This window comes from Zea mays, chromosome 4 (assembly GCF_902167145.1).
Source record: "Zea mays cultivar B73 chromosome 4, Zm-B73-REFERENCE-NAM-5.0, whole genome shotgun sequence".
Lineage (NCBI taxonomy): Eukaryota > Viridiplantae > Streptophyta > Magnoliopsida > Poales > Poaceae > Zea > Zea mays.
In genome coordinates this window covers 143,224,047-143,368,225 of record NC_050099.1, presented here as the reverse complement: position 1 = coordinate 143,368,225, position 144,179 = coordinate 143,224,047, and the positions used below count along the sequence as shown (strand labels likewise).

General features: G+C 44.1%; 4 protein-coding genes across 10 annotated transcripts; 1 reads left to right on the top strand and 3 right to left on the bottom strand.

The window, feature by feature from the left end:
* Positions 1-27,065: 27,065 nt before the first annotated feature.
* On the bottom strand, positions 27,066-30,988 carry LOC103653761 (receptor kinase-like protein Xa21). 3 transcript variants are annotated; one of them, XM_008680573.3, is made up of 4 exons: positions 30,874-30,988; positions 30,720-30,800; positions 27,921-30,543; positions 27,066-27,654 (listed from the first exon to the last, which is right to left on the bottom strand). In XM_008680573.3, the coding sequence occupies exons 3-4, from the start codon at positions 30,523-30,525 to the stop codon at positions 27,287-27,289; spliced, it is 2,973 nt and encodes a 990-aa protein (XP_008678795.1). In that variant the 5' UTR covers positions 30,526-30,543; positions 30,720-30,800; positions 30,874-30,988; the 3' UTR covers positions 27,066-27,286. The 3 variants fall into 3 exon arrangements, with proteins under 3 accessions (XP_008678795.1, XP_035823243.1, XP_020408219.1); XM_035967350.1 differs by having other exon boundaries at positions 27,921-28,574; XM_020552630.2 differs by lacking the exon at positions 30,874-30,988 and having other exon boundaries at positions 27,142-27,654; positions 30,720-30,839.
* Positions 30,989-64,508: 33,520 nt separating this feature from the next.
* LOC103653760 (probable LRR receptor-like serine/threonine-protein kinase At3g47570) lies at positions 64,509-68,104 on the bottom strand. Its single transcript, XM_008680572.2, has 3 exons — positions 67,893-68,104; positions 65,108-65,908; positions 64,509-65,007 (listed from the first exon to the last, which is right to left on the bottom strand). The coding sequence occupies exons 2-3, from the start codon at positions 65,889-65,891 to the stop codon at positions 64,646-64,648; spliced, it is 1,146 nt and encodes a 381-aa protein (XP_008678794.1). The 5' UTR covers positions 65,892-65,908; positions 67,893-68,104; the 3' UTR covers positions 64,509-64,645.
* Positions 68,105-92,103: 23,999 nt separating this feature from the next.
* Positions 92,104-94,201, top strand: LOC103653759 (cell surface glycoprotein 1). Its single transcript, XM_008680571.4, has 2 exons — positions 92,104-92,532; positions 93,658-94,201. Exons 1-2 carry the CDS (start codon positions 92,326-92,328, stop codon positions 93,871-93,873), a joined length of 423 nt encoding a protein of 140 aa, XP_008678793.1. The 5' UTR covers positions 92,104-92,325; the 3' UTR covers positions 93,874-94,201.
* Positions 94,202-94,271: 70 nt separating this feature from the next.
* Positions 94,272-99,712, bottom strand: LOC100272770 (Nucleotide/sugar transporter family protein). Of its 5 annotated transcripts, XM_020551351.3 has the most exons (11): positions 99,198-99,712; positions 97,439-97,515; positions 97,080-97,082; positions 96,924-96,972; positions 96,681-96,810; positions 96,224-96,354; positions 96,097-96,141; positions 95,892-95,989; positions 94,785-94,892; positions 94,656-94,712; positions 94,283-94,573 (listed from the first exon to the last, which is right to left on the bottom strand). In XM_020551351.3, the coding sequence occupies exons 1-11, from the start codon at positions 99,358-99,360 to the stop codon at positions 94,499-94,501; spliced, it is 936 nt and encodes a 311-aa protein (XP_020406940.1). In that variant the 5' UTR covers positions 99,361-99,712; the 3' UTR covers positions 94,283-94,498. The 5 variants fall into 5 exon arrangements, with proteins under 5 accessions (NP_001295199.1, NP_001295201.1, NP_001295200.1 ...); NM_001308270.1 differs by having other exon boundaries at positions 94,272-94,573; positions 96,681-96,814; positions 96,924-97,082; positions 99,198-99,662; NM_001308272.1 differs by having other exon boundaries at positions 94,272-94,573; positions 96,924-97,082; positions 99,198-99,662.
* Positions 99,713-144,179: the final 44,467 nt, after the last annotated feature.

The window sequence follows — 144,179 nt, the reverse complement described above, 5'->3', positions numbered from 1 at the left end:
TTGGGTTGCTACAGCTTCAATTTCGGACGGCTTTGTTTCAGCTTCGGTTTGCATTTTTGAAGCCTCGACAATTTTCCCTGAAGGAGTAGAGCTTAAAGCCTTTACTGTTTCTAACACATCTAGTACATTTGCCATCCTTCTTCTCTTGGGAGTTGCCGCAAAACCTTTTTGTGCCTTCGGCACTGTTACTTCTGCCGAAGGGCTTAAAATTTCTAACGTTTTTGTTCCTTCAATTTTTGGCTCTTCGGCCTTATCTTTATCAGTCTTCGACTCAGCCAGCTCGGCTGAGGGTACCTTCGGCATTATAGCCGGCTCTCTAGCCTTCTATGTAGGAGGAATGGGCTCTTTTGGTTTAGCAGCTGAAGAAGTCTCCCCACCAAATTCAGGCACCACAGCCGGTTCAATATAGCGTGGCCGGTGGGTAAGGACCTTCATCTTTTTGCTTGTAGCCTTCGGCACAAGTTCGGCCGAGGCGGCCACAGCAGAAGCTTTCCTTTTCTTCCCTTGCCCCGCAGCGGGTAACGGTAGTCCGGATAAACGAAGCCAATAGCGTCAAAAACTCTGTTCAATCTCTTTTTTCCTCGACCTCCGAAGGCTGTGGACAATGCATTATCTTCTGCCTTGGAATATGATCCAAGCAGTTCATCACTTGTCACTTCGATGCATTTTAACCAGTCATCATTTGGTTCATCGAACTTATCCCCATATCTGAAGGTGTACTTCAGCCGGACCAGTTCACCTTCGCTAGATTCGGCGACAGTTTCCTTCGGCATGTCCCAGTTCTCTACAAGCGGCCATACTCTGAAGGCTATGTGATCTTGAATTAAATCTCTTGTACCAATGAAAAAGCAGACAGTACCAAATGCCTTCTGGCATGCTTCGGCGGCTTCGTCAATTTCAACCTTCGGCCTTCGGAGGCCGAAGCGGGACCAATGGGGCGCATAATAACTTCCTTAATATCTTCTCTTGCCTTCAAGTCATTCTTCACGTAAAACCATTCCTCCATCCAGGCTCTGGGCCACCTTTTCTAGAATGTTGGCACCGGATAGCTTGCGTTGGGGCGAGTGATAAATCCGTAGCAGCCAAAGTTGTTATGATATTGTTCTTTGCCCATGGCCTTCATCTCATATACAAGTTCATGCATGCTGCAAAAGCATTTCGTGCTTGGCTCCAGCCCCTGGCTCTTCACAGCCCAAACAAAAATCCCCATTCTGATAATAGCTTCGAGGGTTATCTGATGAAGGTAAATCTGACAAATTTTCAACACTTCGACCACAAACCTGCTCAATGGAAACCGAAGCCCAGCTTGGAAGAAACTTCGGTAAATCACAACTTCGTCTTCTTCAGGGGCAGGGACGTTGTTGTCTCCACCAACTCTCACAATAGACATATCTCGAAAGTGCCTTCCTCTCATATTGTCAAGATGACTCTGTTTAATTGTCGATTTCCCAAAAATTGAATGACTTGGCCTCCGCGGCCGATCCTCAGAATCTTCTCCCCCGCTTTCAACATCATAATCATCACTATCACCGGTATCTTCAGACAAGCCTTCTAGGATCTCCTTAGTAATTTTCTCTGTATTTGACTTCGCCATTGACTCGATAAACCCAGCTATGTAAGGATTTGCAGCCTTCTTCTCTTCAAAGAGCTTCTCTTCTTCAGACAGCTTCATCTCAGCAACAACCTTCTTGTCTTGGGACATCTTTTCTTCAGAAATGACAAAAATGTGTCCTTCAAACCAAAGCTTAGAAATCTTGAGAAACTAGCAAGCATTGGTGAGCAAGAGCTATAAAATTGAGAAAACAAAGAAAATGGCACAAGCAGCGTACCAAATGTGGTTGGTGCAAGCTCTTATTTTTACGCTCGGTACGCCCCGAATTGGAGGGTCTCGTCTATCATTGACTGTTGCTATTCTAGCAAAGGGAAGGTGTTTTTTCAGACCTTCGGCTTAAGGCCTTCGTCCATGTCGCAGTCTGAATTTGTTATCTTAAACAAATTAATACTGCGAGGGGCTACTGTTGGCGGCCTTCGTCCTCCGAAGGTCCTAAAAAACATAATTTAACAATGTCTTTCAAGCATGGTTGATAGACAGGTACCTTCGAATTCAGGATTAAAGGCATATACGATGAGAAGGGCAAGATCGTGACGAAGGTTGCCGTTACTTCGAAGCAATGCCCAAAGGAGCTTCGGCTCAATCGTGGGAAAAGGAACCGACTTAAAGGGGAAAAGGCTATTCAGTCCTCATAGATTTTTCTATAAGCCAATAGTAAATGTAAAGGGCATGACTGTAATTTCTCACAGGCTGTGTCCTGTGCCTATAAATAGATGAACAGTACCCCCGTACTGTTCACGCTGACTTGTACTTGCTCGTGCGTCACGCCTGTACTTTTACCTTCTGTCAAGCCGAAGGTACATGTGTAATCCAATATTATTTTTATTTTTCCTTGATAATAAAATGGAAATGAATTGATAACGTCACATGATTGTTTATGTTATCTCTTACATCTCATATGCTTCCCCTTTTATTAACATTCACCTTGATGATGAAGGTATGTCCTTCATGACCTTCGTCTGAAGATCATTATATCCTAAGGGAAATAATGTTTCGAAGGACGAAGGACATTAACATTTAATATTTTTGTGTTGCCTTGTTCTTAACTCATAGCACTTGAGAACAAGTCCCCAACACTGGGAAAAGGTTAACCCTATTTCCCTTTCAATCTCCCCCTTTTTGGTGATTGATGCCAACACAAACCAAAGCAAATATATAAAGTGCAAAAATGAACTAGTTTGCATAAGGTAAGTGCATAGGTTAGTTAGACTTAAACCAATTTATAATTTCATTAGATATGAATGGATTGCTTTCTTCTATTAATATTTTGGACCACATTTGCACCACTTGTTTTGTTTTTGCAAATCTTTTTGGAAAATCTTTTTCAAATTATTTTGCGAATAGTCAAAGGTATATGAATATGATTGTAAGAAGCATTTTCAAGATTTGAAATTTCTCCCCCTGTTTCAAATGCTTTTCCTTTGACTAAACAAAACTCCCCCTGAATGAAATTCTCCTCTTAGTTTTCAAGAGGGTTTTTGAAATAGATACCAATTGGAAGTATATTCGTAATTTAGATGCCAATTTTGAAAATCTATCTTTAAATATACCAATTGAAAATAACCATCCCAATTGAAGTTTAAAACAATATCACTTGGATGCCAATTTGAAATATACCAATTTCGAAACACAATTTTAAAATTAGGTGGTGGTGCGGTCCTTTTGCTTTTGGGCTTAATACTTTCTCCCCCTTTGGCATTAATCGCCAAAAACGGAGACTCTTGAGAGCCCTTTGTACTTTCTCCCCCATTTGTACAAGTAAATATGAATGAAGAGATTATACCAATTTGAGAGTGATGTGAGTAATGACGAAGAATAAATGATACCGGTAGAGTGGAGTGGAAGCCTTGTCTTCGTCGCGTACCCCATTTCCCTTTCAATCTACGACTTAGTATAGAAATATACTTGGAAACACATTAGTCGTAGTCTTGGTACAAGAATAATAAGAAATATGCATTTGTACCAAAGTGAAAGAGATATGATCAAAGGTATATAAATGAGCTATGTGTGCAATGTTTCAATCAAAATTCTGAGAATCAAGAATATTTAGCTCATTCCTAAGTTTGCTAAAGGTTTTCTCATCTAATGGCTTAGTAAAGATATCGGCTAATTGATTCATGATGTTTACATAAGCTATCTCGATATCCCCCCTTTGTTGGTGGTCCCTCAAAAAGTGATACCGAATGTCTATGTGCTTAGTGCGGCTGTGTTCAATGGGATTATCCGCCATGCAGATTGCACTCTCATTATCACATAGGAGAGGGACTTTGCTCAATTTGTAGCCATAGACCCTGAGGGTTTGCCTCATCCAAAGTAATTGCGCACAACAATGGCCTGTGGCAATGTACTCGACTTCGGCGGTAGAAAGAGCTACGGAGTTTTGTTTCTTTGAAGCCCAAGACACCAGGGATCTTCCCAGAAACTGACAATTCCCTGATGTGCTCTTCCTATCAATTTTACACCCTGCCCAATCAGCATTTGAATATCCTATTAAGTCAAAAGTAAATCCCTTGGGGTACCAAAGCCCAAACTTAGAGTATAAACTAAATATCTCATGATTCTTTTCACGGCCCTAAGGTGAACTTCCTTAGGATCGGCTTGGAACCTTGCACACACGCATACGGAAAGCATAATATCTGGTCGAGATGCACATAAATATAGTAAAGATCCTATCATCGACCGGTATACCTTTTGATCTACGGACTTACCTCCCGTGTCGAGGTTGAGATGCCCATTTGTTCCCATGGGTGTCTTGATGGGCTTGGCATCCTTCATTCCAAACTTGTTAAGTATGTCTTGAATGTACTTTGTTTGGCTGATGAAGGTTTCATCCTAGAGTTGCTTGACTTGAAATCCTAGAAAATACTTCAACTCCCCCATCATAGACTTCTCGAATTTTTGTATCATGATCCTACCAAACTCTTCACAAGTAGATTTGTTAGTAGACCCAAATATGATATCATCAACATAAATTTGACATACAAACAAATCTTTTGCAATAGTTTTAGTAAAGAGTGTAGGATCGGCTTTTCCGACTTTGAAACCATTAGTGATAAGGAAATCTCGCAGGCATTCATACCATGCTCTTGGTGCTTGCTTAAGCCCATAGAGCGCCTTTGAGAGTTTATAGACATGGTTAGGGTACTCACTATCTTCAAAGCCAGGAGGTTGCTCAACATAGACCTCTTCCTTGATTGGTCCATTGAGGAAGGCACTTTTCACGTCCATTTGATAAAGCTTAAAGCAATGGTAAGTAGCATAGGCAAGTAATATAAGAATTGACTCAAGCCTAGCTACGGGTGCATAAGTTTCATCAAAGTCCAAACATTCGACTTGTGAATAACCTTTAGCCACAAGTCGGGCTTTGTTCCTTGTCACCACACCATGCTCATCTTGCTTGTTGCGGAATACCCACTTGGTACGTAAAACATTTTGGTTAGGACATGGAACTAAAGGCCATACCTCATTCCTCGAGAAGTTGTTGAGCTCCTCTTGCATTGCCAGCACCCAATCCGGATCTCTTAGTGCATCCTCTATCCTATAAGGCTCAATAGAGGACACAAAAGAGTAATGTTCACATATATGTGCAACTCGAGATCTAGTGATTACCCCCTTATGAATGTCACCAAGGATTGAGTTGTTGGGGTGATCTCTTTGAATTGCTTGGTGGACTCTTGGGTGTGGCGGTCTTTGACCCTGAAGTTCTCGATCATCTTCCTTGTTTTTATCATTATCATCTCCCCCTTGATCATTGTCCTCCTCTTGAGATGGCTCATCCTCTTGATCTTCATCTTCATCATTTTGAGCCTGTTCCTCATCTTGAGTTGGTGAAGATGCTTGCTTGGAAGATGACGGTTGATCTTGTGCTTGTGTGGGCTCTTCGGATTCCTTAGGACACACATCCCCAATGAACATGTTCCTTACTGCGACGCACGGAGCCTCTTCATCATCTAGTTCATCAAGATCAACTTGCTCCACTTGGGAGCCATTAGTCTCATCAAACACAACGTCACAAGAAACCTCAACTAATCTAGTGGATTTGTTGAAGACTCTATATGCCCTTGTGTTTGAGTCATATCCTAGTAAAAAGCCTTCTACAGCCTTGGGAGCAAATTTAGATTTTCTACCTCTTTTAATAAGAATAAAACATTTGCTACCAAAGACTCTAAAATATGAAACATTGGGCTTTTTACCAGTGAGGAGTTCATATGATGTCTTCTTGAGGATTCGGTAAAGGTAGAGCCGGTTGATGGAGTAGCAGGCGGTGTTAATCGCCTTAGCCCAAAACCGGTCCAGAGTCTTGTACTCATCAAGCATGGTCCTTGCCATGTCCAGTAGAGTTCTATTCTTCCTCTCTACTAAACCATTTTGTTGAGGTGTGTAGGGAGAAGAGAACTCATGCTTGATGCCCTCATCCTCAAGAAATCCTTTGATTTGAGAGTTCTAGAACTCCGTCCCATTATCGCTTCTTATCTTTTTTATTCTTAATCCGAACTCATTTTGAGCACGTCTCAAGAATCCCTTTAAGGTCTCTTGAGTTTGAGATTTTTCCTGCAAAAAGAATACCCAAGTGAAGCAAGAATAATCATCCACAATAACTAGACAGTACTTAGTCCTGCCAATGCTTATGTAAGCTATCAGGCCGAATAAATCCATGTGGAGTAGCTCAAGCGGCCTGTCGGTCGTCATGATGTTCTTGTGTGGATAATGAGAGCCAACTTGCTTTCCTGCTTAACATGCGCTATAAACCCTGTCTTTCTCAAAATGAACATTTGTTAGTCTCAAAATGTGTTCTCCCTTTAGAAGTTTGTGAAGATTCTTCATTCCAACATGGGCTTGTCGGCGATGCCAGAGCCAACCCATATTAGTTTTAGCAATTAAACAAGTGTTGAGTTCAGCTGTGTTCTCATTAAAATCAACTAAATATAGCTGACCCTCTAACACTCCCTTAAATGCTATTGAATCGTCACTTCTTCTAAAGACAGTAACATCTACATATGTAAAAAGACAGTTGTGGCCCATTTTGCATAATTGAGAAACAGAAAGCAAATTGTAATCTAAAGAATCTATAATAAAAACATTGGAATAGAATGGTCAGGTGATATAACAATTTTACCAAGTCCTTTGAGCAAACCTTGATTTCCATCCCCAAATATGATAAGTCGTTGGGGATCTTCGTTTTTCTCATAGGAGGAGAACATTCTCTTCTCCCCTGTCATGTGGTTTGTACATCCGCTATCTATTATCCAACTTGAGACCTCGGATGCATAAACCTGCAAAACAATTTAGGCCTTGTTCTTAGGTACCCAAACAGTCTTGGGTCCTTTCACATTAGAAACAAGCACCTTGGGTACCCAAACACAAGTCTTTGACCCCTTGTGTTTGCCCCCAACATATTTTGCAACTATTTTGCCTGATTTGTTAGTGAGCACATAAGAAGCATCAAAAGTTTTGAATGAAATATTATGATCATTTGATGCAGTAGGAGTTTTCTTTTTAGGCAATTTAACATGAGTTGATTGCCTAAAGCTAGAAGCCTCATTCTTATACATAAAAGCATGATGAGAAACAGTATGAGGTTTCCTAGCATGAATTCTCCTAATTTTGTGCTGAGGATAATTAGCAGGATATAAAAATATAGCCCTCATTATCCTGAACCATGGGAGCTTTGCACTTAACAAAGTTAGACAATTTCTTAGGGGCATTAAGTTTGACATTGCTTCCCTGTTGGAAACCAATGCCAGCCTTGATGCCAGGGCGTCTCCCATTATAGAGCATGCTTCTAGCAAATTTAAATTTTTCATTTTCAATTTCATGCTCATTAATTTTAGCAGTTAGTTGAGCTATATGATCATTTTGTTGTTTAATTAAAGCAAGGTGATCATTTATAGCATCAACATTAACATCTCTACATCTAGTACAAATAGAAATATGTTCGACGGTAGATGTAGAGGGTTTGCAAATATTTAATTCATCTATCTTAGATTTTAGCATGGCATTTTCATCTCTAAGACAGGAAATAGAATCATTGCAAACATTTAAATCTTTAGCCTTAGAAATTAAACTAGCATTTTCGTTTCTAAGGCTAGAAATAGATTCAATTTATCAATCTTAGCATTTAAACTAGTATTTCCATTTCTAAGACTGGTAATTGAATCATGGCAAATGCTAAGCTCCTTAGCTAAGTTTTCATATTTTTCAACTTCCTGAGCATAAGCATTTTTCAATTTAACATGCCTTTTGTTTTCTTTAATAAGGAATTCCTCTTGGCTATCCAAAAGTTCATCCTTCTCATGAATGGCTCCTATTAATTCATTTAATTTTTCTTTTTGTTGCATGTTAAGGTTGGCAAAAAGAGTAAGCAAGTCATCTTCATCTTCACTAGAACTACCCTCATCACTAGACGTAGTATACTTGGGGGTGGTTCTAGTTTGTACCTTCTTCTTTTTGCCGTCCTTCGCCATGAAGCACTTGTTGCCGACGTTGGGGAAGATGAGTCCCTTGTTGACGGCGATGTTGGCGGCATCCTCGTCAGAGGAGTCGGTGGAGCTCTCATCAGAGTCCCATTCTCGACACACGTGGGCATCGCCGCCCTTCTTCTTGTAGTACCTCTTCTTCTTCTTCTTCTTCTTCTTCTTCTACTTCCCTTTCTTATCGTTGTCCCTATCACTATCACTAGACATTGGGCATTTAGCGATAAAATGACCGGGCTTACCACACTTGTAGCACACCCTCTTGGAGTGGGGTTTGTAATCCTCCCCCCCCCCCTTGCTTGAGGATTTGTTGGAAGCTCTTGATGATGAGCGCCATCTCCTCATTGTCGAGCTTGGAGGCGTTGATGGGAAGCCTACTTGATGTAGACTACTCTTTCTTCCCTTCCGTCGCTTTGAATGCGACGGGTTGCACCTCGGGTGTGGAGGTGGCGCCTTGCTCCAAGTTGACGATGTGTTTGGAGTCTTTGATCATTAGCTCAAAGCTCACAAACTTTCCAATTACTTCCTCGGGAGACATCTATTTATATCTAGGGTCTCCACGGATTAGTTGTACTTGAGTGGGATTACGAAAAACAAGTGATCTAAGAATAACCTTGACCATTTCATGGTCATCCCACTTGGTGCTCCCGAGGTTGCGCACTTGATTGACCAAGGTCTTGAGCTGGTTGTACATCGCTTGTGGCTCCTCTCCTTGGTTGAGGACGAATCGACCGAGCTCCCCCTCGATCGTCTCCTGCATGGTTATCTTGGTCACCTCATCTCCTTCGTGTGTGGTCTTTAGGACGTCCCAAATCTCCTTGGCACTTTTTAACCCTTGCACCTTATTATACTCCTCTCGACACAAGGAGGCGAGGAGTATAGTAGTTGCTTGGGAGTTAAAGTGTCGTATTTGGGCGACCTCATCCGAGTCGTAGCCCTCATCCCCCACCGTAGGTACCTACGCTCCAAATTCAACAATGTCCCAAATGCTTGCATGGAGTGAGGTTAGGTGATGCCTCATTTTATCACTCCACATACAATAATCTTCACCATCAAAATATGGTGGTTTGCCTAATAGAACGGAGAGTAGAGGAGCGCGCTTAGAAATATGGGGATAACGAAGTGGCATCTTACTATACTTCTTGCGCTCATGGCGCTTAGAATTGACGGACGCCGTGTCAGAGCCTGATGTGGAGGGCGACGAAGAGTCGGTCTCGTAGTAGACCACTTTCTTCATCTTCTTCTTCTTGTCTCCACTCCGATGCGATTTGACGTGGGGAGGGGATCCCTCCTTGGCTTTGGTGCCAGACTCCCTTGATGGAGCCTTCCCGTAGCTTGTGGCCTTCTCGCCGGTTTCCATCTCCCTCTTGGCGGATCCTCCTGACATCACTTTGAGTTGTTAGACTCTAATGAAGTACCAGGCTTTGATACCAATTGAAAGTCACCTAGAGGGGGGGTGAATAGGCGAAATCTGAAAATTATAAACTTGAGCACACACTACAAGACGGGGTTAGCGTTAGAAATGAATGCGAGTCCGAAAGAGAGGGGAAAATAAATCAACCAAGAAATTAAGCGGATGAACACAGTGATTTGTTTTACCGAGGTTCGGTTCTAAAGAACCTAGTCCCTGTTGAGGTGGTCAGAAAGACTGGGTCTCTTTCAACCCTTTCCCTCTCTCAAACGATCACTTAGACCGAGTGAGCATTTTCATTAATCTCCTGGGTCACTTAGACCCCGCAAGGACCACCACACACTTAGATGTCTCTTGCTTCGATTACAAATCACTTTGAGAAAAGAAATGAGGAAGGAAGAAGGCAATCCAAGAGGCCAGAGCTCAAAAGAACACAAAATCTCTCTCTCACAAGTCACTAAGTGCTTGAGTTGAATTTGGGACTTGGAGAGGCCTTGATCTTTTGAATTATGTCTAGGAGTGAATGCTAGAGCCCTTGTATTGAATGTGATACTCAGAAATCTTGGGATGCATGGAGTGGTGGTGGTTGGGGGGTATTTATAGCCCTCAACCACCAAACAACCGTTGGGGCAGGCTACTGTCGATGGGCGCACCGGACAGTCCGGTGCGCCACTGGACACTGTCTGGTGCGCTAGCCACGTCACCCAACCGTTAGGGTTCTAGAGCTTTTGACCGTTGGAGGCTTTGTCCTCATGTTGGAGGCTTTGTCCTATTTATTGTCTGGTGCGCTCTAACTCTGCCACGCACTGTTGCGTACTGTAGCGCTCGTCAGGTGTCGTTGCAGTCGACCGTTGCACTGGATAGCCGTTACTCCGTTGGTGCACCGGACAGTCCGGTGGCACACCAGACAGTCCGATGAATTATAGCGGAGAGCGCCTGAAGAACCCCGAGAGTGGCTGGTTCAGTCCTATACGAACCTGGCGCACCGGACACTGTCCGGTGGCACACCGGACAGTACGGTGCGCCAGACCACAGCACACTCGGTTTCTTTGCTCCTTTGTATTTGAACCCTAATTTCAATCTTTTATTGGTTTTTGTGGAATGTTTATGCACCTATAGAACATATAATCTAGAGCAAACTAGTTAGTCCAATATTTGCGTTGGGCATTCAACCACCAAAATTAATACTAGGAAAAGGTTAACCCTATTTCCCTTTCAAAAATAGGCATGATTCTTTTTAGAGCTACTAGCCATGGGAGCCTTCCCTTTCCCTTTGTTGAGGCTGGAAGTCCTTTGGCTTGTTAAGTTCTTGGTCTCCTTTTGGAAACCAAGTCCATCCTTAATAGATGGATGTCTACCAATGGTGTAGGCATCCCTAGCAAATTTCAGTTTCTCATCATTATCCTTGCAAGTCTTAAGTTGAGCATTAAGAATTGCAACATCATTGTTTAACTTAAGAATGATAGAAGCATGTTCATTGCAAGCATCAATATCAAAATCTTTGCATCTATTGCAAATAACAACATGCTCTACAGATGAACTAGTCAATTAAATTCTTCTAGCTTTGCATTTAGATCATCATTCAAAGTTTTAAGACTAGAAATAGAATCATGACAGGTAGACAACTCAGAGGATAATATTTCATTTTTCTTAATTTCTAGAGCAAGAGATTTTTGAACATTAATGAATTTATCATGTTCTTCGTACAAAATATCTTCTTGCTTTTCTAGCAACTTATCCTTTTCATTAAGAACATCAATCAATTCATTTATTTTATCTACCTTGGATCTATCTAATCCTTTAAATAAATCACTATAATCTATTTCGTCGTCAGAAGATTCCTCATCGCTAGAAGAAGTGTACTTAGGTGTATCTCGTATACATACCTTCTTCTCCTTAGCCATAAGGCACGTGTGGTGTTCGTTTGGGAAGAGGAAGGATTTGTTGAAGGCCGAGGCAGCTAGTCCTTCATCATCAGAGTCGGATGAAGAACAGTTGGAGTCCCATTCTTTTCCAATATGCGCCTCGCCCTTTGCATTCCTGTATTTCTTCTTCCTTTCCTTCTTCCCATTCTTTTCTTGTGCCTAGTCATTGTTATTATCGGGACATTGTGCTATGAAATGACCAAACTTACCGCATTTGAAGCACGAGCGTTTTTCCCTTGATTTGTTCTTGTTGGGGTACTCCTTTCGTCCCTTTAAGGCGGTCTTGAAGCGCTTGATTATAAGCGCCATTTCGTCCTCGTTGAGCCCGGCAGCCTCTACTTGTGCTACCTTGCTAGGTAGCGCCTCCTTGCTGCTGGTTGCTTTGAGAGCAACGGGTTGCGGCTCGTGGAGAGGAAGCGGTCCATTTAAAGCATCGTCCATGTACCTCGCTTCCTTCACCATCATGCGCCCGCTCACGAATTTTCCGATAATCTCCTCGGGCGTCATCTTGGTGTACCTGGGGTTCTCACGAATAAGATTTACAAGATGAGGATCGATAACGGTAAATAACCTTAGCATGAGTCGGACGACATCATGATCCGTCCATCTTGTACTCCCATAGCTTCGAATCTTGTTGACAAGGGTCTTGAGATGTTGTAAGTTTGAGTTGGCTCCTCTCCCCTTATCATGGCGAACCTCCCCAGCTCGCCTTCCACCAGTTCCATCTTGGTGATCATGGTGGCATCATTACCCTCGTGAGAGATTTTGAGGGTGTCCCATATTTGCTTGGCATTGTCCAAGCCACTTACTTTATTATATTCATCACTGCATAGAGATGCTAGCAAAACAGTAGTAGCTTGTGCATTTTTATGTATTTGCTCATTGATGAATACAGGATTGTCAATGCTATCAAAATGCATTCCATTTTCAACGATCTCCCAAATACTAGGATGGAGGGAAAATAAATGACTACGCATTTTATGACTCCAAAATGAATAGTCTTCTCCATCAAAGTGTGGGGGTTTTCCAAGTGGAATAGATAGTAAATGGGCATTCGAATTATAAGGGATGCGAGAATAATCAAAAGAATAGTTTTGATTAACCGTTTTCTTTTTCGACGAAGAGTCTTCGTCGTCGTCATCCCTTGGTGAAGAAGAGGAGGCATTGCTGTTGTAGTAGATGATCTTATTTATGTGCCTCTTCTTCTTTTTCCATCTCTCTTCTTGTGACTTGAGCCCGAGTTAGTGGGCTTGTCGTCTTTTGGCTCGTTGACATAGAGGGTCTCCTTCTCCTTGTCGTTGATCACCATCCCCTTACCTTTAGGATCCATAAATTCGGGCGGTTAGCCCCTTAATAAAGAGTACGACTCTAATACCAATTGAGAGCACCTAGAGGGGGTGAATAGGTGATCATGTAAATAACAACACTAAATAGCCCAAACTTGGTTATGGAATGTTAGTAATATTAAACCAAGATGCTATAGCGAGAACTCTTCACTTGATTGTTCCTTTTCTGGTGAAGCCGACCGTTGAGACCTCAGTCCCCTCGGCACACCGGACAGTCTGTTGTGGCCTAGTGACCGTTAGATCTGGCCACGCGTCACCCGCTGATCGCGCTGCTGACCATTGGCACGGGCGCTGTTGGCTCACCGGACTGTCCGGTGCAGCACCGGAAAGTCCAGTGATTTTTAGTCGTAGCGCCCTCGGCGATTTCCCAAGAGCAGCAAGTTCACTGCTGGACCAGCCTGTGCAACGGACACTCAGTCCGGTGCACTGAAGGCTGGTGCAAGTCTGGCTGTACTCAGCCAAACTTCTCCAATTCACTCTCATTTGATTTGATAATGTTCCTAGCACTTAGGGGAATATGTTAGTACCAAAAACTATTCAGTAAGGCTAGAGTCATACCTTGATTCTTGATTTGCACCTCTTTAACACTTAATATACATCACCTTAAAAACAATATGCGTTGGGCATCTAATTACCAAAACATTTAAAGAAATTGCCCAAGGGCACATTTCCCTTTCAGAATTGTAGCTCATTGGTATTACATACATTGGGGATATTCTTAGTAGGTTGGAGCGAAGCCAGGCCTATCACCCGTAGTCGAACGACTTTGTTGTTCCTATCCACTTTGAAGTCGACCAGGAATTTCGCCTTTGCTTCCTGGATCAGCTGTTCCTGGCGCTCCTCGAACAGGAGTTGTTCTTCAGCCGGCAAGGTTTCCCATGTCGGCTTGATGATATTGCTGGCGGAAACTTCAGAGCTATCCTTTGAACCAGCCATTGAGGGCCGATCTTGATAGGTCTATATATAATGTCCCCAACGAAGTCGTCAAAAAGTGTGTTGGCGCCGATTCGGGCGTCAATCACTGCGTTGAGAACCGGCGGAAGTGCTCTCTACACAGGCGCGGACGGTCCGTGGCCTGGAGCAGGGCTAGGGTTCCCTGCCTAATGGGCCGGATGGTCCGAGCCTATAGGCCGGACGGTCCGCGCGTGCGCAGGGGCGACGGAGTTTGCCGACGGCGCCTGAATCTCGCTCCTGAAAGGGACCCTATCGGGGAGGAGAGATTCTAGGTGTTGTCTAGGGTCAGCAGGCCGACCTAGACACCTCTAATCGACGTAGAGCCAAAGAGAAGCAAAGAATTTAGGGATTGAGAGGCTAAACTAGAACTACTCCTAATGCCTAAGGTAAAAACGAGAGATAAACTGATTATTGATTCGATTGTTGATGATTAATCGACTGTATTTCTCTATATTTATAGAGGAGGGGGGCTGGACCCGTTACAAACCAATCTCCCGAGCTAATGCCGCGAATTTAGCTAACAGCCATAACAAAAAAACTCGGAACCCTAATTGGCTCTGCGCGCGCGGACCGTCCGGACCACCAGTGGCCGCCTGTTTTGGCGCCCAGCAATAACTATTCACTCTAAGTGCTGGTTTGGTGACAAATAAATTAGAGAGAATCCATGTAGGAGAAAATCTCCTACTATATAGCAAGAGATTTCCTTCCTCATGAAACTTCTCCAATTTTTTGTCACCAAACTAATCTTAAGCGAGTTCTGCCCCTAGAAGGGAAGATCCGAAGCCAAGAATTAAGGTAGAGTCGAGCTCAAGCTATAGGTGAAGCAGCCATGCAGTATACATTTCACGAATTAATATTGTCTTCGTTCATTCATTCAATATGCCAACGCCAATACGGTTTGTCTAGGAGGATTCCTGATTTGCACAGTTCTATATAAACGAGTTTTCATTTTGTTAGAGCTAGTTTAAAACTTAAGTCCCATCCAAGATTCCTGAGGATTAAGAAGAAAATTAGTTAATTTTCCTTTCAATCTCCAAAAATTACGGAGGAAATTTGAGTTTCTAAACTAGTCCGCTCACTATGGGTGTGGAGAAGATCCACGCGTGTAGAAATCACTGTATCCTTTATCGAGGTGATGATTATAAAGACTTGGAGAGCTGCCCAAAGTGCGGTGCAAGTAGGTACAAGACGAATAAAGACTATCGAGAGGACGAAGAGTGTGTTGCATCCGTGTCTAAAGGGAAGAAGCGAAAGAAAGCCCAAAAAAAGACTTCAAAATCCACGAGCAAAGAAAAAGAAGTAGACTATTATGCGCTCAAAAAGATTCCTGCTTTGGTGATGTGGTACCTCCCCGTCGTCGATCGATTGAGGTGTTTGTTCGCTAATCCTGAGGATGCCAGACTTATGAGCTGGCATGCTTCTGATGAGCACAAAAACGATGGGAAGCTTCGACATCCAGCCGATGGGAAGCAGTGGCAAGATTTCAATGACAACCACCGAGACTTTGCCGATGAACCGAGAAATGTTAGGTTCGCACTGAGTACTGATGGAATGAACCCATTTGCTGAGAGGAGCAGCAAGCATAGCACATGGCCGGTGATCCTCACCATATACAACCTTCCTCCATGGTTGATGCAGAAACGGAAGTACATTTTGCTAACCATCCTTATTTCTGGACCTACACAACCTGGAGTTGACATGGATGTATTTTTGGAGCCCTTAATGGAGGATATGAAAATATTGTGGGAAACAGGTGTTCAAATGTTGGATGAGTATCGTAAAGGTTCATTCACGCTGAGAGCAATTCTTTTTGTTACGATCAACGATTACCCTGCTCTCTTCACATTATCAGGCCAGTTTAAGGGAAAGGTTGGTTGCACAGTATGCATTGATGGAACTGCTTACGTATCCCTTGCTGCATCTAGGAAGATAGTTTACATGAGGCACAGACGCTTTTTATTGGAAGGACACAGGTATCGCATGCGAAAGATGGATAAGTACTTCGACAATAATGGTGAACTACATTCTACTGCTCCATCGGGTAACAATAGAGGTCATAGAGTTTTTGAAATAGTCAGGAATATCAAGTTTGTTTTCGGGAAGAAGACAAAAGACGGTAAAACAAGGAAGGATTTCAAACCAGCTTCGGGGGCTATATTCAAGAAGAAGTCTATTTTCTTCGAGTACTTGCCTTACTGGAAAGAGTTAGATGTGCGGCATGCGATCGATGGTATGCACGTTCAGAAGAACGTGTTTGAAAGCATAATGGGCACCTTGCTAGACATAAAGGGCAAAACAAAAGAAGGGCTCAATTCACGCATGGACTTGGTAGATTTAGGCATAAAAAAGGAACTACATCCCGTTCTTCAAGAAAATGGGAAGTACCATCTCCCAGCAGCAAGCTACAATCTCAATGTAGATGAGAAACATGCGATGTGTGTTTGGCTCAAGAATTTGAAAGTCCCATCCGGATTCTGCTCTAGCATACGGAGTATTGTGTCAATGAAAGACCTGACAATCACCAACTACAACTCACATGATTGCCATGTCATGCTGACTACATTCCTACCTATTGCCATCAGGGCTATAAATCCTTTGTTTTTAAAGATGGCAATCACACGGTTGTGCTACTTTTTCAACAGGATTTCACAAAAGGTAATTGGCCGTGATGAGTTGGCATCTCTTCAGGAATTCGCAGTGGAGACAATATCACAGTTTGAGATGTGTTTCCCTCCATCGTTCTTTGATATTATGGTGCACCTTGTGGTGCACTTGGTGCCACAAATAGAGGCATTGGGTCCTATGTACTTGCATGAAATGTGGACGTATGAGCGTTTCATGTCAATACTGAATGGCTATGTATCAACCCGTGCTCGTCCTGAGGCATCCATGATAGAGGGGTACTGTACCGAAGAGGCCATTGAGTCCGGAGGTCCATTCTGCAATAGTATCCTAAAAGACCAGGTTGCAATAGGTCTGCCTCCGTCACGACACGAGGGTAGACTGTATGGAAGCGGGAGGATGGGACGGAAATCTTTCATCCCACCGGATTACGATATAGTACTCGAGGCACATCAGAGCATCCTACATCAGCTAACGATAATGGAGCCATTTATCCAACAACACATCAATGAGCTTCGCGAGCAAAATCCTGGGCATACGGATGATTGGGTAATGAAGCAACATAAGCAGCGGTTCAACACATGGCTAATGGTGAAGGACATTCCACGTGGAGAAACAATAGAAGAACAAACCATCAAGGGCTTGGCATCTGGACCATCACGCCAGGTCACAACATGGCAAACCTATGACATTAGTGGATTCACATTTTGTACCAAGTCCAAGGACAAAAAGAGCATGTCACAAAACAGTGGTGTTCGATGCGAGGCCATAGATGATGAAACTGGTGAGATTATTACATATTTTGGATTTATTGAGGACATATGGGAACTAGACTATGGTACATTTCAGATCTCGGTTTTCCGATGTCAATGGGTTGAAGACAAACATGTCACGGTAGACAACTATGGGGTCAGAGTTCTTGATCTAAGTAAGGTAGGTTACAAAGATGACCCATGGATCCTTGCTAATCGTGCTGCACAGGTCTTCTATGCTGAACAGATCATTTCTAACAATGAGAAGAAAAGCACCGACAAACCGAAGCATGTAGTTTTTCCTGGAAAACAACAAGCTATAGGAGTTGATGGTGTATCTGATTTAGAGAATTTTAACCAGTTCAACGACATGTCTCTTTTCATAGACCATCCAACCAAGATAAGGAACGTTGAGCGAAGCATCCCACGCAATTCGTTGCCTTGGGTACGCCACGATGGACAAGGCAGAACAATAGCTTCCTAGATTATATATTTGTCATGTAATTGATTATTGTTAGGAACTTGTCATGTAATTGATTATTGTTAGCGACAAACCGAAGCATGTAATTGTCTTCATTCAATTTTCGTGGCTACCATTTACAATTTTACATGACTTTCTATTGACTTTATAGAGAGAGAGGAGAGGGAGAGAGAGGAGAGAGAGGAGAGGGAGAGGAGAGAGAGGATGGAGAGAGAGGAGAGAGAGGATGGAGAGAGAGGAGAGAGAGAGGGGATGGAGAGAGAGGATGGAGAGGGAGAGGGGAGAGAGAGTGGAGAGGAGATAGAGGATGGAGAGGGAGAGGGAAGAGAGAGTGGAGAGGAGAGAGAGGATGGAAAGAGAGGAGAGGATGGAGAGGGAGAGGGGAGAGAGGGGATGGAGAGAGAGGATGGAGAGGGAGAGTGGAGAGGAGAGAGAGGATGGAGAGGGAGAGGGGAGAGAGAGTGGAGAGGAGAGAGAGGATGGAAAGAGAGGAGAGGATGGAGAGAGAGGAGAGAGAGAGGGGATGGAGAGAGAGGATGGAGAGGGAGAGGGGAGAGAGAGTGGATGGAGAGAGGTAAAAGTATACTAAACAATATATAAAAGTATACTTAATATAATATATAAAAAAGTGAAGTAAAACAATATATAAAAAACTATGTTAAATAATAATAAAAAACAATTTCTACTGGCGGTTGTCATAGAGAACCGCCAGTAGAAATGGCTTCCACAGACTGTAGAAGCCATTTCTACTGGCGGTTCTCTATGACAACCGCCAGTAGAAATAGTTTCTACTGGCGGTTCTCGTTGTCAACCGCCAGTAGAAATGGCTTCTACAGTCTGTGGAAGCCATTTCTACTGGCGGTTCTCGTTGTCAACCGCCAGTAGAAATGGCGCCTATATAAAGGGTGGCGCGCGGGAGCCGAAAAATTTACAAGTCCCTGGCGCCAGTTCACTTCAAGACGACGCCGTCAGGCTGCTGGATTTCGACCCCGAGGGTTTCGCCGGCGATCGTCCCCGCGCCCGTCCCCACGCCGCCATTCCCGCCCCCGCACCGCCGTCTCCAGGTTTTCTTTCTCTTTCCCCTAATCTGCCGTACCGCCGCCGTCTACCGCACCGGGCCGCCGCCGCCGTGTTTTAGTAAACCCTAGGGCACGCGCCGCCGCCGAGAGGGAGGAAGAGAGAGGAAGGAGAGGGAGAGGGAAGAGAGAGGAGGGATAGGGAGAGGGAGGAGAGAGGAGGGCGCACGCGCCGCCGCCGCCGAGAGGGAGGAAGAGAGAGGAAGGAGAGGGAGAGGGAAGAGAGAGGAGGGAGAGGGAGAGAGATAGAGGCAGGGAGAGGAGGGTGAGAGAGAGAGAGGAGGGAGAGGAGAGAGATAGAGAGAGGGAGGGAGATAGAGGGAGAGGAGAGAGATAGAGGGCTCATACAAATGTATTCAAATGTGTTCAAATGTGTTCAAATGTATTCAAATGTAGAGAGAGGGAGAGAGATAGAGAGAGAGGGAGAGAGATAGAGGGCTCATACAAATGTATTCAAATGTGTTCAAATGTATTCAAATGTAGAGAGAGGGAGAGAGATAGAGAGAGAGGGAGAGAGATAGAGGGCTCATACAAAAGAAGGGCTCATACAATACTTATTTTTATTCATATGTGTGTTATATATGTGTTCAAATGTATGTGTTCAATATATATATGTGTTCATATGTGTTCAAATGTATGTGTTCAATATATATGTGTGTTCATATGTGTTCAAATGTATGTGTTCAATATATATATGTGTGTTCATATGTGTTCAAATGTATGTTGAATATATACATTGTAATTTTATCCGTCACAACTCGATAATATACGTATCCGATCCGATCCGAATTCGATCTGAACTCGATAATTTCCGTACGACTCTCCCTCTCTCCCTCTCTATACGTCCTATGCGACTCTCCCTCTCTCCCTCTCCTCGTCCTATACGACTCTCCCTCTCTCCCTCTCTATACGTAACTCGATAATATCCATACGATTCTCCCTCTCTCCCTCTTTATACGTCCTATGCGACTCTCTCCCCGTCCTACACGATACTATACGACTATACGATACTATATGGTTAGGGTTTAGGGTTAGGGTTAGGGTTAGGGTTATGGTTAAGGGTTAGGGTTAGGGTTAAGGGTTATAGTTAGGGTTAGGGTTAAGGGTTAGGGTTTAGGGTTAGGGTTAGGGTTAGGGTTAGGGTTAAGGGTTCGGGTTTTGGGTTAGGGTTAAGGGTTATAGTTAGGGTTAGGGTTAGGGTTAAGGGTTCGGGTTTTGGGTTAAGGGTTCGGGTTTTGGGTTAGGGTTAAGGGTTATAGTTAGGGTTAGGGTTAGGGTTTAGGGTTAAGGGTTCGGGTTTTGGGTTAAGGGTTCGGGTTTTGGGTTAGGGTTAGGGTTAAGGGTTTAGGGTTAGGGTTAGGGTTAGGGTTAGGGTTCGGGTTCGGGTTTTGGGTTAGGGTTAGGGTTAGGGTTAAGGGTTTAGTGCCCGAGGATGTATTTATTTATATTATTTGTTAATATGAATTTAATTATTGCTTACGTTAATATGTGTTAATATGTATTTAATTATTGCTTATGTATTTGTGTATATATAGCTCAATGAGTTCTCCGATCAAGGACCAAGGATTAGTGCCCGAGCACATGGACAAGAGTGTTGCTCAAGAACAATCCAGCAGTGAAGGATATGAAACGCCTAGCGACCCTTTTCCTACCACTAGCATAGATAGGGCCGCTCTCCGTGAGTTGCAACGTGACCCTACTTATGATCCACGAGAAGCTGAGGTAAAAGTACGCATCTTTAGCTTCGTATGTGTACCCTACTGATTTCACATGCATGATCTCTTGTGCATTTTATTACATGAATAGGAGGTCGTGTCTGAATTTCGTGCGATACTCGAAGAAGTCGTGGCACGATACGAAGACGTACCGGAGCCGACCCAAGACGCACCGGAACAGACCAAGACAACAACCGAGACATCAAGGAAAAGGAAGCAGAGCGATCGAAAAAGAGGTGACAGGGGGCTGAACAAGTTTCCCGACAAAACATACAAAATCTCAGACGTGAGCCCGAAAGGTCAGCCCCTAGCTCCAGAAGAGGCACTACCTAAGTTTCGGAATGCACTTGGGTTTTTAGTTAGAGATAATCTTGACATAACAATACGACAGTGGAGAGATGTGTCAGATGATGTCAAGAATCAAATATGGAATAAGCTATTAATGAGGTTCGTTCTGCCTCGGGGTTCAGAAGAACTCGTGAAGGAATACACGATGAAGCAGCTTGCAATAAATTTCCGAAACTGGAGGTCTGAGATGAACACAAAGTTTGCAAAGAAAGGTCTGGACCCGACCAAAAAAATATAAAATCTCAGCAGGTCAGTGGGCAGTATTTCTAGAGCAGAGGAGCAGCCCTGATTTCATATCTCTAAGTGAGGCAAATTCAGAACTATCAAAGAAGAACAAGTACCGCCACCACCTAGGCACAGGTGGTTACAAGCGTCAGGTTCCTAAATGGACACAAGAAGACGCCGAGAAGAAGGCCGCAGGGTTGCCGACGCTGTCCGAGCAACTTGGTGAAAGGGCGGCAAATTGGCTCCGTGCTAGAAAACCAAGGGAAATCGAGACCGGTGTATCTTTTGATGATCCCATTGTCGAAGAAGCGGCAAAAAACATATATACAATGGCAGCTAAGCAGAGCGAAGGAACTTTTAAGCCACAAAGGGAAAGAGACATCCTAACGGCTGGTCTCGGTAACCCTGAGCATCCTGGTCGTGTACGAGGAATCTCGTCTAAGGAAGGATGGAAGGAAGGATTCGGACCACAGTGGGAAGGTCTGTACAAAAAACGTGATCGATACAAGGAAGAGATGGCGGATTATTTTAAGGAGGAGGCCAAGAAAGAGTTCAAAGCCATGATGTCTCAAATGCTATCGAATCCTCCTCCAGAATTGATGCAACAGTTGGCGAGTGCGATGTCTGTTCAACAGATGACCACTCCACTGATACAAATAATTCCAGCAGCTCAACCGCCGGCTTCCACAGATTGTACGACATTACCAAGCTCTGTTGCTTCAACGGGAAATAAGGACCGTTATCCAGTTGATGACATCACAAGGCCTGTGGCGTGCACACTGGTTATAAGATATGGTATTAACAATAAACGTACAAAGAAAGTAGCCACAGGCCTTGCGATCCCAGGACGCAAGTTCCATGGAAACGATATTCCAGATGATTATTGCAAAGTAGAAGTGACGACGGTCGTCCAAGGATCCGAGGACGACATGCTAGACATCCCTGGGCCCGAAGGTATCGAGAAACTTGGACAAGCTATCAAGAATTTTATCCTTTGGCCTCGAAGGGATGTCGAATTGCTTGATTGGTCGAATTCGTCGCAGGCGTCGCAGGCCCAACCGTCTCCGCCTTCTCAAATTGCTGTTCCTATTGTACATCCATCATCACCTCCTCAAACTTCACATGCTGCTCCTCATCCTTTTTCTGACCCACCGTCTCCGCCACAAGCATCACCATTCAGGGCTCCACCACCTTCTCCTCCCCATCCTCTTGGTGACCCACTGTCTACGCCACCATCAAGGGATCCACCTTCTCCACAGCCATCAAACGATCCACGGCCATCAAAGAAATCTAAACTTCCTATACCAAAATTGGTGTCCCCGTATCAGAAAAAGAAGAGTAAAGCTACTACTGCTGGCACAGTTCGGTTTTTGAAAGGGATTGGACGGAGCCTCACGTCACAAACTGTTGATTTGGCCGAGCACGAGGAGTCTGCAAAAAAGGCTGAGGCAATGGCCGCAAAGATAAAGAAGCCAACTAAGGCAGATTACAAAAATGTGCCTAAAAATATGTGCCGGGTAGACCTCTGCTACCTCTTGAGAAACTAAGAAAGGTCCCGGCTGGTGTTAAAAGGTTGCATGACTGGTACATGCGGGCATCATCGGTTGGCATCGACACCATCAGTGTGCATATACCAGACCATGCTTTTATTGGTTCGGACCAAAAGGCCGTTGTTACATTCGAGGACATGTGGTTAATGATGAACATTCAGAGACTCGACGTGCAACTTGTAACGATGTTTGCATTGTAAGTGTCGCTCATACTTCCACATATGTGTGTTATTATTAGTGAGCTGTATAAAATTTCAATATCTGACATGCACGTGTGACTTGCAGAATGCAACATGATCAGCAGGAGATTCTTTACGGTACCAAGCCCAATGCTAGTGCCAGTAAAAGGGTTGGGTATCTCAACCCAATACTTATATCCGAGGAAAGCCACACTTTTATAATCGGGAAAGACAACGATGAAATACGGGGAAAGACGGACGAAGAAGTTGAGAAGCGTATAAAGGATATGAAGAAGGATTTTGAAGCTCGATACGCCACCTACATAGGACATGCAATGCTTCAATTTCAAGACAGGGAAGCCATAATGGCCCGTACAACTTTAAGTAAGTGTGATTTTGCATAAATAAAATTAATAATTTCAATACACATGCATCACAAATTTGATTCGTACAGGGACCACTGGATATGCTTCCTCATTTATCCTAAGGTTGGAAAGGTGCTGGTGCTCGACTCCTTGAACTTCGACCCTTCGACATATGCAACATTCCTCAGCATCTTAGAGCTGTAAGCCTTTTCTATGCATGCATACTTTTATCGATTAAAATTTGAGAATAACATGGTGATTCTATTTGAGATCACAGTGCTTATAGATTCTATAAGATGAGAGGTGGAAAGTACGACCTGTCGAAAAAACTCGTGCCACTAGACATCCATCATCACTGGCCGGTAAGTATGTGATTTTATGAATACATATCATACACAATGTTGCAACTAAATAACCAATCTCCCGTTATGTAGTGCCACAAGCAACCACAAGGATCGGTCCTATGTGGATTCTATGCGTGCGAGTTCATGAGAGTGAACGGACGATACATCACGAACCCTGACAAGGTATTATTAGCAGTGTTCGGCTAGGCGCCGACTAGGCGGCGATTAGGCACGCCTAGGCGCTAGTCGATAGGCTGTCGCGTAGCCTAGGGTCCTGTGCGGCGTCTAGGCGGCCGCGGCGACTAGGCGGCGCTCAGCCGCGCCTAGGCGGCGAGTGGGCGGCGCGCAGGCGCCTAAGCGGGCGCGCAGGCGGGCGCGCAGGCGAGCGCGCGGGAGTTTTTAGCGCGCGCGCGGGGGAGTTTTAGCGCGCGGGAGTATTAGCGCGCGCTGTGCAGCCGCTCGGTCTCCCTCCCACACGGTCACAGAAATTCCTCCCCCGCCGGCGCTCATCCCCTCCTGCTGCTCCCCCGCCGGCTGCTCCCGTCCCTGCTCCCACGCCGGTGAGTTCTCCTCCCCCGTCGGCTGCTCCCCTCCCTGCTCATCCCCCTCCCCTGCTTTCCTCCCCTGCTTTCCTCCCCTGCTGAAACTGCTTTCCTCCCCTGCTCATATAGTCATATATAGTAGTTATATACGTATATATAGTTATATACATAATATATATATAATTTATGGCTATATTGCCAAAACGCCTAGAAAAGCGCCTAGAAGCGCCTAAGACCGAGTACTCCCGACTAGGCGCTAGGCAATGGGTCACCGCCTAGATTCCGCCTAGCGCCTAGCTGAACCTTGATTATTAGTAATAGTCAAGTATGTATTTATGTCATTAAAGATGCAAATGTGTTATTATTGAGTATAAATAGATGATGTTTATAAAATTCCTTTACAGCAATTTCAACGAGGAAACCCGGAGAACTTGACCGAAGCTGCATTGTATGGCATAGTCGAGGACCTCTGCACATTCATATTGAAAGAGGTCATTCCCGCAGAAGGAAAATATCACGATGCTTCCGGAACATTAGCTTTGCCAGAGTTTAGAATACTAACAGAAATTAGTAGATTATCTCTTAGCCGAGATAGTTATTAGAGCTTAGGTGAAAACTTATGATGTATAGAATGCATGAAGGATATATGGTTGTAAACAGAATACTTTGATGTATATAAATGTATGATAGAATTTAATTCATGTTGCTTTCAATATCAATATAGATCTATATATATATAAGTTTGTGTGTGTGTAAATAAATATATATATAATTCAGTATTGTTTGAAATTTTGAAAAAAGGCGGGAAAACTTCCACTGGCGGCTAAATAAAGAAAACCGCCAGTGAAAAGTGCATTTCCACTGGCGGTTTGCTTTATAAAACCGCCAGTGGAAATGCATTTTCACTGGCGGTTTTCTTTATTCAGCCGCCAGTGAAAATGCAATTTTCACTGGCGGTTCCTTAAGAAAACCGCCAGTGAAAATGCACTTTTCACTGGCGGTTCCAAAATAACCGCCAGTGGAAATGCTGATTTTCACTGACCCCTAACACTGGCGGTACTGAAAAACGCCAGTGTAAATATGTTTAGAACCGCCACTATAGAGCTTCTGTGTACTAGTGGAAGGTAGAGTCGAGCTCAAGCTATAGGTGAAGCAGCCATGTAGTATACATTTCACGAATTAATATTGTCTTCGTTCATTCATTCAATATGCCAACGCCAATACGGTTTGTCTAGGAGGATTCCTGATTTGCACAGTTCTATATAAACGAGTTTTCATTTTGTTAGAGCTAGTTTAAAACTTAAGTCCCATCCAAGATTCCTGAGGATTAAGAAGAAAATTAGTTAATTTTCCTTTCAATCTCCAAAAATTACGGAGGAAATTTGAGTTTCTAAACTAGTCCTTAAAATTGTAATTATCATTTAGATTATGGGACAAAAATCACTACCAAAATCGTGTTATTTGCCGAGTGTCTACTTGGCAAAGGCTATTTTACACTCGGCAAAGCCTTTGCCGAGCGTAACACTCGGCAAATATTTTATCGGTAAAGGGTTCTTTGCCGAGTACTTTTTTCGGACACTCGGCAAAGACTTTGCCGAGTGTCAAAAAGCACTTGGCAAAAAAAACACTCGACAAATTAAGAATCCAAAAAAAATAAAGAAAAACAGCAAAACATTTTTTTAAATTATAGGAACAACACTCCAAGATTATGGGACAAAAATCACTACTGGAATAGTGTTCTGTGTTGAGTGTCTATTTTATACTCGACAAAGGCTATTTTACACTCAACAAATATTTTATCGGCAAAGGGTTCTTTGTCGAGTACTTTTTTCGGACACTCGGCAAAAACTTTCCCAGGTGTCGAAAAGCAGTCGGCAAAGAAAAACACTCGACAAACTAAGAATAAAAAAAACAGCAAAACATTTTTTTAAACTATAGGAATAACTCTCCAACCCTACTTATTGCCCTATCATTTTTCACTATTATTTTAAATCAAAGCTATATGTTTCAAACCTCGCAACCTCTCTCTCGCGCATACCCTCCTATACCACTACACTACTACACCAATTATGTCTATATTACGTTTTCATTCCCCATTTACTATAACAAATCGAGAGTAATTTGATTATTTAAGGCACTAAATGAGTTAATTTGAAAATGTGACCAACTATAAAGTTGCATAACTTTTTGACATCTACAAGTTTTATTTTAATAGTTTCTACATCCGAGACCGTTTACAAAATTTGAATTTTAAATTTGAAAACTTCACACGAATTTTTCAATGATAAGATGATTTTAAATCAAAAAGTTGTCAATTACAAAGTTTCATTACATTTCAAGACCTACAACTTTTATTTTGATGGTTTTTCCATCCGAGATAGTTTGAAAAATTCAAATTTCAAAATTCAAACATAGTTTTGCATGACAAGATGATTTGAAACCAAAATATTGTCAACTACAAAGTTTCATAACTCTTCAATACCTACAACTTTCATATTGGTGATTTTTTCTTTCGAGATCGTTTTCAAAATTCAAATTTTAAATTTTTAAAATTCAGACGTAGTTTTCGTTGACAATATGACTTCAAATAAAAAAGTTGTCAACTACAAACTTCTATAACTTCTCAAGATATACAAAGTTTATTTTGGTTGTTTAGTCATTTGTTCATCTCACATGATGGTTCTAACAATAAGCACAAATTCTATACATCTCTTTCGTAGTTTAATAAACTACGAGAGAGATATAGGTTTTATGAACAAATTTATTTTTATTTTGTCATATGAAGAAATGTTCAATATATAAATACATCATGATGAGTTATACAAATTTATAGTTGAAAACTTTTTCATTTGAATTAATTTACTGCTTTAAATGTGATTTTTAAATTGTCTTTGCCTAGTGTTGGAAAAAAGCACTCGGCAAAGAGCTCTTTGCCGAGTGTTGTATTTGTTTGCCGAGTGTAAAAAAACTCGGCAAAGAGCTTTTTCGCCGAGTGTTTTCTTTTACCGAGAGTTTTTTGCGTGGCACTCGACAAAGAGCTAAATTCCGGTAGTGAATGTAGCGACCGAATACTAAACTTTTGGTTTGCGTGAATTGAGTTGGGTTGTACATACCAATGCGGTTCTATACGACCTCGATTTACAAATGCAAGAAATTCGAACATTTCCAATTTATCTAGAAATATAAGATATTCTACGTGAACTTACAAAAGAAATTAACGATGTCCACAAACAGTATAGGTGCATCTATATTTTTGGACAATTGAAGTACATGCACACAGTAGATGAACAACACTTAATTTTATGCTAGAGTACATTTTTACGCTCCTAGTCGTGGGAGTACACGGTACACCTAATTTTACATGGATTATTTATATCCAATTTGTGACGTCTTGATTGCATGCAGTTTGCTTGCTACCTGCTTCATGTTCGACCGTTCAGATGGTAATGAGCACGTGCAAGAAAGCGCTACTTGCAGCAGATCCACCAGGCACTGGTACATTTCTTCGTTTGTTACTTTATTGTCCTGAATTAAATGCTCGCATTCTTCCACAAGATGTGAATCCATAATGTGAAATATTTGATCTGGAAAACTGTTCTTGACGAAGCTGATGATGTCTAGTCCCCCGATGAACACAGGATCTATCGGCCTTTTGCCGATCAAAATCTCCAAGCACACTACACCAAAACTATAAACATCCCCGGACGTCGATACAGAGCCACCACCTCCGTACTCTAGATAGAAAAATGCATACAAAATAAGGGGCTGTTTGATTTTTAGGAACTAATTTTTATTCACTCTATTTTATTCTATTTTAGTTACTAAATGTTAAATACGGAAACTAAAATAAAGTTTTAGGGCCATATTTATTAATTTAGGGACTAAAACAAAGTAAAAAGGAGGACTAATTAGTCCATAGAAAGCAAACACCCTTGAATCATGAAAAGATAGGATTTTATAATGTGTTATAGAGAGACGGGGGAGGAGGTTGCATATATACCTGGAGGGATATAGCCAATTGACCCCTTGACACCGATCGAACTAAATGAACTTGTCCAAGTTGACTGAGAATCAGAATAAAGATGTGCAATGCCAAAATCTGCCAAGACAGCATTCATATCGTCACCGAGAAGGATGTTGCTTGGCTTCAAGTCACAATGGATGGTGGGCCTTCCACAGTCGTGGTGTAAATAATCCAATGCATCAGCTACATTGACGACAACTGCAATTCTTTGAGCTAAGCTTAGACGCTTTGGAAGTGCCTCATTGTCTTTGTGATGTATCCATTTATCCAAGTTCCCATTAGGCATAAGCTCATAAATTAAAGCCTTAAAAGAATTTCCCGTTGTATCTATACTCGAGCATGCAGTTATGATGGGAAGAAGATTCCGATGTTGAATACTTCTCAGCGTTTCACACTCTACCAAGAAGCTTTTGTCTGCACCTTGCATCTCAAGGTTAAAAACCTTGACAGCCACTTCCACTTCCTTCAATTTCCCACTGTACACTGAACCATAGCTTCCTCTTCCAATTAGGTTGTATTCTGAGAAGTCCCTTGTTGCTTTGGCAAGATCATTGTAAGTAACTTTCTCAAAGTGCTCACCAAAAGAACGTTGTGATAGATGTGGTCTTCTTGAAGTCTTCTTCCCAAAGACTAGATAGACAAGATGTAGCAGGGACATTAATCCAAACATGGGGATCAATATTTTAACCAAATCGCTTATGGTTCTTGCTCTTCTAGAAATAGTATGGCATGAAGGCATATGCAGATTCATGGCTCCTCCACACAATCCTGAATTGCCATCCAGTGAAACAAGTGTAGAATTATCTAATATACCAGCTTTTGGTATCTCTCCATGGAAATTATTGTAAGATAGGTCAATTTTATTGAGAAGCTTTAGATCATTCAAATAATTTGGCAAGGGGCCTGATAATTTGTTGTGGGAAAGATTGAGCAAGCTCAAGCTTTTTAGATTACTGAAGGAGGTCGGGATGTTTCCTATAAGAACATTTTGGTCCATTTTAATGGCGGCTAGATTTTGGCACTGGCCCAAACTATTAGGAATTTCCCCACCAAGTTCGTTCGATGAAACATCAAGGAAGACTAATTGTTTAAGGTCCCCAAACTTGGCAGGTATTGTCCCTCTGAAATTGTTGTTGCTAAGGCTCAAATTGATCAGAAGTTGAATGTTTCCCATGCTAGGTGGTATTGAACCAGTGAATTTATTATTTGAAAAATCCAAAAGTGTCAAATGAGCAAGGTTACTAATGGAAGGTGGGATTGTACCTTCAAAGCTATTGTCATGGAGATATAACTTTTGTAGGCTTGTCAACTTTGGCATCCAATCCTCAATTGTACCGGTAAAATTGTTGCCATCAAGTTCAAGTTCAATTAAGCCATTCAATTTCCCAATACTTGGGGGGACTACTCCGGATAGGTGGTTGTCGCTCATTAGTAGATTTCTGAGGTTGGTGGATAGGTTAGCAATGGAATTTGGTATAGCTCCCTGCAGATTATTGCTAGCCAATGAAAGCACCGTCAGGGAACTGCACGCTATCAGGTCAACAAAGAAATCCCAACTTGCACTATCACTCGCTTCAAACATATTTTCCTCGAGGTTTAAAAAAGATAGCCCTAAAAGTTTTCCAAATATGCTATGGATTTTGCCAGTCAACTTATTGTAGGACATATCCAAATGTACTAGACCTGAAACATTGCCTAGAGAATCTGGAATTTGTCCTTCAAACAAGTTGCCTCCCAAGTATAGCAATTTGAGATTAGGGAGGGCATGGCCGAAGTTGGATGGCAAAGTGTTGCTCAGCATATTGACTGCCAAGGATAGCTCTTGAAGAGAAGATAAATTAGATATAGTTTGTGGGATTTCACCGGATAGATTATTACAAAACAGGTACAAAGACGCTATGTGTGGCATTTGCCATAACTCAGTGGGAATAAGTCCATTGAGTTGATTTTCTGAAAGAGCGATTACAGATAAATTGGTGATGTTACCTAGGCTTGATGGGATGACCCCGGACAAATTATTTTTATAAAGGAAAATAACTTTTAGCTTGGTAAGAGAACCTATGCTAGGAGGAATAACACCTGTGAGGTTATTTTTAGAGAGACCTAGTGTGTCTAAGTTGGAACAGTTTGTAAGTGACTCAGGAATCACACCATTCAAAAAGTTGTTGTCCAGGGAAAGGTAACTTAGGTTTTGGAGTTTGTTAAGGGGAGGTATTGGGCCGCTAAATCTATTATTTGGTAGTGCTAGCAAACTAAGGTAGGTCAGGTTTCCAACAGAGGTGGAGATTCGGCCAGCCAAGTCGTTGCCAGTGAGGTTGAGCTCCATGACACGATATGGCGGTGTCAAGGTACACTTCACACCGTTCCACCGGCAGAAATGAGTGTTGTTGGTCCAATTGCTCATGGCTCCATTTGGATCGTTGGTGATGCCCTTCTTGAAATCGAGCAGAGAGTGAAAATCTTGGTTGTTCTCGTGAACCGTCGAGCAATGGACCTTCTCGACTCCATAACAAAACAGAAACGACAGCGACAGCAACGCCATAAGCATGGCCAGTTTGCTCGGCGGCTTAGAGTTACGCATGATGCTCTTAATTGGCACCTGCAAGCATAAACTTGTGCTATTACTAGAGAAGCCAAGAACTACGAACGACAGATGCCATGTTTAAAAAATTGAAGGCAGACACCCCACTATATCTTGGAACCTTTACACAAGTAACAAAAATAACTGAGTACTAATAATACTGAGCAGCAAGAGAGAGAGAGAGAGTAGAGTACCTCTGTTCCGCCGGAAGTATGTCCTTTTGATCTGCTTCGTTTTGCTTGCTAATGGGAGTTCGAATTTTTAAGCTGAATGACCTGCGGGCAGATGAGGCCCTAGGTGTTTAAAAACAGTTTTACAGCATCATTACGTCCACACACTTGTACTTACGACGCCTTAGCTTAGCTTCCATCCCGTCCCATCATTACGCCTTAGCTTGACCGCCATCCGATCCCAGCGACGATCCTGAGTCCGTCAAACTCGGCAGTTACTGCGCTTCCATCCCGTCGCAAGATATTGTTTCGGAGTGTCCAACCTCGAATCGTGCCAGCCAATAATTAGCCCCTTGAATGGTCTATTGGGGCTGAATTTTCCTGTTCAAATCAATTTTTTTTTTGTGTGTGTGTGATGATCGTGCTTCCAAAATGTATCGTGTGGACATGATTCATTCGTAAGTTACCTCTTGACAGCTGACACGGTAGCGGGTCTAGTCAGTGCCGTTAATGTAGTGCATGGCACGATTCTGGGGAAGTGTTAATGCCGTTGGAATTGGAGCAATATTCAGTGAACAATTAGATTTGTTTAGCAAGGATAAAATAGGTTTATCTGACCATTTCGAAAAATGGTTAAAAGATTTTTTTTCTAATTTGAGCGTGAGATTGTATGTAAGATGTTCAACGAGAGAGACAAATGTACAATATGCAGGACCAGTTTTCCCCAAATTTGAAATCTCAAGTTCAAACTACGCAAGATCACCATTATTGATGTAGTTGGCGTTGGGAATTATTCATAATCAGCACCATTATTGATGTAGTTGGTCTCTCGCCCTCTGCTTGCCTGCTTACCTCTGGTGATATGCTGCTAGCCATTGCTAGTTATCCCTTCTTCAACCCAGAAAATAGCCATTACCAGTTTGTACACAATTGCAAAGTGCTTGTCCCCATTAGCCGGTTCCACCATCACGCAAGAATTTAGCTTGAAACTCTCTGGATGTCTATGTATCTAGTTTTATATATGTTGTAGGCTTGGAGCGGTTTATGATGTGTTTGGTTGGAGAGACAATTTCGGTCTTTGAGAATGAGCTAATTCATTCTATGTTTATCGAGGAGAACGGAGTTCTATTTTTTTATTGAAGAGTATAATAGAGCGGAGCCGTTCAGTTAGTTGTTTTGTTAGAGAGCGATATGAATGTGGAGGAAATGACAGCGTTCATGTCCGATCATTTTAGGGTGTATTTAGTTGAGGAGTGGAAGAAAATGGAGTGGCTTCATTCCTATTTTTTAGATGTTTGGTTTCCAACAAAAAAGAGCAGCGTGGCTTGGAGTCTCCATATGGACTTTGAGAAAAGAACATCAATTGTTGTTGTCTTGGTAGTTACTTAACATTTCAAAAAATGACTGAATACAATTATTGGACGTTTCCAAAAATGACTAAACTTTTTAAAAAATGATTAAATAAAATTATTGGATGGTTCGTTAGTAATTGTTCTTTTTTACCAATAATTAATGTGCATACTAATAATTACTAAAATTGAGTGATGAATGACCAAGCACAAATTACTGAAAGAAGATGTGGGGCACGGGTGGGTGTGCATGAGGGGGAGTCGTGGGTCCATAGAGCCAATGAAATGTACACGCCTTACAGACCCGTTAGTGGATTGCGGATCCAGAACGGTTTGGTTAGCTAGCTGGTTTGATCGGTGGGACATTTGTCTGTCAGTTGGGTCATATATATATATATATATATATATATATATATATATATATATAAGGAGTCTTGTATTTGCAATAACTAGAGGAAGCCCCGATCTAATGATACCTTTTGGTTCAGCTGCACCACCTCAAGAAAGGGTTGACCTAGGCCCTGAAACGCCTATAAAACATGTCCGACTACTCGCGATGTCGCCATTTGCCCTCAACCCTAGTTGTCGTCTCTCCCACTCACCTCCATACAGGCGCTGTCGTCGGTGACTATTGGTCACCTGATACCTACGAGGGACAAAAACAAGGGAACATAATTAAAGTGACAAGGTTTTCTCTCCTTTAATCCACTCTTTATGGAGGGATAGATTAAAGGAAGGAGATTGAAATAATCATGAATATAAGGTAAACAAAACGAGTAAAGGTGTTTAGGATGGGTTAATACTAATATATCTCTTTATTTATTCCTCCTTGATTAAAAATGATCTAGTTATACCTTCGGAGATTTAGACAATGATCTGAAGGTAAGAGTGCTTCGTATGTTTGGAGGCTGAGTGGTTCCACAAAACATGGTTGTCGTCCCCCTTATGCATGACACTGTAGCTCTATTTATAGTGGCGACTCGACATACAAATTGGTATAAAATTACATTTATGTCCATGAGTTACATGTACGAAATACAAAATCAGTTGAGGATAACGTTGTAATTTCCTCGCGGAGACATGTCGCTCATACTTTTTAATCCCTTGTTTTCCCTCTAGAGCTAATGCTTCGGACTTTGTCAATTCCCTCATGCTTCGTTCAATCAATGATGCCAAAGGTGTCTTCATGCTATACTCGTGGGTGTCGCCGAGACGAAGGCCACTTAATTGTGCCTGAAACAAACCTAAAGATAGCTATTGTTTTATTATTTTGAGGACTTTCAGGATAAATAGGTTCCCACCAACGATGACCCGGCGGCGATGCGCGTCGAATTAGTGCCTACTGCAGTGACCACCACTAGACGCAGGAGCGACGCCTGCATGGGAGACAGCATCGCAGAGGAGGTGCTCGGCACCGACACCAGCACAACGTCGCTGCTAAAGAGCATGCGGTCGTCATCACACTCATCGTCGAACACCCGCGCCACCTTGGCCTCTTCATAGTTGTAGTACTGCATTAAGTAGCCGCTGACTCTAGCTCATCGTGGTGCTAATATGACTGGTGGCTGCTCCAATGTTAGTGGCGCCCGACAGTGGCGAGGAGGTCGAGGGCCCCTCCGGCCGACTACCTTTGAAAGGGAAATATGCCCTTAGGCAAATTTCTATAAGTATTTTGGTGATTAGATGTCCAACACATATTATCTGAGTCCTCATCTGCTAAATGTGTAAAAAGTGCAAATCAAGGTACAAGGTATGTTTCTAGACTTAGTACATTGTGTCTTGAATACTAATGTGTTTATCTAAGTGCTAGAAACATAGCCGAGAAGAAAAGAAACGAATTGGAAAGACTTGGCTGTGTGCAGCCAAACTCCAGCTCGGCCTGGCACACCGGACTGTCCAGTGGTGCACCGGACAGTGTCCGGTGCGCCAGGCTGGTCAACGGTGAAGAGGCCGCTCTCGGGAGCTGACGGAGTTGTACGGCTATAATTCACCAAATTGTCCGGTGAGTCATCTGCGGTGAACTAGTCGCTCCCGGGAAACGGAAAAGGCGACGTGGCTATAATTCACCAGACTGTCCGGTGAGCCATCGGTCGCCAGCGCCAACGGTCGGTCGCACAAACTGCGGGCGACACGTGGACTGCTCCAACGGTCAGCTGGTGCACCGGACTGTCCGGTGCGCCAACGGGCCCGGAGGAGTAACGGTCGGATGCGCCTGATTTGGAAGGCGATCGCGCACCGGACAGCTACAGTGACTGTCCGGTGGTGCACCGGACTGTCCGGTGCACCACTCAACAGAAGGCAGGAATTGCCTTCCAAGTTGGTCTCCAACGGCTCCTAGCTGCCTTGGGGCTATAAAAGGGACCCCTAGGTGCATGGAGCAAATAACCAAGCTTTCAAGAAACAGTCTAAGACTCCCAGACTCCGACTCCACGCATTTGATTCTTTGTGTTAGTGATTTGAGCTCCATTTGAGTTGCGAACTCCGTGTGTTGCGTTTCGAGCTCAAGTCGTGACTTGTGTGCGTGGTTGTGCTGTGGATTTGAGTCTTGCGTGTGTTGCTCTCCCCAACCTTACTCTGTGCTTTCTTTGTGATATCTATTGTAAGGGCGAGAGACTCCAAATTGTGGAGATTCCTCGCACACGGGAAAATACTCTAAAGGAAAAGACTGTGGTATTCAAGTTGATCATCGGATCACTTGAAAGGGGTTAAGTGCAACCCTCGTCCATTGGGACGCCACAACGTGGAAGTAGGCAAGTGTTACTTGGCCGAACCACGGGATAAAAATCGTGTGTCTCTTTTGTTGCTTTCTCTGTGATTGTTGTGTTCACAAGAACTTGCTTCAAAGCTACTTAGTCACACTAACTCTCTAATAAACTAAGTCTTGTAGCTATTTAGTGTTTGATTTTACAGGATCACCTATTCACCCCACCCCTCTAGGTGCTCTCAACCTTGCCTACCTCATCGTCTCCCTCGCCACCGTGAAGGTCCACAACGGCAGCGAGCGCCTCCACCACATGTTGCCCCACATCGGTCACCTCCTCGTCTTCTATGACTAGAGAGATAAAGGTGTGCTGGTGCTAGAGTTCGCACTAACCATTGTAACAATATTTGCAATATCTGACACTTTTTACGATCAAACTTCAAGACTTTACGATCATGAATATGATGTCCTAGAGATATCCATGTATCTCACATTGGCTCGATATCTACGTATCCACCTAGATTCACGCACGCTAGTTACGTGGGGGTCATCCATGACATTACACTAACCATTGTAACACCAATTACGCTATATATGATACCATTTAAGCTCAAACTTGAGGATTTTACAATCATGAATACGACGTCCCAAACATATCCATGTCTCTCATGTTGGCTCGACAATCACAGGAACCACCTAGATTCACGCACGTCTATTATGCGAGGGGTTGTACGTGATACGTAATAACATTTACAATATATCTGACAGTATTTACATTCTAACATAAGGATTTGATGATCATAAATACAACATCACACAAATATTCATGAATCCAAATATTGGGATCAATATTTTAACCAAATAGATTATGGTTCTTACTCTTCTAGACATAGTATGGCATGAAGGCATATGCAAATTCATGGCTCCTCCACACAATCATGGATTGCCATTGAGTGAAACAAGTGTAGCATTATCGAATATACCATCCTTTGATATCTCTCCATGGAAATTATTAGAGTGTTTGGCGAGGTATCTAAGAACTTCTTATGGGAAAGGTTGAGCATGCTCAAGATATTTAGATTACTGAAGGAGGTCAGGATGATTCATGTAAGAACATTTTGGTTCATTTTAGTGGTAGCTAGATTTTGGCACTAGGCCAAACATTAAGGAATTTCCCCACTAAGTTTGTTAGATGAAACATCGAGGAGGACTAATTGTGTAAGGTCTCCAAACACAACAGGTATTCTCCCTCTAAAATTATTGTTTCTAAGTCTCAAATTGGATAGATATTAAATGTTTCCCATGCTAGGTGGTATTGAACAAGTGAATTTATTGCTTGAAAGATCCAAAACCATCAAATGAATATGGTTACTAATGGAAGGTGGGATTGTACCATCAAAGTTGTTGTCATTGAGATATAACTCTTGTAGGCGTCAACTTTGGGATCCAATCCTCAATTGTATCGGTAAAATTGTTGCCATCTAGCGCGAGTTCAATTAATCCATTAAACTTCCCAATGCTTGAGGGGACTACTTCGGATAGTTGGTTGTCGCTCATTAGTAGATTTGTGAGGTTGGTGGACAGGTTAGAGATGAAGTTTGGTATAGCTCCCCGCAGATTATTGCCATCCAATGAAAGCACCATCAGGGAATTGCACGTTGTCAGGTCAGCGAAGAGTTCCCAACCAGTACTATCACTAGCTTCAAGCATATTTCTCTCAAGGTTTAGAAAAGACAACCCTAAAAGTTTTCCAAATATGCTAGGGATTTTGCTAGTGAACTTATTAGGCGACATATCCAAATTTACTAGACCTAAAACATTGCATAGAGAATCTGGAATTCATCCTTCAAACAAGTTGGCCGCCAAGTACAACGATTTGAGATTATGAAGGGCATGGCCAAAGTTAGATGGCAAAGTGTTGCTCAACATATTGTACGACAAGGATAGCTCTTGAAGTGAAGATACATTAAATAGAGTTTATGGGATTTCACCGGATAGATAATTATCATAAAGGTACAAAGACGCTAGGTGTGGCATTTGCCATAATTCAATGGGAATGGACCCGTTCAATTTATTTTCTGAAAAAGATATTGCAATTAAATTTGTGACATTGCTGAGAAATACAAATTATTTCTATGAAGGAGAAGAACTTGTAGCTTGGAAAGAGAACCTATGCTAGGAGGAATAAAACCAGTGAGGTTATTATTAGAGAGACCTAGTTTGTTTAAGTTGGAGCAGTTTATAAGTGATTCAGGAATCACACCATTTAGGGCTAGTTTGTGTGGCAGAACCGCCCGAATTATTCCAGTTTAAGTGCCCAAGTAACGCCTCAGGGGCCGCAAAACACATAAATCGGAATAACCCGTCAGTCCCTCAGATCTAGTCTGATAAAGCCACTTATCCAGGATCAAATACCACGAGCTCACTTGAAGGTGAGTCACAGAGGAAATACAATAAAACAGGAAACCTCAAATTTAAGATAGTGGAGTTATTACATAAATCGGAGTTTTTTTAAGCAAACTGAAATAAGTCATAAGATAAACTGCAGCAGATAATCGATATCGTCGAAAGATGAGGAATACGGCAAGGCCTAGCCCACTACTCCTCCTGCTCCTCTCCTGCTGGAGCAACATCCCACTCGACCGTCCAACCCGGTGGCAGGGTGGTAGGCCAAGTCACACCATCAACCATATCCTGAAGCGTACCTGCAAAAATTATGCCACAAGCAAGGGTGAGTATACTAATACTCAGCTAGACTTGTCCAGTGTGAGGAATCTACTCTTCTACCTCTAGACCATGCAGCTGTTTGGCTGACGGGTTTGGTTTGCCAAAAACACTAGCTAAGTCTAAAATCATTTTTAGCTTTTCTAGTTCTAATATCATTACTTTTAGCTAAGTTTGCTCCTTCTAAGCATACATGGTAACAATCATTTAATACAATCAACATGTTATCTCATGTAAAACCTCATTTCACTTCTTACTCAATGTAGTACAAGGGGTCAAGCAGTCTCATCAGCTGCGAGAAGCAGACGATTCGAATCGAGTTTTAACCTTGCAAGGTAAACCTAAACACATGACATGTCAGGGCACTCCATCCCCACACACGTCAACTGTCCCCATCGATTCCCCGTTCACGGTCAGGACTCACTGCCTTGGCATACAATGCTCCACTGACCCCGGCTGTCGTCGTGCAGTGACCGCACTTGTACCCACCATAGCTAGCATGTGAGACCTAGTCTCAGGACGCGTGAGGGGTAAAGTCCACTCCTGGCTTCACTCAGGTACTAGGTTTACCGGTTACCATATTTCCCGACATGTGTTTAGTACTTTCAAACGCTTGACTCAGGTATCCACACATTAATCCTTAATTTCTTTTCCCGTCTCATGGACAAGGCATCCACCCTGGATCCAAGCCCATAGACCATCATAGATCCCGTTATCAAGATGAATACAATCAATTTCCTGACCTCGCGCGAGTGCTAGAAAAATCACTTGACTTCTACCGATATCCTAATTAGCAAGGCAGCTACTCGACCTAGCATACTAGTATCCATCCCAAAGGAATCCTGAGTTCATGCAACTAGGGTTTCAATCAACTCCTACACTTAAGTGCACATTACAAGCCTACAAACAATAAGTGTAGTAAAGTAGCATATATAAATTGGTTATGCATAAAACCGGGGCTTGCCTTCAATTGCTGGGGCTGCGGGGAGATCCTCGATGGCAGGCTCAGGAGCTGGCTCCTGATCTTCCTCGTGGACAGCTCCTTCCTCCAGGATGATCACGTACTCTCCGTCAGCGATGTTGCAATCTAATGACTGCAATGGATAAGATATATGTATGGGATGATATGCAATTTAGCAACAAAAATTGTATGGTGAAGATTAATTGGGTCAAGTTTGATTACTGAATGGTCAGGTTGTTTTTAGTGTTCCACTGATTTTCCTTTTTATGTCTTAGTGATGTTTTAACAATATTCTTAGCTGCAATGATTGGGGTGAGAATTATTAATCTTTCTAATGTATCTCTTCTTTTCCTTTTCTTTTAGGCTTTTCAGGTGGGTTTGAACTACAAGTCAGTGTTATAAATTTCCACAAATTCTGTAAAAATTACAGTGGCTTCTCACTAGTGTATAATTCTCAGTCTCAAAATTTGGGACTTAAAAAGTGAGAGGTTCTCTCTGTACAAAATTATCAAATATTAGGGCAGAGGGGGTGTTTTGAACTACAACTCTCTTTTAACAGTGGGTTATTCTCTAAGGCTTATTTTTGCTGGCATACTTATCAGTTAATTTACTATGAGTTTCTAAAGTTTCTAGCCAATGGGGTGCTTTCTACTACCACTATACTTGAAAAATATCAAACAACATATTTCTAAATTTTCCTATCTTCTTCTTTGCGCAAGAGCAATCATTCTAGGCTTTGGCAACTTTTTTCCTAAGGAAAAGGGTGGTAGGAATTTCTTGAATTAAATGACCTTTTTCATGACGTAGGGCAATGGGTGTAACCTTACATTTTTAAATGGGTTTCATATTTTTCTCTGGTGGTCTACTTTATCAATAGTTGGGTAAAAATTTATTTGCCTAATGTTGCACAATTTTTGGCTTTCCTACGATTTAATTAAAACATGGGCCAAAATCAAGTTTGAATTGTTCAACCCACTTATTATGATGGGTTTGGGTGTTTATCATTTTTGTAGTGGTGTCCTAGTAGTTAGGAGTCTACTTAAATTTTCTTACCATTTTTGAGATGGTCCTTATATTTTTAATTATGGCTCTTCTGAATTTCTTAGTGCCTAATAAAATAATTAGCCTTGGATTAGCTCTAGACTAGGATCCTATGTTGTTTATCACTTAAGTATACTGGGAAAAATATGTCCATCAACTGTTTATTGATTTCTACTGCCATTATTAATTTCCTAAGTTTTGGACAGATATAGTGTTCAATAGATAACCCTGTGTTAATCTTGTATACTAGGGTGCTTATTATTTTTAAATAGTGCCTAAGTTGGGTTTGGACTTCTACAAATTTTCTTAAGTCTAGCACAGGAGTATTTCTATTTTTCTTTGTTTAAATAAGGCTTGGGCACTTTCCTTATTTAATTTCAAACTCTAAAATCACTACAGAAATCATAGGGTTCAGCATTTTTATTTGGTAGCTCATAATATTCTGAATCCAGTAAAATTGGTTTGACTAAATTTGGTTAAACATTTCTCAAGATATGAATTTCTTAAGTTCTCTGCCTATTTAAAAAGAATAAACAGAACTGGTTTAAGGAAAAAGGTTTTGCATCTGGGTCCCTGGTGAAAGTTTCTAAGTTTCTTCGCAGACGGGTCCTCGGTTTACTATTCACATGAGTCTGTGACTACGTAGAAAACCCCCTAGGGTTCTGCTAAATAAAGCCCGCGGTCCTTCTCCCAATTAAACAGTCTCCGCGGCGGAGGAAAGGGCGGAGGAGCTTGCCGGCGGTGAGATTGCTCTGATGAAGTGGTCGAGGGTGTAGGGGAGGTCTTGACGGTCACGCCGATGTGCGGGTCGTCTCTGGTGATGGTCGGAGTAGGTCGGTCCACGTGCGCAGGGGGGCGAGCTTGTCGGCGGCGAGGACTCCAGCCTATCTAGGGCAATAGAGTTCAATCAAGTTGGTCAGTGAACTTCACTAGGTGCTAGGGAAGACGTAGGCGCGAGTAATTCGAAGCTTACCAGTTAGTCGTGGCCACGTGCACCGGCGGGGATTACAACTCCGGCAAGGGTGGAACGGCTTCTCCGGTGAAGTAGCGCCCGATTTCTTGCTTCGGGGAGCTCTACGAGGCTCTGGGGAAGCTAACCGAGGCACGAGATTGAGTGGGGATGGCTTAGAGGGGTCTGGCCACGGAGGTCGATTGCTCGGGTTGCTTGGCGGGTGGCTCAGAGCTCGCCGGAGCTAAGTGCTGGGCTTGAGAGGTTAAGTGGGGCACGGAGGGAGTAAGGCCGAGGCTTCCCTACTCTTATAGACGCGGCGCGGTGCATGGGCAGGCATGGACCAGCGTGGGCGTGCCCGGCTGGGTGTGGGTGCGCGAACTGGCGTGAACCGGGCATGTTAGCCTTGATCGAACACGTGGCACCATTGTTTCTGCCCAAGTTCTAACGTCGATAGGGCGCAGATCTTTGTAAATTTGGGCAAGATCGCTGTGTAAGATTTGTTCTCCCGACTACGCTCTGTCGTTTGTGCGTGGAGTCGAGCGATTTCGGGTCAAGGGCAGCGAGTTGTCGCCTCGTCAATGTAGGTTATTTTGGAGATTTTGGAGAATTCAAAAGACCAATCTTCCTTACTACATCTTGTAGGTTATTTAGTGCATTAAAACTTTGTGAATTGGTTCATATCAAAATTTTGCATGTTTCCCAAGTTTTTTTTCTCAAATTCTCTCTATGTGCTTAAATGGCCCATTTGGAAGGTGTTAGGGTTTTAGATGTTTTTCTCCCCTGAGGTGTGTGATATATTTAGATTGTGGTTTATGATATGAAGAAGACTTAACTTAGGTTTTAGTTCACTAAGTATGATGTCTCTTGCTCAATTAAAGTCACATATGATAATGGTCACAAGTTGGGGCACTGGAGCAAACCCTGGGTAACACTAGGGTGTTACAGCCTTCCCCCCTTAAGGAATCTCGTCCCGAGATTCGGGTCGGAGTCCTCCGGGGTGAAGTGATGGTTAAGGCTTGCTTGAATTTTGGTGGTTCGTTTATCAAGGTTCTTTAGTAAACTGCTCTTCGAATGTCATCTTCTTTGCAACTTCAGAAGGAAGTCCTCTTAGTTTTAGTTTTACAATTAACTCTTTTTATGTTAAGATCGTTTTCCTTATTTTTAGATTCATAGGGCAGGGGGAGGGGTTGGGCATGGTTACGCAACAATTCCCTTAGGTAGACAATCGGGGAAGTTCGAACGTAGAAATTCCTCAGTATCCCAAGTAGCCTCTTCCTCTGAGTGATTACTCCATTGGATTTTATACATCTTGATCGATTTAGCGAGAGTTGATCTTTCTTTGCAATACAGAACCTTGGAAGGGTACTCTTGGTACGATAGATCTGCTCTATCTCCAATTCTGGTTCTGCTATAATCTCGATCGACAATCGAACACATCTCTTCAGTTGGGATACATGGAATACATCGTGGATGGCAGACATTTTTGGAGGTAACTTCAATTTGTATGCCACGGGTCCACATGCTTCTATGATCTTATAAGGTCCAATGTAACGAGGGGCTAGCTTGCCTTTGATCCCAAACCTCTGCACTCCTTTGGTGGGTGATACCTTCAAATATACGAAATCTCCCACTTCAAATTGGAGAGGTTTCCTTCTTTTATCATGGTAACTCTTTTGCCTGGCCTGAGCAGCTTCTAGATTCTTCCTGATTAGTTTGACTTTCCTTTCGGCTTCAGTCACTAAGTTAGGTCTAAAAATTTCTCTTTCTCCAGGCTGAGACCAATTGAGGGGTGTTCGACACCTTCTTCCATACTGTAGGAAACAGGTGACGCCTAAGAGGGGGGGTGAATTAGGACTTCTAAAACTTTTACTAAACTAGGCCACAAATAAATCCCTAGAGCAAAACCTATGCCAATAATCAAACTAGAATGTGCAAACTAGGTTTTGTCTAAGTGTTGCTATCTCTACCGCAAAGGCTAAGTTTCAATCTACACTAGATAAGTATGAATACAAGATTGAAACTTAAATGCTTAATATAAATGCGGAAACTTAAAGAGCAAAGTAGAGAAGCAAACTCTCGTGGATGACGCCGGTATTTTTACCGAGGTATCCGGAACCGTGCAAGGTCCCAACTAATCCTCGTTGGTGCCCCTACGCAAAGGGAAGCCCACGCGAGGGCCAAGCACCTCGGTCAAGTAACTCCGTAGAGAGTCGCGGGCCTTCTCCACACGCAAGTGGTGCTCCGCTTCCGACTCCTCTCGGACGCTACCCGCCGTCTCCACTATCGAGCTTCCAACCAAAACGTCGTGGGCCTCGTTCCCTCCGGTACCCGGTGGCGGCCGTGACACAAACGCGGTTGTCACAGTCTCGCAAGACTCTCGCCCCACTCGGTACAATTACAACGACTCACGCAAGAGCCGAGGGGTTGTGAGGTTTGTCTAATCTCACTCAACAATCTAGAGTTCACCTAGAGCAAGCGCTAAAGCGCTCTAACTAACCTAAGCACTTCGCAAAGCACCTACGCTAATCACCGAGTGATTCTATTAAGCACTTGGGTGTTTGAGCTCTTGGAAAAATGCACTATATGCCTTGGTATGTTGCTTGGGCTCCCACACCTTCAAATGGCCGGTTGGGTGAAGTATATATAGGCCCCAACTCCAAAATAGCTGTTGGAGAAAAGCTGCAGTTCTCTGCGGCACACCGGACAGTCCGGTGGTGCACCGGACAGCGCACTGTAGCCTGTCCGGTGCGCCTAGCCGTTGCTCTATCAGAGCAGGTGACCGTTGGCGCCGCAGGCTTTTCACACCGGACAGTCCGGTGCTCACATCGGACAGTCCGGTGGTCTTTTCTCCGAGTGCCACCTGGAACTAGCCGTTGGGCTGGAGTTCCCTGGTGCACCGGATAGTCCGGCGTGTGGGCACCGGACAGTCCGGTGTGCCACCGGACAGTCCGCAATAGCACACTTGGACTTTTCTTGGATCTTCTTAATGTCTTCTTTTGAGGTGTTGCTTTCCTCAATTCCTTAGTCCAAGTAAATTTTTCATCCTGTGAACTACAAAAACAAACACTGGAAAACTTATTAGTTCACGGATTGTGTTGTTCATCAAACACCAAAACTCAATTAGCCAAATGGCCCAGGGTCCATTTTCCTTACAATCTCCCCCTTTTTGGTGATTGATGACAACACAACCAAAGTAAGCAAATAATACAAGTATTTGAATGAAAATATGCAATCTACTTGCTAAGATGCATGTTTGCCCCCACAATGTGATATTATGGACTTAAGCCTCCCCCTAACTCCATAATTCACTTACTTCCTATTTTAGGACCAAATAACCAAAACCACTTGAAATATCATTTAAAGATATAAAATTTTAAATTGGTGGTGTTTGGTGTTTGATATAGTTTTCATTGCTTTGGCCCCTAAACTTCTCCCCCTTTGGCATCAACCACCGAAAAGGAAGACATTAAAAGCATGATGGAAGTAAATAAAGACTTGTCCTCTTTAAAGAGTTGCCAAATAATATCAAAAGATTACTCCCTCTAAATGAGTGTTCTCCTTTAGAAAGAATTTTCTCCCCCTTTAGAGACGAAGAAAAGCTTCCCCTGACAGAGATCATTTACTTAGGGAAAAAGCATGTGAAAATTAGAGGTGCAAGACATGATTTGAAAAGACTCACTTCCCTTATGCATAGGTAACAGAATATGAGTTAACTACTTATGCATTTTAGCAACATGGAAGTATGTGATATGAAATATAGTCTAATCAAATATAGGAGAAGACATGTAAATGATTCTGGATGTAGTCTCAAAAGATACCGATTGGAATTCAATGGCGAGCTTGAGAGACATGAGAGTTCTTGGAGATTTTGCAGTGGAAGATTGTTGTCATTCTTCGGGGACCTCATTTTCCTTACAATGAGACTATCACATAAAATTGGACTTGAAAAGATGTTAGTCTCAAAGTCTTAGATTATGGAGTAATCTCCCCCTGAAAGTGTGCATACAAGTTTTGAATACTTGTAGGAGACATGCACTTTGATTTGATATCAAGAGGGGCAAACAATCTATAATCTGATCTTTGGCACATATAAGTTAAATGATACCAATTGTAGGATATACGCTTTTGATGCATTGGTGTCATTTACTTAGGATATTCAATAAGCTATGTGCCGTGATTAATTAAACATTTTGAACCATGTAGGTTTGCTAAAGAGTATGAATTGAAAGCAAGCAATCCTACCATTTGATTTACCTAGTATGCATGCATTGTCTAAAGCAATTATCAAATGAAATACTAGGCATGAAAGGTAACACTAGATACAAGAAAATAGATATGCATATCTAGAAATAAGAAATACAATAAATCTAGTTACCTTAGTCATGGGTGGGGAAATTTGGGTCCAAAAAATTTTTGCTAACCCACTTGGCAAATAAACTTGATCCAATATGATGTATCCCATGATATACATCCCAACTTTGCCAAGTCTCCAAATTTCCCGTCGACCTTCGGTCCACTCACTTCCCTTTCGGGATCCAAACCTTCTTGGTGCTTTTCATAGTTGAAATTATTTCCTTTGGCACCCAGATGCGTTTGGCCCCCTTTCCTTTGTTGGCTTGCTTGTTGGCCTTCATTGCTATCACCTTTCCATTCTTTTTCTTCTTGATCAAATATGGTGTAGCAGCCTTTTTGTCCACCTTTTTGATGTAGGTGTTGGAGATTTTGCTTGATGGCTTTTGCTTGAGCTTTTGCCTTTGTTTATCCCCGGTCATCGCCTTGCATTGGAAAGACTTATGGCCTTCCATGTGGCATAGCCTACAAATCACAGTTTCTCCCTCCATAGGCTTGTTCACTCCCGCAGTGGTGTTATCCTGTGGAGGTCGGATTTGTTTGGCTTTGCCTTTCTTATCATACAAAGCCTTGCCAAGGCGAGCCACTTCCTGCCTTAATTGTTCATTTTCCTTTGCAACCTCATCCGAACATGTTTCTACAACAATATTCTCAACAAAAACTTGGTTGTAGGGATTAGAATCATCAATTAAATCAAGGCAAGAAGTAGAAGCATCTTTCTTAATAATTTTAGGTATTTCAACTAAAGATGTTGTTGGGGTGCTACCGATGTTCTCTAGCTTAGTAGTTAGCTCATCATTGTGTATGCTAAGAATTTCCATTTTCTCTAGCAAATTTTCAATAGTATTTTGTGAGCTAGCTAACTTAGCCTTAAGTTTTTCATTCTTTTTAACAAGGCCATCATCGGTAGCAGTGGATGGAGCACTAGACTCTAATAGCTCAATTTTAGTTGACAACTCACTATTTAAGTTTGCAAAAGTTTCAAATTTTTCTAGCAAACCTTTGTAATCATTTTGGGAGCTAATCAACTTATTTTTCAAGGTTTTAAGTTGAGCTTTTTGCTTAGTGCAAACATCCTGGAAAAATTCAACGGCTTCCGCAAGCTCATCTACAGAGGGCTTTCCCTCACCTTCATCATCACTACTACTTTCATCACTAGAGGATGGAATGCTTCTGTTACCTCTTGCCATAAGGCATTTGTGTGATGACCGTGATGAGCGTGATGAGGACCGGTGGCTGCGCGTCCTTGGAGGTTCATCTTCACTTGAAGAATCATCCCAAGTTCTAACACTTGTTAGCGCCTTGCCTTTGCTCCTCTCCTTTTTGGGTTTGGCCATAGTTGGACAGTTGTCCCTGAAGTGGCCCTTCTCCCCACATGTGAAGCATCCTCTCTTTCTTTGCTTTTTCCTGTCAATGTTAAAGAGAATATCTTCGACCTACAGAGGCACACCCATTAGATTAATCTTGCGGATCATCCCCATTACCTTTCCGACGCGTCGGATTGTTTCTTCGTCCTCGGAGGATGATGTGCAAGGTTGATTATCTTCATCATCATCACTTTCTTCTTCTTCCTCTTCTTCACTTGAGGAACTTGGAGTGGAAGCCTTCTTTTTACCCTTCCTTTCATCACATGCAAAAGCATATGGTTTTGAGGAAGTTGGCTCCTCTCCCCGACACATTTTTCGCGACATCTCAAAAGCCGCGATTTTCCAAATTACAATGGTCGGGGTCATGTTACTCAAGTCCTCCATGTTGTGAAGGATGGTGATGATGCTCCCATATCTTCGTTGTGGCAGCAGGGAGATAATCTTCCTCACAATGTCCGCATCACCTAGCTTATTTATGCCAATAGAGTTGAGCTCATTGATGATTAGATTTAAGCGAGAATACATGTCTCTAACAAGCTCATCATCTCTCATAGCAAAAGTATTATACTCATTTAAGACTAGGCAATGTTTTTGCTCACGGACATTTGATGTGCCGTCATGGAGCTCATGCAATTTTAGCCAAATCTCATTAGCAGTTTTCAAGGTAAATACTTGATTAAAAATATCCATGCTAAGAGATTCATACAAGCAATTTTTGGCTCTAGCATTTAAATGAATTTCTTTTTCCTCACTCGCGGTGGATTTCTCGGGATTCTTGGGGGGTTTCATCCCGTCACGAGTGACTCGCCAAACACCTAGATCAACGGCCTCTACATAACAAGCCATTCTAGCACTATAATATGGGAAGTTAGTGTCGTCGAAGTGTGGTGGCCTATGGGTATCCATCCTTTCCTCTAAAAGCGTCGGCTCTTTTAGCGGTGAAGCTAAAGCGTTTCAAATGGGCCAAACTAGGCTCTGATACCACTTGTAGGAAACGGGTGACGCCTAAGAGGGGGGTGAATTAGGACTTCTAAAACTTTTACTAAACTAGGCCACAAATAAATCCCTAGAGCAAAACCTATGCCAATAATCAAACTAGAATGTGCAAACTAGGTTTTGTCTAAGTGTTGCTATCTCTACCGCAAAGGCTAAGTTTCAATCTACACTAGATAAGTATGAATACAAGATTGAGACTTAAATGCTTAATATAAATGCGGAAACTTAAAGAGCAAAGTAGAGAAGCAAACTCTCGTGAATGACACTGGTATTTTTACTGAGGTATTCGGAACCGTGCAAGGTCCCGACTAATAATCGTTGGTGCCCCCACGCAAAGGGAAGCCCACGCGAGGGCCAAGCACCTCGGTCGAGTAACTCCGTAGAGAGCCGCGGGCCTTCTCCACACGCAAGTGGTGCTCTGCTTCTGACTCCTCTCGGACGCTCCCCGCCGTCTCCACTATCGAGCTTCCGGCCAAAACGCCGCGGGCCTCGTTCCCTCCGGTACCCGGTGGCGGCCGTGACACAAACGCGGTTGTCACGGTCTCGCAAGACTCTCGCCCCACTCGGTACAATTACAACGACTCACGCAAGAGCCGAGGGGTTGTGAGGTTTGTCTAAACTCACTCAACAATCTAGGGTTCACCTAGAGCAAGCGCTAAAGCGGTCTAACTAACCTAAGCACTTCGCAAAGCACCTACGCTAATCACCGAGTGATTCTATTAAGCACTTGGGTGTTTGAGCTCTTGGAAAAATGCACTATATGCCTTGGTATGTTGCTTGGGCTCCCACACCTTCAAATGGCCGGTTGGGTGACGTATATATAGGGCCCAACTCCAAAATAGCCGTTGGAGAAAAGCTGTAGTTCTCTGCGGCACACCGGACAGTCCGGTGGTGCACCGGACAGCGCACTGTAGCCTGTCAGGTGCGCCTAGCCGTTGCTCTGTCAGAGCAGGTGACCGTTGGCGCCGCAGGCTTTTCACACCGGACAGTCCGGTGCTCACACCGGACAGTCCGGTGGTCTTTTCTCCGAGTGCCACCTGGAACTAGCCGTTGGGCTGGAGTTCCCTGGTGCACCGGACAGTCCGGCGTGTGGGCACTGGACAGTCCGGTGTGCCACCGGACAGTCCGGTGCGCCTCGCACAGACAGTCCGCAGCAGCACACTTGGACTTTTCTTGGATCTTCTTAATGTCTTCTTTTGAGGTGTTGCTTTCCTCAATTCCTTAGTCCAAGTAAATTTTTCATCCTGTGAACTACAAAAACAAACACTGGAAAACTTATTAGTTCACGGATTGTGTTGTTCATCAAACACCAAAACTCAATTAGCCAAATGGCCCGGGGTCCATTTTCCTTACACATACAGGGCTTCGAAAGGTGCCATCTTTAGGCTGGATTGATAACTGTTGTTATAAGCAAACTCTGCCAAGGAGAGGTGCTTATCCCAGTTCTTGCCACAATCGATTGCACAACCCCTTAACATATCTTCAAGAATTTGATTTACCCTTTCGGTCTGACCATCTGTCTGTGGGTGATAAGCTGAACTTCTTATTAGCTTGGTTCCTAAAGACTCTTGCAGTTATTCCCAAAATCTGGCAACAAATTGGGCTCCTTGGTCAGAGACAATGGTCCGGGGTGATCCATGCAAACACACGATTCGGTCAATGTACAGTTGTGCATACTTCTGAGCCTTATCTGTGGTGTGCACTGGAAGAAAATGTGCCACTTTTGTCAATCGGTCCACAATGACCCAAATTGAATCATGATGACGAGAGGTGTTGGGCAGACCCACAATAAAATCCATGTTGATGTCATCCCATTTCCATGTAGGTATTCATAGGGGTTGCAAGGCACCAGCATATTTTAAGTGGCTTGCCTTTATCCTCTGACATGTGTCACATTCTGATACATATTGGCCTATCTCCCTCTTCATTCTGGTCCACCAATACAAAGGCTTTAGATCATGGTACATTTTGGTGCTTCCTGGATGCCTGGAGAATTTAGAGAGATGAGCTTCATCCAAGATCTTCTTCTTGAGATCCTTATTTTAGGATTGGAAGAGGTGGACATTATTCTGGGAGCCAATTGGATGACCCGGCACCAAGTGGTGCTAGATATAGCCAGTCGCATCGTTGAATTTAAATCCCCAATATGTGGGAATTTCACCTTATTTCTGCCCTGCCAAGATTATACTCCATCATGTGCTTTTGCTATGATAGAGTTACCTTTGAAGAAGATTCCAGTAGTCTGTGAGTATGCAGATGTCTTTCCTGATGAATTGTTAGGAATGCCACCAGACCGGGATATTGAATTTGCCATCGAGTTGCAACCGGGAACGACACCTATTTCCAAGAGGCCTTACCGGATGCCACCCGCGGAATTGGTAGAATTGAAGAAGCAACGTACAAGAATTGTTAGACAAGGGTTTCATCCGCCCAAGTACTTCGCCTTGGGGATGTCCAGCCTTGTTTGTGAAGAAGAAAGATGAAAGCTTGAGGTTGTGCATAGATTACCGCCCACTTAATGCAGTGACTATCAAGAACAAGTATCCTTTGCCTCGTATTGATGTTCTTTTCGATCAAATGGTCGGAGCCAAAGTGTTTTCCATGATAGACCTCTGCTCCGGCTATCATCAAATCAAGATACGAGCAAGTGGCATTCCGAAGACCGCTTTCTCAACCAGATATGGGTTGTATGAATATTTGGTGATGTCATTTGGGCTGACTAATGCACCAGCATACTTCATGTATCTGATGAACTCTATCTTCATGCCTGAACTGGACAAGTTCGTGGTGGTTTTCATTGATGATATCTTGGTGTACTCAAAGAACGAAGAAGAGCATGCCGGTCATTTGCATATAGTGCTTCAACGTCTGCGAGAGCATCGCCTTTATGCCAAATTGTCAAAATGTGATTTTTGGCTAAAGGAAATAAAATTCTTGGGTCACACTATCTCTCAGGCAGGCATAGTTGTTGATCCTGAAAAGGTGCAAGAGGTGATGAACTGGAAGCCGCCAACAATTGTCCGTCAGATTCAAAGTTTTCTAGGATTGGCTGGTTATTATCGAAGATTCATTCCGGATTTCTCTCGAATTGCGAAGCCCATGACTGAATTATTGAAGAAAGGAGCTAAGTTTGTTTGGGGTCAGAAGTGCGAAGATGCCTTCCATACATTGAGGCAACATCTGACCACAACACCGGTGTTAGCGCAACCCGACAGCGGCAAGCCATTTGATGTGTACTGTGATGCCTCTGGCACTGTACTAGGTTGTGTTTTGATGCAAGACAACCGAGTCATTGCTTACGCATCGAGAGCACTCAGGCCTCATGAGCAAAACTATCCCACACATGACTTGGAGTTAGCAGCCGTGGTTCATGCATTGAAGATGTGGAGACACTATTTGATGGGAACCCACTACAACATCTTCACATATCATAAGAGCCTCAAGTATATCTTTACGTAGGCTGACCTCAACATGAGGCAGAGAAGATGGCTAGAGCTGATCAAGGACTATGACCTGGAGGTACACTACCACCCAGGGAAAGCCAATGTGGTAGCTGATGCCTTGAGTCGGAAATCGCAATGCAACTGTGTTATGATGAATTCTCGCATCAACACCCTATGTGATGAGTTGAGCAAAATGAAGATTGAAGTGATTCCATCTGGCGCTTTGTCTCACATTTCCGTTGAGCCAACCTTGCAAGACCAGATAATTATGGCCCAACTCAGTGACAAGGGAATGCAAATCATTAAAGAGAACCTCCGTCAGAAGGCAGAGAAGTATAGATAAAGCCACTTATCCATGATCAAATACCACGAGCTCACTCGAAGGTGAGTCACAAAGGAAATACAATAAAACAGGAAACCTCACATTTAAGATAATGGAGTTATTACATAAATCGGAGTTTTTTTAAGCAAACTGAAATAAGTCATAAGATAAACTGCAGCGGATAATCGATATCGTCGAAAGGTGAGGAATAGGGCAAGGCCTAGCCCACTACTCCTCCTGCTCCTCTCCTACTGGAGCAGCATCCCACTCGACCGTCCAACCCGGTGGCAGGGTGGTAGGCCAAGTCACACCATCAACCATATCCTAAAGCATACCTGCAAAAATTATGCCACAAGCAAGGCTGAGTATACTAATACTCAGCTAGACTTACTCGGTGCGAGGAATCTACTCCTCTACCTCTAGACCATGCAGCTGTTTGGCTGAGGGGTTTGGTTTGCCAAAAACACTTGCTGAGTCTAAAATCATTTTTAGCTTTTCCAGTTCTAATATCATTACTTTATCTAAGTTTGCTCCTTCTAAGCATACATGGTAACGATCATTTAATACAATCAACATGTTATCTCATGTAAAACCTCATTTCACTTCTTACTCAATGTAGTACAAGGGGTCAAGCAGTCTCATTAGCTGCGAGAAGCAGACGATTCAAATCGAGTTTTAACCTTGCAAGGTAAACCTAAACACACGACATGTCAGGGCACTCCGTCCCCACACAGGTCAACCGTCCCCATCGATTCCCCGTTCGCGGCCAGGACTCAATGCCTTGGCATACAATGCTCCACTGACCCCGGCTGCCGTCGTGCAGTGACCGCACTTGTACCCACCATAGCTAACATGGGAGACCCAGTCTCAGGACGCGTGAGGGGTAAAGTCCGCGCCTGGCTTCACTCAGGTACTAGGTTTACCGGTTACCATATTTCCCGACATGTGTTTAGTACTTTCAAACGCTTGACTCAGGTATCCACACATTAATCCTTAATTCCTTTTCCCGTCTCATGGACAAGGCATCCACCCTGGATCCAAGCCCATAGACCATCATAGATCTCGTTATCAAGATGAATACAATCAATTTCCTAACCTCGCGCGAGTGCTAGAAAAATCACTCGACTTCTATCGAGATCCTAATTAGCAAGGCAGCTACTCAATCTAGCATACTAGTATCCATCCCAAAGGAATACTGAGTTCATGCAACTAGGGTTTCAATCAATTCCTACACTTAAGTGCACATTACAAGCCTACAAACATTAAGTGTAGTAAAGTAGCATATATAAACTGGTTATGCATAAATCCGGGGCTTGCCTTCAATTGCTGGGGCTGCGGGGAGATCCTCGATGGCAGGCTCGGGAGCTGGCTCCTGATCTTCCTCGTGGACAACTCCTTGCTCTGGGATGATCATGTACTCTCCGTCAGCGAGGTTGCAATCTAATGAATGCAATGGATAAGATATATGAATGGGATGATATGCAATTTAGCAACTAAAATTGTATGGTGAAGATTAATTAAAGGAAATAGAGCTAAGTCTTGTTATTAGAGATTTCTGTAGTGTACTTAGTAAGTTAGGGTCAAGTTTGATTACTGAATGGTCATGTTGTTTTTAGTGTTCCACTGATTTTCCTTTTTATGTCTTAGTGATATTTTAACAAGATTCTTAGCAGCAATGATTGGGGTGAGACTTATTAATCTTTCTAATGTATCTCTTCTTTTCCTTTTCTTTTATGCTTTTTAGGTGGGTTTGAACTACAAGTCAGTGTTATAAATTTCCAAACATTCAGTAAAAATTATAGTGGCTTCTCACTGGTGTATAATTCTCTGTCTGAAAATTGGGGACTTAAAAAGTGAGGGGTTCTCTCTGTACAAAATTATCAAATATTAGGGCAGAGGGGGTGTTTTGAACTACAAATCCCTTTTAACAGTGGGTTATTCTCTAAGGCTTATTTTTGCTGGCATTTAGGTGTAATAACATGGCTTTGTACAAATGTTCAGCCACTAATATTATCAGTTAATTTACTATGATTTTCTAAAGTTTCTAGCCAATGGGGTGCTTTCTACTACCACTAAACTTGAAAAATATCAAACAATAGATTTCTAAATTTTCCTATCTTCTTCTTTGCGCAAGAGCAATCATTCTAGGCTTTGGCAACTTTTTTCTTTAGGGAAAAAGGTGGTAGGAATTTCTTGAATTAAATGGCCTTTTTCATGAGGTAGGGCAATGGGTGTTGCCTTACATTTTTAAATGGGTTTCATATTTTTCTCTGGTGGTCTACTTCATCAATAGTTGGGTAAAAATTTATTTGCCTAATGTTGCACAATTTTTGGCTTTCTTATGATTTAATTAGAACATGGGCCAAAATCAAGTTTGAATTGTTCAACCCACTTATTATGATGGGTTGGGGTGTTTATCATTTTTGTAGTGGTGTTCTAGTAGTTAGGAGTCTACTGAAATTTTCTTACCATTTTTGAAATGGTCCTTATATTTTTAATTATGGCTCTTCTAGATTTCTTAGTGCCTAATAAAATAATTAACCTTGGATTAGCTCTGGACTAGGTTTCTCTGTATTTATCCTATGTTCTTTATCACTTAAGTATACTAGGAAAAATATGTTCGTCCACTGTTTATTGTTTTCTACTGCCTTTATTAATTTCCTATGTTTTGGACAGATATAGTGTTTAATAGATGACCCTATGTTAATCTTGTATACTAAGGTGCTTAATATTTTTAAACAGTGCCTAAGTTGGGTTTGGACTTCTACAAATTTTGTTAAGTCTAGTACAAGAGTATTTCTATTTTTCTTCATTTAAATAAGGCTTGGGCACTTTCCTTATTTAATTCCAAACTCTAAAAATCACTACATAAATCATAAAGTTCAGCATTTCAATTTGGTAGCTCATAATATTCTGAATCCAGTAAAATTGGTTTGACTAAATTTGGTTAAACATTTCTCAAGATATGAATTTCTTAAGTTCTCTGCCTATTTAAAAAGAATAAATAGAATTGGTTTAAGGAAAAAGGTTTTGCATCTGGGTCCCTGGCGAAAGTTTCTAAGTTTCTTCACAGACGGATCCTCGGTTTACTATTCACATGAGTCTCTAACTACGCAGAAAACCCTCTAGGGTTCTGCTAAATCAAGCTCGCGGTCCTTCTCCCAATTAAACAGTGTCCGCGGCGGAGGAAAGGCTGGAGGGGCTTACCGGCGGCGAGATTGCTCCGGTGAAGTGGTCGAGGGTGTAGGGGAGGTCTTGACGGTCACGCCGATGTGCGGGTCATCTCTGGTGATAGACGGAGTAGGTCGGTCCACGTGCGCAGGCGGGCGAGCTCGTCGGCGGCGAGGACTCCGGCCTATCCAGTGCAGTAGAGTTCAATCAAGTTGGTCAGTGAGCTTCACTCGGTGCTAGGGAAGACGTAGGCGCGAGTAATTAGACTGTGGCTTATCGGTTAGTCGTGGCCACGTGCGCCGGTGGGGATTACAACTCCGGCGAGGGTGGAACGGCTTCTCCGATGAAGTAGCGCCCGGTTTCTTGCTTCGGGGAGCTCTACGGGGCTCTGGGGAAGCTAACCGAGGCATGGGATTGAGTGGGGATGGCTTAGAGGGGTCTGGCCACGGCGGCTGAGCGCTCGGGTTGCTTGGCGGGCGGCGTAGAGCTCGCCGGAGCTAAGTGCTGGGCTTGAGAGGTTATGTGAGGCGTGGAGGGAGTACGGCCGAGGCTTCCTTGCTCTTATAGACGCGGCACGGTGCACAGGAGGGCGTGGACCGGAGTGGGCGCATGGGCGTGCACGGCTGGGCGCGGGTGCGCGAACTGGCGTGAACTGGGTGTGTCAGCCGTGATCGAACACGTGGCACCATTGTTTCTGCCCGAGTTCTAACGCCGATAGGGCGCAGATCTTTGCGAATTTGGGCAAGATCGCTGTGTAAGATTTGTTCTCCCGACTACGCTCTGTCGTTTGCGCATGGAGCTGAGCGATTTCGGGTCAAGGGCAGAGAGTTGTTGCCTCGTCAATGTGGCAGTGTCACAAGGCCTAGTTCCAAGGCAAATCCCTGCCAAGATCGTGTCAAATGGCCGAGTCTTGCTCGCAAATTTTTCTAGGGTGTGTTCAAGATAGTTTGGCGCTACTTTTATATTTGGACTTATTTGATTCAAGTTTTGAAAAACAGAGAACGCAGAAGATCTTTGGAAAGGGACTGAAATTCAGATTTCTGAATTTCTGAATTTTTCCATAGGGCATTAGTTCATGGGTTGATTTGGGGATTTTGGAGAATTCAAAAGACCAATCTTCCTTACTACATCTTGTAGGTTATTTAGTGCACTAAAACTTTGTGAATTGGTTCATATCAAATTTTTGCATGTTTCCCAAGTTTTTTCTCAAATTCTCTCTATGTGCTTAAATGGCCCATTTGGAAGGTGTTAGGGTTTTAGATGTTTTTCTCCCCTGAGGTGTGTGATATATTTAGAGTGTGGTTTATGAGATGAAAGAAGACTTAACTTAGGTTTTAGTTCCCTAAGTATGATGTCTCTTGCTCAATTAAAGTCACATATGATAATGGTCACAAGTTGGGGCACTAGAGCAAACCCTGGGTAACACTGGGGTGTTACAGTTTGGGAGCTACAAATCCGGAGAGGATCGGAGGGGATAGAATCCCCTTCTTATTTAATTCTAGCCACTCCAATCCCCTCCAGTTTTCTGGCTCCCAAACTAGCCCTTTAGAAATTGTTGTCCAGGGTTAGGTAATTTAAGTTTTGGAGCCTGACAAGGAGGGGTATTGGGCCACCAAATATATTATTTGGTAGAGCCAGCAAATTAAGGTAGGTCAGGTTTCCAAGAGAGAAGGAGATTTGGCCAACTAAGTTGTTCTCAGAGAGGTTGAGCTCCGTGACGTGATATGGCGGCGTTAAGGTGCACTTCACACCTTTCCATTGGCAGAAGTTGGTGTTGTTGATCTAACTGTTTATGGCTCCAATTGGATCGCTGGTGGTGCCCTTCTTGAAATCGAGCAGAGAATGAAGATCTTGATTGTTTTCATGAACCGTCGAGCAATGAACTTTCTCAACTCTATAACAAAGCAGAAACAATAACACCATGAACATGGCCAGTTTGCTCAGCGGCTTAGAGTTACGCATGATGCTCTTAGGGTGTGTTTGGTTGAGGAGCGAAAGAAAATAGAGCAGTTACATTCTACTTTCTAGATGTTTGGTTTCCAACAAAAGTTGAGCGGAGCGGCTCCTAGAGTCTCCATATAAAAATTTACCATAAACAGTTGGAATACTCTCGCTACAAAAAAACGACCGGATACGAGCGCTCTCTCTTCCCTCTCCTACCCTCTACACTCATATGGCTCTCCAACCAAACAGAGAACAGAGCGGCTCCGCTCTATTCTACTATTCAACCAAAAAAATGGAGCGGCTATGTTCTGTTTGCCAAACGCGGAATAGAACGACTCTATTCTCAAAAACTGGAATGGAACCACTCCGTTCTAGTTGACTCTCCAACCAAACGCACCCTTAATTGGCACCTGCAAGCATAAAGCAAAAACTTCACTATTACTAGAGAAAGCAAGAACTACGAGCAGACCTCATGTTTAAGAAATTGAAGGCAGACACCCCACTATATCTTGAAACCTTACACATGTAAAACAAATAACTGAGTACTAACAATACCTCTGCTCCGCCGGAAGTCCTTTTGATCTGCTTTGTTTTGTTTTGCTTTGCTTTGCTGGTGGGAGTTGGAAACTGAAAGTTGGATGCTAAACGTGCAGATGAGGCCCTAGGGATTTTAAAAACAGTTTTGCAGCGAGGACCCTGAGGCGGTTACCGTCTCGCAGCTGCGCGGTCGTTGTTTCAGTTGGAAAGATTGTTGCGGAGTACTTTTCCGTAGGTACCAGAGAGAGATTCCGAGTTGATGTGCGACCTTCAGCTCGTGCAGCTTCAATACCATTACCTCCTCGAATAGTCTATCGGTGCTAGATTTTCCTCCTTAAGTCAAATTTACTTTTTTTTTCTTATGATCGCGCTTCCAAATTTGTATCGTGTGGACAGGATTCATTCGTAAGTTATCTCTTGACAGCGGACACGATAGTGGGTCAAGCCAACTCGTAAGGCCTGAAAGGTGTTAATACCGTTGGAATTTGAGCAATATTTAGTGAACAATTAGATTTATTTATCAAGGGTAAAATATATTTATGTGTCCATTTCTTAAAAAATTATTAGAAACTTTTAGTAATTTGAACATGAGATATAATATGTTCGTTGAGGGATGCAAATATACAATCCTCATGTTCAAGTTTCCCCAAATTTGAAATCTCAAGTTCAAACTATGCAAAATCAGCATTATTGAGTTAGTTGGCGTTGATAATCAGCACTTTTATTAACGTAGCTTAATATACTGTGCCGTTGTTCCACTCCCACCATTGCTTTGGGTGATCTCTCGCTCTCTCTGCTTGCCTGCTTACCTCTGGTGATAGAGAGCAGTTGGTACACAACAATTACAATACAATGCGGCATTCCCTATCTTTTGACCAGAGAGTTCTTTAGTGTTTTTCTTTTCTTTAAATGGTTGTAGTTAGATCTTTGTTTTTCTCTAGCTCAAGCTAACTGTGACGGAACGTCCCAAGGTATTAGGCTCACATACAGTTATCCTTGTCCTAAAGACATTGGACAATCCTTTAGATGCACATAATCACTCGACAAGTGCGGTAACCGTATCCTCATCATTTCGCCCAAGAGTGCTTCACCCGTCACGCACATATTACATCACATCGGAGGAAAGAATAAGCGTAAACAAATTACAATAACTTAATTTACATTCATCAAATATATAGAGAGAGTATTACAATACCAGGGTATTACGAGTGCATAGAGTATTATTACAAACCAGGGAGACAAAACACCCTTCCGCGCAAAAGTTTATTGTTTTTAAGGTGGGAGGCAAACATCCTCCCGCGACCAACTTCACTGCTGGGGCTCTTCCTTGGGTACCACCTTTGAACAAAAACAGCAAAAGTCTGTTGTTTCCTCACCTATAACAACATTGGTTTGAAAACCCTGAGTACGGAGTGTACTTTCGCAAGTCTTACCCGACAAAAGAAAAAAGACTTTCAAGGATATGCTGGCTTGAGGGAGTTAAGGTAAGGCTATTCAAGAATCAAAGACTGTTTGCAGAATTGCTTACTAACAGTGGATCCTTAAAAATCCAGTTTTATTATCAGGTTACGTCATTACCTGAATCTAGAGTTCTTTCTACCCTAGTTCAAGCACTTGGCCTACACTAGTCATCTTTTCATTATCCCTTTAGTTTACTAGAATGCTATGTGTAAGTCAGTGACCAAGTCTTCATGTCCGAGAAGTAACGGCGATCTGAATCAATTAATACTCAGCTGAGGATCTTCAATCACACGACATATGTAGCACTTAACCCTTGCATATGTCAACTCGCCACCAGGTTTCTCAAGACCAGACCGGGTTCACGCCAACCGAGAGCACAGATACACCACCGTCCAGCCTCTTGCCATGGAGGGTACACGCTACTCTTGCCATCTCTCCACTCCTATTGCGTGTTGGCCTTTCTGGTATTGGTCTGCCCGAGGCAAAGCTTACCCATGACGAAGCATGTGACCAGTTAAAGTGTCCTCGGTCAGCAGGCCCACATCGGCACGGTCCTTAATCGACTCAAACGGAGACACTATACTGAGACTCCCTTCTCGTGCAAGTCACCCGTCCGGTCTCAGCTTTATTATTTAAAACCCAAAGTTTGGTACCTGGCAGAGGTACATCTTTTCAGATGTTGAACCCATCATGGCCCTGATGAACCCATCACAACCTTTTGTTTTAAAACAAAACATTTTGTTTTTCTAAAGCACGACTAAGCATCATAAAAATCCTTTTCATAAAAGGGTATCAAGGAAGGGCAATCAATTTTCCAAGGAAGAAAATGCATCAACTGTTTAGCACGTAACTCCTATCACCTAATGCATCATATAAGGTGATAAAGATTTTAAAACACAAGGAAAAGGATAATGCACCGGGGCTTGCCTTTTGTTGTAGGGGATTCATGATCTGTTCCACAGATATCAAAATAAAAACTATTCCTGACAGGTGGAGTCTTAGTTGGTGGTGCAGTCTCTTCTTCTTCGACAATTACTTCTTCTTCGTTCTCTATACATAACCATATATATACATGAATGCTCATGTGATGTTATGAATATGCAGTTATGATAGAACATGGTAAGTTATATCTTGAATATAACTTTCATTCATGGTATTCCTGGGTAACTAGGGTTTTCCGAATCAGTACTCTATTAGGATAAGGCAATTATTACCTAAGAAAGCTAGGGTTTTGGGTTTGGGAATCAAACAATGTCCAAAATATGTCAAACTTCACTCAAGGGCTCTAATTATCATATTAAGCTTGCCCAAAAAGTTTTATGATTTTTAGGGCCATCAAGTAATTTCTAAAATTCCAAAAGTCTAAGTTTAGGCCTTCTTAAATGCTAAATAATTCATGGTTGGGACTAAAAATCTTGGAATTATTTTTATCAAATACTAGAGGAATTTATGAGCCTAGTAAAATTGGTCCCATGATTTTATCATTTTTCTAGAATTTCCTATAAATTTCCTAATTCTGACAGAAAAAGAAAAAGGAAAATGATGAATAGTGATTGGCTGAAACTAGCCCGAATCGGCCCACGTCCAGGCGAAACGAGCCCGCACGCGCCCATATTGTTCATTTTGCGCAGAGGACCTCGGTCATTCAAATAACCAGTAAAGAACCCTGTGCACTATTCATCTGTGTCTCTGACATTCACATTTAGGCCCCTGCACTTCTGTTTCTTCGCAGCGCTAAAGCCACGACGGTGAACGGCGACGAGCATGCCTCCGGCGAACTTGTACTGGACGGAATACGCAACGGTTGGTGCCCTAACTCGGCTAACACCAAATCCTACCTCAGGCGACCCTAATCCCTCAACTAATTGCACGAATCCGAGCCGGAACCTCTCTGTCCACGACGATGGCGAAAATCAGAGATAATCCAAGGTGTTTATGACGATTGGGTGCGGTATAGCTTAATAAAATGGGTCTATGAGCAACATGAGGCTTGAGGAAGGCTAGAACACCAATCAAAGAAGCTTGAACTGACCTGCAGAGGGCTGACCACAACGAAGTGTTCATGGTGGCGCGGAAAACGGATTTGGGGGAAATGCGAAATTGGGAGGCTCTGGTGGATTATCAGAGGCAAGGGCTGGTGCATTGGATGCGTAATTACCTAGCGGAACTCACTAGGGCATCAATTTATAGAGTCCTACGGCGGTGGCGTCTAATTTTGAGAACCGCGTTGGCGGCCGGAGAGAGGGGAAGTGCACTGGCGCAGGTGATCGTGGCTTTCACCGTGGTAAAGCCTCCGGCGATGGACGGTCTTACTACTACGGTTCACTGCGACGTGTTAAAGCTCCTAGGCACGTGGCGCACGGGCGGCAAGCGGAGCAAGTGGGTACGGTGAACCGTCTAGTGACTGGGTCCAAGCTTATCTGGGCGCCAAGATCTTTTACTCCCCTCAATTATCTACTTTGCGTCGAGCACGAATCACGGCGACCGACGCGAATCCGGGCGCGGAGTCACCGGCTACGAAGTGCAGCGAATCTGTGATATTTTTCAGTCTATTGTATAATGGGAAGCCCCATTCAGAGTACCTGACAGAGCGCTTTGCAGGGCCCTGATCTCCAATTTTTATGTGGCAACTTGTTAATCCATCTGTAACAAAGTTGTTGATCTATAGTCCAGCTTTGATTCTGCTATAGCAACCATTCTAAAATAATCATTGGATTATACTCAAAACGGCTCCCAAGATCAGTCCTAGAATACTGTTAGTCCAGATTCAGTATTAAAGTTGACTGACAAGCCAGTTTCCAACCTATTTTTCTCCCATTTTCATGTAGCACTAGGGCTTAATCACTTAATCAAATTTATACCTCTAACATAGCTCTACAAGTTTATTGTATTGACTTAGGGCAAAATCTTCATGAATTGAGGAATACATAGCTCCAAAGTTGGCTCCAACACACTGAAATCAGACTTAGTCACATAGTACTCATGTGACCCTTATGCAAATAAGTCCAAATTTCATCACTCCACTTGAAAATTCTCCAATGTGAAAGTTACTTGGTTTGTGGTGTTCTATCACTTTGATATTTGCACTTTGGTCCAAAAGTGCGTAGAATTTACACTTACCCCCCTAGGGTTCCAATTAGGGTTTTCTAAGGTTTGTCTTTAGGGTTTGGGCACATTAGGGTTTTTGTGCCACTAAAGTTCATTAAATTTGATATCTTGTGAACATTCCTAATGGCTTTTGAGATTTTTACTCATTTTGGCTTCACTTTCATCCATAGGCCCTAATTCCAGGGTCAAGTACCCTACCGTAAGGTTAAGCACTCTTCAAGTCATATCATCACAACTTGTTTGGAAATTTTACCTAGTGAATGCATTCTAGGTATAACAAACAATCATGAAATGTTAATGCACATGATGTTATGCTCAAGTTTTAGTGCCAGTAACACCAGGGGTGTTACACTAACTATCGTCAGCACATACTCATACTCATACATATATTCAAACTACGCTCTACAAATTGTGCAATGCACAGTGCAAAATGGTGCAAAACAGTGTTTCATATGCCCATACTTATACCTATTTTCAAACTACACTGTAGAAACAGTGCAATGTACAGTGCAAACTACCCATATGATCACCAAAAACACTATTTTGCACCATTTTGCACTGTACATTGCACTGTTTGTACAATGCAGTTTGAATATGGTTATATGTATGGGTAAGCTGCTGAAGAGATATATTATTTAATACTAGTCGGTTACCCGTGCGTTGTGACGGCTCATAACAATACCCACGTAAATTATCCACCAAAAAGATCTCAAGATTTTTTATTGGTTGTCTCCACTCTTCGCATAATATTTTTTATGAATGCACGGGTACCATAGGAAACAAATCAGAGACTCCCATCCCTCGCCTCCCCCACTTCCAAGGTTTCGTAGAGCAGGAGGGGAAGGGAAGAGATGGGCATACCTGTTCATTCCCGGAGAAGGGCATGACGAAGACCTAGGCATCTGGAGGCGACATAGGTAGTATACCGCTAGACATATAGGGAGAGAGCACGCAAGCGAATAAAGAAGCCCAGCAGGAGCAGCTCCAAACCAAGAGGCACCCGCACCAGGCGTCAGTCCGAGAAGGGCGAGAGAATACGAGTGTCTTCCCATCCCTGGACCCGCTGAAGCGACACAACACCACCACAAACTTCGTAGCATAAGCCAACTGCTGCCACACTACAGGCCTTAGTTGTCCAATATCTCAGACCTGGACCCCTCATCGCTAAGATAACCTAAGCGTGGCAGGTGCCACCGTGTCCTCCTCGACGACACGCACGAAGAAAGGCCAGGAGCATGACCGACTCGCCCCGTACCCGCGTCAACGAGCGTCGGTCGGCTCGCAGCTGTGACCGTGGGCAGGGGCAGCAGGTTGGGGTGGAAGAACAGGGCGAAGGCAGGGAAGACGAATGTGACGTCCAATGACGGCGAAAACGATGGTGCACGCATGATGTGAAACGTCCTTATGGACGTGCAGTAGCCATTATGCGAGTCGATGTCCGGGCTGGTGTCGGACGAATACGGGGAGGAGGCGCCTGCTCCTACGCCCTCTGTCGAGAATGGGGTGGCGCGGAGATGGAGGCATGAGGGCAGAGAGAAAAGAAGTAGAATGGCGAACGAGGTGGTGGCAAATGAGGTGAGGATAATCATTATCATGCGTAGATATAGATAGCCAAATGGGTCGTGTCTGGAGAGCCGGCCCGAGGCACGACCCATTTAATAGTGTCTGGGCCAACCCGACATGAGCGCCGTGCGGTGCTTGGGTCGTAGCCTCGACCCATAGTGCTGGTCCGATCCAACATGGTTTTTTTTTATTTTACAAAAAAATCATATACACATATGTACAATTTATATATTCATTATTATAAAGCTTTGAGCATGATGTTCTATTGGTTAAACAACTTCATCCAGTGTCTTGCACCCTTCTTCCATCAGGTTGTGGGTTCCAAACCCCACCACCTACACTGCGTTTTAACATACCCCACCTGTTGTACCGTTTTTTAATATTTTACGCTGAGTTTATTTAGAAGAAATGTAGGGACTTTTTTGTAAAAAGATGACGCAGGACGGACGTTGAAACTAGTGATTTAAGCATAGTAGAGATAATTATTAAAAAGGAAATATTTATATTAAATTATATTGTTTCTCTTTATTTATTTTCTACGTAGTAGACAACTAGACATAATAGAAACTCTCTCCGTATCAAAATAAACTTCGTTTTAGACAAATAATGGATTCATTAAAGACTTAATGGATGTATTTTATATATGTGTCTAAATTTATTATCTCTTATTTGAATATAGACATAAAAATCTAAAGCTAAAACGATTATTATTTTAAAACGGAGGGACTACTTCATAGTCAATATCTAGTTATCGTAAACTTAGTAATCTAGTAGTTGCCTACTGGGCCCTTCAAGACACATCTTGAAATGATCTGAATCGCAGGCAGGTGAAGGATTAGCACAGTGCGAGGCTGGAGCTATGAGGTACAGTCCGAGCTAGGAAAGCACCTCCAAAAGAGCTCAATGATGCTGGACCTTTTATTCAACTATATGCGTAGAAGGTTCTATAAGCTCACCTATTAGCTTCAATTCGTCACCTCCTCTATCGTCATCTACGAAAATTGTCCATCTCGATCTAGGAAATTAAGATTATGTTCAACCTTACTGGAGCCAGTGATCTTCTACTCACTCAAACGGCTGGTTGCTCTGCGGTTCCGACTCATGGCCATTATTCTATTAACAAATTAAGCGGTGACATATGCCTCTACTCACTCAAACGGCTGGTTGGTGACAAATAAATGAATTAGAAAGAATTTATAGGGGAGAAAATCTCCTACTATATAGCAAGAGATTTCCTTTCTCATGAAACTTTTTCAATTCTTTTGTCACCAAACCAGTCTTAAAGCGAGTTCTGCCTCTGGAAGGGAAGATCCTAAACCAAGAAGGTAGAGTCGAGCTAAGGTAGAGTCGAGCTCAAGGCTATAAGTGAAGCAGCCATGCAGTATAATTAATATTGTCTTCGTTCGTTCAAATCTGCCAACGCCAATACAGTTTGTCTAGGAGGATTCCTGATTTGCACGGTTTTATATAAATGTGTTTTCATTTTGTTAGAGCTAGTTTGAAACTTAAATCCCCTCCGGGTTTTCTGAAGATTAATGAGAAAATTAGTTAATTTTCCTTTCAATCTCCAAAAAATATAGAGGGAATTTGAGTTTCTAAAGTAACCCAGCCTTAAAGTTGTAATTATCATTTATGTTATGGGACAAAAATGTAGCGGCTGAATACTGAACTTTTGGTTTGCGTGAATTAGGTTGGGTTATACATATATACCAATGCGGTTCTATACGACCTCTATTCACAAATGCAAGAAATTCGAACATTTCTAGTTTATCTAGAAATATAAGATATTCTACGTGAACTCACAAAAGAAATTAACGACGATATTCACAAAGTATAGGTGCATCTATATTTTTGTACAATTGAAGTATATGCACACACTAGATGAACACCACTTATTTTTACGCTAGAGTACATTTTTACGATCCTAGTCGAGGGAGTACACCTAATCTTACTTGGATTTCTATCCAATTTGTGACGTCCTGATTGCATGCAGTTTTCTTGCTACCTCCTTCATGTTCGACCGTTGAGATGGTGATGAGCGCGTGCAAGAAAGTGCTACTTGCAGTAGAGCCACCAGGCATGGGTACATTTCGTCGTTTGTTACTTTATTGTCCTGAATTAAATGCTCGCATTCTTCCACAAGATGTGAATCGATAATGTGAAATATTTGATGCGGAAAATTGTTCTTGACGAAGCTAATGATGTCTAGTTCCCCGGTGAACATAGGATCTGTTGGCCTTTTACCTGTCAAAATCTCTAAGAACACCACTCCAAAACTATAAACATCCCCGGACGTCGATACAGGGCCACCGCCTCCATACTCTGAATAGAAAATTGTGTAGAAAGTAGCTTGATTTATGTAAATCGTGAAAAGATACAATTTTATAGTGTGATATAGAGAGATGGGGATATATATATATACCTGGAGGGATATAACCAATTGTCCCCTTAACACCGATCGAACTAATTGAACCTGCCCAAATTGACTGAGGATTGGCGTAGAGACGTGTAATGCCAAAATCTGACAAGAGAGCATTCATATCGTCATCGAGAAGGATGTTGCTCGGCTTCAAGTCACAATGGACAGTGGGCCTTCCACAGTCATGGTGTAAGTAATCCAATGCATCAGCTACATTGACGACAACTGCAATTCTTTGAGTTAAGCTTAGACGCTTTGGAACTGTCTCGTCACCTTTGGGATGTATCCATTTATCCAGGTTCCCATTAGGCATGAGCTCATAAATTAAAGCCTTGAAAGAATTGCCTGTCATATCTATACTTGAGCATGCAGTTACGATGGAAACAAGATTTCGATGATGAATACTTCTTAGCGCTTCACACTCTGCCAAGAAGCTTGTCTCCGCTCCTTGCATCTCAAGGTCAAAAACCTTGACAGCCACTTCAATCTTAATTTCCATCAATTTCCCACTGTAAACCGATCCATAGCTTCCTCTTCCAATCAAGTTGGATTCTGAGAAACCGCCTGTTGCTTGGGCTAGATCATTGTAAGTAACTTTCACAAAATGCTCACCAAAAGAAAGTTGCGGTAGATGTGCTCTTCTTGAAGTCTTCTTCTTAAAGAATAAAACGTAGACAAGCAGTAGGAGGCATGTGAACCCAGATATTGGGAACAATAGTTTAGCCAAATAGCATACAATTGTTGCTCTTCTAGAGTCAAAATGGCATGAAGGCGTATCCAAACCCATGGCTCCTCCACACAACCCTGGATTGCCATCGAGTGAAACAAGTGTAAGATTATCAACTATACCAGCTTTCGGTATCTCCCCATGGAAATTATTGTAAGATACATCAGTTTTATTAAAACTTTAGATCATTTAGATATTCTAACAAGGGAGCTGAGAATATTTTGGCACTACCCTGGATTGATCTTGCTCAAGCTCTTTACATTACACAAGGAGGTTGGGATGTTTCCTATAAGAACATTTTGGTCCACTTCAATGATGGTTAATTAGATTTTGGCACTAGCCCAAACTTTCAGCAATTTCCCCACTAAGTTTGTTCGATGAAACATCGAGGAAGACTAATTGTTTAAGGTCACCAAATTAAGCAGGTATTCTCCCTCTAAAATTGTTGTTACTTAGGCTCAAATTGACCAGGAGTTGGGTGTTTCCCATGCTAGGTGGTATTGAACCAGTGAATTTATTATTTGAAAAATCTAAAAATAATAAATGATTAAGGTTACTAATGGAAGGTGGGATTGTACCATCAAAGCCATTAAATTTCCCAATGCTTGAGGGTACTATTCTGGATAGGTGGTTGTCCCTCATTAGTAGATTCATTTGTGAGGTTAGTGGACAGGTTAGCGATGGAAATTAGTACAGGTCCTTGTAGATTATTGTCAGCTAATGAAATAATCGTCAGAGAACTGCATTTTGTCAAATTAGCAAAGAATTCCCAGCCAGTACTATGAGTCGCTTCAAGCATATTTCCCACAAGGTTTAGAAAAGACAGCCCTAAAAGTTTTCCATTTTTTTAGATAATGGAAAAACATCATTCCGGCCTTCGTAGAGTATGGCCAACAGATTACATCACCATATAATAAACATCACCGAACTGAATTCACTAGGGAACAAAACAACTAGGAGAAACAAAAATAAACTTTGACGACATCTAAACAGCAGTGATCCTATTCGTAAATCTCTAGCCGAAGTGAGCAAAGTATGCTAGGGATTTTGCTAGTGAACTTATTAAAAGACATATCCAAATATACTAGACTAGAAACATTGCCTAGAGAATGTGGAATTTGTCCTTCAAAGAAGTTGGCTGTCAAGTACAATAGTTTGAGATTAGGGAGGGCATGGCCAAAGTTGGATAGCAAAGTGTTGCTCAACATATTGTATGTCAAGGATAGCTCTTGAAAAGAAGATAAATTAGAGAGAGTTTGTGGGATTCCACCAGACAGATTATTTTCATGAAGGAGAAGATGTTCTATCTTGGTAAGGTAACCTATGCTATAAGGAATCGTACCCATGAGGTTGTTATTAGAGAGATCTAGTTTGCTTAAGTTGGAACAATTTGTACGTGATCCATTCAGGAATCACACCATGCAAAAGGTTGTTGCCCATGGAAAGGTAACATAGGTTTTGGAGCTTGTTAAGGGGAGGGGTATTGGGCCAACAAAACTATTATTTGGTAACGCCAGCAAATTAAGGTAGGTCAGGTTTCCAAGAGCGAAGAAGATTTGGCTAGCTAAGTTCCTGACAGTGAGGTTGAGCTCCGTGACACGATACGGCGGCGTCAAAGTGCACTTCGCACCTTTCCACCAGCAGAAGTGGGTGTTGTTGGTCCAACTGATCATGGCTCCATTTGGATCATCCGCGATGCCCTTCTTGAAATCGAGCAAAGAGTGTTCACTTGGTTGTTTTCATGAACTTTCGAGCAATGGACCTCCTCAACTCTATAGCAAAGTAGAATCGACAGCGACAACATCCCGAAAAGCATGGCTAGTTTGCTCAGCGGCTTAGAGTTACTCATGCATGATGCTGTTAATTGGCACCTGCAAGCATGAAGCATAAACTTGTGCTATGACCAGAGAAACTAAGAATTGCGAACGACAGATCCCATGTTTAAGAAATTGAAGGGCGGGGTTGACACCCCACTATATCTTGAAACCTTACACAAGACAAAACTAATAACACAAATAACTGAGTACTAATACTACTAAGTAGTAAGAGTGCGTTGGGTACCTCTCTTCCCACAGGAAGTACGTCCTTTTGATCCGCTTGGTTTTGCTTGCTAATAGTGGGAGACTGGGAGTTCGAAACTTCAAGCTGGATGCTCTGCGGGCAGAGGAGGCATCAGGGATTTAATAACAGTTTTACAGCGCTATTACGTCCACGCAGCGAGGACCCTGAGTCCGTCAAACTCGCCAGTTAGCAGCTGCGCGGTCGTTGCTTGAGCTGGACAAAATTGTTGCGGAGTAGTTTTCCGTAGGAGCCAGATAGATATTCTGAGTTGATGCGTGTTATGGTTTATAGTAGGCGGACTAAACAGCCCTCTAGTCAGCCCATTATAGAGAGACATATAGATAAGGATTAGGAGGATCCTTAGATAAGGAGAATCTGTTTAGAGATCCTAATATTAAGGAGTCTGTTTTTAAGGAGAGTCTGTTAGAGTCCCTAAGATTAAGGAGTCTGTTTAGAGTTGGACTATAAAGTCCAGGAGTCTGTAATCAATTGGAGAGCATTGATCAATCTAAGAAGTGATTGTTCCCTACCTGACCTATGTTCCGCAACTCACCTGAGTTCCCAGCCGAGCGGCAGCACGGCGCCCCTTCGCTCCCGCTCGTCTAGCCCACTTGATACTCACTCCTATAATCTACGCAGCCGAGGTGTTTCTACCAATTTGGTATCGGAGATGCCGGGATCCAACACCGACGACAGTGCAGCGTCCACCACCCAAGCGTTGGAGTTGGCAGCGATTACCACTGCCCTTGCCGAAGTCCACCGCCAACTGGGGGCCTTCGCAACGCAGATGTCCTCCATGTCCTCGCGCATTGCAGCAGTGGAGACTCTGCCTGGATCATCGGCGTTGTCCCTTCCAGCAAGCTCCCCTATGGCTTGCCCAGGTATGGAGGCTGTTGGGGGCCTTCGTCTTCCGAAGGTCCTCAAAAACACGACTAACATGCTTTCCAGTATAATATACTGTCACAGGAACCTTCGTCTTTGAGATGAAGGTGTGCACGGTATGAAAGGTGCGATCTGGAAGAAGGATGAATCAGTTCCGAAGCTGTGGATGGAGAAGCTTCGGCTTAGCGCAAAGACGGTGGTGGAGAATGGAACCGACCTAAAGGGGAAAATACTGCTTAATCCTCGATAGATTACCCTTTAACCAATAGTATCAAGGACATGGATGTAATTTTACACATGCTACGTCATGTGCCTATAAATAGATGAACAGTAACACCGTACTGTTCACGCTGACTGGTAATCACTTGCACGTCATTCTTGGATTCTTACCTTCTGTCAAGTCGAAGGTACAAATGTAATTCAATATTACCAATGTTTATTCATGATCATATAATGAGAAGATAGATAATTTAATGATTTGATATTATCATTCATGTTCTTTGTATATCCCATATGTTCCTATTTTTCTATTATGACATATTGAGATGATGAAGGTTTGTCCTTCAGAACCTTCGTCCGAAGATCATTATATCCTAAGGGAGATAATACTTCGAGGGACGAAGGTCTTTAACCATTAACATTTGTGTTGCCTTGTTCTTAACTTATAGCATTTGAGAACAAGTGACTAACATTGGCGCCCACCTCTGGTGAACTCATTTGACCACCTTCGGCAACCTGTGACCTTCGTCATGCCACCGAAGAAGTCTTCGGGGCTAGGGGCTGCACTGCAGCCACTGGACGTCAATCAGGAAACATTACACGAAGCTAGGAGCCAAAAAAGGAAGGCTACCAGTCCGACACCTCAGGAGGAGGAGTTGGACCAAGAGATCAGGGACCTCGAAGCCATTCATCAACATGTTCAGAGGAAAAAGGAAAAGATGTTTCGTCTCACCAATCTTCAGAAGAAGATTGATGAGGCCGCTGAGGAAATGTGTCATATCACCCAAGATGACCAAGACCGAAGGCCTCAACACAGAGACCTTCGTGAGGACAATTCATACAACGATGATGAATGGTATGATGATTTCCATCATGGTAATTTTGCTTTTCATGATGCTTCTCCTCTAGCAGTACAATTGCAGGCTACCCCATGGCCCCCGTCTTACAAGCCACCCCAACTCCCTATGTATGATGGGCACTCAGACCCGAAGCAGTTTCTAATGAGCTATGAGGCATATCTTCTTATGGGGGCAACACTGCAGTCATGGTGAAATCATGCGTCATGGCAGTCAAAAGTGTCGCACAAACTTGGTACTCTTCTCTTCGGCCAGGGACAATCACATCATGGCAGAAGCTTAAAGATATGCTAATCACTAGCTTCCAAGGATTTCAGACGAAGCCAGTCACTGCTCAGGCTTTGTTCCAGTGCACACAAGACCATGAGGAGTACCTTCAGACGTATGTCCGAAGGTTCCTGCGTCTGAGAGCACAAGCGCCTACAGTGCCCAATGAAATTGTCATTGAGGCCATGATCAAAGGGCTTCGGACATGACCTACGGCTCAGTATTTTGCCATGAAACCCCCACAAACTCTGGAGAAGCTTCTTCAGAAAATGGATGAATATATCCAGGCTGATAATGATTTTCGCCAGAGAAGGGAAGAAGCCTACAGGTTTTCTGAGATGACCAGGGGCTTCGGAGGAAGAATCCACCCCAGGCATGTCAGATCGATTTATAATTCCAGCCTAAGTGACGACAGAGGAAGCCAGCCTCAAAGGCCACAACACAACTCCCAATCTTCAGGGCAACAACAAAGCTCTTTCAGGCCACCAGTCCCAAGGGGCAGAGGCGGCAGGGGCTTCAGAGGAAGATATGGGATCAGCCCAGAAGGCTATATTGTTTATTCTGTGGTGAAGATAAGGGCCACACCACAAGAACATGCCAAATCACAATACAGAAGCAAAAGGAGATTGTCGAAGCTGAGGCGCGGTAGAATCAGTCGAAGCAGGTCTTACATACTGCTTCATGCTACTCTCCCTATGTACCAGAGTACGTAGGCAATCAACAACCTTCGGCTTCTGTCGCTTCGGCAAGTCACTCTCAAGCTTCCTGGGGCCAGCTCCCATTACCGCCACCATTACCACCCACTCAGACCCGAAGCCAGCAGCCAGAAGGGCACCCGCACGCACAACATCAGCGTGATTTTCGGGAGGAATCCGAAGCTCGCACAGTCAATAACACTATGCCAAAATCCAAGCATATCTATTGAAGAATATCCTATTCTTGATGTATCTTTATCTTTTATGCCACTTTAATTTTTGTATGAGAAACAAGTCATGAAGGACTAAAATTCGATTTTATGTAATAATTGAGCCTGTGTCAACGAGTAAAATACGTCTTAAACAGACTTCTGAAGTTACAAAACTCGTTCCTAAGGGAGCGCAGAGTAAGTTTTCGAAGCTACAAAACTCATTCCTACGGGACCGCAGAGTAAGTTTCGAAGCTACAAAAGTCGTTCCTAAGGGAGCGCAGAGTAAGTTTTCGAAGCTCAGAAGTAGTTCCTAAGGGGATGCATTGCCAAAAATTCCACCGAAATAGAAGGTGAAGAAACTCCAAAGTCGTTCCTAAGGGGATGCAGAGCTTAAATACCACCAAAATATAAGGTGAAGAAGCTCCAAAGTCGTTTCTAATGGGATGCAGACTTAAAGACTCCAAAGACGTTCCTAAGGGGATGCAGAGTCTTGTGTGTTCCAGTGTGGACGCGCGTGTTTGTGTTCAACGTCACCATCATATTGCATCATATCATAGCATCATTCCGCACAACATTACATCATACATCATATTGCATCAACGACAAAAAGATTGGATACGAAGCAAATCTTCGGCAATATTTTGTTGAATGAAAATGTACTGAGACATGGAGCAAACTTCGGGAAACACAATCTTATCATACTTGCCATAGAAGGGGCTTCCTTCTTTATGAAGCATGAAAAGAAGGGAAGATGTTTTTTCGCCGAAGGCTCAAAAATGGTATGTGCGTAAATTTCATGCATCGCAAAGAAATATATTACAACAATTTACATGTCTGATTAACTATTTCATACACCAAATGTTACATGATATCATTACAATGAAGTCTAATCTTCCATAAGTATTTTTCCGCGGCTTCGTTTAGCAGCTTGTCGACGACTTCGTCGACGATGGAGTTAGCAATGCTCATTATATAGGCAGCAGTGATAGTTCAGCTGTAATAAGCAAACTATTAGTTTGAAGCCAGAAAATAAATGTCGAAGCTAAAATTCAAAAAACAATACCTATACGCCTTTCGCGCTCAGCAGCTTCTTCGGCTTGCCTAGCTTCTTCCCGGGCTTCGTGGGTTTCTTTTTCATTCTTCTTAATTTCGTTGGCCAATTCCCGGCCACCGTTCACCCATACATCGGAATAAAATTTTCCACCTACCAATGTAGCTTCAGCCGAAGGGTCTTTTGTGTCGTCTATGGAGAAGGCGGCTTCAGCCTGGGCCGCAGCTTTAACATGATCGCAACAAGCCTTCTCCAGGATAGCCGCAATCCCTCGAGCGCTGGAGAAAGCACATATATCCCCACGATCGCTCAGGATCTCTTCAATGCTTCGGCTTCCCCGCTTATCCAATCAATAACGCCCTCGGGGTCGCCTCGAATGAAGTTTTCTTCAGAAGAATAGGCGCCTACTTTGGCAAAGCTGGTTTTCAATTTTTTCACACAATCCAAGGATTTCTCGAAGCACCTTTCCTTGGATTCACGAAGCTCCTCAACATTTTTATCTAGCCTAGTTTTCAACCATTCACTAATTTCTTGACTAGCTTTTGCAACCGCAAAGTTCTCATTGGCTTCGGCAAGTTTTTCCGAAGGTCTTCAATTTTGGCTTTATAAATTTCGGATTGAGTGTTAAACTTTGCTTCATCTTCTTTCACTTTATCCACCAAAGAAAATAAAATTTTGTCCTTCTCCAAGGCTTCGTTTCTCAGTTTAATGACTTTTGATCGAAGGTTGCCAAGAGCTATCGTGCAGCTTTCATCCTCTGCATTCTTTGCGCCCTTAGGGCGTTGCTAAGAATTAAGCCCTACGAAAAAGAAGGATAAAGGTTTAGCATGAGAATAAGACTTTATTTCCAAGTTCATAGACTTTAAGTTCACAATTTCTGTACCTTCAGACTGTTGTATGCAAGGTTGTCCACGAGGTCATCCTTCGACATGGCGGAGAGGCCAACCTCGAGCTTTGGAAATCCCATACTTTTGGTCATCTCCCGGTAGACAGATATTTCTTTGTTGTCCGGGAGACAGTATAAGAAATCATATTCGTCTGTACCATTGAACACTAAGGCCCCCTTTGGGTATTTCAGTTCCCGGGCATAGTGTTTGGCTTCTGCAATCTCTTCTTCAGATAGTCTTTTTCCTGAAGCATGTCGAATAATAAAATCAAGATTTTTGGACAGTACTTCGGGAGCAGGAGATTTAGCTTCTTCGGCCACTTCCTTCTCCATAGCTATGCCAATATCTGGAGATTCTTGCTCAGCCCTTTCCTTGGTTACGGCAGGCTTCATTTCAGCAGGCACTGAAGGCCCAACTTCGGTTTCAGTATGAACTATAGCAGCTTCGACAACCTTTTTTACAGGAGCAGGAGTCAATGCTCTTATTGTCTCAATGATGGCGTCTAACACGCTGGCCATTCTTCTCCTCTTGGGAGTTGTGGCGGGAGCTTTTGCAACCTTTGGCAATTCTGCTTCTATCGGCGGGCTTAGAATTTCTGGCAGCACTATTGTTTTTTCTAACTCTGGCTTTTTGGCCGCCTCATCTTCGGCTTCGACTGGCTCAACTATAGGCACTTTCGGCACTATAGTTGATTCCTCAGCGCTCCGAGCGGCAGGAGCAGCTTGTTCCACTTCGGCAGAGAAAGATGTCTCTTCACCAAATTTTGGCACTGTGGCCGTCTCAATATACCTCGGCCGATGCGTCAGAACCTTGATCTTTTTGCCCTTCGGCACAGCAGAGATGGCCGAAGCGGCAGTTTTCCTCTTTTTCCCTGCCTTCGCGAGGGGTAGCAGTAATCAGGGTATATGAAACCAATCACATAAAAAACTCTATTCAACCTTTTCTTGCCCCGACCCCCGAAGGCTGAGGACAAAGCATCATCTTCGGCTCTGGTATATGCCCCAAGTAACTCATCGCTAGTAGCCTCAATACACTTCAGCCACTCGTCGTTTGGTTCGTCAAACCGGTCTCTGTATCTGAAGGTGTATTTCAAGCAAACTAATCCACCTTGACTGGACCCAGCAGCAGTCTCCTTTGGCATCTCCCAGTTATCCACAAGTGGCCATACCCTATAGGCTATGTGCTCTTGGATCAGGTCTCTTGTACCAATGAAAGCACAGACATTGTTGAAAGCCTTTTGACATGCTTCGGCACCATTTTCAATCACCACAGTCAGCCTTCGAAGGCCGAAGCGAGACCAGATTGGGCATTGGATAATCCCCTTTATGTCCTCTCTTTCAATCAAATTATTCTTAACATAAAACCATTCCTCCATCCAGGCCCCGGGCCACCTTTTCCGAAATGTTGGAACCGGGTAGCTTGCATTAGAACGAGCAATGAATCCATAAAACCAAAGTTGTTGTGATACTGCTCTTTGACAGTGGCCTTCGTCTCGTACAATAGTTCGTGCATATTGCAAAAACACTTTGCGATCGGTTCCAGCCCTTGGCTTCTCACAGCCCAAATAAACATACCCATTCTGATTATAGCTTCGGGAGTAATTTGATGAAGAAAGATCTGAAATATCTTCAACACTTCAACCAAAAATTTGCTCAATGGGAACCGAAGACCCACCTTCATAAAGCTTCTGTACACAACAACCTCATTTTCTTCAGGAGCAGGGGCGGTGCTGTCCCCTCCAACCCTCACAATAGACATGTCACGAAAGTACCTTCCCTTCATGGCATAATCTGACTTTGTTTAATGGTCGACTTTCCGAAGATGGTATGGTTTGGCCGCCAGGGCCGGTATTCAGAATCTTCATCCCCACTTTCCACATCATAGTCATCACTATCGTCAGAATCTTCAGACAAATCTGCCATTATTTCCTTTGTGATCTTCTCTGTATTTGTTTTTTCCATAGATTCGTAAAACCCAGCAAGAGCAGGGTCCACAACCTTCTTATCCTTAGACATCTTCTTCTCTTCAGACATGCAACAAGCACTTGTGTATATCACGAAGCTCGAAAATCAAGTGAGAGTTGATAGCAAGAGAATTAAAATTTGAGAAAAAAGCACAGGCAACTGAAATGGCGTAACAAATGCTGCCGCTGTAGGTTTCTATTTATATGCCTAGTGCATTACAACTTGGTGGGCCTCATTTGTCATTGACTTTCGCTATTCTAGCGAAGGGAAGGTGTTTTTTCGGACCTTCGGCTAAAGGCCTTCGTTCACGTCGCAGTCTGAATTTGTTACATACAAGAACAAATTAATACTACGAGGGGCTACTGTTGGGGACCTTCGTCTTCCGAAGGTCCTCAAAAACACGACTAACATGCTTTCCAGTATAATATACTATCACAGGAACCTTCGGCTTTGAGATGAAGGTGTGCACGGTATGAAAGGTGCGATCTGGAAGAAGAATGAATCAGTTCCGAAGCTGTGGATGGAGAAGCTTCGGCTTAGCGCAAAGATGGTGGTGGAGAATGGAACCAACCTAAAGGGGAAAAGACTGCTTAATCCTCGACAGATTACCATTTAACCAATAGTATCAAGGACATGGATGTAATTTTACACAGGTTGCGTCCTGTGCCTATAAATAGATGAACAGTAACACTGTACTATTCACGCTGACTGGTAATCACTTGCACGTCATTCTTGGATTCTTACCTTCTGTCAAGCCGAAGGTACAAATGTAATTCAATATTACCAATGTTTATTCACGATCATATAATGAGAAGATAGATAATTTAATGATTTGATATTATCATTCATGTTCTTTGTATATCCCATATGTTCCTGTTTTTCTATTATGACATATTGAGATGATGAAGGTTTGTTCTTCAGAACCTTTGTCCGAAGATCATTATATACTAAGGGAAATAATACTTCGAGGGACGAAGGTCTTTAACCATTAACATTTGTGTTGCCTTGTTCTTAACTTATAGCATTTGAGAACAAGTGACCAACAGAGGCATACCCCGCATCACGACGCCAACTGATGATGTGCCACCACCCACCACCACCCAGCTCCCAATCCATCTTCTACCATTGCCACATTCCCCTTTGCCCATCCCACATTATCCACCACCTACACTGTCATCTCTCAACGCCATTCCCCATACTCCTACTGCAGGAGTTCCACGCTTCCATCGCCTCGAATTTGCCCTATTTGACGACAAGGAAGACCCCCTCCAGTGGCTCAATCTATGCGAACAATTCTTTGAAGGTCAGCGCACGCTGGAGGATGAGAAAGTCTGGCTCGCATCCTATCACATTACAGGAATTACCCGGACGTGGTACACCCAGCTGCAGAGCGATGAACCTTCCATGTCATGGGAACTCTTCAAGCAGCATTGCCAACTCCGCTTTGGGCCCCCATTACGCAACAATCCTCTCGGCAAACTGGCACGCCTTCCATTCCGCACGACAGTGGATGACTACCAGGAGAGGTTTTGGGACCTACTAGACCAAACAGCTCCATTGTCACAGGAGCAGAAGGTACATCTGTTTACGGCTGGACTTCTGGAGCGTATCAAGATCGACGTGGAACTCATGGCACCACGTGACATCAATCATGCCTTGAGTTTGGCGCGCGCATATGAACGGAGGTCACAAGCGCTCGATCACCAGCCGACATCAACAACCAACAAGACCATGCGTAAACCCCAGCGCTCGTCTGTACCAATACCAGCACCTCAACCAGCGATTCCTGCAGCTCCCAGTACAGGACTTCAGCGAACATTCAAGAAGTTGACGCCTGTCGAGATGGCTGAGCGGCGTCGCCAGGGACTTTGTTATAATTGTGATGAACAGTATGCCCGTGGACATCACTGCCCTAAATTGTTCTATCTTGAGGTCACGGAATATGAGGAAGATGAATCTATAGAGGCCGATTTAGTTCTAGGGGACTCAATACCAGTGATCTCTTTACATGCCCTCACGGGTATCCATTCTGAGAGTACCTTGCAGCTGGAAGTACATATCATGGGGAAAGCTCTTACAACCCTGTTGGACACATGATCTACTCACAACTTCATCAACCAAGACACGACACGCGCTCTGAAACTGGACTACTAGCCAAGCCCGGCCCTCCAGGCATCTGTGGCCAATGGGGATAAAATCATGTGTTGTAAGCTCTCCAACAGCATCAGCTTGACTATCGGCTAGGAAGACTTTCTGATGGATGCTTACGCCATCCCAATTGATTCTTTCAACATCATTCTGGGGGTCAAATTTTTGCGCACTTTGGGGCCAACACTTTGGGACTTCGAGAACCTGTGCCTAGCTTTCTGGAGAAGGGGACAATGGATTGTGTGGAAAGGACTGGGATCAGACCGAAAGGCCATTAATGTCTACCCAGTAGTGAGAACAATTAGCACAGATATCGCAACCACCAAACCGATGATGGATCGTCTGCTCCTGCAATTTCAGAAGGTGTTTGCTACGCCCAGTGACCTGCCTCCAGCAAGAAGGTGTGAGCACAGGATCCACCTTTTGCCAGGAACAACACCCATTGCAGTTAGGCCATATAGGTACCCACAGCTTCAAAAAGATGAATTGGAGGCACAATGCACATCCATGTTACAACAGGGGATTATCCGCTACAGCACGTCAGCTTTTTTAGCTCCAGTACTCCTAGTGAAAAAGAGGGACAAATCATGGCGCTTCTGCATTGATTATAGGGCACTGAATGAGAAAACAGTCAAAGACAAATTCCCTATACCCGTGGTTGATGAGCTGCTAGATGAACTGCAAGGGGCACATTTCTTCACTAAATTGGACCTCTGATCTGGTTACTATCAAGTCCGTGTTCATCCAGAAGACGTACACAAAACAGCCTTCAGGACGCACCATGGGCACTTTGAGTTTTTGGTTATGCCATTTGGTCTCTCAAATGCCCCAGCGACATTTCTTTTTTTTTGAAAGGGAGTGGCAAAAGACTTGCCGCTCCAATATATTAGATAGGGAATAACTTACAGGAAATTACAGGAAACCAAATCAACTTACACGACTACTGAAAACTATTGAATAGACCTACTGAACAGACCTACTAGCCAGATGAAATCTGATAACAACCAACGAACTCTTTAACCACTAACGCAACCTGCCCCAGCGCATTTCAGGCAGTGATGAATGAAGTACTAGGTCAGTTCCTTCATCGGTTCGTCCTAGTATTCTTTGATGACATCCTCATCTATAGTGCCACATGGTCAGACCACCTCATACATGTCAAGGCTATCCTACAAACCCTGCTGACCAACAATTTGTTTGTCAAACAGTCCAAATGCGAATTCGGAGCGACATCCATTGCTTATTTAGGGCACATCATCTCAGCTAAAGGAGTGGCTATTGTTGGAACTTGCTACCAGGTGCAAGGGGATCCAGCGGGGGTGAGAGTTGACGTAAACTGGGTTCTCGCACGAGATGGCAAAAGCTCTGTTAATCTAGCCTCTCAAGGGCACTGTGTGGGGGTATTTATAGGTATCTGAGTGCCCAGGACGCATGTGCCCTCAGACACCTAGGTTATCCCCGGAATATTCCCATAAAGCGGGGTTACATACTGTAATTACAGGGATGCCTTTACAAATTAGGCCCGTAACACGCAGCGGCCACGCAGGGCCTGTTACAATGGGCTGGATCACACGTGGGCCTCCATGCTGGACGAGGCCGCACGGTGGGACGACCTCGTCACAGGTCTTCGTCCGATGTCGTATGGGGCGAAGGGTGTCCCTGCCCGTTGTCTTGTCTCCGTTGGACCAATGACTACGGCGAAGGCATCGAGCGAAGGGTGGCGTCTTCGCCTTCGCCCCAACATTTGCCCTCCGAGGGACCAGTTCGACTAAGTCATCTGGTGCCGAAGACGTCGCTAGATGGCGGAGACGCTGCCCTCGCTCGAAGTGGTTCCGTGGGGGTTTTTGACATGACCGTTGATTGACACCGTACTGTTGGACTGCGGGTTTCCCGAAGCGCCGCGCCCTGTGTATAAAAGGGGGCGAGGGGCGGCGCATTTTGAACTTTATCTTTCCGCGCTCCGTGAAAACCCTAGCCGCCTTTTCCACCATCTTGCTGCTCATCTGCCCTCCTTGCTCTTGTTCGCCGGAGATCTGGCCCGAGTGAAGCAGACCGCCCGCCGCCGCCGACGGTACGTAGCGATGCCGACCTCTTCTTCTTCTGCTGCCGCTACGCCGCCGGCCGACGCGTCGTCTGAGGAAACGCTGAGTACTGTGGCGGCGGAGGAGTTGCGCGCCGGCGATACGGTGGATTTCGGTGTGTCGCAGATGTCGTCGGTCCGCGTGCAAGATATGCAGCGGCTTGGTTACTTTGGCGGCGGGGTCGCTCGTGTCCCGGGGACGGAGGAAGGCCCCGAGCCGGAAGGCGAGTTGGTTGTGTTCGAGGCGTTCTTTGCCGCTGGTCTTCGCCTGTCTGCGCACCGGTTTGTGGGAGAAGTCCTGCGCAGATTTAACGTACAGATCTATCAGCTGACTCCGAATGTCATGGTGGCTCTGTCGAAGTATGTCTGGGCGACGACTTCATACGGCGAACGGCCAGCAGTCGAAGTCTTCGTGAAGTACTATTGCCTACACTGGCAGAAGAGGATGATCGGGAATGAAGTTGCCCAGTTTGGGTCCTGTACATTTACGCCGAAGACCGGCAAGACCTCGATGGAGGTAGTTGAGTTGGTTCCTTGCGCCCGCAACAAGTGGGGCAACTGGCATGAGTTTTGGTTCTACGTCGCGGAGGGCACAGTCGAAGACCATCCGGGGCTCCCCGTGTCCGAGATGTGCTCGCATTATTACTCAGCATACCCGTCGTTTGAAGTGGCGGAGGAGAATGCGGACGAAGGGGCCCTTCGGTGCGCCGCCGGCCTGAGCAGCGGGCGCGATTTGGTTGAGGAGTTTGTGGCGTACGGGGTATGGCCCTTGGCGCATGGCTGGGCGTTGGGCGAAGTATGCCCTCGCCAGATGCCTTCCCATGGTGGGAAGCTGGTGCGAAGTCCCGCCTTCACGCTGGATCTGCATAGTCGCGATCCGGCCGCCTTTGTGCGTGAGGCGGAGGATGGGGCGGTGCGGGTCGTCGGTCGGTACGTGCCGAAGACAGAGGGCCAGCGTAGCTAGGATATTCGCGGGTCCAATGACCGCTTGAACAGGGTTTTTGAGTTGAACCGTCTGCCGTATGGCGGTTACCCCGGCCAAGACGATGTGGATCGTCGCGGGAAGAAACCGGTGGTAGAGACTGGAGACGACCCCGCGCCGGCGGTCGCCCCGTCGTCGAAGAAGAGGAAACTAGGTATTGCTATGGGAGGTATGGGGGTTTCTGATTGTTTTGCTAGGGAGTTGATGAAGACATGCGCGGCCCCGGGGGGAAGGATGTCTTCGCCCGAGCTCCGGGAGTCTTCGGCGCGGATGCTGAGGGTTACCGTGGGTTGGTGGCCTAAGAATGTTCCTATCCCCCGCGCGGCCGGCGAAGACTTTTTTACATCTCGCATGGTTCGTGATTGGAAAGTGTTTCCTTACGGGCGGAATATCGCTGCTGTTGTGTCGGCAGTGATGGACAAGGATCGTCAGGGAGCTGCGCAGAAGCGCCAGGCGGTCGTTAGGCTTCATGAGGCCCGGCCGAAGAGGCAACGGGGGGCTGCGAAGGCTGCTACCCCCGGTGGAGGCCAGCCGTCGCTGGCGGCGAAGTCGGCCGTCCCTGCATCCAGCAGGGCGCCGGAGGCTGCGAAGGCGGCTGCCGCCGGTGGTTCCAAGTCTGTGAAGGCCGCCCCTGCGTCCAGCAGGGTGCCGGATGCTGCGAAGGCGGCCCGAGAGTTGCCGCCATCGGGCAAGCGCGTCGCCGACTTCGCCACCGACATTAGTGTGGAAGATTATCTTGTTGGTAAGTCGTTGGCTCGAGTTTGTTTTTTTGTGTTAATCTGTTGATACGTCGCAGGGTCGGACGAAGGCCAACTTGTTGTTGCTCCGTCTGCCATGGCGACCGCGGCGGCTGCCGTGGTGCCCAGGGCGAAGGGCAGTGCTCTTAGTGCCGGCGGCGAGATGCCGGCACTCACTGCCGTCAGGGACGAGGCAATTGCTGTGTCCCGCCGGCTGAAGGAGATGCAGGAGGCACTAAGTCAGGTGCGTTGAGCTAGACTTCGGTTTTTTACCGGCTTCGCTGGGGCTGTGGTCTTATGTGTGTCTTGCAGGCGTCTGACTTCGCAGACCGCGCGGCGTCGGGGGCCCTGACGGTGGTTGTGTCTGCCGAAGTCGAGAGACTTCGGACGCAACATGCTGACGCCGTCTGGGAAAAGTCGGTCGCCGACAGTAAGTGTCGCAAGCTGGCGGATAAGGTGGCGCGGCGTGTGGGAAGGCGTGGTCGCGCTGGGGGAAGTGTGGGTCTTCCATTTGCGCGTGCTGTTGCAGGGGTGGCCCGTGCTGCAGGCCGAGGTGGCCTTCGCGTATGTCTTCCAGTTGTGCGCGCTGTTGCAGGGGTGGCCCGTGCTGCTGGCCGAGGTTGCCTTCGTGCTGCATCAGCGCGATCTCCCGCTCGAGGTCCTGGGCCTTCTGCTCTTCGTCGCGTATCATTTGTCGCACCTTGGCTAGTGCGGACACGCGCTGGCTCTTGGCCTCCAGTATTTCTTTTTGCCTCTAGAGATTGCGGTTCTTGAGGCGCAGGGCGCGTAGCTGTAGCTGTTCTTCCGCTGAGACGCTGAGGACTTCACCGTCCTCGGTGAGGTCCGCGCCCTCCGGTGGGGCGAAGCCTGGGGGAGGCTGCGATTGTCCTTCAGGGCCGCAGGTGCGAAGAGCGTCGTCTTCGCAGGTGTGGAGAACGTCGTCTTGAGTAGCCTCTTGGTGGGTGGAGTGGGTGAGGGCGAGGGCCTTGCCCTTTTTTGCGGCAAGCAGTGCTGCCTTCGCAGCCTCGTCAGCCTTCGAGTTAGCTTTCTTGGGTGCCATCGCGGGTGGTTTTTTCGTAGCACCCACGGTGGGCGCCAAATGTTGGAACTTGCTACCAGGTGCAAGGGGATCCAACGGGGGTGAGAGTTGACGTAAACTGGGTTCTCGCACGAGATGGCAAAAGCTCTGTTAATCTAGCCTCTCAAGGGCACTGTGCGGGAGTATTTATAGGTATCTGAGTGCCCAGGACGCATGTGCCCTCAGACACCTAGGTTATCCCCGGAATATTCCCATAAAGCGGGGTTACATACTGTAATTACAGGGATGCCTTTACAAATTAGGCCTGTAACGCGCAGCGGTCACGCAGGGCCTGTTACAATGGGCCGGATCACACGTGGGCCTCCATGCCGGACGAGGCCGCACGGTGGGACGACCTCGTCACAGGTCTTCGTCCGATGTCGTATGGGGCGAAGGGTGTCCCTGCTCGTTGTCTTGTCTCCGTTGGACCAATGACTACGGCGAAGGCATCGAGCAAAGGGTGGCGTCTTCGCCTTCGCCCCAACAGCTATGGATAGCAGCAAGGTGGAAGCAGTTATTTCTTGGCCGATCCCAAAGGCACCACGAGGACTACGGGGATTTCTGGGATTGGCAGACTACTACCAGAAATTTATCAAGGAATTTGGGTTAATCGCTGCACCATTAACCAAACTCCTAAATAAAGAAGGCTTTCAGTGGTCCCCAGAAGCCGACTCCGCCTTCCAAGCGCTCAAATGGACACTCTCATTAGCACCAGTCCTGCAGCTTCCTGACTTTGAACAGACTTTCACTATGGATTGTGATGCCTCGGGCTCGGGGTTTGGTGCTGTCCTACACCAAGATCACGACCCAATAGCTTTTTTTAGCCAGCCATTTGCAGCCTAACACATAAATTGGCAGCATATGAGCGCGAGCTCATTGGGTTGGTACAAGCAATACGTCACTTGCGTCCTTATTTATGGGGCAAACGATTTGTGGTACGAACTGACCATTTCAGTCTCAAGTTCATACTAGATCAATGACTATCCATGGTACCACAACATCAGTGGATTAGTAAGTTGTTTGGCTTTGACTTCACAGTGGAATATCGGGCAGGACGACTCAACACAGTGGCTGATTCTTTATCTCGCAGGGACACAACTGAAAGTTCAGTCCATACCATATCAACCCCAACATTCTAGTTGTACCAAGAATTGTGGGCAGAATGTGCTAATAATGACGAGTGGAAACTCCTCCAGGCCCAGATTACAGAGGGATCCCTAGAGGCCCCATGGCAGATACGGGAAGGCTTGATACTGCACGGCCGCAGGGTGTTTATCCCAACATCATCCAAACTCATTCCCTCAATACTAGAGGCTGCACACTCAGCAGGACATGGTGGAGTACAAAAGACGCTGCATCGATTAAGAGCTGATTTCTTCATTCACAAGGATAGGACACTGGTACAAGATTGGGTCAAATCATGTGCAACCTGTCAGAGGAACAAAACAGAGTCGCTGCATTCCACAGGGTTCCTCCAACCGCTAGAAGTCCCAATACAAATATGGACAGACATCTCATTGGATTTCATTGAGGGTTTACCAAAGGTCCATGGTAAGTCTGTCATATTAACAGTGGTTGATCGATTCTCTAAATATGCCCACTTTATTGCCCTCAATCATCCTTACACAGCTGCGACAGTGGCACGAGCATTTTTTATTGACATAGTGTGGCTGCATGGGTTCCCAAGTTCCATAGTCAGCGATAGAGATCCAGTTTTCACCAGACATATCTGGAGGGATCTGTTCAAGCTAGCAGGTGTCAAATTAAGAAGGAGTACTGCTTTCCACCCCCAAACTGATGGTCAGTCGGAAGCAGTCAACAAAACTATTGCCATGTATTTGAGGTGCATCACGGGAGACATGCCAAGAGCTTGGGTGGACTGGCTTGCATGGGCGGAATACTGCAACAATACATCATACCACTCAGCATTGAAGACAACTCCTTTTCGTGTAGTATATGGCAGGGATCCACCACCTCTCATTCCATATAAGTAGGGGACAGCAGACACTCAAGTTGTGGATGATATGCTACGGGAAAGAGATATATTTCTAGGAGAAGTTAGAGATAGGCTGCTGCAAGCTCAAGAGCATGCCAAAAAGTTTTATGATGGCCGACACCGGGATCTCGAATTCGATGTGGATGACTAGGTCTGGCTCCGTCTCCTCAATCGACAAGCTCAGTCACTGGTCGAACGACCCAAAGGGAAATTGGGACCGCGATATGCGAGGCCATTTCGTATTCTTGAGCGCGTGGGCACAGTAGCATATCGTCTGGAGTTACCAGAAGGGGCACGAATTCATGATGTCTTTCACGTGGGACTCCTTAAGCCTTTCCTGGGTACCCCTCCTGTCCTGCCCCTAGACCTTCCACCTATGCAAAATGTTCGGCTTCTACCATCGCCAGAGAAGATAATAAGAGCAAGGATGCAACACGGACAATGGCAGGTGTTGGTGCACTGGAATGGTACTCAATCAGTAGATGCAACATGGGAACCTCTACAACAGTTCAAGGCTTCATATCCACAGTTTCAGCTCGAGGACGAGTTGTTCGACGAGGGAGGGAGAAATGTTATGGTTTATAGTAGGCGGCCTAAACAGCCCTCTAGTCAGCCCATTATAGAGGGACATATAGATAAGGATTAGGAGGATCCTTAGATAAGGAGAAACTATTTAGAGATCCTAATATTAAGGAGTCTATTTTTAAGAAGAGTCTGTTAGAGTTCCTAAGATTAAGGAGTCTGTTTAGAGTTGGATTATAAAGTCCAGGAGTCTGTAATCAATTGGAGAGTATTGATCAATCTAAGAAGTGATTGTTCCCTGCCTCACCTGTGTTCCGCAACTCACCTGAGTTCTCAGCCGAGCGGCAGCACGACACCCCTTCGCTCCCGCTCGTCCAGCCAACTTGATACTCACTCCTATAATCTGCGCAGCCGAGGTGTTTCTACCAATGTGAGACCTGTCTCGTGTAGTGTAGCTCCTGGAATGCTCTATCGCTGCTGGATTTTTCTGTTCAAATCACCTTTTTTGGGGGTTGGGGGGTGGTATTGTATGGCCAACGTGTAAACAAATCTAGTGCCTGGCACGATTCTTGGAAGGTATTAATATCGTTGGAATTCGAGCAATATTTAGTGAACAATTTGATTTATTTATCAAGGGTAAAATTAGGTATACATGTCCATTACTTAAAATTTAAAAGAAATTTTACTACTTTGGGCATGAGATTAGATCATAAGATGTTCCTTGAGGCAAACAAATATACAATTCTCAGGGCCAGCTCTACCCAAATTTGAAATCTCAAGTTCAAGCTACGCAAAATATAATCACCATCATTGAGGTAGTTGGCGTTGGTAATTATTGATAGCCAACACTTTTATTAACGTAGCTTAACATATGGTGCCGTTGTTCCACTCCCACCATTGCTCTGGGTCATCTCTCACTCTCTGCTTGCCTGCTTACTTCTGGTGATATGCTGCTATTGCAAGTTATCCCTTCAACCCAGAAAATAGCCATTGCCAGTTTGTACATAGTTGCAAAGTGCTTGTCCCCATTGGCAGGGCGTCTCTGAGATTTTTAAGCCCTGGTGCAAAACATAAAAATAGGCCTAGAAATCTATAGTATATAGAGATAAAAACAATATAAAATGTATCGTTTCATATTTGATATATTCTCATATTCTTGTCCTCTCATATTATCTATTTTAAAGTCGATATTTCATAAATAATAAACAATATTTACCTTTTTATATCATTTATATTAAGAAAATTCAAAATTTTGGGGCCCTAAAAAAATTGGAGGCCCTGTGCCAGTGCTCCAATTGCGCTGGCACTCGACGGCCCTGCCCATTGGCCGGTTCCACCATCACGCTAGAATCTAGCTTAAAACTCTATGGATGTCTCTGTATCTAGTTTTATATATGTTGGAGGCTTGGAGCAGTTTATGGTGTGTTTGATTGGAGAGCCAATAGAAACAACTCAATTCCAGTCTTTAAGAATGGAACTAATTCCTTCTATGTTTATCAAGCAGAATGGAGTTCTATTTTTTGTTTGATTAAAGAGTATAATAGAGCGGAGTTGTTCAGTTATTTGTTTGGTTAGAGAGCCATATGAATGTGAAAGGAAGGAGAGCATTCATGTCCGATCGTATTATGGTGTATTTAGTTGAGGAGTGGAGGAGAATGGAGTGGCTCCATTTCTATTTTTTAAATGTTTGGTTTCCAACAAAAGAAGAGCAGAGTTGTAACACTCCGTCCAATCCCTGGACCGACGTTACTTACTCCTGGTAGCTCGTTAGGATCATATATTGTCCCCACAGACCAACACGAGTCTTTTGTGCGCACTTTGTCCTCACTCATGCGCACCCGAGAAAACTTTCCAGTCGGTCACCCATCCTAAATTGCTCCAAGCCAAGCACGCTTAACTTGGAGGTTCTTTCGAGCTAGGCTTCCGAAAAAGAAGATGCACCTTGTTGGTATGTATACTCTATTAATTCTATTAAGCCTTGGGCTAGGACATCCCATCCCAGGGGCCAGGATATCACAATCCACCCCCTTTAGAAAACTAACGTCCTCATCGGTCAACACCAATCTAGGAACCTCCACTCTTAGTCGCGTCTGTGTGTCTAGTATCGTCATATGCCATGCCATGTGACCACTCCAGGCCCACATGCGCCATGCGCCATATACCCGAACCCCCTAACCCACACACGCCCGTGAAACCGCGAGGCTCGGCTCTGATACAACTTGTAACACCCCATCCAATCCCTGGATCGACGGGATTTACTCCTGGTAGCTCGCTAGGATCATATATTGTCACCACAGACCAACACGAGTCTTTTGTGCGCACTTTGTCCTCACTCATGCGCACCCGAGAAAACTTCTCGGTCGGTCACCCATCCCAAATTGCTCCAAGCCAAGCTCGCTTAACTTAGAGGTTCTTTCGAGCTAGGCTTTCGAAAAAGAAGATGCACCTTGTTGGTATGGATATTCTATTAATTCTATTAAGCCTTGGGCTAGGACATCCCATCCCAAGGGCCAGGATATCACAAGAGTGGCTCGGAGTCTCCATATGGAAATTTACTATAAATAATTAGAATGCTCTTGCTCCAAAAAACGACCAGACGCGAGCGCTCTCCTCCATCTCCTCCCCTATACACTCATATGTCTCTCCAACCAAACAAAGAACAGAGCGACTTTGTTCTGTTTGCTAAACGCAGAATTGAACGACTCCATTCTTAAAAACTGGAATGGAGCCGCCCCATTCTAATTGACTCTTCAACCAAACACATCCTCAGTGGACCAGGGTATCCCAGTTCGTATCTAGAAACTTCAGAAGTCGTTCTACTTCTCTTTCGTCGAAAATCAAATATTAGGAAAAAAATTAAAAATGACACTACTTCATTCTTCACTCTCCAATCAAACACATCCTTAATCTTTAATGAGCGGTGCAAGATTTTTGTTGAAAATGTGCGCGTCAGAAAGGTTAGATTCGGTGACAAAGAGGGTGTTTGATTTGAAGAATCAATTAATTATAGATGAGTTGGTGCATCATGAGTTTATTTCATAAATTTAGTAAAATGAACTCATTCCTTATATTATTACTAATTATTAGTCCATAACTAATGAAATGATAATAAATCAACTTATTTTATTTTACAAACTAAATAATAAAATGATAAGTGTGAATATAATGGACTACCTCTTTTCTGGAACGAAACGTGTTGTAAACTTATCGTTGGGCAAAAGCGTGTCAGGCGTGGCGAGGCCCGTCGCCGCCCGTTTTCGGGAGTCATGTTCACGAGAACGGCTGCACGGCACAGACGCACGTTATTATGCTGGCATAGCGGATCCGCACATCACCATAGCCCATGGATCTCACGAACAGAGGCATCTCTGGCCGAATTGGTTGCTGGTTTCATTTGTCGGGCTGGGTCTGACTTGCGGTGGGCTGGAGTTCACTCTTATCGCCCTGAAGGCGGTTTGTACAGACAGCCGCCGCCGCCGCCGGTGGTTCACAATCGAGAATTTTGCAAACATGGCACCGCCTACGGTGGGCTTCAGACTTTTGGCACTGCCATTGTGGCAATTGAAATCGTAGCATTATAATCCTTCACGTTTTGAAGATTTAGCATCGATGTCGCTTAATGATCATTAGCATTTTTGCTCTTTCCGTCGTGCCCTCACGCCGTTACTTCCCTGGGCGCCGTCATCCTCTACCGTTCTCTATTCCCTTCCATGGTCACACTGCTCTTCTTCAGTCTCTCTGTTCTCGAGACTGTTCTCTATTCCATTCACTGGTCGTCGTCTTCCTCCCTCTTCCTTCCTTGGTCGTCGGCTTCCTCCCTTGGCTCTATTCGGCGCCGGCGCAATGCGGCGCGAGTGCCATGCCATTCCCAGATCTGTGCTCAGCGGCGTTCGTTCACCGGATCCAGCATGCCCAGCTCTGGTAAGTGAGCCTCTGCAGTTCACTAGCCGCCCATCTTAGCGGACTGTGTAGCATATTGTTAGCGTCGCCCCTGCCATTCACCAGATTTAGCACCCATTTAGCATTGTCTGTGCAGTGTACTAGAGCCGAGCACCCAATTAGCATCCATTGTTTGTGCAGCGTAATATGAATAATACTACGAACGATGAGACAGTTCCCCCCATGGATGAAACGACAACATGCATTGTCGAAGAACAAGAGTGGACATTGACTTGTATTGGCACACAACACACAGTGGTTAGTGGTTTGAATTTATTGTATGCAATTTAGTAGTTATATATTATATTACAACTATTTTTGGTGAATAGGGGAGTGGCCATGGAATGCATGATATCGATTGGTATTCAATAATGGTAGAAGAAACCAACAACGAAGAAGGAAGAAATGATGTTACTAGTGAACAAGGACTATATTTTCAGCTTGTACTAGATAATCAAGATGATGGAAGGGAAGATGATTCAAGTGCTTCCCGTTTTGGAAATAGCATTCCATGTGAAGATGAATTGGGAGGAGACATTCTGTGTTCTGATTCAGTGCTTGATGAAAATAGGACAATATATGATATGAATAATCCAGTTATGGAGCCTGGCAGCTTATATGCAACAATGCACCACTTCAGACTCGCAATTAGACAATACGCCATAAATAAAGAATTTGAGCTTGGAATTGAGGCAACCAATAAGACTAGATTTAGAGGGTATTGTAAAGGGCCTGATTGCCCTTGGAGCATCATGCTAGACCGGAGAGGAAAGGGGCTCCAACAATTCAAGTAAGCTGAGAATATATCTGTTTGTACTTAATATGTATCTTTCTATTCGTGGTTATATGGTACATGAAACTTTAACTAATTTTCAGGTAATTGTCTTGAATGACAAACATACTTGTACGTCGAGTGGTAGACGTAAGACGACTACACCTACAGGAGCTTGGGTTGTGGCACGTGCGCTTCCTTTACTAATGAAGAAGCCTCATATGGGTGCTAAGGAGCTACAAACTACATTGCAGGACACTTTTGGTTATACAATTGCATATGACACAATTTGGCATGGGAAAGAGAAAGCTTTGAAAAAATTATTTGGAAGTTGGGAAGAGAGCTTTCAGCTACTATGACGTTGGAGAGAAGCAGTTATGCAAAAGTCACCGGATAGTATCATCGAGCTTGATGTAAAAATGGATGAGGGTCGTCCTTTCTTCAGTCGATTTTTTGTGCGCTCGGTCCATGCATTTCTGGTTTCAAGGGTGGCTGTCGACCATACCTAAGTGTTGAAGTGTCCAAACTGTGGTGAACTAGGCCACAGGAAAGCAAGCTACAAATGTCCATTAAATGGCACAAAGAAAAGGTTACATTATTTCTGGTTTAAATTATTTGTGCAACTGTCTATTTTATGATATTAACTAATTTCTGTCAAAACAGGAAGCGAAAGCCTAGGAAAAATTCAACTAAAGGCTAGTTCCCCAAAGATGTACCTGAGTCATCACAGCATTTCATAGCAAATAAGAACCAACAAGTAGTTCATGATGTCTTGTCTTACAATTTGCAACTCACTCATTACAATACTAGTTCATCTAGCTGAACTCATTACAAAAGAACTACACAAGACAATGTTACACTGATCTATCCCATATCTCATTGTAACTAAGCCCCCACTTAGCACAGTGCTCAGCAAGTGTCTCCGCTTCTAATGGCTGATTCATTATTTCTCAGTCACGGAATACGTCCTCCCACACCGCACTATCTTCACTTCCATAGCCAGCTTCTAATATAGTTGTTGGATCCATCATCGAAACCTAACAGTCAATTGAAGTTACTTCTAGCATTTCAGCTAACTCGTCCATTGAACGAGCTACTTGAGTCATCATGAAACCATCTACAACGTCTTCATCTGTGTAGCAGAAAGAGGCAGTATCTTGTAGTTTCTTAGATGTATCACTCATTTGAGACATGACATATATGAGTGCATGCGCAAGTTTTTTGTTCATCTGCAAAAAAATATAATAACATCAGACTATGGACAGCCATATGAGGAGGTAGTGGAACTAACAACTGAACAAACAGACACATACCCTCAGCTGAACAAACAGGCAACTGTAAACATGAACTGAGGGTTTAGGGTCAGAACAACACAACACCAAACAGGCTGAGACAGCCATATGCCCTCAGTTTTTGAAAAAAACATCATATGTAGTATACAGTTCTAAAATTTCAAAGAAATCATCATAGGGCAACTGACAACTGAACAAACAGGCACATTCCCTCAGCTGAACAAACAGGCAGCTGTAAACATGAATGAGGGTTTAGGGTCACAACAGCACAACAACAAATAGGCTGAGACAAATAGCCATACTGCCAAAGTGAACTGATAACTGAACAAGACAACCATATGCCCTCAGTTTTTTTTTAAAAACATCATATGTAGTATACATTTCTAAAATTTGAAAGAAAACATCATAGGGCAACTGAACAAACAGGCACATACCCTCAATTGAGGGTTTAGGATCAGAACATATGCCCTCAAACTGCCACATATCATCATAGTGTTGTTTTCAGACAAATAGCCATACTGCCAATAATCTGAAGCCTCCAAAAAGCCATATGCCCTCAGTAATTTTCAGCAAACAAAACCAAGTGTAGTATACAGTTCACTATTTTGAGAAAACATCATAGGGCTATGCAAGTAGATCATCTCACATTATCACAAGCCTCAGGTCAATTTTTTCAATGAAACATCATCAAACAGAGAATTTTGCAACCATGGCCTCAGTTCAACTGTCATCACAAAGATCCAATTGCCCTCAATAATTTTTCAGCAAAAAAAGAACAAGTGTAGTATACAGTTCACTATTTTCAAAGAAAACATCACAGGGCTAAGCAACTTGATCATCTCAAATTATCAGAAGCCTGAAATCTGCACTCAGCTTTCTACAATTCAATCACAAGGCTAAGCAATTATATCACCTCACATGTTTTAGAAGCCTGAAAACAGCACTCAAGTTTCTACAATTCCATCACAGGGCTGCAACAAATCACATGCCAAACATATCTCAAGCGTTGCCTGGCTCAGTAAAAGTTTGAGAATACAAACCTCACAGTATTTGGCCAATGTCTCCTTAGCACAAACGACGGCTGCACTCGCCTGTTGATAAGAACGCATAGCACTTTTTTCCGCCGCCACAGCGGATTCAAGAACATCAAGCGTAGAAACCACATCGTTACCTAAGGAAAATGTGGCGCAGTAATCACCAGCAACTATACAAGCGGTAGCAGAAGCATTCATTGTGTCACGGGCTGCAGCAACGGACGCGGACAGGTTCTAGGCACATAGCTCCGCGGCAGGTTCCATGACGGTAGCCTAATCTGCAAACCCTAGGGTTACAGAAGTAGGAGAGCTCACCAGCGTCGGCGGGGCGGCAATGGATCACAGGCGCAGGATCCGCCTGAGGCGGAACCTGCTCAGCAGGGAAGGGCAAGATCCAGTGAAGGACAGGGGAGGAAGGCACCGCAGTGCGCGATGAACAGAGCCGAGGGAGGAAGATGACGACCAGGGCGACAAAGAGGAAAGGGAGAATGAAATACGGTAGAGGATGACAGCGCCGAGGGAAGTAACGGCACGATGGCACGAAGAGAAGAGCAAAAATGCTAATAACCATTAAGCGGCCCGATGCTAAATCTTCAAAACATGAAGGATTATAGTGCCACGATTTCAATTGTCACGATAACAGTGCCAAAAGTCTGAAGCCCGCCGTAGTCGGTGCATGTTTGTCAAATTCTCTTCACAATCGCAACTCGCAAGCCACCGCTACTCCACCAAGCCACACGGAGGCGGAACCCAAATTCCAACCCGACTCCTCCAGCCAACAGCCCAAGCGAAGCGAGGGCCCTTGAGCTCCCCTCCTGCATGACGTCCCCATGGTGTCTCTCGGCACCGCCCGCCGCCCCGCCCATGGCGGCTGCGCCCAGCGCCCTCGGCGTCTCCACGTCGGCCTCCGCCCTCGCGCGCGTGCCGGTTCCCGGAAGTAAGCGGTGCAGGTGGAACGCCCTCGTGGTCTGCGCGGCCCCTGATGAGGAGAAGATTACGAAGCGGTCGCCCCTGGATTTCCCCATCGTAATTCTCGTGCCCTTCAACTTTCCTTCACTTCATTTGATTTAGCAGCTTGTCCTGGTAGGATTGGAGGAGGCTTATCTTTTGGGTCCGTTAAACTGACCAAGAACCGGTTTAGGGACTGGGGTAGACAAAATCAGTAGGAATGGTACATAAGTTGTGTGGACAGGTTCTTCCGGTTGGGTAGGATTATGCTTAGGCCTGTTCGTTTCTGCAGGAATGCACCAAGAATTGTTCCTGTTGATCAAAACTTATACAAATTAAATAAGCAATTTGGGTAGGAACTATTCCAGTCTTCCATTCCGTGTGAACCGAACGGGCCCTTATACAAATTAAATAAGCAATTTGGGTAGGAACTATTCCAGTCTTCCATTCCGTGTGAACCGAACGGGCCCTTATGCTTTAGCTTCCAGACGTGGATTCAGCCTTCATCTATTTTTTTAGGGTTTTGCCATTTCGTATCTCTCTGGCGAAGGTACCCCTACGAAATGATAACTCCTAACCTTCTGCTCTATTATGAATGTAATACATTCATCTGTCCAAACATAAATCTTTATTGCCATAGACTCTTGAGGTTGTTTTGCAGCTAGTAGCTCGTTGTGCTGATAGATATTTGGAGCATCAAATTTATATTCGCCCCTAAATACTGATTACAGTATACAAATAAGCCCTAAATGTCCTTTAGCAGTGCCTGTCTTCCGAATGTGTAGCTTCTGTGTATATTCTTTTGTTTGTAAGACTTCCATCATTAAAGTGATAGAATGTTATGACGAGCAGTCATGAGCTGTTTAGGTGAACTAAGGCCAGACTATGTAAATGGCTTCACGATTGTATGGATTACATGGTCTGATATATGAGGATACTAATCCTAGCCTTTCTTGGTAATGATTTTTTGTACAACCAAAATAACGATTGGAGATCTATTGCAGCTTTTCCCAATGATTATTCCCTTGGGACGATCTGATATAATCAGTAGAGTCATTATATCTAGTGTGGACGATCTGTCCAGCCTAGAAAAATAACGTTCAAACATGACTGTACTGATTTAGATATAATGTTCCATACACTTTTTTCGCTTCTATATGTTGACATCAACATTAATTTCTACTGTCGTTTGAATGTTGCTAGGAATGGGAGAGACCAAAACCTGGGAGGAGACCTGATATCTTCCCTAAGTTCAGCCCAATGAAGACACCATTACCGCATCCATTGCCAGCTGATGATCCTCTGGATGATGATGAAGAGGAAGAGGAAGAACAAGCACCACCTCAGGAGGAGCCACAAGAGGACGATCCAGACACGGAAGAACCTGAGGAAGATGACCCAGATAAGCCAACCGAGTAATTTTCGATTGGCTTAACAGTGATAGATTAGGCAATGGGAAAAAATGTGCTACGTCTTTGGTGCGCGCAAGAGATCTCAGTTCTATTTGAACTGCCGGCTTATATAGGCTCTAGATGCATAAGTTTGTTATATGACCTCTGAGCTTTTCTAAAGCTATGAAAGTTTTGTTTTACGGATTACAGATTATAGTGCGATATCTGTGATGACATGCATTCTCACTTTTTCTATGTTTTGAGTAAGCAACGTGTACATTGCAAAACCTGTATTTGATGTAGTTGCATCATTGATTTGTGAAACGGATACTGAGATTTTTTAGTAAGCTATGAAAGTTTCTGGGTCTTCTACATAAGTTCATTGTATTTTGCACGTCTATTCGAGTTTAAAAGAGAAACGGTCATAACTCATAAGGTAACAGTAAAAATTCGGTATACTCTATTTCCTTTTCAGTTTTGCAGTGTTCATTAGGGCTGAAGTCTAATACATACAGGAAACCTACAAAATTTCTCTCCCATATGTAGGAGCAAACAGCATAAACAACGCTACTTTTGTTAAGCACACTGGCCCTGAATGAAACACCAAGTCACACCACCGTCTACCCCCAGTTGATCCCACTAGACATCAGCGTCTACTTTCCTTTGATCTTGCAGTAGGCATACAATCCAGAGCCCAGAAAGCCTAGTCCTTGTCCTATAACATTAAGCTGCACACGAAAACTTTGGGTTCAGTATTCACTGGGAGATTATACAAAGATAAGTGGCATAGAAACAAGACCCAAAACTTACAAGATCAAAAGGAAGTCCACCAAATAGCACCCAACCAATTCCAACGGTGAAGAAATCCTGCAGAAACATCGCGCATGAATATCACTGCTGAAGAATGTTTTGCGTGGAATAACTGGATGGCAGCCGTACCTTCAAGTTCCCACACATCGATTGTGTGAGTGCAGAATTCAGGATTGTGTTCCAGAAGATAGTGTAGTTCAGTAGAAATGCTAGGATGCACGAAAATAGCAGCACAGTCTACAAGTGAAATTTCGTTATTAGTGACATTCATAACTTCACATTATTGGCATTAGATGCTGTAATGGAACTACTTGACATTACTCACTATTTCGTTGTCTACCTGTTTTGAGTGTTAAATTAGTATGGTATAAAAAATAAACAAGTTAGAATGTAAAATGACCTCAAGATCACCTACAGCAGCTATACTATAGTACTATACACTAGTAATCGCACTGAATGAAAGAATTTCGATATAAACTGGAGGCACTATCAACAAGTCATTGTAATGGTGGCTGACATGTCCCTTGCTATGGTATTATGGATAATTGTTGGTAGATTAGAACATGATAAATGGTATTAAAGGACTAGAGGGTGGTATTATCAAAATTATCAGCACCACAAAACTTGACTTGGGTGACAGTGAATGAGACTGACTACACCCAAGGTAGTGCTCACGTGCTTCAGTAACATCTGCAATCCAAGCTAAGGGCTCCTTTGGATCAAAGAAATTTCACGGGAAAAACTTGGGATTCTTGGTACCATAGCACCCTTTGGAATGGAGGTTTGGGGCATGGGAAAAAACTAAGAAAATTTCCTTCAGTGGCAGTTTTTCTGGACTTGAATGGCCGGATCTCAAAGATAGTGGAACAAACAGAACAATGTTTTGCAAACTAAACTTCCAGCCACAGCAAGAGTTCAAGGCTAACTGGGCAATTGACAGTACACAAACAGAACAATATCTTGCAAAACTAAACTTCCAGCCGCAGCAAGAGTTCAAGGCTAACTGGCCAATTGAAAGTACACAAACAGAACAATATCTTGCAAACTAAACTTCCAGACGCAGCTTGAGTTCAAGGGCTAACTGGCTAACTGAGTAACTGACAGTACAAGCACACCGATGAAGCTAATTAACATTACTCGTGGTTTTTGAATTTCGTGATGTGCATCCACAAACAGCCTTTAAATGCCTACTAAAACTGACAAAAGGAGGGTCAGCAATGCACAAATTAATGTTACCATGAACCCAGGGGAATAAAGGTACGGAAATTCCATGGCCCTCTTTAGGTCACCCTGAATATATGTCAATAACAGTACTGAAGGTCCACAGACAAGTCCTGAAATCCAAACAGGATATAAGATTTTAAGACATAAGAAGTTTGATCTGAAGTTAAGAGCAATCAAAATAGTGTTCAAGAAGAAAAAAGGGCAATCAAAATGATACCATTGCACCACATCAGGCCAAAGCTATTGAGGCCACTAGATTTTCCTATGGAAGAAAAAGAACATCTGATCAGAAAGATTTTGTACGATGAAAGAACACTATATGTTGGAAAAAGGAACTGCTTTACCTATACGGTTGATAGTAGCAAGGTAAATGGCTGTCGTAATGTTGGCCACAAAGACAATAGCATACCCACGAGCATCAAATGACAAGTCTCGAGCTCCAGCAACGAATGCTCCGAATACAATCAAAGCCACACTGATAAAACCTTAGTTAACAACCAGATAGTGGAACAATATAGATTCAGAACACTACCAAGTTCTGAAAACGTTCAGCATAACAAATGTTGTATGCAAAAGAAGGGTACAGGTACAGCAGTAGGCACACAAACCTATTACTACTGGATGAAACAAATATAATCATATAATCAAAGGCTTATACAAAACGGATAATGTGCTCAAATACTTTTGTTTGACACTGTCTAGGGCAGAAATGCATTGAATGAAATGAAACTTACGCTAGCTAACTACCGCAAACTATTCATTCTTGAGATACAGAAAAAGAACAAATATCCATATATTTACCTGCCTATTATAGGTGGGGTGTGCTTCTGCTTTGCCAGGAAATACTCCATTGTCATTGTAAACACAACTGTCGTGCGCCGTAGAGTTGTATACATAGGAACATTAACTCCACGGACCGATTCCATTGAAGCTAGCTTTTTACCAAAAAAGAACAGTAAACACCAATCAGAATTCAACATGAACAGAAATGCATGAGCCTAATTATTAAACACACTAATACTGTATGTAAGGGGATCAGCATACCATGTAGAGTAAATAAGCCAAGGAAAGAGGTGTGGTGCGTAGTAATAACCTAAACGGCACAAAGAATAGTGAATCAGAAGGCACTGATGGATCACTATTAGTGAAGGAGATGATCTTTAATCGTCTCAGAACATAAAGAAGGCACGTTGAGCACACCATCTGCACATGTTTGTTAAGTGTTAACAAAGAAGGGAGAAAAAACACAAATGATAGAATACAAATGTACACTAGAAGTTTAGCCAACAGCAACCAGAAGATTTGGGATCCACTATTTCCCAAGGATGAGCAAAGTGAAAATATTTGCAGCACTTCAAGCAAGACTTGGAACATTCATGAAATAAAATTAAAGGCAGTATTTGTTGATATTTGGAACTATAGCATGGGGAAAAATAAATATTTTCAATAACAAATCGATTAAAAAATCATGGAACACAGACATGAAACTTTCAGATACTCCATCCAGAAAAGTGCATGAAGCATGCACGCCATAGATTTTCCCAGAACACATCCAGTACCTGAAGGAGTGTGATGACATTCGCACAAGGGAAATTATACGAAGAGAGAGCTGCTTTGTTAAACATCACTAGCAACACTGCAAATTGAGAAGTACCAAAATTAGTACAGCAAATGGGTTCTGAAAATGGAAACGAAGCAATAACACATCATCTTTCTGTGGACATTGGTTCTTTGGTTACCATGCTTCTAGAGCTAAAGAAAATGGCATCACAGAGTGAATCATCAAGCAACTCAAATGAATGTATGGGTATGAACTTGTAGCAGATTAACAGTGTGTAAGATAATTTGAGGCACACAAGTACAATATGTGGAGTCCACATAACTAAATATTGCATTGGCATACTGCACATGTTAAGGAGAATACAGAACAAACAAAACAATGATTAAGAGACCCTTTTTTTCGTTTTTCTTGCTCAACCAGATGTTTGGTGCAAATACGCGATCTATCTAAATATTTGAAAGAAGCAATGTAGATAAACCAAAATTAAGATGAAATGAATCAAGTAAAACTGACTACCATGCATTGTGCAGAACTCCTTCAACTGGTATTATAAGCAGATCGCAATGTCCAAACTCGCAGCATAGAGATCGGATTAGATGAATGATTTTGAATGCAATGCAAAAGTGACTTCCAGCGCAATTTCAGTCATGAATGCAAAAGGGGGTATCATTAGTAACTCCAACATAATCAGCCCAACTACAGTAACCCGTTCACAGTTCTCCAACCTTCCAGTAAGCAGCACATATAAATGAAAGACGAGTTTAATTGTGCAATCAAAACCTCATTCACCACTTAACAATGACTCAAATCTTCCACACTAATCCCCCCACCCTAAAAGTGAAAATGGTTTGTTGATTTTTCTCTCGTGTTTTTCCTCAGTGGGACCACCTTCCTTTGTTCCAATTTCGTCATGCAACAAATGAGCAGGTTTCAGTTCAAAAGGCTAGATAGATAGATAGTTAGATGAAGACAATGATGTATCTATTCTATGAAATGGTTATTCTTATCCAGTTGAACCATCATCCAAATATGGGGTTGAAGTAATTTACATCCTATCGTCAGCATCAAGCAATATAGTACATGAGATAACAGGGGACCATCACTCTTCATGACAGGTCCTCTGTTTGATCTAATTTCATACAGGTAGCAGCTAGAAAGCTTACTCCATTGACCTATTCATTCTGAAATGTATTCCGACAGGGTTCTGTGATTATGTTCTTCCACAAGTCACAAGTGTGCCCGAGCAATAAGCATAGACCCACTCCAAAGGCAGATAAGGTAGCATGGTAGCTCCATTTGTTACCACCAAAATTCAGCTAACATTACGACAGTAAATAACATATTCATCATGGCTGCAGCCTGCAGGCTCAATTATTTGTATGAAATAGCCCATTCCTTACTTATAGAATTTCGTAAACATGTATGTATGCCGTATATACTGTCCACTTTGCGTATAATTCATAGCAACAGAACTAGGAAAACGGTCTCTCACTCTTCCAAAAAGCTCGGTCGCGCTGCCAAAAGCCGAAAGGCCAAAGCACAAGTCAACCATCCGGCACGAGCTCCAAAATCACGTACTAAGCTGAATCCAACAGAAAACGTGGCGACTAGCACAGGCAACGAGTCAAACACGTGATGCAGGTGTTCTCCCGTCCCCAAATTCCCTGAACGCGACGAACGAAGCACAGTGCACCAGCAGCACGGCCGCACCGCGAGCAGTCTACGCGACAGAAACAAGCAAATAAAGCCGCGCGTACCGGAGCATGCCATGTAAGAGAGCGCGGCGGTGCCGCCGCGGCGGGTCATGGCGGACCCCTTGAACAGCACGGCATCGTCGCCGCCTGCCCCTCCGCCGTTTCCCTTGCCGTCGTCCGCTGAGACCGGCAGCAGCGCGCCCCTCTCCACGCCGCCCTTCGCCATCCCTCCGGCTAGGATCTCCGCTCCCCGATCCGCCTCCTCCTAGCCCCTCCTGCTCCGCCCGCGAGCACGCCGAGGCCGAGGAGCAGGAGGATATTTCTGTCCCCACCCACTTACTTGGCTCTGGCCCTATGCAGCGCGCCTGCACGCGACTGGACTCGTGCGCCGCGCTGGTAACAACAGGTGCGGGGGTGCGTTGTCTGCCTCGTCGTCCTCGCCTCGGCGACTGACTGACTTGGCGGTCAGCGACTCCGGACGCCGGAATGGGAGCGGATGCGGAAGCTTCTGCCCGACCGCGCCGGCAGCCGCCTTTTATTGGAAGCGGACGGACGGGTGCGGTTTGGGGCAAGTTGCTGCTCGGTGTCTGGCTGGCCTGCCTCGCGCGTCAGTCCGTCACGTTGCGAATTGCGTTGCATCCAGGCGTTGGACGACCGTTGGTCACATCGCGATCGCGTCGGGGTCACAGCTACAGGGACCCGGGTAAAGTGTGCGATGTCAATACACCCGGACACTCACGAGGCAGGGCCCTGATAAGAAGCTAGTAATCCTCGGCGAAGGGATGACATCCAGCGATCCACCAGCCGGAATTAGAGATGGCAATGGGTACCCGAAACCCGATGGGTTTTTACTTTATTAGAGTACAGGTTTGGGTCAATTTTCATATCCATGAGTTTGTTAATGAGCATAAATGTATACCCGACGGGTTCATGGGTACGGGTTTGTTCCTATAGTACCCAAACTCGTGAACCCATGGATTTTTTAAACCCGACCAAACCTAGTGCATATTGTCATTTTATTTTATAAATAAACAACATACTTGTTATCTACCTATTTACTTCCTAATTTTTATCAAATAGTGAATGTATAAGTAGTTGGTGATAGTGTTGCTTGCTTGTTATTATAGTTATTACTAGCGTTATATATGTGGTGGATGTATAACTTAGTGCAAGGTAACTTGATTATACAACGTATTATTTGTATTTAATTCTCTCTACTAATATTATTTATACCAAATCATGAACTCGTTGTTCGTTATATAAACTTTGGACCATAATCTCATTAATCATTACGATACTTATTGATTATAAAAAGAATAAGCATATTGGAGATAAAAAACCTGCGGGTAACCCGTGGGTAACCGCAAACCTGATAGGTACGAGTTTAGGGGTTTTTTAATGGGTATAAATATTTTTCACGGGTACGGGTTTGGGATAGCAAAACCTGGCGATTTTGTACCCGTTGCTATCTCTAGCCGGGATACGGTGGCGCTGTGTGTCGTTCATCCGATGGCATGCGCTAAAAAGGAAGGGCGATTCTGGTGTTAGTGATCCGATCTGCCCAGCCCAGGGCTGCAGGGATCTAGATTAGCGATATGATTCTTCGCGTCACTCATCTTTGGGAAGTAATTGGAGATGCCATGTGCTGTTTTTATTCGCCTTATTATTAGGATGCGTAATCGGATACTGAGATTGCACATACATCGTGTCTGCCGTTACGCGTACCCGCCATCCCTGATTATCTACAGCCGCTTAAAAGAAACACTAAAAAAATGCTAGTTTTGCCGCTCAAGAAATTTATTGGGATAATAAGATTTATTTTTTTGCCACACAAACCTTTACTGGGATTTAAAGCAAAATCTTAAAGCACTTAAAATGAGCACTCTAACATATTGAAGCGATATTAAGATTTGCCACGCAACAGTTATCTATTGCCTAAATTAAGCACTCTAAAATCTTGAAGCAACATCGAGGTTTCACGTGGACGTATAAGAAATTTACTTGTTACTTAAAATCATTCTCTCTCCATCTCATAATAAAAAATGCTTTCTATAAATTCTTAGTATCCGCATCTTTGCATGCACCCGTGATCACCCCTTCGCTAGGAGTTAATGTCTTATGTTTTTTGTAGAATATTATTTTTTTTAGACAAATACGAAACCTCATAAAGTTATTTATTTTAAAATAGATAGAGTAGTTGTTAAAAGCTTGATTGTGTCGTCTAATGATTCTTACTTGATTACCTTGATTCTAAGATGATTTTATGGTTCTAATAAATATGATCCTATGATTTTGTAATTATATTGTTGTAGTTCCAATAAGATTTAGGCCACAAGTTTAATAATCTTACTGAAAAAATAAAATAGGTTGCAAGCGTCTAAGATATTAGGTAAGTTAGTAGATGACAAGTGTTTTGATAATTAGCAACTTTTGTATTTCTGTTATTGTGCAGTCTAATTCCACGCAATAACGAGAGGTGAGGCTTTTGTATTGGGAGAGTGAGTTTCTAGTTATAGTCCAATTACAAGGAATTGAGTCTCTGATTCCAAATCTCAATTCCACGTGCAATCAAACAACAGAATTTAGAAAACTGATTCCAATTCCCAATTATGTGCTCTAATATTTATATTTAAATAGGGTGTAAGGTTAGTTTCAATGAGTTCTGTCATAGTTTTATTTATATTTAATAATCTACCAGATAAATATTTCATGAAATAACAACACAAGAAAAGAGGTAAGAAGTGAGTTTCGTGAAGACAAAACTCTTTGGGCGTATTACCAACTCTTTATGAGTCATAAATTAAATATCTATAAAACCATGTAATAAAATTTTTTATTGAGAGTTGGTGTTTCATTTCTTTCTATATGATATGCAGTCTTAAAACTGACAAAAAAAACTTTTAATTGAATAGAACAACATAATATAGCAAAATACTCAAGTAGCCTAACTTCACTTCTCCCTTTTTTATTATTTGAGGGGGATTACAAAGGTACCTTCGACTTTCTAAATCAAGAGTTCAAAGATCACAAAAAACATTTTCGTGTGTGGAACAATTTTAGGGAACTACGTCTTGCCCACCCTCAATGAATGGTATTGTTTCTCTATTTATAGTGGTAAGGTACATCTTCGTATGAAATTACAATCATGCCCATAAGCCATATTTACATAATCTATATGTTCATCATGCTGGAAGGGCTTTTGGAGTCTTTCCTTCTTCATCTGCTTCTTATGTCGAAGTTATGTGGCCGAAGCTTCTTCTCTTCGTCGATCACATTCGCCAGTTCCAGTTTCGTTCTCCTATTGTGCGGGGTTCCGGACAAAGGATAGCTTCGTAACTTTTCTGCTGGCACCTGAAATGTGTTTTGTCATACAAAACTATGCTTAGGGACCTTTGGCTACGTGGACCCAAAAGTAACCCCTTGCGGGATTAGTTTGTTTTTCAAAACGAGCTCAGACCACATAAATGAAGGATAAAGGCCTTGAGCCGAAGGTTTGAAAAAACCTTCCCAAAGCTCGTTATAAGAAACAAATTCGTGGTTAATGACTAGGTGGGTCCACTTTGCAGTGGGAAAGATTAGTGAATCTCGGACATCGCGCCTCTTTTTTGTATAAAAGTGGTGAATGCCGCACTGCCACGCATGACATTTACTGATGTTGGATTGCAATTTCTAGCCTTTTTTCTGCCTTCGAAGCTTGCTTCAAATCATCTTTAAGAAGCCCTTGTTCTCTTAGAGTTAGCTTTCGATGCTCCTAAAGCGAAGGGAGAGGCTTCAATTACGGGAGCCTAAGCGACCGTGCCAAGCGTTGAGGATACTGTTGTGGACCCAGCTAAGGAGTCGGATGATGACAACAAAGATATTGACATTGAAGCAGGCATCAATGATATCTGACCTACGAAGGCAAGTCACGTGGACTTCGAAAAATCTACAATTAAGAAAGTGAAATTCGCCTAAAGGGGGTGAATAGGCGAAACCTGAAAATTATAAGCTTTGAACACGAACTTTACCCGGGGTTAGGACTAGAAATGAATAATAACGAAATCAGAGTGCGGGAGAGTGTTCTTCTTGCTATGCGTTGCTCAATCAATATGGATAACTTTGGGAGCTAACTCAAAAAGATTGTGATCAAGAGAACTTAGAGAGAGGGGTGATGAGGACATCACTTCTATTCATACAATGTATGGACCGATAACACGATTGCGTGCACGACATCTAAATATCCAGGTACATTCTACCCTAGTAAATTGTGTTACAGAGCTTACTCTCGGGGCCATGGATGTTTTGATGATTAGGAAACTTGGAGAGGACCACCAAGGACTTGGGAAAGGCCAAGGGGCTGAGGAGGAGCAGCAAGGGCGTCCACAATAGGAAGGACATCAAGTCTGACTCGGCTGCGATTCCATCTCGGGTTCCATGACCAGCCTGTACTAAAATTGACGCCCAGGACGCATCCGGACTCCGATTGTAGTGGACAAGATATGGATGGAAAGATAACGATATTATCTAACCAACAAAACTAGTCCCACCTTAAAGTTCATTCGAAGTCAACGGGAATCATCGAAACAATTCTGTTTTGGTGCTGCGACACCGTCTGTTGGGCCGTTGGCCCGTGTTTCGCGTCGAAGCCCATTAGGGGCGGCATCAAGGGTCACACACGCCCTAATACTCTATATATTCAGCAGACATCGTCACATTAGGGTAGGTTTTTGCTTAAATTATTCTGACCTCGAACAGTCTAGCCATCATCGGCTTGTGAGACCCCATCTCGTAATCAACATGGTTTGGTTGCGTTCTTCCTGTTCTTGCTTGTTGAAAGGGAAATAAGGCTAACCATTTCCTATAAATAGATTTTGGTGGCTGACGACCAACACAAATCATATGGACTAACTATTTTAGCTAGATGTGATTTATATCAGGGCTAACTATTTTGGTGGCTGGCCACCAACGCAAACCAAGAAAGAAACCCAGTTAGGGACACAATAAAAATGGAGCAAAAGACTTGAGTGTGCTGATTTTTGGCACACCAGTCACTGTCCGGTGCACCGGGGCCATACAAACTCAAACCAACCACTCTTGAAAATTCAGTGGCGCCCTCCGCTATAATTCACCGGACTATCCGGTGAGCCAGCAGAGCAATGGCTCCCTGCGCGCCAACGGTCGACTGCAAAATGATAGAGTGCGGAATAGTGCCGCAACAAAAGTCAGAGCGCAGAAGTCAAAGGTCACCGGACTGTCCGATGTGGCACCGGACTGTCCGATGTGGCACCGGACTATCCGGTGCAGCAAAAAGACAAACGTCTCCAACGGTCAACTGCTCCGAACCCCAACGGACGCGCTGACGTGGTGTGCACCGGATAGTAAACATTGACTGTTCGGTGACGCACTGGACTATCCGGTGCGCCCATCGCCAGCAACCTTTGCCAATGGATGCCAATGAATATAGTGGTTGGGAGTAGGTTCTTTGGAACCGAACCTCGGTAAAACAAGTCACCGTGTCTACTCCCTTTGATTCTCGCTTGATTTGTCTGTCCTCTTTCCTCTCTCTAACGTTTCCTTGCTAGCATTTATTTGAGTTTGCTCCCATACGTCATCTGCATCCTTTGAGCAACTCATAGCAAGAGAAACATTCTTTCAGACTTGAATTTAATTCTAACGCTAACCCCGACCCTAGTGTGTGTTTAAGTTTATAAATTTCAGGTTTCGCCTATTCACCCCCTCTAGGTGGCTTTCAATTGGTATCAGAGCCAGTGCTTCATTAAGAGCCTAACCAACTCGAAGTGATGTCTGGAGATCACGCCAAGAGGGAGATCGTGAGCGGCAACAAGCCCCCAGGCTCGGGGAAGACTCTCTCAAGAGAGTCCGGCAACAAGTACAAGGAGGAATCCTCTTCCTCCATCAAGTCACATAGGAGGGGTGACAAGAAGAAGAAGATGATGAAGAAAATGGTCTACTATGAGACCGACTCTTCGTCACCCTCCACGTCCGGCACCGAGTCGTCCACTACTTCAAAGCGCCATGAGCGCAAGAAGTATAGTAAGATGCCCCTACGATATCCCCGTATTTCAAAGCACGCTCCATTACTTTCCGTACCCCTAGGCAAACCACCATATTTTGATGGTGAAGATTATTGCATGTGCAGTGATAAAATGAGGCACCATCTATTCTCACTTCACGAAAGTATTTGGGATATTGTTGAGTTTGGAGCGCAGGCACCTCAAGTGGGGGACGAGGACTACGACTCGGACGAGGCCACCCAAATTAGGCACTTCAACTCCCAAGCAACTTCTATACTCCTCGACTCCTTGTGTCAATAGGAGTATAATAAGGTGCAAGGGTTGAAGAACGCCAAAGAAATTTGGGACGTCCTCAAAACCACGCACGAAGGGGACGAGGTGACCAAGACCACCAAGCGCAAAACGATCGAGGGAGAGCTCGGTCGATTCGTCCTCAACAAAGGGGAAGAGTCGCAAGCCATGTACAATCGGCTCAAGACGATGGTCAATCAAGTGCGCAACCTCGGGAGCACAAAATGGGATGACCATGAAATGGTCAAGGTTATTCTTAGATCCCTCGTATTTCGTAATCCTAATCAAGTTCAATTAATTCATGGGGATCCTAGATATAAGCATATGTCTCACAAGGAGGTGATTGCCAAGTTTGTGATCTTTGAACTAATGATCAAAGACTCCAAACATATTGTCAATTTGGAGCAAGGTGCCACCTCTACACCCGAGGTGCAACCCGTTGCATTCAAAGCAACGGAAGAAAAGAAGGAGGAGTCTACACCAAGTAGGCTCCTAATCGACGCCTCCAAGCTCGACAACGAGGAGATGATGCTCATCATCAAGAGCTTTCGCCAAATCCTCAAGCAAAGGAGGGGAAGGACTACAAGCCCCGCTCCAAAAGGGTGTGCTACCGATGTGGTAAGTCCGGTCACTTTATCGCTAAATGTCCATATTCTAGTGAAAGTGATAGGGACGAAGACAAGAAGGGGAAGAAGGAGAAGAAGAGATACTACAAGAAGAAGGGCGACGAGGCACACATGGGGCACGAGTGGGACTTCGACGAGAGCTCTACCGACTCCTCCTCCGACGAGGACGTCGCCAACATCGCCATCAAAAAGGGCCTTCTCTTTCCCAACGTCGGCCACAAATGTCTCATGGCAAAGGACGGCAAAAATAAGAAGGTACATTCTAGAAGTACCCCAAAATATACTACATCTAGTGATGAGGGTAGTTCTAGCGATAATGAAGACGATTTAATCTATCTCTTTGCCAACCTTAACATGGACCAAAAGAAAAAATTAAATGAACTAATAGAGACCATTAACGAGAAGGATGATCTCTTGGAATGCCAAGAGGACTTGCTCGTTAAGGAGAACAAAAAAATTGTTAAGTTGAAAAATGCTTATGATATAGAAGTAGAAAAATGTGAAAACTTAACTAGGGAACTTAGCATTTGCAATGATTCAATTTCATGTCTTAGAGATGAGAATGCTAGTCTAAATGCTAAGATTGATGAATTGAATATTAGCAAATCATCTGCATCTACTGTTGGACATGTTTCCATTTGCACTAGATGTAAAGATGTTAATGTTGAAGCTATTGATGATCACATTGCTATGATTAAACAACAAAATGATCACATAGCTACATTAAATGCTAAAATTGCCGAGCATGAACTTGAAAATGAAAAGTTTAAATTTGCTAGAAGCATGCTTTATAATGGGAGACACCCTGGCATTAAGGATGGTATTGGTTTCCAACAAAGGAATCAAAACAACACCAAGCTTAATGCTCCTAAGAATTTGTCTAACTTTGTAAAGGGCAAGGCTCCCATGGTTGAGGATAGAGAGGGTTACATTCTATATCCTGCAAACTATCCTGAGCATAAAATTAGGAAAATTCATGCTAGAAAACCTCACAATATTTCTCACCATGCATTTATGTATAAAAATGAGGCTTCTAGTTCTAGGCATATTCTAGGCATACCACTAATGTTAAAATGCCTAAGAATAAAGTTCCTAATGCATCAAATGAGCATGATGTTTCATTTAAGACTTTTGATGCTTCTTATGTGCTCACTAACAAATCAGGCAAAATAGTTGCCAAATATGTTGGGGGCAAACACAAGAGTCCCAAGACTTGTGTTTGGGTACCCAAGGTACTTGTTTCTAATGTAAAAGGACCCAAGACCGTGTGGGTACCTAAGAAAAAGGCCTAAATTTGTTTTGTAGGTTTATGCATCCGGTGGTTCAAGTTGGATAATCGATAGCGGGTGCACAAATCACATGACAGGGGAGAAAAGGATGTTCTCCTCATATGAGAAAAATGAAGATCCCCAAAGAGCTATTACATTCGGGGATGTAAATCAAGGTTTGGGTAAAATAGCTATATCTCCTAACCATTCTATTTCCAATGTTTTTCTCGTAGATTCCTTAGATTACAATTTGCTTTCTGTTTCTCTATTATGCAAAATGGGCTACAACTGTCTATTTACTGACGTAGGTCTTACTGTCTTTAGTAGAAGTGATGATTCAATAACATTTAAGGGAGTGCTAGATGGTCAGCTATACTTAGTTGATTTTAATGATAACCAAGCTGAACTAGACATTTGCTTAATTGCTAAGACTAACGTGGGCTGGCTCTGGCATCGTCGACTTGCCCATGTTGGAAAGAAGAATCTTTACAGGCTTCTAAAGGGAGAACACATTTTAGAACTAACAAATGTTCATTTTGAGAAAGATAGGATTTGTAGCGCATGCGAAGCAGGGAAGCAAGTTGGAGTCCATCATCCACACAAGAACATCATGACGACGGACATGCCGCTTGAGCTACTCCACATGGACCTATTTGGCTCGATAGCTTATATAAGCATGGCGGAAGTAAGTACTGTCTAGTTATTGTGGATGATTATTCTCGCTTCACTTGGTTATTCTTTTTGCAAGAAAAATCTCAAACCTAAGCGACCTTAAAGAGATTCTTAAGATGGGCTCAAAATGAGTTCAGACTAAGAATAAAAAAGATAAGAAGCGATAATGGGACGGAGTTCAAAAACTCACAAATTGAAGGATTTCTTGAGAAGGAGGGCATCAAGCATGAGTTCTCTTCTCCCTACACACCTCAACAAAATGGTGTAGTGGAGAGGAAGAATAGAACTCTACTGGACATGGCAAGAACCATGCTTGATGAGTACAAGACACCGGACCGGTTTTAGACGAAGGCGATTAACACGGCCTGCTACTCCATCAACCGGTTATATCTTCACCGAATCCTCAAGAAGACATCATATGAACTCCTCACTGGTAAAAATCCCAATGTTTCATATTTTAAAGTCTTTGGGAGCAAATGTTTTATACTTATTAAAAGAGGTAGAAGCTCTAAATTTGCTCCTAAAGCAGTAGAAGGCTTTTTACTAGGTTATGACTCAAACACAAGGGCATTTAGAGTCTTCAACAAGTCCACTGGATTAGTTGAAGTTTCTTGTGACATTGTGTTTGATGAGACTAATGGCTCCCAAGTGGAGCAAGTTGATCTTTATGAATTAGATGATGAAGAAGCTCTGTGTGTCGCGCTTAGGAACATGTCCATTGGTGACGTGTGTCCAAAAGAATCCGAGGAGTCCACACAAGCACAAGATCAACCATCATCTTCCATGCAAGCATCTCCACCAACTCAAGATGAGGACGAGGCTCAAGAAGAAGAGGATGAAGATCGAGTCAATGAGCCACCTCAAGAGGAAGACATTGATCAAGGGGGAGATGACAATGAAGACAAGGAAGATGAACAAGAAATTTGGGATCAAAGATCGCCACACCCAAGAGTCCACCAAGCAATTCAAAGAGATCACCCCGTCAACTCCATTCTTGGTGATATTCATAAGGAGTAACCACTATATCTCGAGTTGCACATTTTTGTGAACATTACTCTTTTGTGTCTTCTATTGAGCCATACAAGATAGAGGACGCATTAAGAGAACCGGATTGGGTAGTGGCAATGCAAGAGAAGCTCAACAACTTCACAAGGAATGAGGTATGGCATTTAGTTCCACGTCCTAATCAAAATGTTGTGGGTACCAAGTGGGTATTCCGCAACAAGCAATATGATCATGGTGTTGTGACAAGGAACAAAGCCCGACTTGTGGCAAAGAGATATTCATAAGTCGAAGGTTTGGATTTCGATGAAACCTATGCACCCGTAGCTAGGCTTGAGTCAATTCGTATATTACTTGCCTATGCTACTTACCATGGCTTCAAGCTTTATCAAATGGACGTGAAGGGTGCCTTCCTCAATGGACCTATCAAGGAAGAGGTCTATGTTGAGCAACCTCCCGGCTTTGAAGATAGTGAGTATCCTAATCATATGTATAAGCTCTCAAAGGCGCTTTATGGGCTCAAGCAAGCCCCAAAAGCATGGTATGAATGCCTGCGAGACTTCCTTATCACTAATGGCTTCAAAGTCGAAAAATCTGATCCTACTCTCTTCACTAAAATTGTTGCAAAGGACTTGTTTATATGCCAAATTTATGTTGATGATATTATATTTGGGTCTACTAACAAGTCAACTTGTGAAGAGTTTAGTAGGATCATGATACAGAAATTCGAGATGTCTATGATGGGGGAGTTGAAGTATTTCCTTAGATTTCAAATCAAGCAACTCCAAGAGGGCACATTGATCAGCCAAACTAAGTACATTCAAGACATACTTAAGAAGTTTGGTATGAAGAATGGCAAAACCATCAAGACACCCATGGGAACCAATGGGCATCTCGACCTCGACACGGGAGGTAAGTCCGTAGATCAAAAGGTATACCGACCGATGATATGATCTTTACTTTACTTATGTGCATCTCGACCGAATATTATGCTTTCAGTATGCATGTGTGCAAGGTTCCAGGCAAATACTAAGGAAATTCACCTTAGGGCCGTGAAAAGAATCATGAGGTATTTAATTTATACTCATAAGTTTGGGCTTTGGTATCCCAAGGGATCTACCTTAGATCTAATTGGGTATTCCGATGCCGATTATGCCGGATGTAAAATTGATAGGAAGAGCACATCAGGGACTTGTCAGTTTCTGGGAAGATCCCTAGTGTCTTGGGCTTCAAAGAAACAAAACTCCGTAGCTCTTTCCACCACCGAAGCCGAGTATATTGCCGCAAGACATTGTTGTGCGCAATTACTTTGGATGAGGCAAACCCTTAGGGACTATGGCTCCAAGTTGAGCAAAGTCCCTCTCCTATGTGATAATGAGAGTGCAATCCGCATGGCGGATAATCCTGTTGAACATAACCACACTAAACACATAGACATCAGGTATTACTTTCTGAGACATCACCAACAAAAGGGGGATATCGAAATTGCTTATGTGAGCACCGACAACCAATTAGCCGATATCTTTACCAAGCCACTAGATGAGAAAACCTTTAGAAACTTAGGAATAAACTAAATATACTTGATTCTCGGAACTTTGATTGAAACATTGCACACATAGCTCATGTATATACCTTTGATCATGTCTCTTTCATTTAGTACAAATGCATATTTCTTATTCTTCTTGTTCCAAGGCTAGGACTAATGTGCGTTCAAGTGTATTTCTATAATTAGTCTTAGATTGAAAGGGAAATGGAGTATTCGGCAAAGACAAGGCTTCCACTCCAACTCTGACGATATCATTTACCGTTTGTCGTTACTCATGTCACTCTCATTGGTATGACCCTTCATTCATATTTATTTTACCATTTGGGAGAAAATGTCAAAAGGGCTCGCAAGTTCTCCGTTTTTGGCGCTTAATGCTAAAGGGGGAAAGGATTAAGCCCAAAGCAAAAGGATCGGACCACCATTTCAAAAAATTTCACAAATGTCTGGGATTTGAGTTAGTCTCAAAATGAATTTTCAAATGTTATCTAATTTTCAATTGATATATAAAAGTAAGATCTCAATTGGTATCTCATTTGGTATTTCAAAATTATTTTTCAAATTGGTATATATTTCAAAACCCTCTTGAAAGCTAAGAGGAGAATTCATTCAGGGGGAGCTTTTATTTAGTCAAAGGAAAAGCATTTGAAATAGGGGGAGGAATTTCAAATCTTAGAAATGCTTCTTGCAATCGTATTCCTATACCTTTGACTATTTGCAAAAGATTTTGAAACGATTTTTCCAAAAGGAATTGCAAAAATAAACAAGTGGTGCAAATATGGTCTAAAATATTAAATAAAAGAAAAGCAATCCATTCATTCTTAGTCATATGTTTAAAGTTTTCAATTGATTTAATTCTAATTAACCTATGCACATCTATCTTAATTGCAAACTAGTTACATTTCTACACTTTATATTTGCTTTGGTTAGTGTTGGCATCAATCACCAAAAAGGGGAGATTGAAAGGGAAATAGAGCTAACTATTTCCTATAAATAGATTTTGGTGGTTGACGACCAACACAAATCATATGGACTAACTAGTTTGGCTAGATGTGATTTATATCAGGTGCATAAGGTTCAACGCAAACCAAGAAAGAAACCTAGTTAGGGACATAATAAAAAATGGAGCAAAAGACTTGAGTGTGCTGAATTTTAGCACACCAGACACTGTCCGGCGTGCACCGGACACTGTTCGGTGCACCAGGGCCGTACAAACTCAAACCAGCCACTCTCGGGAATTCAGTGGCACCCTCCACTATAATTCATCGGACTGTCCGGTGTGCCATCGGACTGTCCGGTGAGCCAGCGGAGCAACAGCTCCCTGCGTGCCAATGGTCGACTGCAAAACGCTACAGTGTGGAACAGTGCCGCGACAGAAGTCATAGCGCGGAAGTCAGAGGTCACCGGACTGTCCGGTGCAGCAAAAAGACAAATGCCTCCAACGGTCAACTGCTCCGAACCCTAACGGACGCGCTGACGTGGTGCGCACCAGACAGTAAACAGTGACTGTCCAGTGGCGCACCAGACTGTCCGGTGTGCCCATCGCCAGCAGCCTTTGCTAACGACTAGGAAGTGGTTGGGGGCTATAAATACCCGCCAACCACCACATTCATTGGCATCCAAGTTTTTAGAAGTTCACATTCAATACAAAGCTCTAGCATTCACTCCAAGACACAATTCCAAAGATCAAATCCTCTCGAAGTCCCAAATTCATCTCAACCACTTAGTGACTTGAGAGAGAGAGAGAGAATTTTTGTGTTCATTTGCGCTCGTGTCGCTTGGATTGCCTTCTTCTTTTCTCATTCCACTTCTCAAGTGCTTTGTAAAGCTTAGCAAGAGACACCAAGTGTGCGATGGTCCTTGCGGGGTCTTAGTGACCCGTGTGATTAAGGGAATGCTCACTTGGTCTAAGTAACCGTTTGAGAGAGGGAAAGAGTTGAATAGACCTGATCTTTGTGGCCTCCTCAACGGGGACTAGGTTTTTTGGAACCAAACCTCGGTAAAACAAGTCACCGTGTCTACTCGCTTTGATTCTCGCTTGATTTGTCTGCCCTCTTTCCTCTCTCTATCGTTTCCTTGCTAGCATTTATTTGAGTTTGCTCCCATATGTCATCTGCATCCTTTGAGAAACTCATAGCAAGAGAAACATTCTTTCGGACTTGAGTTTAATTCTAACGCCAACCCCAGCCCTAGTGTGTGTTTAAGTTTATAAATTACAGGTTTCGCCTATTCACCCCCCTCTAGGCGACTTTCACTTGTGTTCTTGATTGCGCTTGCAGGGATAATGTGACAGAACCTCCCAAGTCATTTGGCCCACCTACAGTTGTCCTTGTTCATCGGACCTCGGACAACCCTACAGGTGCACCTAACCACTTGACAAGTTCGGTATCTGTATTCATTACTTTGCCCAAGAGCGTTTCACCCGTCACGCAGATATTACAACACATCGGAGGAACGAGTATGCGAAAGTAGTTACAATAACTTTATTTTATTTTAAAGTATGGAAAGAGTAGTATTATTATAGACCAGTAAAATATAAGAGTGCTGGAGTAATATTATTACATATATTGGGAGGCAAAACCCCCTCCCGATAAACAGTAAAAAGTTTTAAAGGAGGACACTTCCTCCCGAGGCTTCAACTTGATTTTCTTCCTTAGGCACCACCTTGGAACAAAAGCAACAAAAATTTTCTGCTTCCTCACCTAAAACAACATGGGACAAAGCCCTGAGTACGAAGTGTACATTCGCAAGTCTTACCCGTCAAAATAAAAAGACTCTCAAGGATATGCTGGCCTTTGGGAATCATGGTATGGCTTATCAATAATCAAAGACTCTGTTTGCAGAAATGCTTACTAATAGTGGATCCTTAAAAATCCAGTTTTATTAGCAAGTTAAGTCATTACCTGAGTTCTAGAGTTCTTTCTACCCTAGTTCAAGCACTTGACCTATACTAGCCATCTTTTTATCAACCCTTCATGTTCACTGGAATGCTACGTGTAGGGCAGTGACCAAGTATTCATGTCCGAGAAGTAACGGCGATCCGAATCGATTAATACTCAGCTGAGGATCTCTAATCACACGACATATGTAGCACTTAACCCTTGCATATGTCAACTCGCCACCGGGGTTCTTAAGACCAGATTAGGTTCACGCCAACCGAGAGCACAGATACACCACCGTCCAGCCTCTTGCCACGGAGGGTACACACTACTCTCACCATCTCTCCACTCCCATTGCGTGTTATATTATTCTGGTATTAGTCTGCCCGAGGCAAAGCTTGCCCATGATGAGGCATGTGACCAGTTAAAGGGTCCTCGATCAGCAAGCCTACATCGAGAAGGTCCTTAATCGACTTAGACGGAGACACTACACCGAGACTCTCTTCTCGTGCAAGTCACCAGCCCGGTCTCAGCTTTATCATTTCAAACCCAAAGTTTGGTACCTGGCAGAGGTACATCTTTTCCGATGTTGAACCCATCATGGCCATGATGGATCCACCATCAAGTTTTATTTTGAAAACATCCCACCCACTTGGAGCATCATCTTTTGTTAAAACAAAACATTTTGTTTTTCTAGAGCAAGGCTAAGCATAAGAAAAACCTTTTTATAAAATAGGGGATCAAGGAAAGGGAATCAAATTCACAAGGAAGGAAATGCAGCAATTTGTTTCGCACACAACTCCTATAACTTAATGCATGAAGCAAGTGAGAAAGATTTTAAAATAGCAAGGAGGTGGCAAATGCACCGGGGCTTGCCTTGTGTTATAGGTGAGTCAGGCTCTGCTCCACAGATGTCAAAATAAAAGCAGTTCCCGGCCTGGGGTTCTCCAGGTGGTGGTGGTGGTGTAGTCCTTGCTTCTTCAACTTCTACCTCTTCTTCGTTTTCTATATATAGCCATATATAATCATGAATGCTCATGAAAATGCAAAGATAATAAAAGTATATTATCTAATGTCTTGAATACAATTTTCCTTCACGTATCTCCGGGAAACTAGGGTTTTTGGAGTCTATAGTGATGTTCATAGGGCAGGAGACTAGGGTTTTGGGTTCTAGGTACCAAACATGGTCCAAATCATGCCAAACTTTACCCAAGGCTTCTAAATAAGATTTAAAGCTTATCTAAAAAGTTTGGTGATTTTTGAAATTATTTATTAATTTCTAAAATTCCAGGGGTATGAGTTTTGGCTATTTTAAATACTCCATAATTCCCTATCTGGAATAAAAATCATAAAACTATTTTTGTTAAATACTATAGAAAATTAGGAACCTAGCAAAATTGGTCTTGCATTTTAGCATTTTTCTGCAATTTTCTAGGAATTCTCTAACTCTGGTTGAAAAGGAAAAAGAGCCAACAGTAATGGGCTAAATCTGGCCCGAACCGGCCCAACTAAGGCAGATGCGCCCGCGCGCGCTTGCGCGGCGGTTTTGCACCGAGGACCTTGGCTTTTAAAACAATCCGAAAGAGCCCGCCACACTGTTGCTTCAGTCTCTGACATTTACACCGAAGCCCTCCAAGTTCTAATTCTTTACGACCCGAGGTCCACGACGTCGCATGTCGGAGAACCGAGCTTCGGTGAGCCTACACCGGCTGAATCACTCAACTACCGGTGCTCCCGTATGGTAGACACCAAATTAAACCCTTAACAAACATTTCCCCTCGCTTAATTGCTGGATTGGAGCTCTACATCACCCTGTCCACGATGACAGCGGACACAATGGACACCATGAAGCGTTCCCGACGATCTAAGGGGTTCTAGCCTAATCGGTCGGGTCGGAGAGCATCAGGGACACACAAGTATACTAAAACGAAAGAGCAGGGGGCATGAGCGGACCTGGAGCACGCTGACCACGGCGAGGTCACAAGGCGCGGTGTTTCGGACCAATTTGGGGGAAATCCAAAATTGGGGAGCTCAGGTGAGCAATTGGAGGCACGGCTTGGTGGATTGGGTGCCTGACTACCTTACGGACCTGACGGCATGCTCAATTTATAGGCTCCGGGGGCGGTGGCGCGTGAATTGGAGATGGCGTGGTGGTGGTCGGAGAGAAGGAGATGTATTGTTGCGAGAGCTTGGTGGCTTTCATTGTGGCGGACTCACCGGCGATGAGCCAGTGATATAGAGCGGCCTACGACGACGTGGGGAAGCCTCATGGCACGTCGCGTCTGATCGACGGGTGGCCAACTCCGGTGACTTATCTGAGCCGTCCGTAAAGCAAAAGGGGTACGACGGCACGACGGTGAGCAAGTCCGAGCTAATCCGAGCGCCAAGATATTTACCCATCTTCGTTATCCATCTGCGCTGGGCACGAATCACCGCGGCTGGCGCGAATTTGAGCGCATGGCTCATCGGTGGCGAGGGGATATGAACCCAGGATCTTTTTCACTTACTGTACTATGAGCACTTGTTCAGAGCGCTTGACAGACCAAATTACAGCGCTAAGATCTCTGATTTTTGCGCAAGAACTTGCCAATCCATCCGTAGCAAACTTGTAGCCCTATGATCCAGCTACAAATCGACTATGGCAACTATCCTCAATCGAGCAACATATCTTACTCAAACTCAAGCCCTAAGTTCATCCGACTTCACTGTCACTGAAAGTTCAGATCCAAGGCTGACGGTCAGCACAACTTTGGGCTCATTTTTCTCCAAATTTTGTATGTAAACAAAGTTTAGTTACTTAAGCAAAGTTGTTCTCCTATTATAGCTCTATAACCTTGATGTATTGAACTAGGGCAAATTATTCATGGATTAAAAGATATAAGGTTCCAAAGATGCCCTAAGTTCACTGAATTTCAGACTTAACCCAATAGGGTTTAAGTGGTGCTTTTTGCAAAAAAGTCCAAATCTCATGGTTTAATTTGCAAATCCTCATACATGTGAACCATGTGTTTTGGGGTGCCCAAATACCTTAGTTTTTGCACTTTGGTCCAAAAGTGTACAAAATCTACATATAACCCCTAGGGTTTCAGTCCAGGATTTTCCAGGGATCTATTTAGGTTTTTTGGTACTTCTAGGGTTTGGATGACACTTAAGTCCATTAATGGTGACATTTTATGGTCATTACTAATAAGTTTTAAAGTTTTATCTTATTTAGGCTTTGTTTACTCTTTTAAGCCTAGTTTAGGGTTAAGTACCCTACTCTAGGGTTTTACCCATGACCAGTCACATTAATACAACTTGTTTGAAATTTTTACCTAGTGAATGCATTCTAAGTGTAACAATCACATGATATGGTGATGCTCATGATGTTATGCTCAAGTTTTAGTGGTAGTAACACCAGGGGTGTTACATCCTTCCCCCCATAAAAGAATCTCGTCCCGAGATTTAAAAGTCCTAGGGCAAGTAATGGAAAAGGAAACACGTCAAAACTTTATTTCCTTATTTCCAGTACAAGGCAGGGGTGGTATGGGGTTTATTCCTTTATTACAACAAGTGTACATATCTTACAATTTACATGAAGCTAAAAAGCCCAGGAAATTCTTGTCTAAAAAGTCTTGAGTTTCCCAAGTAGCTTCATCTTCCGTGTGTTGGTTCCATTGTATCTTATAAAACTTGAGAGTTCTCCTTCGGGTAATCCTGTCCTTTTGATCCAAGACTCAAATAGGATGTTCTGAATACGTCAAGTCTGGTTCTAAGGCAACATCCATCACTTCAATAGTTCTATCTGGAACCCGAAGACACTTCTTCAATTGAGATACGTGGAACACATTGTGCACAGTAGACAATGTTTCGGGTAATTGGAGTCGGTATGCCACTGGTCCATATCTTTCAAGGATAGGAAATGGATCAATGTACCGAGGTGCAAGCTTCCCTTTTACTGCGAAACGAGATACACCCTTCATTGGTGAGACTGTTAGGTAGACATAATCTTCAACTTGAAAGTACAAGGGTTTGCGTCGTTTGTCTGCATAACTCTTCTGTCGGGCTTGGGCTTCTTTCAAATTATGTATTATTCGTCGAACCTTCTCTTCTGCTTCCTTTACCATATCAGGCCTGAAAAAGCATCTTTCACCTGGTTCAGACCAGTTTAACGGAGTACGACATCGTCGTCCATACAAAGCTTCAAAGGGTGCCATCTTGATGCTCTCTTGATAGCTGTTATTGTATGAGAACTTCACCAATGGCAAGCATTCATCCCATTTCTATGGAAATTCTAGAGCACAAGCTCGTAACATGTCATCAAGTATTTGATTCACCCTCTCAGTTTGCCCACTGGTTTGAGGATGATAGGCAGAACTATGGAGCAACTTAGTATCCAGAGCTTTGTGAAGTTCTTCCCAAAATTTGGACACGAATTGCAGTCCATGATCCGACACTATGGTCTTCGGAACACCATGTAAACTGAGAATACAGGCAATATATTGTAACACCCCAGGTGTTACTCAGGGTGTCCATACCAGAGTTTCCCCTTTTACCCATTATCACATGAAGGCTGAATTGGGCAAAGTATACCAAACTTGGAATTCTAGGTCCTAAGCAAGTGTGATCCACTTTGGATGTCATGCCCTAGCTTATCATGCACATTTAAGTGGGGATCTCCCAAAACCCTAAAGCAAAACCCCCATAGGCAATTATAACCCTAATTGAAGCCATGATCAAAAGATCATGTAAACATCATGATCATGGTTTGGGCCAAATACAAAGGTTGTAATATACTCAATAACCTACCCTTAATAGTAAGGAAGTACCCCCAAAAAGTTTTCAGAAAGGTCCTAAAAAGATCACCAAAGGTTGAACACAAGGGAGAAATTCAGATTTTTGCCTAAGTCAAAAATCAACCCTTGAGCAAAGATCCCTCATGTTCACCTTGATCCCCTTTCCAAAACCAGTTGACCCAATTAACAAAGTGGCGCCAAATGAACCCTAGAATGCCCTGGAAAAGTTTGAACCCAAGCCAAAACCTTTTGACACGAGTTGGCACTGGTTTTGTCTCGGTTTGCACAGGGCAGACAGACAAGACTTGGCGCTACCATATCTCCTCAACCAGACCACATCTACTCTTGGAACTCACACGAACTAGGTAGCTCTAGGTGCAGGGAAGAAATCTCCCACAGGCGGTAGGGCAAGATTCGTACGCCTGGCCGCTCAGCAGAGCGAAGAACACGGGCAGAAGCAACGCGCCACGTGTTCGACGCGCTCTGAGCTCGCCAGGGCATGCCCGCGCGCGCCCCGCGTGCCCGCGTCGCGCCAAACGGTTGAGCCGGCGCCCCGGTCGCGTCCGCGCCTATAAAACCCACCCCAGCGCTCGGTTGCCTTCCCCATTGCTTCCTCCGTACCTCGCCGGACTCGCCCGAGCCAGCCCTTGCCTCCGGCGACCTCCCCGCAGCCCGCCAGTGCCGCTCGAGAGCCACCGCCGTGGCCAACCCCTCTCCAATCCCCCTCCGTTCGATTCAAGCCCCCAGATAGCTTCCTGGTGAGACCGTGAGCCTTGCCCAAGCTTGAACCGAGGGCCCGCGTCACCGGAGAAGCCAAATCGCGCTCACCGGAGTTCAAGAACTCGCCGGCGCACGTGGACCGGGTAAACCCCTTCACCATTTCCCGATTCATTGCGCGCACGGCCTCTGTGTCACCCCGTGAAGCTCCTCGTGCACCCTAATTGACCTATGCCGCCGTGGTTTGGCCGGAGCAGGCACCGCCGTCGATCCCCGCCGCCTGTGTTCGTGGCCAGGGGAGCTCCGACCACCTCTGACGCCGACCCGCACATCGACGTGACCGTCGCGACCTCCTGAACCTCACCGACCACCTCGCTGGACCTCCCTCGCGCCGGTAAGCCGCGCCACCCTTTCCTTTCCCGCGGCTACTGTTTCAGTTGAGGGAGGGACTGCGGGTGAGAGGGAGAGAAAGTCAGGGGGTTAAGTGAAAAGTCAGAGACTCAAGTGAATAGTGGCATAAGGGTAGATCTGCGAGGTTTGATTCGGTTTAAACCCAGGGACCTCGGCGCAAACTGTTTTTCCAGAAAAACTTAATTAAAACCTGATTTAAATTCAAACAGAAACTTTAAAAACCCATAACTTCTGTTTGGTTTACCCAAATTTGGTCAAACTAATTTTGCCAGACTCTAAATAATGTAACCTGTCTAAGAAAAATATAAAACCTCATAAGTACTATAGAAAAATGTAAGGTCCTGATTTAATTACAGTTTGAACCAAAAGCTTAATAATAGCAAGAAAAATGGTTGTATTATTTAACTAAGGTTAGAAAAATTTAGAGAAGTTATTATCTACCTACTGACCTAGTTAAAAATATTAAACACCTCTGTCCACTCCATTTAAGTTAGTTTTACCCTTTATTCTATAATATGCTTAAAGATAAGGAAAATAGAAAATGCAACTTAATTAATGAACCAGAGAGTACTTCTATTTTGTTAGGTTACTTATTCAATATAGTTCACTGGAAAAATATATCATACTCTGGCTTAGTACAAATTAAGTAGGATATCTTTTATTTTATTAAAACAAGGATAACTTAGAAAAACCCTACAAAAATGGCCCCAAGGTAAAAACACCCCCACCCTTGGGATAACTATTGTTTTATTAGAAAGAACTTAGGAAAAATAAGAAATCTGCTGTTTGACATTTTTCAAATAATAATGTAGTAGAAAGTGCCTTTTTGACATTAAAATTGAGAAAATCATAACTAAATAACCATCTCTTAGTTTCCTGTGGTTTTTAGCACAAAGACCTATTATTACCAGAGGATGCCAACAAAAATAACCTTTAGGACAGAACCTACCCCTAACTAGGAGGTGTAGTGTAAAGTGGCCCTTTTTGCCTAACTTTTGTTATTTTTGTTTAAGGCCTAACTTTTATACTTTAAGCCTCAAATTCTTAAAACAAGCTAAAATAGCCAGTAACAACCCACTGTGATTTTTTCAGAATTTTTGGAAATTATTAAAACCCTGTTGTAGTTCAAACCAACACTAAAAGCCTAAATGGAAATTAAGGAAAGAGAAATGAAAGATATGAATAAATGTTGTCCCAAAAACTTTATTTTCCGTCCACTAAAATATATCAAGGCAATACCAAACCAATATGTTATCCTAAAGGAAAACCTAAGTCCAAAGGGTTATAAGTCTATCTATGTACCACTAGAAGCCCCGCCTAACTAAGAAAACCCTAAGTTACCTCTTGACTTAGTTTCTTTTGCATAATGTTATTAAATCATGCATAATCATGACATACATGTTCATTGCATTTCGATAGACTGTAATCTTGCTGACGGAGAGTACATCCTCGTGCCGGAGCAAGGAGCTGCTCAGGAGGTAGCCCCAGATCCAGCACCCGAGCCTGCACCAGAGGACCTGCCTGCCACTGCTTTGGAAGGCAAGCCCCGGTTTTATGCATAACCTGTTACTTACGCTATTTTACTTCACCTAATGATTGTAGGATTGATTGTGCACTTACGTGTAGGAATTGTTTGAAACCCTAGTTGCATGATCTCAGGAATCCTTTTGAAATGAATACTAGTATGACAGGTCGAGTAGTTGCTTTGCTTAAGTAGGATCTCGGTAGAAGACGAGTGATTTTTCTAGCACTCGCGCGAGATCAGGGAGTTGATTGTACCCACTTTCACATTGTCAGGATTACTAGTTGGTGGACAACAATCCATGGGGATTGGTTGTTTACAAGATGGAAAAAGGAATAAGGATTAACGTGCGGATACCTGTGTCAAGCGTTTGAATGTACTAAACACATACCGAGAAATATGGTAAATCGGTAAGCCTAGTACCTAAGTGAACCTGCCCGCAGACTTTGCCCCTCACGCGACCTGAGACGAGGTCTCCCATTCCGGTTATGGTGGGTACAAGTGCGGCCACTGCACAACGGCCAGTCGGGGTCAGTGGGGCATTGTACGCCAAGGCGGTGAGCCCTGATCTGTTGCCAGGGAATCGATGGGGACGGTTGATGTGTGTGGGGACGGAGTGCCCCTACATGTCGTGTGTTTAGGTTTACCTTGCAAGGATAAAAACTCGATTCGAATCGTCTGCTTCTCGCAGCTAATGAGACTGCTTGATCCATTGTACTGCATTGAGTAATAAGTGGAAGTATGATGAGTTGAGATAAGATGTTGATTGTTAATAATGCTTGCTACCATGTATGAGTAGATAGTTCACTTTTAGCCTTAAGAGAGTCACACTTAACTTTGACTAAGTTAAAATCTTGATTTAGAAACTCAGCTAGTGCTTTTGGCAACCAAACCCCACAGCCAAACAGCTGCATGTCTAGAGGTTGAGGAGTAGACTCCTCACACCGGGTAAGTCTAGCTGAGTATTAGTATACTCAGCCTTGCTTGTGGCATAATTTTTACAGGTTCTCTGGAGGAGATGGTTGCTGGGATAACTTGGCCGTCCACCTTGCCACCGGGTTGGACTGTTTAGTGGGACCCTGCCTGTGGCAGAACCACCCGAATTATTCCAGCTTAAGTGCCTAAGTCACGCCCCAGGGGCCGTAACACACTTAAATCGGAATAACCCGTCAGTCCCTCAGATCTAGTCTGATAGAGCCACTTAACCAGGATCAAATTCCACAATCTCACTCGAAGGTGAGTCACAGAAGAATTACAATAAAACAGGAAACCTCAAATTAAGTACGGAGTTATTACATAAATCGGAGTTTCTGGAGTAGCAGATAAAGTTCACAAATTAAAGTGCAGCGGATAATCGATGTCGTCGGTAACGAGGGAATGGGCAAGGCCTAGCCCACTACTCCTCATGCTCCTCTCCTGCCGGAGCAACATCCCACTCGACCGTCCAACCCGGTGGCAGGGTGGTAGGCCAAGTCACACCATCAACTACATCCTGCATGGTACCTGCAAAAATGGTGCCACAAGCAAGGCTGAGTATACTAATACTCAGCTAGACTTAACCGGTGTGAGGAGTCTACTCCTCTACCTCTAGACTATGCGGCTGTTTGGCTGAGGGGTTTGGTTTGCCAAAAGCACTAGCTGTTTCTAAAATCAACTTTTAGCTTTTCAAATTCTACCATCATTAACTTAGCTAGATTTGCTCCTTCTAAGCATCCATGGTAACAATCAATTAGTTCAATCAACAAGTTATCTCATATAACCACATTTCACTTCTTACTCGATGCAGTACAAGGAATCAAGCAGTCTCATTAGCTGCGAGAAGCAGACGATTCGAATCGAGTTTTAACCTTGCAAGGTAAACCTAAACACACGTCAAGTCAGGGTACTCCGACCCCACACAAGACAACCGTCCCCATCGATTCCCCGTTCGCGTCCAGGCCTCACCGCCTTGGCATACAATGCTCCACTGACCCCGGCTGCCGCCGTGCAGTGACCGCACTTGTACCCACCATAGCTAGCATGGGAGACCCTGTCTCAGGTCGCATGAGGGATAAAGTCCGCGCCCGGCTTCAATCAGGTACTAGGTTTACCGGTTACCATTTTTCCCGGCATGTGCTTAGTACGTTCAAAAGCTTGACTCAGGTATCCACACATTAATCCTTAATTCATTTTCTCGTCTCCTGGACAAGGCATCCTCCCTGGATCCAAGTCCATAGACCAACATATATCCCATTATCAAGATGAATACAATCAATTCCTGACCTCGCGCGAGTGCTAGAAAAATCACTCGACTTCTACCGAGATCCTGATTAGCAAGCAGCTACTCGACCTAGCATACTAGTATTCATCTCAAAAAGGAGTCCTAAGTTCATGCAACTAGAGGTTTCAAGCAACTCCTACACTTAAGTGCACATTACAGTCCTACAAGCATTAAGTGTAGTAAAGTAGCATATAATAATATGGTTATGCATAAAACCGGGGCTTGCCTTCAATTGCTGGGGCTGCGGGGAGATCCTCAATAGCAGCCTCTGAAGCCTGCTCCTGGTCCTCCTCTTGGACAGATCCTTGCTCGGGAATGAGCACGTACTCTCCGTCGGCAAGATTACAATCTAATGAATGCAATGCGTAAGATATATGCATGATAGGATATGTGCTTTAGAATTTACAACTTTGAAGATGTATGGTCTTTTTGAATTTAAACAGGTTAACCTTACTTATGTAAAACCTTTTAGTGGCATACTTGGTAAATTGGGCTAGTTTTAATGGGATGAGGTTTATTCCTTCTTCTCTTTTCTTTTATTCTCTTTAATGTTTTGGAGTAGGTTTGAACTACAAGTTGCTTTTATAAAATTCCAAAAATTCTGCAAAAATTACAGTGGCTTGCTACTGGTGTATGATTCTCTGTCTCAAAATTTGGGGTTCAGAAAGTAAATGGTTTTCTCTGGACAAAATTACCAAATTTTAGGGCAGAAGGGGTACTTTGAACTACAACTATTATTTAACAGTGGGTAATTCTTTAAAACTTATTTTTGCTGGCTTTTAGGTGTTATAACATGACTTGATACAAATTTCTAGTCATTAATACCTTTTAATTCTTTTCCTATGGTTTTCTTAAGGTTTCTAGCCAAAGGGGTGCTTTCTACTACCACTATATTTGAAAAACATCAAACAACAGAGTTCTTATTTTTCTTAGCTAGTATTTTGTGCAAGAGCAATCATTCTGGAGTTTGGCTTCCTTTTGCTTAAGGGAAGGGGTGGTTTGCATTATTTGAGCTAAATGGCCTTTCTCACAAATTACTAGCAAAAGGTATGGGTTCACTTCTTTTTCATGGGTTTGCATTTTTCTCTGGTGGTTTATCTCATCATGGACTTAGCAAATTTTTGGTTGCCCATTATCTCATAAAAAGGGGTTGCTTATGATTTATTGGAAAAATGCCTTATTATCCTTCTGTATTTATTTTCCCTACTTAAAAAGTTAGGCTGGGATGTTTTGTATTTTTGTAGTGGGGCTCTGGTGGTTATAAGTTCACTGGATTTTTGTTAACCACTTTGGTTATAGTTTTGCAACTCTAATAATTGGTTTTCAGTCCATATAAGGCTAAACAAATCATTTTAATTTAAAACTGGTCCAAATTAATGGTCTCTGTATTTTTCCTAGGTTCTCTGTTACATAAGTAAACTAGGAAAAATAATCTTAATCACTGCTCAATAATTCCTAATGCTTTTCTGATTTCCTCTAAGTTGTGGACAAAATGGCTTTAAATGAATAACTACATCATAATCTCTAATGCTGGGGATCCTACTATTTTTAAACAATGTCTAATTAGGGTATAAGCATCTACAAATTTTCTTAAGCTCAGTACAGAAGAAAAACTAATTTTCCTTAATTAAACAAGGTTTAGGGGGTTTCTGTTTTTAATTTTAAATTCTAAAATTTAGAACAGAAAGCATATGGTTCACTATTTTTAAATGATGGATCATAATATTCCAGAGCTAGCAAAATTGGTTTGACAACTTTTCATTAAGATTTCATCAAGTTATGGATTTTCTAAGTTCTCTGGTTATTTTAAAAGAATAACAGAATTGATTAAATGGAAAACCACTTTGCACTGGGGTCCCTGGCGGTTTTTCTAAGTTTTCTACGCGAATCAGTCCTTAGGTTACTATTCACATGGGTCGCTGACATTACAGAAAACCCCTCGGGTTCTACAAAACCTAACCCGAGGTCCTTCTTCTACCTTAAACAGTAGCCGCAGCGAAGAAAAGGGCGGAGGGGCTTACCGGCGGCGAGACTGTTCCGGTGAAGTGGTCGAGGGTGAAGGGGAGGTCGCGGGGATCACAACGGTGTGCGGAACGTCGACGGAGATGGCCGGAGTCGGTCGGTCCACGCGCGCAGGCGGGGATGCTCGTCGGCGGCGAGGAGACCGGCCTGGTCACGGCGAGGTAGTTCAATCAAATGGGTCAGGGAGGTCCACGGGATGCCAGAGAAGACATGAGCGAAAGGAATTGGGCGGAGACTCACTGGATAGCTCGGTCCACGCGCGGCGGCGGAAGACCGAAGTCCGGTGAGGATGATCTCGGGCCTCCGGTGAAGTCCGGTCGGGTCCGAGGGCTTGGCAAGCTTCACGGGCCACTGGCGGAGCTAGCCGAAGCACAGGTTGGGCTTGAGGGTGGCTGGAGTGGGCTGGCCACGGCGGCCGTAGCTCTGGCGGCAATGGCGGGCGGAAATACGCTCGCCGGAGCTAAGGAACGGTGGCTGGCCGGTGAGGGTGAGTGCGGGGCGAAGAGAGGTGTGCCCGGGGAGGCTTTATAGGCGCGGGCGGGCACGGCCGAGGGCGTGGGCGCGCGGCGGACTTGACCGGACGCCGGGGCGAGCGCGCGCGCGGGTTGGGCGAGCTCTGGCGTGCCGACCAGGGTCGAACACGTGTGCCCGTGCGTTCTGCCCAAGCTCTGGCGCGTGTGGTCGCTCATCCGAGCCTGCTCTCGCCTTGGTCAGTGCACGAAACCTCTTCTCCTCCCTACAAGCTACCATTCTTGTGTGGAGGTCATAGGATTTTGCCTACTGGTTGCAGAGATATGGAGCCAGGAAATCTGGTCTGTCTCCCTGCCTAAACCCGAGGCAAATCCAAGGTTTTGTCGTGTCTAGGGCTCGCGTCCCAATGCCATCTTCTGGCACACGACAGAGGGGTTAGTTAGACACAAATTTGTCAATGGGGCCATTAGGATTCGAGTTAGGGATCAAGGTGAACATCCCTGATCTTTGGCTCAAGGTCTGAATTTCAGAATTCTGAAATTCAGAATTCCCAATGAGTCCCAACAAAAGAAGTTTGATTTGGGGGTTTTTCTTGAATTATTTTGGCTAAGCTTTCTCAATCTTTCTTGTTGCTTATAAAATATACTTTAACTTATATAATTGGCTTAACTCAAAATTTTAAACTTTTCATTCCCCTTTGCTTATTCTTTTGAATTTTGCTCATGGGGTTCACTTAGAGTCCTTAATTAGGGTTGCATACTCTTATCTTTTCAAAGACTCATTTGTTTTGATCATGACACTTTTAAGTATATACTTGGTGAATTCTTTATTACTTAAGTTAATTTGATGCTCATGCTTACTTGGATTTACATGAAATAATGGTTCTTGGTTGGACTTTTACAAGAGAAACCCTAGGTGACACTGGGGTGTCACAGCCTTCCCCCCTTAAAGGAATCTCGTCCCGAGATTCGGGCCAGAGTCCTTCCGAGGTGAAGCGAAGGGTGAGACTGATAGGAAAAAGGGTGATGATTGTTATTATTAGGATAAACTGCTCTTCGAATGTCATTCTCTTTGCAACTTCAGAAGGAAGTCCTTTTAAGTTTTACTTTATAGTCACTTCATTCTGAGTTAAGATCATATTTTTAGAAATTAGATTCGAAAGGCAGGAGGAGGGGTTGGGGGTGATTACATACCAGCTTCCTTAGGTAGGCAATCGGGGAAGTTGGATCTTAAGAATTCCTCGGTTTCCCAAGTAGCTTCCTCCTCTGAGTGATTACTCCACTGGACCTTGAACATCTTGATCGATTTAGCCCGAGTTGATCTTTCCTTGCAATCCAGAATCTTGGAGGGGTACTCTTGGTACGAGAGATCTGGCTCTATCTCCAATTCTGGTTCTGCTAGAATCTCAGTCGGCAATCGAACACACTTCTTTAGCTGAGATACATGGAATACGCTGTGAATGGCAGACATCTTTGAAGGTAACTTCAGCTTGTATGCCACGGGTCCACATGCTTCAATGATCTCATAAGGTCCAATGTAACGAGGGGCTAGCTTGCCTTTGATTCCAAACCTCTGCACTCCCTTGGTGGGTGATACCTTGAGGTATACAAAACTTCCCACCTCGAACTGGAGAGGTTTCCTTCTTCTGTCATGATAGCTCTTCTGCCTGGCTTGAGCAGCTTCTAGATTCTTCCTGATTAGCTTGACCTTCCTTTCGGCTTCAGTCACCAAATCAGGTCCAAAAACTTCTCTTTCACCAGGCTGAGACCAATTGAGTGGTGTCCTGCACCTTCTTCCGTAGAGAGCTTCAAAAGGTGCCATCTTTAGGCTGGACTGATAACTATTGTTATAAGCAAACTCTGCCAAGGAGAGGTGCTTATCCCAGTTCTTGCCACAATCGATCGCACAAGCTCTCAGCATATCCTCCAGAATCTGGTTTACCCTTTCCGTCTGACCATCAGTCTGTGGGTGGTAAGCTGAACTCCTGATTAGCTTGGTTCCCAAAGACTCTTGCAATTGTTCCCAAAATCTGGCAACAAATTGGGCTCCTCGGTTAGAAACAATGGTCCGAGGTAATCCATGCAAACACACGATCCGGTCGATATACAATTCTGCATACTTCTGAGCCTTATCAGTGGTGTGCACAGGAAGAAAATGCGCCACTTTCGTCAATCGGTCCACAATAACCCAAATTGAATCATGATGACGAGAGGTGTTGGGCAGACCCACAATGAAATCCATGCTGATATCGTCCCACTTCCACGAAGGTATGGACAGTGGTCGCAAAGCTCCAGCGGACTTCAAGTGGCTTGCCTTAACCCTCTGACAGGTGTCACATTCTGATACATACTGGGCTATTTCCCTCTTCATTCTGGTCCACCAGTATAAAAGCTTCAAATCATGGTACATCTTGGTGCTTCCCGGATGCATAGAGAATTTGGAGAGATGAGCCTCATCCAAAATTTTCTTCTTGAGATCCTGGTCCTTAGGAATTACCAATCTGCTTTTGAACCATAACACACCCTTCTCATCCTGGCGGAAACAATTATACTTCTCAACCTTCTGATGGAGATTCTTCTTGATAATCTGCACTCCCTTGTCACTGAGCTGGGCCATGATGACCTGGTCTTGCAAAGCTGGCTCAACAGAAATGTGAGACAAAGAACCAGAAGGAATCACTTCAATCTGCATCTTGCTCAACTCATCACACAAGGTGTTAACATGAGAATCCATCAGAATACAGTTGCATTGCAACTTCCGACTCAAGGCATCAGCTACCACATTAGCTTTCCCTGGGTGATAATGTACCTCCAGGTCATAATCCTTGATCAGCTCTAGCCATCTTCTCTGCCTCATGTTGAGATCAGCCTGAGTAAAAATGTACTTAAGGCTCTTATGATCAGTGAAGATGTTGCAGTGGGTTCCCATCAGATAGTGCCTCCACATCTTCAATGCATGAACCACTGCTGCTAACTCAAGGTCATGAGTGGGATAATTTTGCTCATGAGGCCTGAGTGCTCTTGAGGCATAAGCAATGACTCGGTTGTCTTGCATCAAGACACAACCTAGCCCGGTGCCAGAGGCATCGCAATATACATCAAAAGGCTTGCTGCTGTCGGGTTGCGCCAATACTGGTGCGGTGGTCAGATGCTGCCTCAACGCATGGAAGGCATCTTCGCACTTCTGACTCCACACAAACTTGACTTCTTTCTTCAGCAACTCAGTAATAGGCTTCGCAATTCGAGAGAAGTCCGGAATAAATCTTCGGTAATAACCGGCCAATCCCAGAAAACTCCGAATCTGGCGAACAGTCGTTGGTGGCCTCCAGTTCATCACCTCTTGCACTTTATCAGGATCAACAGCTATTCCATCCTGAGAGATAGTGTGACCCAAGAATTTGATTTCCTTTAGCCAAAAATCACACTTGGATAGCTTGGCATAAAGGTGGTGCTCTCGCAGACGTTGAAGCACTACATGCAAATGCCCGGCATGTTCTTCTTTGTTCTTTGAGTACACCAGAATATCATCGATGAAAACCACCACGAACTTATCCAATTCTGGCATGAAAACAGAATTCATTAGATACATGAAGTATGCTGGTGCATTTGTCAGCCCGAATGACATCACCAAGAATTCATACAGCCCATATCTGGTTGAGAATGTCGTCTTCGGAATATCACTTGCTCGTATTTTGATCTGATGGTAGCCAGAGCGAAGGTCTATCTTGGAAAACACCTTAGCCCCGACCAATTGGTCAAAGAGAACATCAAAAGGCAAAGGATACTTGTTCTTGATAGTTACCGCATTAAGAGGGCGGTAATCTATACACAGCCTCAAGCTTTCATCCTTCTTCTTCACAAATAGTGCTGGACATCCCCAAGGCGAAGTGCTTGGGCGAATAAATCCCTTGTCCAGCAACTCTTGCAACTGCTTCTTCAACTCTGCCAACTCGGCGGGTGGCATTCGGTAGGGCCTCTTGGAAATTGGGGCCGTTCCCGGTTGCAACTCGATGGCGAATTCAATATCCCGGTCCGGTGGCATTCCTGGCAATTCATCAGGAAAGACATCTGCATACTCACAGACCACTGGGATCTTCTTCAGGGGTATCTCCGTCATAGAGAAAGCACATGACTGAGAAGAACCCTGACTAGGCAGAATCAAAGAGAAATTCCCGCAGAAAGGAGAGTTAACTTCCACGGTACGACTGGCTACATCAAGCACAACTTGGTGCAAGGTCATCCAATTTGCTCCTAGAATAATGTCCACATTTTCCAATCCCAACACAAGAAGAGTGGTTTTGACAATGTGGCTTCCCAGTTGAATAGGCACACTTTGGTTTAATTGATTAGTTGCAATTTTACCCCCAGGTGTGACTATCATGAATGACCCTTTTGAGTGAGAGAATGGCAGTTTGCAATTAGCACTGAACTTTTGGCTAATGAAACTATGAGATGCACCAGAATCAAACAGAATTAAAGCAGGTTGGTTATAAACTGAAAAGGTACCGGTCATGATAGGAGCTCCTTCTGGCACTTCCTCTAGAGCAGTGAAGTTGAGCTTCCCTTGCCTGACTTGCACCTTCTGCTTTCTTCCCTTGTCTTGATTTGGTGCTGGCATCTGCCTCTGCTGGTTCCTGGGACAATTCTTGGCATAGTGGCCCACATTGCCACAAGTGAAACACTTGTTCCCATTGCCCTGGCGGAACTGCTGCTGCTGCTGAGGCTGATTGTTCCTTGGGGCGGGAGCTGGATAGCGGTTGGGTGCCGGCTGCTGCTGCTGCTGAGGCGGCCTGATCACCCATCTGCCTGCCTGCTGCTGAAAACCCCTGCTCTGATTGTGAGAAACAATCCGGAACCTCTGAGCCTGAGCGGATGGTGCTGCCATTGGTGCCTTCCTCTTCTTCTCTGCCCGGTGAGCAACAATGCAATCCTCCTGGGAGATGGCCATGTTGACCAACTCATTGAAGCTATCGACCCGGACAGTGTTGAGTCGTTCCCGCAGCTTGGTATTGAGACCCCTGCGGAAGCGATCCCTCTTCTTCTCATCAGAATCAGCATGATACCCTGCATACTGGCATAAGTCGTTGAAGGCTTGCGCATACTGCAGTACCGTGCGGGTTCCTTGATTGAGGGCCAAGAATTCATTCAACTTCCGATCAAGAAGGCCAGCTGGAATGTGGTGTCCTCTGAAGGCAGTCTTGAATTCCTCCCAAGATACTTCATGATCAGCGGGGAGCATAGCACGGAAGTGGTCCCACCAAGTCCGAGCAGGGCCGCGAAGCTGCTGTGCGGCGAAGCGAGCCTTGGCCTCATCAGGGCAGTCTCCCGTGAGGAGGGGAAACTTGGACTCGACGACGCGAAGCCACACGTCGGCGTCCAACGGATCCTCTGCCTTGGTGAACAAGGGCGGCTGCGTGCTCAGAAACTCCTGGTATGTTGCCATAGCCGGAGGTCGCTGATGCTGGCCTCCACCATGATGCTGTTGGTGGGGCTGGCGCTGCAAGAGCTGTCGCAGAATCTCATTCTGCTGGGCCATCAGCTCCTGCACTGTGGGAGCTGGAGGAGGTGGCGGGGGAGCTTGCTCATTCTGCCCGCGACGCTGCCTCGCTGCCATCTGAAAACAGAGATTGTCGCCATTGTTATCCCAACTCACATTTCCGAACGACAAGATATCATCTCATATGGAAGGAAGATGCCATAATCATAATATTAGGTTCGAAAGTGAAGATAGCATGGTGACAAGGATCCCACAGATATCAAAAGTTTACAGGGTTACATTAATCAGGGGAAAGTACCCACAAGCCTAGTCCAAAATGTGATACTACTAAGCTCGCATAGGTTTCTATCCGCCTAAAGAAATGTCAAAGCTACTGCTTAACCCTGGGCGGTGGAAGCGACACTGGATACGGGTGAAGGAGGTATCGCGGAGGTAGTCCCATTAGCACCAGGGGCTGGTCCTAGCTCCTCGGGAGCCTCTTCTCCCTCGCTTCCTGCTTCATTGGCCTCCATCTCCAGGTGGTGCATGTCCAAGTGGTCATTGGCTTCCTCAAGTTCCCTCTGCACGTCGTGAAGCTGGTTCTCCAAGACATCAATAGTGTTATCTCGGATCTCCACTTGCTGCTCCAGGGTGGTAATACGCTGGTTCAGCCTTTCCACCTGCAGATCCTTCTCCACCAACTCTGTGGATAGGTCGACCACAAAGTCTTCCCGACTGTCGAGAGTGAGCTTGGCAGTCTGAGCGGTGTTAGCAAGAAGTGTCATAGCATCGCTCTGAAGGGCCTGAAGGCGGTACAGCGCACTCATGCACTGAACAGTGACCCTCCCAACCAAGTCAGGATACATTGCCCACACATCCTTCACATGGCTCACGCGGTTACACCACATGGGATCATCCTTCTTCTCAGCAGGGAAGAGTCCCAAGGGGTGCATCACCATCTCCAGGGGATGGTAGCCACAGAAAGTCGTCAGAGTCTTCATGGCTGCTGCCTCAACGGTGTCGTCCGTCCTGAGTCCAATCGTCTCAGAGTCAAGAGAACGCCAACCCGGCTGAAGGGGATGAGCCTCCAAAGTTAGCCAGACCCGACAACGAGGTACCCGATGCTCCTCATACAACTGCACCGTGTACAAAGGGGGCGTAGGGTAACCGGCGGAGTTAAGCACTTCCCACAAGATGGAAGGAAAGCCATCGCGAGAAAGGAAGTCAGAACTGAAACGAGAGTCTCCTCCACTGGCAGGGGTGGGTGAATTCATCTGCGGAAGGGAATCAAGATAAAGATTATGGTGGAAGGAAAAAGAAAAAAAAAGAGAGCCCGGATGATTTTAAAGAAAAGGGGTTAGCTCAAATTTTTAGTTCCTCTTTGTGTTTTTTAATGCATGCATGCGGAAAGAAACGTTGCCTCTCAAAAGGAAAATAGGGTGCCTTTTTGGGCATCCTAAATATAAGTATTGGCCCACAGGGCCTAATTAATTAGCCACCTATTTCCCCCTCTATGCCTAAGGCCTTTCGTCCTAGGTCTAGCGGTCTAGTCATGACGATCCGTAACAGTTTCTAGGCAAGTTTTAGGTTTTTAAAAGTTGGTATTCGTGGTTTATTGTCCTTTTCTGTGGTGGAATTTGCTCCGATACCAGCTGTGGCAGAACCACCCGAATTATTCCAGCTTAAGTGCCTAAGTCACGCCCCAGGGGCCGTAACACACTTAAATCGGAATAACCCGTCAGTCCCTCAGATCTAGTCTGATAGAGCCACTTAACCAGGATCAAATTCCACAATCTCACTCGAAGGTGAGTCACAGAAGAATTACAATAAAACAGGAAACCTCAAATTAAGTACGGAGTTATTACATAAATCGGAGTTTCTGGAGTAGCAGATAAAGTTCACAAATTAAAGTGCAGCGGATAATCGATGTCGTCGGTAACGAGGGAATGGGCAAGGCCTAGCCCACTACTCCTCATGCTCCTCTCCTGCCGGAGCAACATCCCACTCGACCGTCCAACCCGGTGGCAGGGTGGTAGGCCAAGTCACACCATCAACTACATCCTGCATGGTACCTGCAAAAATGGTGCCACAAGCAAGGCTGAGTATACTAATACTCAGCTAGACTTAACCGGTGTGAGGAGTCTACTCCTCTACCTCTAGACTATGCGGCTGTTTGGCTGAGGGGTTTGGTTTGCCAAAAGCACTAGCTGTTTCTAAAATCAACTTTTAGCTTTTCAAATTCTACCATCATTAACTTAGCTAGATTTGCTCCTTCTAAGCATCCATGGTAACAATCAATTAGTTCAATCAACAAGTTATCTCATATAACCACATTTCACTTCTTACTCGATGCAGTACAAGGAATCAAGCAGTCTCATTAGCTGCGAGAAGCAGACGATTCGAATCGAGTTTTAACCTTGCAAGGTAAACCTAAACACACGTCAAGTCAGGGTACTCCGACCCCACACAAGACAACCGTCCCCATCGATTCCCCGTTCGCGTCCAGGCCTCACCGCCTTGGCATACAATGCTCCACTGACCCCGGCTGCCGCCGTGCAGTGACCGCACTTGTACCCACCATAGCTAGCATGGGAGACCCTGTCTCAGGTCGCATGAGGGATAAAGTCCGCGCCCGGCTTCAATCAGGTACTAGGTTTACCGGTTACCATTTTTCCCGGCATGTGCTTAGTACGTTCAAAAGCTTGACTCAGGTATCCACACATTAATCCTTAATTCATTTTCTCGTCTCCTGGACAAGGCATCCTCCCTGGATCCAAGTCCATAGACCAACATATATCCCATTATCAAGATGAATACAATCAATTCCTGACCTCGCGCGAGTGCTAGAAAAATCACTCGACTTCTACCGAGATCCTGATTAGCAAGCAGCTACTCGACCTAGCATACTAGTATTCATCTCAAAAAGGAGTCCTAAGTTCATGCAACTAGAGGTTTCAAGCAACTCCTACACTTAAGTGCACATTACAGTCCTACAAGCATTAAGTGTAGTAAAGTAGCATATAATAACATGGTTATGCATAAAACCGGGGCTTGCCTTCAATTGCTGGGGCTGCGGGGAGATCCTCAATAGCAGCCTCTGAAGCCTGCTCCTGGTCCTCCTCTTGGACAGATCCTTGCTCGGGAATGAGCACGTACTCTCCGTCGGCAAGATTACAATCTAATGAATGCAATGCGTAAGATATATGCATGATAGGATATGTGCTTTAGAATTTACAACTTTGAAGATGTATGGTCTTTTTGAATTTAAACAGGTTAACCTTACTTATGTAAAACCTTTTAGTGGCATACTTGGTAAATTGGGCTAGTTTTAATGGGATGAGGTTTATTCCTTCTTCTCTTTTCTTTTATTCTCTTTAATGTTTTGGAGTAGGTTTGAACTACAAGTTGCTTTTATAAAATTCCAAAAATTCTGCAAAAATTACAGTGGCTTACTACTGGTGTATGATTCTCTGTCTCAAAATTTGGGGTTCAGAAAGTAAATGGTTTTCTCTGGACAAAATTACCAAATTTTAGGGCAGAAGGGGTACTTTGAACTACAACTATTATTTAACAGTGGGTAATTCTTTAAAACTTATTTTTTCTGGCTTTTAGGTGTTATAACATGACTTGATACAAATTTCTAGTCATTAATACCTTTTAATTCTTTTCCTATGGTTTTCTTAAGGTTTCTAGCCAAAGGGGTGCTTTCTACTACCACTATATTTGAAAAACATCAAACAACAGAGTTCTTATTTTTCTTAGCTAGTATTTTGTGCAAGAGCAATCATTCTGGAGTTTGGCTTCCTTTTGCTTAAGGGAAGGGGTGGTTTGCATTATTTGAGCTAAATGGCCTTTCTCACAAATTACTAGCAAAAGGTATGGGTTCACTTCTTTTTCATGGGTTTGCATTTTTCTCTGGTGGTTTATCTCATCATGGACTTAGCAAATTTTTGGTTGCCCATTATCTCATAAAAAGGGGTTGCTTATGATTTATTGGAAAAATGCCTTATTATCCTTCTGTATTTATTTTCCCTACTTAAAAAGTTAGGCTGGGGTGTTTTGTATTTTTGTAGTGGGGCTCTGGTGGTTATAAGTTCACTGGATTTTTGTTAACCACTTTGGTTATAGTTTTGCAACTCTAATAATTGGTTTTCAGTCCATATAAGGCTAAACAAATCATTTTAATTTAAAACTGGTCCAAATTAATGGTCTCTGTATTTTTCCTAGGTTCTCTGTTACATAAGTAAACTAGGAAAAATAATCTTAATCACTGCTCAATAATTCCTAATGCTTTTCTGATTTCCTCTAAGTTGTGGACAAAATGGCTTTAAATGAATAACTACATCATAATCTCTAATGCTGGGGATCCTACTATTTTTAAACAATGTCTAATTAGGGTATAAGCATCTACAAATTTTCTTAAGCTCAGTACAGAAGAAAAACTAATTTTCCTTAATTAAACAAGGTTTAGGGGGTTTCTGTTTTTAATTTTAAATTCTAAAATTTAGAACAGAAAGCATATGGTTCACTATTTTTAAATGATGGATCAAAATATTCCAGAGCTAGCAAAATTGGTTTGACAACTTTTCATTAAGATTTCATCAAGTTATGGATTTTCTAAGTTCTCTGGTTATTTTAAAAGAATAACAGAATTGATTAAATGGAAAACCACTTTGCACTGGGGTCCCTGGCGGTTTTTCTAAGTTTTCTACGCGAATCAGTCCTTAGGTTACTATTCACATGGGTCGCTGACATTACAGAAAACCCCTCGGGTTCTACAAAACCTAACCCGAGGTCCTTCTTCTACCTTAAACAGTAGCCGCGGCGAAGAAAAGGGCGGAGGGGCTTACCGGCGGCGAGACTGTTCCGGTGAAGTGGTCGAGGGTGAAGGGGAGGTCGCGGGGATCACAACGGTGTGCGGAACGTCGACGGAGATGGCCGGAGTCGGTCGGTCCACGCGCGCAGGCGGGGATGCTCGTCGGCGGCGAGGAGACCGGCCTGGTCACGGCGAGGTAGTTCAATCAAATGGGTCAGGGAGGTCCACGGGATGCCAGAGAAGACATGAGCGAAAGGAATTGGGCGGAGACTCACTGGATAGCTCGGTCCACGCGCGGCGGCGGAAGACCGAAGTCCGGTGAGGATGATCTCGGGCCTCCGGTGAAGTCCGGTCGGGTCCGAGGGCTTGGCAAGCTTCACGGGCCACTAGCGGAGCTAGCCGAAGCACAGGTTGGGCTTGAGGGTGGCTGGAGTGGGCTGGCCACGGCGGCCGTAGCTCTGGCGGCAATGGCGGGCGGAAATACGCTCGCTGGAGCTAAGGAACGGTGGCTGGCCGGTGAGGGTGAGTGCGGGGCGAAGAGAGGTGCGCCCGGGGAGGCTTTATAGGCGCGGGCGGGCACGGCCGAGGGCGTGGGCGCGCGGCGGACTTGACCGGACGCCGGGGCGAGCGCGCGCGCGGGTTGGGCGAGCTCTGGCGTGCCGACCAGGGTCGAACACGTGTGCCCGTGCGTTCTGCCCAAGCTCTGGCGCGTGTGGTCGCTCATCCGAGCCTGCTCTCGCCTTGGTCAGTGCACGAAACCTCTTCTCCTCCCTACAAGCTACCATTCTTGTGTGGAGGTCATAGGATTTTGCCTACTGGTTGCAGAGATATGGAGCCAGGAAATCTGGTCTGTCTCCCTGCCTAAACCCGAGGCAAATCCAAGGTTTTGTCGTGTCTAGGGCTCGCGTCCCAATGCCATCTTCTGGCACACGACAGAGGGGTTAGTTAGACACAAATTTGTCAATGGGGCCATTAGGATTCGAGTTAGGGATCAAGGTGAACATCCCTGATCTTTGGCTCAAGGTCTGAATTTCAGAATTCTGAAATTCAGAATTCCCAATGAGTCCCAACAAAAGAAGTTTGATTTGGGGGTTTTTCTTGAATTATTTTGGCTAAGCTTTCTCAATCTTTCTTGTTGCTTATAAAATATACTTTAACTTATATAATTGGCTTAACTCAAAATTTTAAACTTTTCATTCCCCTTTGCTTATTCTTTTGAATTTTGCTCATGGGGTTCACTTAGAGTCCTTAATTAGGGTTGCATACTCTTATCTTTTCAAAGACTCATTTGTTTTGATCATGACACTTTTAAGTATATACTTGGTGAATTCTTTATTACTTAAGTTAATTTGATGCTCATGCTTACTTGGATTTACATGAAATAATGGTTCTTGGTTGGACTTTTACAAGAGAAACCCTAGGTGACACTGGGGTGTCACACTGCCTCGGTCGAGGAGGAGCATGAGGAGTGATGGGAGAGGCTTCCCCATCTCTCTGTTTAATTATCGTTAGTTTTATTCCGCTGCACTTCAAACAGTGATGGTTACTTTTGCAAAACCCCGATGATGATGACGGTGATGTAATAATTTAACATTGTGACATGTATGGTTTTATGCTTTATTGTATTTGCTCTGTGACTCACCTTCGAGTGAGATTGTGGTACTTGATCCTGTCAGTGGCCGTGTTGGACTAGATCCGAGGGATTGACGGGTTATTCCCATTTAAGTGTGGTCTAGCCTCTAGGGCGGGACTTGGACACTTAAGTTGGAATAATTCGGGCAGTTCCGCCACAGCTGGTATCGGAGCTTGTACCACCACAGAGGAATCAATAAAATGTAAATACCATCAATTTTTCTAAATAAAATTGGATAGAAACAAGGTTGGATAGATAGTAGGACGAGCAGGATAGACCTAGGACGTGAAGCCTTAGGTTACTAGAAGGGTAGCTAGGTGGCTAAGTAACTAGGCCCTACAGGCCACTTTTACAGGATGGGAGTTCCTCCCTATTCCTTTTATCCTGTTATGAGGTCGTTCAGGACGAGCATGCATGCATTCATAATTAAGCAAATGGATAACTGAGTAAAAGACTTAAAAACAAGATAACAACCAACTAGGTCCCTAGTGCCTTTTTACTTAACTAGAGAAGGGCTGAGTTTTATTTTCCTTGTTCTTTTTACCATTCTTTTTCTTTTACTTACGCTTAACCGTACACAGATGACTTCCCACGGATCCTCCGATGACAGAAATGCACTGACCCACACTGACGGACTTGCACGAGAGGGCTTTCCCCGCATTCTGTGGGAGGTACTTCAGGGGGCTGGATACACGACACCCCCTCAGTACGCGGTGCAGCAGTTCGAGAAGCACCGAGTGCCCCGCTGTAGGGTGAGGATGACTTTGGAGCCTCATCCCCTGCAGCCAGGCTGGCGCTCCTTGGATTCCGAGTCTTTCGGGTACCGGGCAGAGGACACGATCGAGGCGATCGCTCTGCATGGATTGACTACCTTCTGCGGATTCCATCCCTTGGAGCTGGCTACCCATCCCATTGGCTTGTTCCCCGCTGAGAAGGAGGACGACCCAATGTGGAAGGATCGGGTGGAGCATGCCAAGGACATCTGGGCCATCTACCCAGGACAGACTGCGCACTTGATAGTACGGTGCATGAATGCTCTGTACCGTCTGCAAGTGATGCGCGGTGAGGCAATGTCCCATCTGATGGCACTACTGGAGGCAACGAAGATCACGCTGGATAACAGAGAGGAGCTAGTGGTTGACCTATCTCAGGAAATGGTGGAGAAGGACTTGCAGGTGGAGCAGCTATCCACCGATATTCAGGAATTGGAGGAGCTGGTGGGCACCAGGGAGAACACCATCGAGGTTCTCGAGGATCAGCTCATTAACACTCAGCAGCAGCTTGCTGAGGCTAACGAGCACCTGGACATGCACCACCAGGAGATCCAGGACCAGGAGGACAATGTGGACGTCGACATTGTGGGAGGGGACGAACCTGCCTCCAGTGTAGACACTGCTGGCTCGGGAAGACCACCTTCCCCCGAGTCAAGTGTTGCCTCGTTCGCTCACTAGGTGTCCAGGGTAGGCTTAGAAGTCGGACAGTCGGACTCCTCGCAGCTAGCTTAGCTTTTGCACCCTTGGGGTACTAGGCTAGGTAGAGTTGAGTCATTTTGGAACAATTTGATGTAACCGTGTTAAACTCTCTTGGGAGCTTGTTTGATGGATGCTATTATCAGTTTAAATTTGGAAGGAAAAATTTATGCCTCTCAAAATCCCTTTTGTTGAAGTCGGAATCTATCATACTGTTTTAACTTTTCCCCATGATAAAATCTTGAAATTGGAACTGTGGTGTTAAGTAAGTATGTGGTTTTTCAGATGGCCGGGAGGCAGCGTCGTGGCCAGAACGAGCGCGTTCCTCCACCGCCACCACCACCTCCCACTCTGCAGGAGCTCATGGCTCAGCAGAATGAGATCCTGAGGCAGCTGGCTCAACGTCAGCCACCACCCCAGCATTATGGTGGTGGAGACCACCAGCGTCACCCCGCGGCGGCCACCTATCAGGAATTCCTCAGCACCCAGCCTCCACTGTTCACAAGGGCGGAGGACCCACTTGACGCAGATGTGTGGCTGCGAGTGGTGGAATCCAAATTCCCACTACTCCATGGAGTTTGCTCAGAGGTCACCAAAGTCAGGTTCGCCACCCAGCAACTTCACGGACCTGCAAGGACTGTTGGATTAATGTGGGCTTGGCCCAAATTAATATTCAATAATAGTCAATGCTAATGGCCCACTTTAATGCTATGGTGTACTAATTATTTAGTACCATATTGGAAGTTCAAAGGACAAATCAATCAACTTAAATAGGTGGACCATTGGTGCATCTATTGAGAAGTTGAGAAAAGGATGAAAGACTGCCACACGCGCGCGCGCGCGCCGCCGCCGCCGCCGGCCGGCCGGGCCGGGCCGTGCTCGTGGCTCGTGGCTCGTGGTAGATCGGACCTTGGTCCGAATATTCCTTTCAAACGGTTGCGCATTTTGCCTGGAGTGATGACCGTCATAATAACCGTCCGTTTCCTGTCTTATGGCTAGTAACGGACGTCAGTTACTGTCGTCAGTTTCCAGTTCTAATGCGCGACCGTTTCTGTCCGTTGCTCTTCTCCCTTCCTTTGACCGCCTATAAGAATGAAGAGGGAGGGCTCTTCCAGTCACGCGAATTATCTCACGCGAATTGCAAACAACACATTCCCGTCCCATCTTCTGCGAGCACAGAGAGAGTGGGAGAGCAGGCCTCCGAAATCACCGACCGCAGAGATACACTTGCACGGGTGTGCGGGCGATCAGATTTTTGGGGAGCGTCTTCGCGACTGCTCGCGTGATCGTCCACAGCTTGTTGTTCGTCGCCTTCCCAAGTTGACGCGTGCTGCTGTTCTTCTTCCCGGCGACCGTTCGAGGGACTGCACTGCGTACATCTTCCTGCACCGACTTCGTACGGCTACATCGAACAAACACACGACATGTCTCGTGTGAATGGAGCCACTGGTGCCTTGAGCATCGGTCCCTCCGCTGGGTACATTCTGTTCTTCGTATTTGTGCATGTTTCCTTGCTATTTACTGCTTATGCGAGTAGTTATACACACATGCACATACATGTCATCACATATATCGCACTGATTTTCTGGGTTAAATTAAAACTAAAAATGCCTAACTTTCTAACAAGGACTTGGTGGAATCACTTTCTTGCTATGCAGCCAGAGGACCGAGAGGTGGAGTGGAGGGAGTTTAAGGCAGCTTTTAGAGGACACCATATACCAGCCGGGATCATGGACAGGAAACTCAATGAGTTCTTGGCACTCACTCAGGGCAACAGGACAGTGTTGCAGTATGCCCAGGCCTTTAATGACTTGTGCCAGTATGCGGGATATCATGCAGATACAGATGAGAAAAAGAGGGACAGATTCAGAAGGGGGCTCAGCACTAAGCTCCGGGATCGTCTCAACACCGTCAGGGCCAACAGCTACAATGAGTTGGTAAACATGGCTATCTCCCAAGAGGACTGCATTACAGCTAGGCAGGCAGAGAAGAAGAGGAAGACCCCCGTGGCAGGACCCTCAGCTCAGCCACAGCGTTTCAGAATTGTGTCCGACACCCAGGGCAGGGGACCTCAGCAGCAGCAAGGGCGATGGGTAATCCGACCTCAGCAGCAGCAGCAGGCACCCAACCGCACCCAATTCCCAGCTCAGAGGAATAATCAGCAGCAGCAGTACCGCCAAGCCAATGACAACAGGTGCTTCACTTGTGGCAACACTGGGCATTATGCCAAGAATTGCCCCAGGAACCAGCAGAGGCAGGGGCAGAATGCAAATCAGAACCAAGGCAAGAGACAGAAGGTGCAAGTGAGGCAAGGCAGGCTGAACTTCACCACCATGGCTGACATTCCAGAGGGAGCACCCGTCTTGACTGGTATCTTTACAGTTTTGAATTATCCTGCTATTGTTCTTTTTGATTCTGGTGCATCACACAGTTTTATCAGTACCAAATTTAGTGCCAAGTGCCAATTGCCTTTTCACCACACCAATGGGGGTATCACAATCTCAACACCAGGAGGCAGGGTTGCCTCCTATCAGATCTGTAGGCACGTGCCAATTAAGCTGGGTAGTCTCATTTTCAAAACTACCCTAATGATAATGGGATTGGATAGTGTGGATATCATCTTAGGGACTGATTGGTTGTCACGACACCACGCAGTGATTGATGTCGCAGCTAGAGCCATAGAACTCCGCTCCCCTTTGGATGGTGAGATTACCTTATATCTACCTGACCAGGGATGCACCCGTTCTTGTGCCTTTGTTATGATAGAATCCCCAGTGGAAAAGATCCCAGTGGTCTGTGACTATCCAGATGTTTTTCCGGATGAATTGCCAGGAATGCCTCCTGACCGAGATATTGAGTTCGCCATCGAATTGCAACCCGGGACCGCTCCTATTTCCAAGAGACCCTATAGGATGCCTCCCGCGGAATTGGCAGAATTGAAGAAACAATTGCAAGAGTTGTTGGACAAAGGGTTTATTCGTCCAAGCACTTCACCATGGGGATGTCCAGCATTATTTGTGAAGAAAAAGGATGAGAGTTTGAGGATGTGTGTTGACTACCGTCCTCTCAATGCGGTGACTATAAAGAACAAATACCCGCTGCCCCGCATTGATGTTCTGTTTGATCAGTTGGTTGGAGCCAAGGTATTCTCCAAGATAGACCTTCGCTCAGGATACCATCAAATAAAGATCCGCGCTAGTGATATTCCCAAGACGGCTTTCTCTACCAGATATGGACTGTATGAGTTTCTGGTGATGTCTTTTGGGCTGACCAATGCCCCGGCTTATTTTATGTATCTGATGAACTCAATATTCATGCCAGAGTTAGACAAGTTCGTGGTCGTTTTCATTGACGATATACTGGTTTATTCCAAGAACGAAGCCGAGCACACTAAACACTTGCATACTGTACTTCAGAGACTGCGTGATCATCAGCTGTATGCTAAGCTGAGTAAGTGTGAGTTTTGGCTGAAGGAGATCAAATTCTTGGGCCACACAATTTCTCAAGATGGGATATCAGTTGATCCTGAGAAGGTGCAGGAGGTGATGGATTGGAAACCCCCGACCACAGTAAAGCAAATTCGGAGTTTTCTGGGATTGGCAGGGTATTATCGACGATTTATTCCGGATTTCTCCAGAATTGCCAAACCAATGACTGAACTGTTAAAGAAGGGAGTCAAATTTGAGTGGAGCCAAAAGTGTGAAGGTGCATTCCATACCTTGAGGCAGCATTTGACAACAGCCCCAGTGCTGGCTCAACCTGACAACACCAAGCCATTTGAAGTTTATTGTGATGCTTCTGGTACTGGTTTGGGATGTGTCTTGATGCAAGAGAACAGAGTGATTGCCTATGCTTCCCGGGCACTCAGGCCCCATGAGCAGAACTACCCTACACATGATCTAGAATTGGCAGCTGTAGTTCATGCTCTTAAGATATGGAGACACTACCTGATGGGAGCTCACTGTAACATCTACACTGATCACAAGAGTCTCAAGTACATTTTCACTCAGGCAGATCTAAACATGAGACAAAGGAGATGGTTAGAGTTGATCAAGGACTATGATTTGGAGGTGCATTACCATCCAGGGAAGGCCAATGTTGTGGCAGATGCCTTGAGCAGAAAGGCCCAGTGTAATTGTATGAGCATGGATGTGGGAGTGACCACCCTATGTGATGAGTTGTGCAAGTTGAACCTGGAAGTTGTTTCTTCGGGTAAACTAAGCTATATCTCGGTAGAGCCCACGTTGCAAGAGCAGATCATAAGGGCTCAGGTTGAGGATAAGGGTGTTCAGGTTATCAAGGATATGATCAAACAAAAGGCAGAGAAATACAAGTGTTTTCGACAGGACAGTAAGGGAATTCTATGGTTTGGAGATCGATTGGTTGTTCCTAAAGACCCTGAGCTTAGAAAGAAGATACTGGACGAAGCTCACCTTTCAAAATTCTCCATGCACCCTGGTAGCAACAAGATGTATCATGATCTCAGATCTCTATATTGGTGGACTAGAATGAAAAGGGAAATTGCCAAATACATATCCGAATGTGACACCTGCCAGAGAATTAAGGCTAGTCACTTGAAGGCAGCAGGCCCTTTGCAACCCCTTCCCATACCATCTTGGAAATGGGAGGACATTTGCATGGACTTCATAGTAGGATTACCCAATACCTCCAGGCACCATGATTCTATTTGGGTTATCGTGGACAGATTGACCAAGACTGCTCATTTCTTGCCAGTGCATACCACCCACAAGACCGAGAAGTATGCTGAAATTTATGTTGATCAGATAGTGAGATTACATGGTATTCCCAAGACCATTATATCTGACAGAGGAGCACTGTTTGTGGCACGCTTTTGGGAGAAACTGCAAGAATCACTTGGGACCCATGTCATCCGAAGCTCAGCATACCACCCACAAACAGATGGCCAGACCGAAAGGGTGAATCAGATTTTGGAAGATATGTTGCGAGCATGTGCACTACACTACGGGAAGGATTGGGACAAGTGTCTGTCTTTGGCAGAGTTTTCGTACAATAACAGCTACCAGTCCAGTCTGAAGATGGCACCTTTTGAGGCTTTGTATGGGAGAAGGTGCAGGACCCCACTAAACTGGTCTCAAGCGGGAGAAAGGGAAATTTTTGGGCCAGACTTGGTACTCGAGGCAGAGGCAAAAGTCAGGGT

Coding starts and splice junctions, on each gene's coding strand:
- LOC103653761 (XM_008680573.3), bottom strand. CDS start 30,525: ATGCGTAACTCTAAGCCGCCGAGCAAACTGGCCATGCTTATGGCGTTG. Junction 27,655..27,920: donor AATTGGCTATATCCCTCCAG/GTATATATGCAA, acceptor TTTTCTATCTAG/AGTACGGAGGTGGTGGCTCT.
- LOC103653760 (XM_008680572.2), bottom strand. CDS start 65,891: ATGGGTTTGGATACGCCTTCATGCCATTTTGACTCTAGAAGAGCAACA. Junction 65,008..65,107: donor AATTGGTTATATCCCTCCAG/GTATATATATAT, acceptor TTTTCTATTCAG/AGTATGGAGGCGGTGGCCCT.
- LOC103653759 (XM_008680571.4), top strand. CDS start 92,326: ATGACGTCCCCATGGTGTCTCTCGGCACCGCCCGCCGCCCCGCCCATG. Junction 92,533..93,657: donor CGCCCCTGGATTTCCCCATC/GTAATTCTCGTG, acceptor GAATGTTGCTAG/GAATGGGAGAGACCAAAACC.
- LOC100272770 (NM_001308270.1), bottom strand. CDS start 99,360: ATGGCGAAGGGCGGCGTGGAGAGGGGCGCGCTGCTGCCGGTCTCAGCG. Junction 97,516..99,197: donor CTCTTACATGGCATGCTCCG/GTACGCGCGGCT, acceptor CTCAATTTGCAG/TGTTGCTAGTGATGTTTAAC. Junction 96,142..96,223: donor TGCTACTATCAACCGTATAG/GTAAAGCAGTTC, acceptor TTTCTTCCATAG/GAAAATCTAGTGGCCTCAAT.